Source organism: Vigna unguiculata, chromosome 8 (genome assembly GCF_004118075.2).
Source record: "Vigna unguiculata cultivar IT97K-499-35 chromosome 8, ASM411807v1, whole genome shotgun sequence".
NCBI lineage: Eukaryota > Viridiplantae > Streptophyta > Magnoliopsida > Fabales > Fabaceae > Vigna > Vigna unguiculata.
In genome coordinates, this window is record NC_040286.1 from 16,525,963 (window position 1) to 16,670,141 (window position 144,179).

The 144,179-nt window shown below is 34.7% G+C and overlaps 6 protein-coding genes and 1 non-coding gene across 12 annotated transcripts in view; 4 read left to right on the forward strand and 3 right to left on the reverse strand.

Moving 5' to 3' along the window:
* The window catches only part of LOC114194042, an 11,921-nt gene extending 9,499 nt beyond the window's left edge, over window positions 1-2,422 (forward strand). Inside the window, exons 4-8 of the mRNA XM_028084075.1 lie at window positions 1-264; window positions 547-623; window positions 746-881; window positions 1,399-1,602; window positions 1,974-2,422. The exon at window positions 1-264 is cut by the window's left edge and continues 182 nt beyond it. Of these exons, the coding sequence (XP_027939876.1) occupies window positions 1-264; window positions 547-623; window positions 746-881; window positions 1,399-1,602; window positions 1,974-2,033 (741 nt within the window). The 3' untranslated portion in view covers window positions 2,034-2,422. The remainder of the gene's footprint in view (window positions 265-546; window positions 624-745; window positions 882-1,398; window positions 1,603-1,973) is intronic.
* Window positions 2,423-8,772: 6,350 nt separating this feature from the next.
* On the reverse strand, window positions 8,773-11,039 carry LOC114193449 (early nodulin-93-like). The gene is made up of 4 exons (XM_028083256.1): window positions 10,845-11,039; window positions 9,979-10,040; window positions 9,559-9,634; window positions 8,773-9,100 (listed from the first exon to the last, which is right to left on the reverse strand). The coding sequence occupies exons 1-4, from the start codon at window positions 10,954-10,956 to the stop codon at window positions 9,000-9,002; spliced, it is 351 nt and encodes a 116-aa protein (XP_027939057.1). The 5' UTR covers window positions 10,957-11,039; the 3' UTR covers window positions 8,773-8,999.
* Window positions 11,040-37,260: 26,221 nt separating this feature from the next.
* LOC114194931 lies at window positions 37,261-37,995 on the forward strand. The gene is made up of 3 exons (XM_028085333.1): window positions 37,261-37,444; window positions 37,642-37,697; window positions 37,777-37,995. Exons 1-3 carry the CDS (start codon window positions 37,261-37,263, stop codon window positions 37,993-37,995), a joined length of 459 nt encoding a protein of 152 aa, XP_027941134.1.
* Window positions 37,996-39,441: 1,446 nt separating this feature from the next.
* On the reverse strand, window positions 39,442-62,466 carry LOC114194238. Of its 6 annotated transcripts, none has more exons than XM_028084356.1 (13): window positions 62,113-62,460; window positions 61,855-62,014; window positions 58,146-58,244; window positions 57,912-58,043; window positions 57,728-57,796; window positions 57,557-57,653; window positions 57,378-57,480; window positions 53,880-54,090; window positions 45,552-45,698; window positions 42,347-42,478; window positions 40,139-40,219; window positions 39,854-39,970; window positions 39,442-39,677 (listed from the first exon to the last, which is right to left on the reverse strand). In XM_028084356.1, exons 2-13 carry the CDS (start codon window positions 61,972-61,974, stop codon window positions 39,594-39,596), a joined length of 1,392 nt encoding a protein of 463 aa, XP_027940157.1. In that variant the 5' UTR covers window positions 61,975-62,014; window positions 62,113-62,460; the 3' UTR covers window positions 39,442-39,593. The 6 variants fall into 6 exon arrangements, with proteins under 6 accessions (XP_027940157.1, XP_027940158.1, XP_027940155.1 ...); XM_028084357.1 differs by having other exon boundaries at window positions 58,146-58,224; window positions 61,850-62,014; window positions 62,113-62,459; XM_028084354.1 differs by having other exon boundaries at window positions 61,850-62,014; window positions 62,113-62,458.
* A 4,981-nt stretch (window positions 62,467-67,447) lies between these two features.
* LOC114195716 lies at window positions 67,448-67,551 on the reverse strand. Its single transcript, XR_003606549.1, has one exon. It is a non-coding gene; the product is annotated as a small nucleolar RNA R71 (small nucleolar RNA).
* An 880-nt stretch (window positions 67,552-68,431) lies between these two features.
* LOC114194932 lies at window positions 68,432-69,759 on the forward strand. The gene is made up of 2 exons (XM_028085334.1): window positions 68,432-69,202; window positions 69,481-69,759. The coding sequence occupies exons 1-2, from the start codon at window positions 68,432-68,434 to the stop codon at window positions 69,757-69,759; spliced, it is 1,050 nt and encodes a 349-aa protein (XP_027941135.1).
* Window positions 69,760-84,827: 15,068 nt separating this feature from the next.
* Window positions 84,828-93,390, forward strand: LOC114193054 (macro domain-containing protein VPA0103). Its single transcript, XM_028082755.1, has 7 exons — window positions 84,828-85,112; window positions 85,198-85,246; window positions 85,819-85,921; window positions 86,083-86,178; window positions 86,277-86,351; window positions 86,760-86,829; window positions 93,130-93,390. The coding sequence occupies exons 1-7, from the start codon at window positions 84,882-84,884 to the stop codon at window positions 93,202-93,204; spliced, it is 699 nt and encodes a 232-aa protein (XP_027938556.1). The 5' UTR covers window positions 84,828-84,881; the 3' UTR covers window positions 93,205-93,390.
* Window positions 93,391-144,179: the final 50,789 nt, after the last annotated feature.

A 144,179-nucleotide genomic window follows, 5' to 3' on the forward strand; every position in this document is an offset into this window, starting at 1 on the left:
ATGATCCAAAAGTCATCATATTGGGTTACTATGCCAATGGATGAAGTTTTGTTGAAAGTTGTAAAAAAATATGGTGATAGGATCTTGCTAAAGGAGTCAGACAAAAAGCCCAAAAGCTCAAAAAAGAAAGGGAAGAAGCATTCACTACTGAATGGGACTAGGCAAGAAAATCATTTTGAGAAGATTGATGAGTGGCAAGGTACCCCACCCTGGGATCCTTTGGAGGGAGGGAATGGATATCCAAAATTCCTTTGTGATGTAATGGTAAGTGTCTTAATTGTGAAGATCGGATGTTCCCTTTCTTCCTATATTATGTGTAGCCTTAGGAATTTTATAAATTTTGTTAAATTCAATATGTTGCTCAGAAGAAATGAGGCATCCTCATCATTATCCATTCTCGTATAACCCTTTTCCGGACTTCTTTTTTATGAATATTTTGTGCAGCCTTTTTGTCCGAAAAGAAAGGTTTTTTTTTTTTCTCTATTGTAGGATCTGAATGTTAATAAAACAAAAATGTGAGCATGAATTTGTGGGGAATTTACTCAGGTTGAAGGCTTGGCAAAACATTTACGATGTGTTGGGATAGATGCTGCAATTCCTTATTCAAAGAAGCCTGAGCCAAGGTTATAAATAGAGTATGATTCTATTATTAATTTTTAATTGTTGATTCTAGTATGCTCAACGTCATCTGACATCTGAGTGTATGTTTTCTCTTTTTTGTGAAACTATTTTCATTTATATTTAGGATGTTGATAGAGCAAGCACAAAAAGAGAAACGTGTGATTTTGACACGGGATGCAAAGTTGCAGAGACATGACTATCTGATGAAAAACCAAATATATAGAGTGAAGAGTCTTCTGAAAAATGAACAGCTACTTGAGGTATGGTTAAATTAACTATCCAGATAAACAAATTGATAATATACATTCCCCTTAAAGTAAAAAGTAAAATTACACCATATTATGGTAACGTTGTCTTTTACCCTTTTCTATTTATTATGTTAAATTTTACGGATAATGCAGAAGTATCGTTATAGGCTAGAGTTTAGTACATGGATTTCAAAGTTGTCTTAAATGTCACTGTATTTTCTTCCCAGATTTCTACACAAAAATCCTGCCATCTTATTGCAAAGTGGATATTAAAAGGAAAAAACTTACGTGTAGTTCTACAGGTGCAGTTTGTACTAGTTACAATTAGAATTTCACTTTGATAAGTGTTAAATAAAGTTTTACATTAAAGGGTTATGCATTATTCAAGATGAAACCCCAATTTTAATTGGAGAAATAATACGCAACTACACAATTGTATATTAGTTTTATTCGTACCAAAATTGTAATGCAGTCTTGCATGAGAGTGATGCCTTTGTGTAACAGAATAAAATTTGGAAGTGCTTTTCAGGTTATTGAAACTTTTCAACTTAAAATTAATGAGGACAAGCTAATGTCGAGGTGCACAAAATGCAATGGAACTTTTATTCAGAAGCCACTGACAACTGAAGAAGCTATTGAAGCTGCGAAGGGTTTTCAAAGAATTCCAAATTGCTTATTTAACAAGAATTTAGAGTTTTGGCAGTGCATGGACTGTCACCAACTTTATTGGGAGGTATTGTTTACCAGTTTAATTCGTGTCAATCCCTTATTTTCATTGGCGTTATTAAATTTTACTTAATATTTTTCGGAAGCTTTACAGTACTGTTTTCTTTACCCATAGCTTGGTGATGAATCTATGCATGATTTTTGACATATCACCGCGGAATTTTCAATTAAAATTGGAATGTAAGATTTTAATCCTATCTATGCAAAGGGAATAATAACTAGACTAATAATCACGCAAGTACTTGGGGGAACTTATTCTCAATAGCTAGAGAACTAATCTCTGTGAAACAATGATGGTTATATTTTTCTTCTGGATTGTAGATATGTTTTTGAAACATGACCAACTTTCTAACTACGTAGTGCCTGTTCTTTATTCAGGGAACCCAATACCATAATGCAGTTCAGAAGTTCATTGACATTTGCAAGCTGAGTGACTAATTTGAGCTTCGCTGTGATGTGCACTCGTGTGATGGTATCATCGAAAAACTTTACACTGAAGAAAAATGTCGTTTTCACGCCAAAGTGCCTGTCCTCTTTCACATTGATATGGCCATCACCACATGTCGCCCCAATTCTTTGTTGTTCCTGTATATTCTACCGAAAGGACTCTTCCATTTCAAAGGGAAAAGGAATATTAAAAATTACTGGTGAAATCCTATGTATAACACATTAACACCCGGTAATTTCGCACTTGTTTTTGGCGATTTAGTGGAGTTCTCCATCGGTTTGTGAATTTTAACAGGATTTCAGTAGTGTTTTATTGGAATTCTCGTTTGAGACTGGAAGTTACCTAGACATTTATAATTAGACTAAACAAATATTCGGAATTGGACTTTGTGCAGTAACCCTAACGTCAAGTAATAATAACTCGACTTGAAACATGGCAAGCCGAAAATGATAATTGTAATCGCCTATGTTGTGATTAGGAATGTCAAAAAAAATCTGTATCTGCGGGTATCCGCGGATAAAATTTGCAATGGATAAAAAACGGATATTAAAAATGAATACCTGTTACCTGGAGATGAGTATTTTTGATACCCGGGGCGGGTATCATAGTATCCGTACCCGTGAATACTCGTACTCGCTAAATTTTAATTCACAAAAATATCCTTATATATATATATATATATATATATATATATATATATATTAGTAAAAAACATTTTAAGTCTTCATTCAGTAATGGTAGTCGAATTCTTACCCCAAATCGAAGTAGATTACTTCTAGATTTTGTGGAGGCATTGATGTGTCTCCGAGACTGGTTATGGACCAACATGGAAGGTAATGAAATTAACACTTTTACTTAGATATTTCATTTAAGTGATTGTTAGAAATTTTGAATGAACTTCTTATGTTTTCCGGCTCTTCTGGATTAAAATTGGACAATATGAAACTTTATACAATGTTGTAAGATGTGGATATTGATGAAGTTAGTAATTTTGTTAATATTTCATTCAAAAATAAACTATAATATAAATTGTTAGTGATTTTTATTTGTTTGTTTTTCAAGAATCAATCGGAGAAGGAGGACTTGTTGATTCAAACACTAATTATGGTTAAATATTTATTTTTAAAATATTTTTGTAAATACCCGCGGGTACCCGTGGATACCCGCGAATATGAACAAAATAGACAGGTATCCGCATAACGGATACCTGACGGATATGGGTACAGGTACAAGGTGAATATTTATTTAGCGAGTAGGGTACGGGGGAGCTATTACCTGTACCCTACCCGCTCCGTTGATATCCCTAATTGTGATTTAGGTTGCTCCTTCCTATACTTTCATAATTTCATTCTGCACTTGAAAATTCTAATTTTTATCCTCTAGTTTAGGAATATCATTGAGTTGTAGAAGTCACAATTAAAAAATGTTTTAAAATGTAGAATTTGAAATATAAATTTTGTATTTTTAGATTTTATATTTCAAAATACAATGATTATTTATTTTAAAATATAAAATATAAAAATATATTTTGAAATATACAATTTATATTTTGGATTTTGCAATCATAATACGCGTAGTTTAAATCGTGAAATTTGAAATATGAAACTGAAATGTAGTTTTTAATAGGAAGATGACCAACTACATAAACATGTGTGGGAAGAAGATGAAGAGTGAGGGAGGGAGAGATGCAAGGTTGTTGGCTGTAGTATGAAGAATAAGATGAAGCATGGTGGAGAGGGAGAGGGATCCGGACCCGTGGAGGAAGAAGGTGAGAGGGACGGGTGCAGATTGGTGGAGAAAGATGAAGAAAGGAAAGTAATGACAAATAGATAATTTTATAGTTAAAGTAGGCTATATTATATGAATAATATTAAAACAAAAAAAAAAAAAACAAATCTACTATCTATCAATATTGGTACATTAAAGTATACTCTAGAAATAGTAAAATAGGTATTGAAAATTACATAATCGTTAAAATAAGATATATCATATAAAAGTATCAAATAATACTTTTAATAAACTTAGAAATATTAAAAGTTCGAATATCTTAAAAGTAAGAAATTTCTACCTTATTAAAAAAATTAAAAATAATAAGTTTTGTGGATGAAGAAAATAGAATGATAAAGGATATCTTATCAAATAAAATATTGAAAACAAGAAATTTATACTTAAGTAAAATAAGAAAATAATAATAACGTTAGGAAGTAATTGTCGTTCATTGATTTGATACGGTTACTCGTATAATTGATATGATTGATTAATTGATTTGATACAATTACTTATATGATATTTTATTACTTTTTATGAAGTTTAAATATTTGTATTAACTATTTCATTTGTACATTTTTTGGGTTACATCTTGTATCTATAAATATGATTTTTTTTCTATAAATAATAAGATAGACACAAAAGTTCTTCTGCATCATCTATTCTTGATTTTTTTTTATTCTTTCTATCATTAGCTTTATTTTATAACACGTTCTCAACACGAGGCTCCTACTAACTAAGGCTAGTGAGATTTTTTTTTCTTTCCTTTTTCTCTCGAAAGACAATGCTCTGCATGTCTCAATCTAGACTCTTTCTAATCCTTTCTTCATTTTCAATCTTATCTTATATTTGTTATTTTTACAATAAGAATTGTTTAGTTTTATCAATTTTTATCTCTATCTTATTATTATTATTATTATTATTATTATTATTATTATTATTTTATGTGCTAGTTCTAAACATGTCAAACCTTGTGAAATTTAAATTTGTGACCCTTGGTGTTGCAAAGAATAATTACTTATATTGGATATTAAATGTTGAAATACATTTAGATGTAATGGGTTTTGGTGATGCCATGAAAGAACGAAATAAAGTATGTGAGAAACTAATTTTTTCCCATGCCAACAATATCGTGAAAAAGGATTTTACAAATATTTTGAATTAATTTCATGTCTTCCTATGGTTGAACAAAACAATGAGTTTTTGACGAAAATTCATGGAATCCACCCAATTAGTTATATTCCATTCTTATAAGTGAATGCATCAATATTTGATCTATATTTTCATGATCGTGATAATGATCATAGACATGATCATAAATGAAATTTCAAATAGACATTTTGTCACTAGAAATGGAACAGTAATAATATAAAGGTAAAAATAATGGAAAATAACATGTTGTCATTACGGTAGTAAAGGCCATTGAAGTCGTACTTGTCGTACACCAAAATATCTTAAAAAAAAGGATACCTTTTATTATCATATTATGGCTATATGAATGTCACTCATGTGAGTGTATGATGAATATTTATTATTATATAGATCTTCTATAGTAATTCTTATAGAAGTGTGAATGAAGGTATTCAAATACCAATATTATGCATTATACATTTATTACAAATGGATATCTTTTAAGTTAATGATATATTAAAATATACATATTATGTAAGAATGTGAAATAAGGGTTTTGATATGGATTTGTAGTTTTGATTTTGTTATACTATACATATATAAAGGTTGAAAGATTGTTGGAGATGATGTTTTATACTTAGTTTTATTTGATATTATACGAAGAAGAAAGAATATTATTATTGATCTTGTTAGTAGAGTTCAACCAATACACTATACATAAGAAACAAAAAGATATAAAGACTGAAAGAATGTAACAGAAAGGACAGAGTTATACTAACTTTTTAACAAATTAACATAATTTAACCAAATAGATTCCGATTAAAACAAAAATCTATATACACTAAGATTCCCCCTTAAATACAAGGTTATGAAAAATAATCAATAACATTGAGTTTGTAAATGTTAGAAAAATCGGGCTTGAGAGAGATGTTTGGTAAGTATGTCAACAACTTGGTCACTTGCAGAAATCTAAATGACAATTAATGAGTAATCAAGGACTTTCTCACAAAAATAAAATGTTTAGCTCCATGTGTTTTATCCTAGAGTGTAAAACTAGATTATGGCTTAAAGCAATAGTTCTTTGATTATCACAATAGATGATTGGTGTGCTACAAGTAATATTTAACTCTTTAATGAGACTACAACCATAAGATTTATATGTAGTGATGACAAGACTTTTGTATTCCTCCTCAACACTTGATCGAGCTACAAAATTTTAATGTTTAGACCACTAAGAAACCAAATAATTCCAAAAGAATATACAAGCACAGGAAGTGGATCTTCTATCATCAATATTAGAGGCGCCATCTGCATCACAACAAGTAATTAAGTTGTACCTGTCATGAGTAGATGCAGACTGGATGTAAACCATAAGAGATAGTGCCTTGAGGTAATGTAGTATGCATTTGCCAACTTTCCAGTGTTGTAATAAAGGTTGTGACATGAATCGAAAAAATTTATTCACATTATGAACAATCTCAGGTCTGGTTAAGGTTATATATTGTAGGGCACCAATAATTGCTCTATATAGAGCAAGGTCATCTATGTATTCAGGTCCATTCAGACATTCTTGGAGAGGAGTGGAAATGCCCTTAGCTACTAACATTCCAGCTTTTGTCAAGCGGCTCACTGATATATTTTTCTTGAGAAAGAAGAAGAGAACCATTAGAAAGATATTTTCCTCAATTCCAAAAAAATATTCAAGATCACCAAGTTTTTTGAGAGCGAAAACAAAATGTAGTTTAGAGAGGACAAATTTCAGCAAAGATATAGAAGAGCCAATGAAGATTATGTCATCTACATAGATGAAAACATAAAGTTAGGTTACAACAATTTTAAATACCAACAAAGAAGGGTCACATTTGCTTTAAACTAACTAGAGTAGAAGTGAGTTTATCATATAAATATCTTCTAGTAGAGTTCCATTTAAGAAAAGGATTATTGACATCAATATGTTGAAGAGACTAGTTGTTTGTAAGACCTAAAGCTAGAATCAAGCAAATAGTAATAGGCTTAACAACTAGAGAGAATGTCTCATAATAGTCACACCCAAATTTTTAATTAAACCCCTTAGTCATTAAACGAGCTTTGTACTTGTTAATAGTACTATTTGAATTTTATCTAATGTGAAACACACATTTACAACCTATAATAGTACGAACAAAAGGAAAAGCAGTGAGAGACCGCATATGATTAGCCATTAAAGCATCATATTCAACTTGCATGGCTTGGCACCAGAGAGGAGAGGATAAGGTTTGCTTAACAGTTAATGGTTTTGCAACACTTATAAGTAAAGTGGGAAAGTAGTGTGGTTTGACAATACCAGATTATGAATTTGTTTGCATAGGAAGAGTGGGTTTAGGAGATTAGGAAACAAGGAAAAAAATTATTAGGTTCAATTGAAGGATTTGACAGAGTGGGAGCATCAACAGACAAATCTTAAGTAGCACGTTTAGTGGGAGAGTCAACAATAGAGGGAATTATTCCAAGAGGAAGAATTCAAGAGGGTGAAGAGCACATAAAAGCAATTTGAATTTAAGTGGCAAAGGGAAATGTTTTCGTCAAAGACAACACTAAGAGGATTTGCATTAGTAAAGTTGAAAGAAGACTAAAAACTAATATGAGTGAGTTGAACAGTTGGATCAGAAGTTGTTTGAGAATTGGCAAGAGTGAGATTGAGAGAAATATTGTCAAAATAGTGTTTGAATTTCTCAATTTGCTTCTTGAGCAACGAGTAGAGACTTTATTCCATCCAATGAGACCAAATTGAGCGTGTTATTGATAAGAGAAAGAAAGGACTTATAATCTAATCGAAAACATTGAATAAGAACGTCAAGTTGTTCATGTTTAGAAACAAGATCACCAAGTGAATTCAGAGAATCGGCAAGATCCTTGATTCGTAGAAGAAAATCATTAGTCAAACAATCTCCTTTCTTCATGTTACGTAATTATGTGTTGAGTTGGCGTGTACCAGCTTTGATTTGGAAATTAAAGTGTATATGGATTTAGTTCTTTTAATCAAATTTTGTTAAGTTTATTTAACATTTCAAACGTATTTCATAATAGTATTTGAATTGACATTAAAGTAAAAATGTGTCAAATATTATTATGAAATGCGTTTGAAATGTCAAATAAACTTAACAAAATTTGATTAAAAGGACTAAACCCACGTATTTCGAAAGAAGTCAAATTGATTCAAAGTTTCAAAATAAACTAATTTCAAAATTCACTGAAAATTAAGGAACCAAAAACATATTTAACCCTAAAATAATTTATATTAAAATATATTATAATTTTATATTTATATTAATATTGAAAAAATGTTTAAAATATGTTTTTTAAACATACTTTTATAATTAATTTAATAAGGTATATTAATAATAAGTATATTGTTTTGGTCCTTTTTTCTTTTTAAGCCTATAGTGAAGGTTTTAGGTGCTTGAGTCTTGAGTCTGTCCTCTAATGACTAAAGGAACTTTCATAATAAAAAAGTTACTGAAAACCTAGCTATAGTGTTTGCTTCCCACTATCTTCTCCAACTTCCCTAATACCAGTGGCACATTCCCTTTCACATCTTTAATGTAATGTACAGAGCAACACTTATTTAGGTATTTTGTAGTACGGTTTAATGTTTGTAATTTTTTTTAATGGGTTAGAACACTCTTAGTATTCTTATATTCATGTATTTCGAAAATAAAAATGTTACATTCTTAAATTATCCAAACTCATGAACCGCCTCTAAGTCAATGTACTTATTAATGATTCTGACGTTTAGAACAGGGTGGTTATAACATGAAATTAGAATCAGGCATAATTGTGGAACAGCTCATGGAATTTTGAAGTTTATGCATTAAATTTATTTAACTAAAGATGGAAAAGCAACTAAAGTCAACAACATAGCTTATATTTATTAGTTCTGAAGCCGCAGTGAGTGGCAGTTCCAAATGACTGTCACATTTACAAGACAAAAACATTTTCTTTAACAATATACGCCTTTGCAATAGATAGCCCTATTGAGTGTATAACAAAGATGGGTTCTTGCAGTTCGTAAGAAACCTCTATTGTTGATTGTGTACCAAAGCATCTTCAAGCAGAGCATTTTTCCTTGCACACTCCAAGATAGTTTTATCAGCAGTGATGAAGTACGCAGCGATCGATGCTGTTCACCAACCAACCATTTGCAAATATAGTCAAACTAAAAGGTAAAAGAAATCAAGCAATTCATTTACAAGTGGATCAGCAGCAAAAAAGATTAGCTTAGTTCCTGTTCCATTCATATTAAGTGCATACACCATGATTATATGGACTTTTCAATACAATGGCATCAGAAGCAATTGCTTCTTGCTTTAAGATACACTTCCTTAGATTTTTTTAGTCTTGTTCTTCAATTAGAATTAAGGTTTCACTATAGTAACCCCAGAATAAAAGTTTACACTAAAGATCAACATAGATGGCAGAGGTAAAACATCAATTCCAACATAACACCTATCGAACTACATAGGGGTTACCCTTTCAAATAACCATGCAGATCTTAACAAAAGGATTTTCTTTTATATATGAAAAATCTAATAGCATCATCTAGAATTAATCATTTGTTTTTGTAAGTTGAGATCATACCAGATGATATTATGAGTGCCTGAGCAGTATAATTGAGGTTTGCCTTTGCCCATGGGATCACACGAACTGCAGTCAACTGCAAATTTGAAAATTCCAACATTAAAAAGTAAAGCTTAGTAAATCAACATACCAATATGTGAACAGAAGTGGCCAATAATGATATAATAGTGAAATCCCACCCTATTTAAGGGCCTAAAGTTTGCCTGATTTCTTATTCATCTTTGATTTGTTTTCCAGAATTCAGAAACTCAGAAAAAGGTTTCACAAGCAGAGATAAACACCAAACCGGTGGAATATAGGATGTAGTTGTTATGAGGAAAAAGTTGCACCTAAAAGTGAACACCAACATTGCTTAACTGAATTTTTCTTTGAAATTAAAAATGAAAAAATGTAGAACTGTATCTGAAAAAAGTTACGTACAGTAGGCACAGCACTGACAACACAAGCAATGCAAGCTGCCCTGAATCCAGCCTGCACACCTTCTGCATATTAAGGAAAAGCCAAAATGAACATAATTCATATTTCTCCTCAACTCTCGCACCCTTTCAAAAGATAAAATAGTCAAAAAATATATAGCATGCACACAGAGGAATGAAAACAATTCATTCATGTAAGATCAGCAAAACATGAGTACTTTTCACCGAAACAATAATTCAACATTATTTTCCCAATTAGCAGAAATATGAAAGCAAGTAACACTTCTCTCACCACTCAGAAGTACTTCACTCAAGAAGCAACATGCTTTTTCCATCTCAAACCATACATTGGAAGGCACAAGCTTAAGTTGAAATTCGTAAAAATACTTGTATAACAAACCGAACATGCACTCAATATTAATTTCCCCAACTAAAACGCTGTTTTCCCTTCAACTACTAATAAATTAACAGGATCCTTTCCCTTCTATCGATGTTTGTAGGTTTCACTTAACTTTCATTTAGAGCTGTAGTTTAAGACAACAGAAATTAGTTTCTTTTACTTCAATTTTTTGAGTCCCAAATCTTTAGCTTTTGACACGGAAGATTCACACAAAAATAAAAATAAAATAAAATAAAATAACCATTGGAAATGATTCTTACATCTTGACCCTCCGTAACCATCAATCAATCGATCTAACCTTAAAAAGACAGCATAAATCTATTTTTCAAATCACCTTGTCCTAATGCGGGAACGAGAGAAACAAAAAACCATAATCAACATAACGCATGTTCCACCTAATTATGTTTTACAAATTAAGCAGAAAAAACTTGTAAAATGAATAACAAAAAAAAAAGAGAGAGAGAGAATACCATCAGTGCATTGTTTGGTCCTCAAAGCCTTCCTATCCTCTGCGGGAGAAGCAACAAAGACATCCTTTTTGTTTGGTAAGAAGATGTCACGAAGTTCCGACGGAATACCCATTGTTTTGTTGTGGTTGGGTCTCTTAAACAAACTTTTCTTCTTCTTTTGTAGCAGGTTCTCTGAATCGAAACCCGGTGGCTAATTATTATTATTATTATTATTATTATTATTATTATTATTATTATTATTATTATTATTATTATTACCATGTACTATATATGTGCTATATGTATGCTATATGTATGAAGGATGTTCGTGTCTGTCAGCGTTGCCCGTATGACATGGTCAACCCAAACTTTTCATGGCATTGGGCCGCCCTGCATAAAGATATGTTTGGCCCAGTTATTTTTTTTTTATTTAAACCATATTCTTGTGCTTGATTGTAATTTTAGTTTTATATTTTAATCAATGATGCACGGATATGATACGTGTATTAGATACGACACGTATCCGATACATCAATACGTTTATTTTAAAAATAATAGGATACACGATACGTAATAGATACGTGATATATGAATATTGAAAAGTGTAACGTCCCATTTAATTAATAGGCGAAATTAAAGAAAACGTTACACAATATTAGTGCAGTGGCGTAGTCCTGGGGTCCTTAATACAACCCCAACAAAACCCGGGCACACCACGATGCCAAAGGGAAAACTGAGTACGAAAACCACGTAGAGTGTAGAGTAGAATTACATAAAGAGATACATGGGCCATAGACCTAAAGAAAACATGAAGATAACTCCAGCCCAGATGGCTAAGCAGCGGACTCACCATTCCCTTGTTGACCACGAGAACTTCGCCCATCTGCTCCCATCAACCAAGTCGATGATCATCGCAAGAAAGAACAGCCACATACATCACAACCATGCAACGAAACGGGTAAGCTAGAGCCAATCAACATATTCAACATGCAATCAAGTATATTTTCATCATCTCATCCACATAGCAACCAAACATGTTATGACTCTTCATTCAATACACTACGACTCGACTCGACTCATCCGGATACGTATAACTCGGTCGGATTCAGCGGATGCTTGCACTTGTGGTGGATACCCCTGCTCGACCTTGAGCTGCTCGATCCTGAGCTATGTGATACCAGTGTTACAATGAATCAAAATCTCTCCCACCACAAGGTTAGCCCTTAGTGAGTTTCAGGCCTCCTGCTACTCCCACCACAAGAGTCAGTCCGCTCTAAGTAAGACTAATTGGCCCTTCGAAGCGTCAGGATGCAACCTTACCTTGAATCCTTACCTAGTTATACCGATGGGGCACCACCATGAACACCCACTAGCAGGGGCCATGGAATTACGTCCCGACCACTGAAGCGCGACCCCAGAGGTCTCACCTAGAGACCCCAAGGAATTACACGCTGACACGGACCAACGTTCATAAATCAGCAATACGAGAATATTGAATTATATTCTTCAATTCCATATCAACCCTTGAAGTTTAATCCTCATATAAATCACATCTCAAATCCATATCTCTGATCATCACCACCCCAATGAGTCTGGGGCCTAGTCTCATATCAATATCATGTTCCTCAAATTTCAAACCACACATTCATTTCTCATACTAAGCCTCATACCAACCCATTCATCCACAATTCATGAATCATGCCAAAAATATACTTCATGCTCCATTACATACATGTTCATCATCATACAATCATACTCAACCAACATGGATCACTCGGGAAAACATCAAACATCCAAATCACAACACTGTCTCGCCCAGCATCTCGCTCAGGCTGAGGGGTCTCGCTCAGGCGAGACGTGCTCGCTCAGGCGAGCCTTCCCCTCGCCTAGGTGAGAGCGCCAAAAATAAGGGCATGGGCAACACGGGATCTCGCTTAAGCGAGATCCCTCTCGCTTGGGCGAGTTGCCTGCTCGCTCAAAAGTTGAGCGAGCCGCCTGGGCGACTTTTCGCGCAATAAACCTAGGCGAGCTCCCTGTTTCATCTCGCCTAGGCGAGATGGACTCGCTTGGGCGAGATTAACAGGTCTCGCCACTGTTCTTCACTGCCACAGCCATGTAAATCGACCCAAACCAACATGCAAAGCATTCTCATAACCAGATCGAAGGATTTAAAGCATACAAACAGAAACCAATGCAGTCCCAGACCAAAACTACTGGAAAACAAAAGCTCTAACTTCCCGTACCTGGAAAAGGGCTAAGAGCGGGTGCGTCTCCAACAGCGGAACGCGAAGCTCCAACGGCAGATTAAAGTGCTGTGGAACAGATGCGGAAGAGCACACATGAGCCTATGACAAACCTCTACTGGAAGTACAACATAATGGCGGAAGAAAAGCAAAACCAGAGGTGTAGAGCACTTACATGAGGCTAGGAACGCAACGGGGCTCACTGGTTTGGGGTCAGGGGTAAACCCTAGCGGAGCTCTAGTGCGGAAGGTCGAAGTAACGGCTGCGGAGGTTCTGCAAGAGTGAGAGTGAGTGTGGAATTAGGGCAACTTAATGGCTTTTATACTATGGGCCGGCCTTTAGGCCCAATACTGTAGGGCAGCCCACTAACTTTTAGGGCAGGAAAAATGGGGCCTTACATTCTCCCCAACAAGAAAATTTTCGTCCTCGAAAATTCGTCGATGAGATAGGAAGGAGCTATGTTCTCCTTATCTCCTCTGGGAACCATTACTCAAACACGACACATACAACGACTCCCACACCTATAGTCATTGGAAACTTTGCCTCTGTGCTAAGCGATATGTGTCCAACTATGTAGATTAAATTAGTCATTACTCTCGAAGCACTCCAAATCCTCCAACCTTGAAATCCGAATGCTCCTCCATGCATGCCCCACTAACTTGTATCTAACATACTGACTCACTTTCTATGGGTTCTCCGCTACCTCTTGTAGGTTTTTACCAACTTCTCAGAAGACCTTAAGTCCCCAACCAAGGCACGCTCGTTGTCACTTCACATCACCTTGTTCACTCCTTTATGCATCACTCCGCTGACTTGATCACTCTTGAGTGTTGGCCTACTGCCACACCATCAACACTTTTGACCACTTTTATGTATATTGAGACTCCTGCGTCTTCTTCTCATTTAAACCTTCAACTGCTTTCTTCACCATGTCGCATTAGCATCCCATCTTCATCTTTAATCCCCCTCTAACTTATAGGCAACATTCCACAAAACCTCAGAACCATAGCTTCCATTGACCTCAAATCTCTAGTCTGGTTCGTACCACGCAACTCCACGATACACCTCAAACTAAGATATTCTGATTTGGTGTTTCTCAACCTTGTTGAGAGGTTCACTAGTGCTAATAAGATGACGAGACGAATGAAATCCCTCACACATTCTCTTCCCAACCCAAACACTTATGGTTCTCAACCAACTCTCACCCTCACTTCCAAGTTGGCATCCTAACTTGAAATCATAACTCAAACCATCCCCTACTTCTCTTGCATAACTTTCTTTGAGCAACTTCATAATTTCAACTTTAACTGGTAACTGGACATCCTTAACTGATACTCATAAGAACGACACATTTGTTGTTCATAAGTAAGATAGTTCTTTCCATACACCTTTTACCCCTCATAAGTATCACTTGCCATCATCTCGCTGCGCTACTCTGATCACCACAAAAAGCCATTCATTTGTTTACTCGAAATGATGCCCCTTTCATGTCTGCCGTGACAAGGAATCAATCATCACCGAGAAACCTTCTTTCAAAACTTCTAAGCAACTTGTAAAATCCTTTGGACTCACCCTTTTTTTTTATGGTCTTGGCGTCTCATTTTCGCAACATTGCATCCACCCTTCCTAACTATGCGTCCTGTTAGGCACTTCATCCTTTGTCAATACCCTTTCTTGCACATTTTAAGGACTCTGTTTGCACTTGGATACTCGCCGTTAAACCTTGATGACACAGCTAACATGTTTGAGATTGCCTTACCTTCATCATGTTTTCCACTCCATACAGCCATAGGTCCGAAAAGTCAATCCTCCCTTATCTAACGTTTTCCTTTGAACAATCTATTCCACCACTACCTTTCCTCTGGTGTTCACCAACTTTGTTGTCATCCTTGTGGTCATACTCAGCATAAGACATTACTCCTCCGACATCTCCTCCACCTCCGTATTTATTTCAGACTCACTGTAGAAACCATTCCATTAGGGACTATTGTCTCAAGTTTCCTCTTCAGGCACCAATGCTAAGGGAAATTTTATTACACCAAGGTCAAAACTATGGTACTTGTCCCACAGTACGTCTATAACTCCTTTTTCCACTGAGATCCTCTTCGTCTATCATCCACTTTCCCTCGTCAGATGTCTTTGATTCACGTGAAGCTTTGTCCCCACTATCTAGCTTGGTCCATACCTCACACGCCACCATTGAATCATCTCTTTTTAATCCAAGAACACCACCTTGTGGGTTGTCCAGCTCATCAGGATGAGATTGAGAAAACAACTGATTCACCCTTGAGACTACGTCCCAACATCGCATAATCCAGATCGGATTTAAATTTGAATACTTTGATCACCCCGAAGGCACCATACCCTCGAGCGGGTCTCCACTTGGTCGCAATTTTGGCGAAACCATCGTCTCAACTTCAGTCCTTTCTGAAAGACAACCATCACTCATCTACCATACCGACGACATCAAGGAGTACACGATTCCAAGAAAATCGGCCCTTAGTCCAAGCATCTCTTCGTAAGACACATCTCTGTATGAGATTTATTCGTGCTAACCACTTTAGCATCAACCATCGTAGACACCATGCCAACCACTCAGAACTTCCCTCCCTATTTCCCCCATCATTGTGTGATGACATCAGTTGGGTTGTCCTTCCATACGAGAATAACCCTTTAAAGGCTTGCCCCTTCTTCTAGTACGTGAAACCTTTCACTTTATACCCAGGGTCAGATGTCCTACTCATGGGAATTATTTTCCCCTTGAAGCATCCCACTCACAAATTTGAAAATACCCATCATTACCTGCTGACTATTAATCCTGGTATGAATCCCTTATGCCATTTCTTCCCTATCCATCAATTGTTCCTTTCCCTACTTAGGAACGCCATCTTTCTTGACTGATCGGTAATCCTTATCCATCTCAGCCTCTCACTAGAGGTTTGCCATCTTTTTTTTTTTTTTTTTTTTTTTTTGCACTTCCCAGTCTCCTCCCCTCTTACCTTTCTTGTCGCTAAGCAATTCCTCCACTTTTAGCAACCTTAGATTTGCCAATTGTTCCTCTTACACCACTCCAAGAAGCACTAGATGTGACCATATGACCATATTCAATGACACTCCATCTAACACCGTGTGTATTTTCATAACTCGGAACCTCACCATCGTCGGGGTGTAGAATCAGCTTGATTTCCTCAAACGATGTGGCACTTGCATGCACTGATACCCCTTAGTGTTATTACCCCTTTGATTCACTCCCTTTAGAAAACTTGTAGTATCTTTATTTTGGGACTCTAGCCTATTCTCCAGTTTATTAGTCCAAGACGTTAAATCTCAATTCCCTTATCTCTGTAAACACTAGACACAAAGCACAGAGGCGCAGCAAGACAAACTAGATCATACCAAGCAACAATCTATCACTTACAGACAACGAACCCCCTTTTGTCTGTCGCCCCTATTTCCCCGAACCATCAGAATTAAGAAAGGAAAACAACCTTTAATCTAGTCATGAGTGTGCACCCTCATTACTCTATCAAGGCGTTTTCTGTTCCTAAACTTTTGGTTTTACTGACAAACTCGACTAGACATGACTACTTACGCCTACGAGGAACGACAAACCCACAACCTCAGGTCATCCTAAGGACGAACTGCTCTGATACCATAAATGTAACGTCCCATTTAATTAATAGGCGAAATTAAAGAAAACGTTACACAATATTAGTGCAGTAGCATAGTCCTGGGGTCCTTAATACAACCCCAACAAAACCTGGGCACACCACGATGCCAAAGGGAAAACTGAGTACGAAAACCACGTAGAGTGTAGAGTAGAATTACATAAAGAGATACATGGGCCATAGCCCTAAAGAAAACATGAAGATAACTCCAGCCTAGATGGCTAAGCAGCGGACTCACCATTCCCTTGTTGACCACGAGAACTTCGCCCCATCTGCTCCCATCAACCAAGTCGATGATCATCACAAGAAAGAACAGCCACATACATCACAACCATGCAACGAAACGGGTAAGCTAGAGCCAATCAACATATTCAACATGCAATCAAGTATATTTTCATCATCTCATCCACATAGCAACCAAACATGTTATGACTCTTCATTCAATACACTACGACTCGACTCGACTCATCCGGATACGTATAACTCGGTCGGATTCAGCGGATGCTTGCACTTGTGGTGGATACCCCTGCTCGACCCTGAGCTGCTCGATCCTGAGCTATGTGATACCAGTGTTACAATGAATCAAAATCTCTCCCACCACAAGGTTAGCCCTTAGTGAGTTTCAGGCCTCCTGCTACTCCCACCACAAGAGTCAGTCCGCTCTAAGTAAGACTAATTGGCCCTTCGAAGCGTCAGGATGCAACCTTACCTTGAATCCTTACCTAGTTATACCGATGGGGCACCACCATGAACACCCACTAGCAGGGGCCATGGAATTACGTCCCGACCACTGAAGCGCGACCCCGGAGGTCTCACCTAGAGACCCCAAGGAATTACACGCTGACATGGACCAACGTTCATAAATCAGCAATACGAGAATATTGAATTATATTCTTCAATTCCATATCAACCCTTGAAGTTTAATCCTCATATAAATCACATCTCAAATCCATATCTCTGATCATCACCACCCCAATGAGTCTGGGGCCTAGTCTCATATCAATATCATGTTCCTCAAATTTCAAACCACACATTCATTTCTCATACTAAGCCTCATACCAACCCATTCATCCACAATTCATGAATCATGCCAAAAATATACTTCATGCTCCATTACATACATGTTCATCATCATACAATCATACTCAACCAACATGGATCACTCGGGAAAACATCAAACATCCAAATCACAGCACTGTCTCGCCCAGCATCTCGCTCAGGCTGAGGGGTCTCGCTCAGGCGAGACGTGCTCGCTCAGGCGAGCCTCCCCCTCGCCTAGGTGAGAGCGCCAAAAATAAGGGCATGGGCAACACGGGATCTCGCTTAAGCGAGATCCCTCTCGCTTGGGCGAGTTGCCTGCTCGCTCAAAAGTTGAGCGAGCCGCCTGGGCGACTTTTCGCGCAATAAACCTAGGCGAGCTCCCTGTTTCATCTCGCCTAGGCGAGATGGACTCGCTTGGGCGAGATTAACAGGTCTCGCCACTGTTCTTCACTGCCACAGCCATGTAAATCGACCCAAACCAACATGCAAAGCATTCTCATACCCAGATCGAAGGATTTAAAGCATACAAACAGAAACCAATGCAGTCCCAGACCAAAACTACTGGAAAACAAAAGCTCTAACTTCCCGTACCTGGAAAAGGGCTAAGAGCGGGTGCGTCTCCAACAGCGGAACGCGAAGCTCCAACGGCAGATTAAAGTGCTGTGGAACAGATGCGGAAGAGCACACATGAGCCTATGACAAACCTCTACTGGAAGTACAGCATAATGGCGGAAGAAAAGCAAAACCAGAGGTGTAGAGCACTTACATGAGGCTAGGAACGCAACGGGGCTCACTGGTTCGGGGTCAGGGGTAAACCCTAGCGGAGCTCTAGTGCGGAAGGTCGAAGTAACGGCTGCGGAGGTTCTGCAAGAGTGAGAGTGAGTGTGGAATTAGGGCAACTTAATGGCTTTTATACTATGGGCCGGCCTTTAGGCCCAATACTGTAGGGCAGCCCACTAACTTTTAGGGCAGGAAAAATGGGGCCTTACAAAAAGTATACAATAATTTTTTAAAATATATTAAATATATGATTGTAGGCAATATGGATTATTTTAGTTACCAATTTAAAGATCAATTATAATTTTTTGAACTACTTTAGTAGGCAATAATATTTTGTTTATAAATTGGTACCAAAATTGGTCACTATCGTGACTAATTATTTTTTGTCACTAAAATTGATCATTATTCAAAAAAAATGGAGTCTACTATTTATCGATAAGTATCGATAAAGTATCCTAATGTATCAAACACAGATATGTGACCTAAGTTGAAGTATCGGTGTATCATAGATTTTAATAAATAAAAATTTTGGTTCCTAAAGGTTTTGCTAAATTAATGACATTTTACTAGTTTTAAATAATGTCAATTTTGGTATCTTAATTTATTTTTGTGTAGTATTTTTAGAATAGAAATTTAATACAAGTATTAACATAATTCGATTTTAGTGGAGTAAGAAAAAAAATTATTACAAAAGGATTAATTGTGTTACTTTTGCTTGAATTCTGTTCATGGTTAAGATAATTTAGGATGTTTTTAGTCTTTAGTAATTATCATATGTGTTTATTAAGAAAAAATTAATGTTAACATATTTGAAGGAAATCTCTTACCATTTGCATTTTGTTTTGTAAATTTAAAATCCCTCCTACGTTTGTTTTTTGTGTTGTAAATTAAAATTTTAAGTGGTTTAACCTCTTACCATTTGTTTTTTTTTTTTTTGTTTTGTAAATTTAAAATCTATTTTACCATTTGTTTTTTGCGTTGTAAATTCAAAATATTTTTTCTCCTCTATATTAAACAAAATTGAATTGATAATTAGAAAAACCTATAAAAACTTCATAACTTTTAGTATTTATTTTTACAAAACAAGTAAACATAAGAAAGGAGGGTTAAATCATGTTATAAAAACTTTTAGCAAACTTTTGGTCACTTGTGGCTAAAAATTAAGTATTGTTCAACACATAGACACTCCTGGCTAAGAGAAAGATTCTCTGTGGTGGTGTGATCAAAAGATCACAAGTTTCGCTCATTAGAGAATGTTTATGTCTTTTAATATTTCCAAGATTAAGCACTCTTTTCAATGTGCTAGATGAACACATCAATGTTCTTACATAGAAAATGTTTTGACAATGTTTTAGTACTTTGCAAGTTATCTTCTCTTTAAAAGATAATTCTATACAGGCATTATAGAAAGAAGTCCTTGCAAATCCTTTTCTCGTTGTTGAGCAATTTCAAACTCACTTTAACACCTTTCTTGCGTATAAACATTTTGGATGTAGAAGATGCATTAAATGTTATTCTCTTCTTTAAGCAACATCCTAATAGCTAGAGGTATGTTTCTCTCATTGGAAAAAGTGGCTTTACTTGAAAATGTGTAAAGCACAAAGTCATATGAATATACTTTTTTAGGTTTGACAAACCATTAGTCGGGGAGTTGATGAAACAACATAACTTTAGATCATTTTCCAAGAGATTTTTTGTTACAAATCCTTTTGTGGATCCTCTTGGTCAAATGTAGGAAACAAGCATTCTCTACAACATAGAATAAGTATAAATATATTCATAAAGTATTATGTAAGCTTAAAACTATGTGTGTATCGTCAAAGCACAACAATGTTTATCATACATAAAAAGAGACAATGCAGTGTTGCATCGTCATAAAGATGAAACACTTGCATTATCATGATTTTCTTTTTTTTTAAAGAAAAATCTTTATTCTTAAAGATCAAATTTGATAATGCTTTTTGTTGTGTTGATTATATATCACTTAATCAAAACATGGGTGTTAGAATTTCTTCAACAATTTCCACTTTTTCATAGTGCTTAAAACAATAAAGTTTAAACATGATATTTTTAAAAGCAACGTTCAACGTATTAAGTTTTCATAAACAGTTTTCAACACCAAACAAACTCACAAATATATGAATATTTAAGCATGATTTTGATGGATTGCCAAAATTTTGAAAAAGAAAGATTGAATTCTGATCATATCAAGATGATATAACAATTGATCTTTACATTACAAATCAATCTCAATACTTATTACAAGAAAGCTATCAAAGTGTATACCAAAACAATTTCAGTACAAAGTACAACAAAGAATAAAATCATATTGTTTTGATCAATAAAAACATCATACTCTTTACATAATTTAATTAAATTTAGCTCAAGAACCAAATAACATAAAGAACTTTGAAAACTAAAAGTTTCCTAAGATTACGAACTCTGGTCTTCTTGGCCTCTCGTTCTACTCCCTTTTAACATGATCTTTCTCCTTTCTGCTTTTTAAATTATACCTCTATATAAACAAAACTACCCCTTTTTAAGTAGCCTTGACAAAGGATGGACCATTATTAATAAACCTTCTCCATTTCGTTATCAACATATAAAAGAACCATCGGGAAATGAAGAGGTTGTTGGAAGCAGAGGTTTTGGTTTGAAGGCTAATAGGAATATAGTCATAGATTTCCACTTAGCAACTACCTAAAGGGCTTTATCATAGCAAACACCTAAACTTCACCACTATCTTCACTTTCTCACACACTCACGTCACACCCACACCCACACTACACACATTAAATTACCCACATGTATGATGTGCACCCATTCATCTCACAACCAAATGCACGTAAAGCCCACACTCACTTAACACGCTCACCTATACTAACCCATGCAACACCCACACCCACACCCACAATCACGTAACTCATCTCACCTACACTAACCCATGCAATACCCACACCCACACTCATGTAACACTAACGCTATGCTAACCTCACACACTAACATGTAAAACAATTAGGGATCTTTAATATTTAATATTCTCACACAATAAAATATAATAAAGCACTAATCTTGATCCATAAGAGATCCTATGAGTATGCATTCTTCAATTTGTAATTTGTATGCTCTTTAACCATAGTTTCCCAATCTATCTCTTTACCTTTCATTTCTTATCTCACATGTTCTTGACAGGTTACTGTGAAAGAACCTTATGGCCAAAGACAAAACCCTAATCCCTTTTATAAACCAACGTCCATCACTTCCCATAAAACCAATGGGTCCTTATATTTTATTTAATCATAATTAGGCCTATCATAATATTTCAAATGAGTCACATAATAGAATTAATTTGTCAATTAATTCTAACATTCTCCCACTTGACTCATATAATGTTATAATATTATGTATTTAATACATAAACACAATGTGCATTAAATGACCTTACATAAATTGATTCAATCATTATTCATAATTAAAGATACATAAATTATAAGAGTCATGGCGGTCACACATCATTCAGTCGACATGATCCCTTCCATGTACTACTGTATCATCCATTTCTCCTTAATATGACCTTAAAACGAGAAGTTCATAATGGGTTCAAACATAATGTCATTTTTCCAAAACAATAACATAACATAATTTGTTTTCTTCATCATAATTTGCATCACAAATTTTAGAAACTTATATACTATAGAGCTCAAAGTGTCACATAAACATTAATAACATTAACGATCAACATTTAACATTCACTAGTAAACATAATGCCCATATTCTTTACATGGCCAGCATATAATTTAGGCGGTAACCCTTTTGTCAAAAGGTCAACAATCATAAGATTTGTGCTAATATGTTTTATTGACACTCTACATTTCTAAACTTCTTCTTTAACGATAAAGTATTTCAACTTTATATACTTAGCACCTTTGGAATACTTGTCGTTCTTAGAAAAGAAGACTGTTGCAAAATTATCACAATAAATTTCCGTCGGCTTAAAATACTGTTGACTACTTCAAGTCCTAAAATAAAGTTCTTCAACCAATTAGCCTGAATTTTGGCCTCAAAGCATGATGAAGGATTATCTTGTTTCCTTTTAGAGTTATGAATATGGTGAAGTTGTTTAAGAAAGCTTTTTGAAAATTCCCACTGGACATTAAGATAGCATGCTATCTAGATGTGAAGGTTCATTTCTCAAGCCATTGAAAGGAAGAAGAGAGTTGGATTCAAGCTTAAACACACACGACAATAACAACACTAAAGAGCAAAATGAAAGAAAAAACAATAAAAATGGAAAGCATAGAAGATGAAGAATGGAAGAAGCACGCCACTCATAGGGGGGGATCTAAGCCAACCAAGCCCTAGAGATGAGTGATGGTGCCGCCACTTGCAAGCAAGATAAGGCAAAGGTGAGTTCACTTCTAGGAAGGAGAGCTCACGAAAATTGGTGGTTGAATGCACAAAGTTTATAACAAAATGATCAACCCTTTTACAAGACAAGGAGCACCCTTTAAATAGGAGTTCATAGGGGTCCTTTAGCAAATACAAAAACATGAAAAAGGATTAACTAGCAAACCCTAAACCTAATGTGAGAGTGAGTCTTGGCCAAGTGAAGGGAGATGATTGGTGGAGGCATTCCCATGAGGATTCTAGGCCAAAAGAGGAAGGAGACCAAGTGACCTTCTAAGGCATAAACCACAAAGGCAAAAGGAGACAAGGTACATATCTACTTTTGCTTTTGCTTTATGCTTTTTGCTTTCCTCTCTCTTCCACTTCATCCAAGTGCTCCAATCACCAAGTGTCACCTAGCCATGCTCTACTTTCTCTTAATTACCTACAAAACAAGACAAACAAGGATTAGCATGTTGGTTTAAGTTAATCTAATCTTGGTCAAAGGTCAACTTTGGATCAAAGTCAACAAGTCAACCAAAATAAATCAACTAGAAACCAACTTAGGGAATTCAAACTAAAGTAATGCAAAACAAAGATAAAGGTGATGGAATAGAAGACTCCCCTCTAGACATGCTTCTAGTGATCCTTCTTAAGGGAGCTTCTAAGGAGGTGGTCATGCCTTCATTAAAGCATGCCATAAATTCAACTTCCATGGTAGACGCAACAATGACAGACTGCTTCGCACTTTTCCATGAAATCGCTCCTCTAGCTAAAAGATACACATAACCAAATGTAGACTTTCTTGTATCCATACAGCTGACAAAGTTTGAATATGTATAACCTATCACCTCAAGGTGATCAGATTTTCTATAAGTAAGCATGTGATTCTTTGTTCCTTGTAGGTATCTTAAAACTTTCTTTACTGCTTTCTAGTGCTCTAGTCCTAGATTACTTTGGTATCTACCAAGCAGTCCTTGTGATCTATCACAAAATATTTCTATTCCTATCACATAGTAAGCCTCACTCATATATTTCATTTTAAACTTATTAGAGAGAAACCTCTTAGTCTCACTTAATATACCAAGATCATTAGTCGCAAACAAGATATCATTAACATATAAAATCAAAAATATAAACTTACTCCCACTTACCTTTAGATATATACACCGATCAATAGGGTTTTCCATAAATCCAAAGGACACAATAGTATCATTGAACTTAAGATACCATTTGAGAAGCTTGCTTAAGTCCATATATTGATCTCTTAAGTTTACACACCATGTGTTCCTTTCCTTCTTCAATGAACCCCACCGATTGGTCCATATAAACATCCTCTTCTAAACTCCCATTAGAAAATCAGTTTTAACATCCATTTGATGTAACTTAAGATCATAATGAGCTACTAATGCCATGATAATTCTAAAATAATCTTTCTTAGAAACAAGCAAAAAGTTTCTTTATAGTTAATGCCATCTTTTTTAGTAAAACCTTTGACAATAAGTCGGGCCTTGTAATGTTCGATATTGCCTTGAGAGTCACGCTTAGTCTTAAAGACCTATTTACACCCAACTCTCTGGCATCCTTCTGGAAATTCAACAAGATCTCATACGTCATTTTGTGCCATTGATTTAAGTCCATCTTTCATGGCATCTAACCACTTAGTAGAATTATCACCATTAATGGCTTCTGAAAATGAAACTGAATCATTATCAATACTTAAGTCATTTTTTGACTCTTGTAGATAAACCACATAGTCATTCAGAATAGCAGACTTTCTATCTCTGTGAGATCTTCTTAATTACTATTTCTTGTGGTTGTTCTACTATCGGTTCATTGTTAACCTTGGGATCATTAATTTGTTGTTCTTCTTGATTGTTGTGAGTTTCTACAACATGTAGAACAACAATTCTTGATAAAGAAGTACTAGCTACATGAACTTATACTCTAATTTCCTTAATCTCCGCATTTTGTGAAGCTTCACTCCCACTAGTTTCACCATTCACAATGAACCGAGTATTTCCAGTTTCAACGATTCTTGTACTATGGTTTGGATAATAAAACATATACCCTTTTGATTTTTTTGGATAACCAATGAAATATCCGTTAATTGTTCTTTCATCCAATTTCTTTTCTTGTGGATTGTATATTCTTATTTTTGCATGACAATCCCAAACATGTAGGTGTCTCAAACTGGGTTTCCTAATCGTCCACAACTCAAAAGGAGTCTTTTGAACAACTTTAGGAACCCTGTTAAAAAAATACATGGCAGTCTTTAAAGAATACATCCACAATGATACAAGTAAACATGAATTACTAAACATACTCCTAACCATATCCATTAAGGTTCGATTACGCCTTTCTGATACACCATTTTGTTGTGGTGTGCTTGGCATTGTGTATTGAGTACAAATACCATGTTTCTCAAGGAACTTAGAGAACGGACTAGGGTGTTGTCCACTTTTATAATATCTTTCATAATATTCACCACCTTTATCAGACCTTACGATTTTCACCTTTCTGTCTAATTACCTTTCCACTTCATTTATATAAACTTCCAAGGCATTCACTGATTGGGATTTCTCATGTAGTAGATAGACATGTCCATAACGCAAAAAATCATCAATGAAGGTGATGAAGTACTTCTCTTTATTAAAAGAATTTACATCAAATGGACCACATATATCGGTGTGTATGATTTCAAGAAGTTGAGTGCTTCTTGTGCCTCCTTTCTTTGTGTGTTTTATTTGTTTGCCTTTAATACAATCCACACACATTCATATTAGTAAAATATAAATCTGGAAGGATTTCATTCTTTACTAATCTTTGCATTCTTTATTTGGAAATGTGTCCTAAACGCTTATGCCACAAGTAAGCAGATCGTTCATCCACTAAACTACGTTTAATGCCACCATTGTGGTACAAGGTCATAAGAGTTTTAGTATATAAATTATCCAAATTAAATTTATATAAACCATCATAAAGTGTACCGAATCCAATCATAAAAGTACGCTTAAACAAACTGAAACAATCATTCTCAAACTTAAAAGAGTATCCTGCAACATCAAGCTTAGACAAAGAACTCAAATTCCTAGTGATACTAGGTACATAAAAAGTATCCATAAGGTCTAAGTGATATCTAATGTCGAGGATTAGACGATAAGTCTCAACGACTTTGTTATGACTTTGGCAAGTGTACCAAGTCCCGCAAGTAGTAACCGGTAAGACCGGGATATCGTTTCCCAAGAGACTCATGTATACTAAATAATTGCGTAATTAATGACTAATTTAAACTAAAGAATAAATCCATAATTTGGGTTTTTGTGTGCAAGAAAGTAAATATTTCGTAAACAAGTAAAATTGAACTTGGATATTTGAAGACTCTAGAAAATGGTAAAGACTAGAAATGCAATGGATTGATATTGTTGGAGTTAGACTTCACCTACTTCACTCTCATGTATATTACACAATAAAACTCTTCTCCATTAATTACTAATGTCAACCCACAAGTCTACTCAAACCCTAATCCCTTAATTGAATGAGCCTAGGTTTCCTTATTCAGAGCCAATTCCTTGAATCCCTAAATAAACAAACCCGCTTTACAAATTATGGTTTAAGACAACTAATGAGTCATGTTCCATTCCTAGATACAAGTTCCATTAGGTATCTTGTTCCAATTCTAGGTTTCAAGAGATATTTTCCAATACCTAATGACCCAAATATCATGCAATGAATAGTCAAAACAAAGCAAGCTTTAAGCACATGAACAAAGATACTAGCAATAAATGGAAGAAGCATTTATATATTCAAACAATTCAAAAATACATGAAAGTTCAGTGGCTACATCTAACCCCAACAAAAATGGGTTTAGCTCTCCATTGTCATGGAGAGCTCAAGCTTAAAAAATGGAAATGGAAGAGGGAGAAGATACAAAGAGGAAGAAAGGGTAGTTCCCACTAGCCCTAGCAGACCTCTAAGCGTTCCAAGAAGTGTTGCTCGAGCTCCAAAGTGTCCAAGATGATTTTCCCCTCGCGAAAATAGAAGAAAAAGGGCCACTTGACACATTAGCGAAAACTGGCGCCTATCTCACCGCCAGGCGCTAACTGCAAAACAGTGGCCAAACTTCCCATCTACCGCCTGGCGGTGTCCAAGTGCCGCCAAGCGGTGACCAGTAGTGGCGCCTGGCTGGCGTATGTCTGGCGCCTGGCGTTGACGGTATCTACCGCCCGGCGCTGTCTTTGTGTCGCTAGGCACTTCTTGTTGATATTTTTGTACTTCTCCTTGCTGTTCCGGGTTACTCATTTGTCTGGACTCTTGGAACAAAGCTTGCAATCTATAAATAGACACAAAAAATGGGGATTAGTGGTATATTTAGATCAATGTAACCCAAAATGTATTTATTTACAAAAGTAAGGTAAAATTGAGGATTAAGTAGGTTAAAAGCTTTGGAAGAGATGATTTTGCTAATAAAATATAGCTTGGATAATGGTAAAAATTAACATTATCAGACTTCCACTGAACTTTCTCTTTATTGTCCATGAAGATGAAGTTCTCATTTGGGTTTATGGTTTGTGTTAAAAGAAATCTTTGCATCACATTAAAAACATGAGTCATACATTTAGAGTCAATCCACCACGTATTATGGGGAACTTCAGTTAAGTTTGATTCAAAATATATGTAAGCATTTTGCTCACCTTTCTTTTCAAACCAAGCTCTAAGCTTTATGCAGTCCTTCCAGAAATGTCCAAACTTCTTGTAGAAATGACATTTGTCATTTTTCTTCTGGATTTTGGTTGAGGACTCGTCAATCTTTAGTGATCCTTTACCCTTTCTATGTTCCTTAATAACTTTCTTTCCAACAGCTCCTTGATTCTTCACATACTGAACAGAATGGCTTCCTAAGTTCTTTAGTCTGTTCTCCTCCTAAACTAGCATATGTGTAATTCATGCACGTTCCACTAGTCTTCCATGGTGTTGTAGTTCATCTAGAACGGACCATACTAAGATGGTAATGAGTTCAAAATGAACTGCATGAGAAAACATTCATCCACTACCACTCCTATAAACTTAAGTCTGTTGCGATATTTGTCATCTCTATCACATGCTCGTGCATATTACGCAAATAGTCAAACTTCATGGTGGTCAACGTACTCATCAATGTCTCAGCAAGAGATTTATCAGCAGTTTGGGAGCATTCTTCCACAAATTTCATAGACATTTTTGTGTTATCGATTTTGGGAAGAGCTAACTTAATATTGGTTTCTATGCTCATTCTCATAAACATTAAGCTAAGTCTATTTGACCTTTCCTAAGCTTTGTAATGGTCTTTCTCTTCATTGCTACTGGCATTCGTTATAGTAGTCGACTTATTAACTTGAAAAGGTAAATCAAGATCCAACACACCGAAGTGAAATTGGACTCGTTCATTCTAGTAAAAGAAATTCAACCCATTAAAGACTGGAACAAACATAGCGTGAGAGTGTAAAGATACCGTAATAGAGACTGCAGTTAACACATGTCTAACATTAATGCTTTGAGTCATAAAACTAATGTAAATACAAATTCAGACATAAACAATCATTTTGTGCATACTAATGTTCTCCTTTGGGAGATCCATTAATACATAAATATAAACATAATGATGTTAATCATATTATAACATTATTGATAATTGAAATATGCATCATCTAGAATCACCTACTACCTTTGGGTATATAAATAAAACTAGTGACAACATACAAAATTATCTAAAATCATGCTCATTAATTATGTGGACAATTAATCAACCTTTGGGCAATCCTGAAATGCCTTATAATAATGAACTTCAATTAACCCATAAATCAATTATTCATAATTTAGCATTCATACTATCGGTAATTGAAATAAAAAACCATTAATAATTTGAAACAAAAAAGAAAAACTTTAAAATTTTGACCACTTTGGTGACTAACAAAATTTATCATTTTTTATTTCAAATAAAAAATATATATGTCTTTAATTGCTATAAAATATAGATAGCATCATAAATAAAATTGAAATGCATTATTTCAATTTATGTGATGGGATTGATTTTCAATCCAAGTCTTTTATTTGAAAACTTTTATATACAATTTACGTATTAGTGAAATTGCCAGCGATTCAATTCTAACTGGAATTGACATTCACGTAATTTGCAGGCTATTCACGTGAAGAGAAAAAATCTTTCAAATCACATAAGCATTCAATTCAACTAAACATGATGCACCTTGATATAAATCTTACATATCTAAGACTTTGGTTTTTCGAATTCACATCATCCAAAACATTAGAAGGGAAAACGTTACAACGGAAAACATGAATTCAATTTAAATCAATTCATGGCATAATGAAAAACACTTTTGAATTTAGGCACGTATGATTCAAAAACTTTTCTATTTTTAGTTACACCACATGGAAACAATTTTCACCAAAAATCAATTCATGCCCTGACAACGTTTCTAACATGCAACTTTCAATTCAATCATGAGGCATATATTCACTTTTACATATGCAGCAGCGAAAAATAGTAAAACCCCTAAATCTTATAATTTGGGTTCATCTTAATTAGGGAAATCATCACATAAAGGGAGAATCATAAATCCTACAACAGATGCTCTGATACCACATGTAAAACAATTAAAGATCTTTAAAATTTAAAATTCTCACACAATAAAATATAATAGAGCATTAACCTTGATCCATAAAAGATCATGTGAGTATACGTTCTTCAATTTGTAATTTGTGTGCTCTCCAACCACAATTTCTCAATCTATCTTTTTACCTTTCTTTCCTCCTTTCATACGTTCTTGATGGGTTACTGTGAAAGAACCTTATAGCCAAAGGGAGAACCCCAATCCTTTTTATAAACTAACATCTATCAAGTTAGTTTTTATTTTATCTTTATTTTATTTTATTATCATTTCCCATAATAACCAATAGGTCCTTATATTTTATTTAATCACAATTGGGCAATCATAATATTTTAAATGAGTCACACAGGAGAATTAATTTGTCAATTAATTCTATCATAAGAGACTCTCCTAACTCACTACACAAGCTGACACTCTCCCCTCACACACTTCTCACATAACACACCCACACGTGCACTAATTCACCTTAACTAAGCCACACACACTAACTAATCCACCTAACTCTACGCTAACTCACACACCAACTAACTCCTAACATATTCATTTAACCAATTTAAGTCAAATAACAGAAATGTCAATGATTGGCTCACGTGCGTACTCTTAGTGTTTCATCAACCATCTAACATCCTGCTCCTTCAGAAATAATATAAAAAGGAGGATCATAAGGGTTTAAAGAGGGTTGGGAGTTTGGAAATTTGAGAGAGAACGGGAGAAAAAGCAAAAGGAAGAGAAAGAGAGAGAGAACGAGGAAAAAGCAAAAAGAGAGGAAGAGCCATCGCCATTGCTTTCTAGTTGGTGATCACTGACGTCGACATGGTTGGCTATTTTGTCTGTGCAGTATACTTAGAGCTGTCAAAATGGGTAATCTGACCCGACCCGGCTCAACCCACCATGGGTTGATGATTTAGTGAGCCAACCCAACCCGGCTCTCTTTTTAGCGAGCCAAAAAAATCCTAACCCGGCCCGACCTTCCACGGGTTGACGGGTTAAACGGGTTGGCTCACGGGTTCACTTAATTAAAAAAAATACAATGTTTTTATTTTATTTTAAGTCAAAACTAAATTATAATTCTAATTAAAATCTAAATAAACTTTAATACAATCGAAATACAAACCAAAATAAAAAAAATACAAATTATTTATGTGTTGGTTAAAAAAAACCTAACATGACCCAAATATAAAGCCCAACTTAATAAAAAACACTTGTGTAACCCTTTTATCTGCAGGTTGGTGAGCCAACCCGGCTCACCACGGGTTCAACCCGGATGAGCCGGATCAATAATCAACCCGTATTGAAATTTGTAAAAAAAATTTAACCCAACCCGACCTGGACCTGTGGTTAGCCGGGTTGGCTCGCGGGTTCCAACCTATTTTGACAACTCTAAGTATACTCCTCGAGTTCAAGGTTTTGAAGCCCAGGTTTAATTCTTTGTTCTTTTCTCTATTCTTTATTTAAAATCCATGGATGAGATAGTGATTGAGATTTAATTAAATTTTGTTATGTGGAGATGGAATTGGAGTTTGCCTGTGGGTCTATCTTATTGGAGAATGATATAACCTATATGCATATTTTATGATTTTGGATTTTAACCTCTTTGTTTGATATTTGAACGAGACTGTGATTGTGATGTTGTGATTATATGTGAGTATTATGGTCTTGTTTTCTATTATCTAGTTTTGGATTTTCAATTTTGCCACATATTGATATTTTAGAGTATTTTCCTTGATGTAGAAATGGAATGGAGTAGGATTAGAGTGGTTTATAAAATATTGATAACGGAAATTGTTGTTAATGAGAGAAAGATGATTTTCGATGCTTGAAACTAAGTTTTGGGATCAAGGAACGTGTACTTGTTTAAATTGAAGAGTTTATTTAACGCGATGTGGCCATATCAAGGAATGTATATTCTTACTTTTATATTTTATTTTTTTAATGCTCGTTCACATGTGCATTTGGAGGCAACTGAATTGGGTGTTTCGTAGAGAAAAGCGAAAACATTTCGTGTTTGACAGGGGTGAACAACAAGTTTGCCTTTGGTGTTGTGGACGACATTTGGTGGATTTAGATTGGGGTGCTTTGTAGTTCCATAACTGATTCATGTTGTGGGTTGGTAAAGTTGTCGTCTTGAATAGAGAAACCATAGTTGAACAAATTCAAGTTTTCCGACAAGTGGTTGGTCTTCTTGATGGCATTGGATGTTTTGTGAGTGTGTTTTTGTTGTTATTAGTTGGTTTCTGATTGTGTATTATGGCGTTGTAAAGGTTAATCGTTTTGTGGTTTGGTCAAGTTGTGGACTTTGCCATAGCAACAAAAGTTCAAGAAAGCGAAGTTTTCCGACAAGTGGTTATTATCAATGACATTGGGTGGTATTTGAGTGTGTTATCCATCACATTTGGTGGTTTCTGAGTGTGGCTTTTGTTGTTGCATTGTTGACTCATTTTGGATTTTTGTAAAGTGTTGGACTTTGGAAGAGAAACCATAGTTAAAGGATGCAAACTTTTCGACCATGTCGTTTATGGCAATTTTTGGTGTTGTTCCTCACTAAAATGGTTTGACTGGTATCCTAGGGAACAAAATTTGTCACATCAATATGGGAACCCTAGTGCAATTAAGTGGGGACCTGCGTTTTAGTTTTTGAACAATAAAGTTCGACCCTTTCAATCAAACAATAGTCTAATAGTCATTCATGCTCCTGCAGTTCAAAAGCGTATTAGATAACTAGTTACTCGAGTTCTACAATTTGTTGAAGATGATATTATAGATTAAGCTGTTGAAAAACAACAAACAAATGTTGGAGAACATATTGAACAACCAGTTTGACAACAAGTTTCTCATCAAGGCAGTGAAGCAACAACATTAAGAAGATATACAAGAATCAAAAGATCAACACTTTCTAGTGATTATGAAGTGCATTTACAAGAACCATTACAACATTAGAGTCGAAAATTATCCTAAAATGTTCTCACAAGCCATAAGTTCTAAAGACTCAAATTTATGGTATGATGCTATGAAAGATGAAACATATTCAATGGCATCTAATCAAGTCTAGGGTCTTGTTGAGTTACCTAGTGATGTAAATTCCATTAGATGCAAATGGTTTTTAAAGCTAAAAAATACTTTCAAGGTAACATTGAGATATAAAGGAAGAATTGTTGTCAAAGGGTTCACTTAAAGGAAAGGAATCAATTACAAGGAAACATTTTCCTGTGTCTTGAAAAGATTCTTTACAAGTAATCATGCCATTAATAGTTCATTTTGAGTTACATCAAATGGATGTAAAAACGAATTTCCTTAATGGTGATCTAGAGGAAGAGGTTTACATGAAACAACCTGAAGAATTCCTCTCTAGTGATGATGAACACATTAGTATGTAAATTTAATAAATCCATCTATGGTTTGAAATAAGCTTCACATCAATGGTATTTAAAATTTCATGAAGTTATTTCTTTATTTAGTTTTGAATAAAACATCATGGATCAATTTATATACCAGAAGGTTAATGGGGCAAGATTTGTTTTCTTATTTTATATATGGATGACATAATGCTTGCAACTAATGATTAGGGAATATTGTATGTGGTAAAACAATTTCTCTCAAAGAACTTTGATATAAAAGATATGGATGAGGCATCTTATTTCATAAGCATTAAGATCTATGGAGCAAGATCTCGAGGTACTTTGGGTTTATCTCAATAGTTTATACTAACAAAGTTTTAAAGAGGTTTAATATGAAAATTTGTTCACCAAGTGTAGGTCCTATTGTGAAAGGCAATAAGCTTGAGTTAGGTCAATGCCTGAAAATTATCTTAAATGGGACTAGTTGAAGAATGTTCCATATGCTTCAGTTATTGAAAGTCTAATGTATGCTCAAGTTTGAACCAGACCTGACATTACATTCATAGTTGGAGTTTTGGGATGATATCAGAGTAATCCATATGTTGACCACTAGAAAGCTGCAAAGAAGGAAATGAGATATCTTAAAAGAATAAAGGATTTCATGCTCATATATAGATGAAATGGTAGTTTGGAGGTGATAAGTTACTCTGATTGCTACTTCTAGTATGGAGGTTCAGTTTGTTTCTTGTTTTGAAGCTACCTCGCATGGTTATGGTGAAGAGCTTTACATTTGGGCTTATAGTTGTGGATTCAATGATAGGCCATTGAAGTTATATTGTGATAACTCTGATGCGGTATATATGGCTAAGAATAATATAAGTGAAAGTTAAAGTAAGCACATTGACATTAAGTATCTAGGCATAGGAGAACATGTTAAAGAAAAGAAAGTGGTCATTGAGCATGTTAGTACTAAGTTGATGATTTTCGATCATTTGACTAAAGGCATGCCATGGAGGTTGAGGAATTACAACACTCATTAGAGGAGCATGAATTTCAAATAAATGAAAGACAGTTTGTTCAAGAATAGGCCCTTCAAGCTAGAACTATTGGAAAACATAAGAAATAGTTCAAGAAAGGCAACACATTCAAAAAGAAATTTAAGTTAGAAGAATCTGTCGAGAACAATGAGTAGAGACAAGATTCCAATTGTGGTGATAAGAAGAAATTTAACAAGAAGAAGGTTAAAAGCTATAACTTCCAAAACTTTGGCCACTTTGCCCGAGAATGCTGGTATGGTGATGGGGAAAGAAAACAAACCAAAAAGACAACCACGAGCTCACTTGGCATAGAAGGAAACGTCTGATTTAGAGGTTGTAAAGCTAATGGCTCAAACTAGTGTTGGTGTGGAGGATAAAATTGCCTGGTACTTGGATTCTGGTTGTTCAACACACATGATAAGTAGGAAAGAGTGGTTTGTACAGTTGAATGTAGTGAGTCAAGACAGAATCAGATTTTGCAGATGATACTTGTCTTACTGTTGAAGGAAATGGGCGTGTTGTGTTGAAGAACTATGATGGCAAAGAAGTGATAGTTGAAGATGTCTTGTATGTAACATGGTTGAAAACTAAATTGTGAAGTTTGGGTCAACTATTGCAAATGGTTTTTGGAGGTGTATGATTAGACCAAGAAATTGGTCATTCATGCCAATCTATCTTCCAATAGAACATTCCAAGTCAGAATGCATACACTTAAACATCATTGTTTTGTTGTTGCTGCAAAAAGAGATGAGTGGTTGTGGCATCTCAGGTTTGGGCATCTAAACTTTAGAAATTTGAGTGAGTTAAGCTAGAAGAAGATGGTTGTTGGAATGCCGCAAGTACTAATTCCAAAGGTGATTTGTAAAGAGTGTGTGTAATGCAAGCAAACTAGGAACAAATTTTGCAAGTCTTTACCTTTGAAAACAACCAAGAAATTAAAGGTTGTGCATTCAAATATTTGTGGGCCTTTGTAGATGAAGACACCAGGAGGTAGTAGATCATTTACTACCATCACAGATGATATGACTAGAAATATGTGGTCCTACTGTTTGAAGAGGAAAAATGAAGAATTTAGTGTATTCCTACGGCTTAAGTCTATGACTAAAAACTAGTGTGGCCAACATATGACAGTGTTAAGAACTAATAGAGGAAGGGAGTATAGTTCAGTTGAGTTTAGGAGATATTGTGAAGATTCAGGCATAATACATGAGAGAACCCCTCCATACACATCACAACACAATGGTATTGCAGAGAGGAGAAATAAAACTTTTCTCAATATGGTATGATGCATGCTTAAAAGCAAAAATGAGCCTCCTTTTTTCGGGGGAGAAGTTGTGTCAGTAGCTGCCTATGTCTTGAATAAATCACCTACCATGAGGCTAGTAGGTGTGATGCCTAAAGAAGCTTGGATTGGACATAAGCCAGATGTTACAAACATGAGAATTTTCGGATCCTTATGCTTTCAACATGTGTTAGACAAGGTGAGAGGAAAATTGGATAACAAATGGCTACCTTTGTTTAAGATTGGTTACCATTCCATTAGGGGGTCATGTTTGATCATGTAACTAGAAGGGTATCAATCAATAGAGATGTTGTGGTTGATGAAAAATCTTGCTAGGAGTGGAAATTTGTTGGTGAAGAAAGTGAACAGGGTGACATCCACGATATCATTAAATGATGAATCTCCATGAGTTGAAAGTGTCACAAATCTGCATGAATCTAATCAACCAACAAGGAAATCATATCGAGTCACTTAGCCACTTGCACGCTTCAAAGACTATGAAGTACTCAATGTCTTTGCAGTCACATATGAAGGAAACTTTGTGCACTCTACATTGATGGCTGAATCAAAATTTATTGAGTTTAGTGATGCTATACAAAGTGAGAAGTGGCTGACAACTATGAAGGAGGAAATTTATTTTGTAGAGAGGAATCAGACTTGGACACTTGTTGAATTACCTCAAAATAGGAGACTTACAACATTAAAGTGGGTGTACAAGGTGAAGGTAAATCCTAAAGGAGAGGTTGTGTGGTACAAGGCAAGGCTTGTAGTAAAGGGTTTCTTGCAAAAAGTTGGACTAGATTATAGAGATATATATGCTCTAGTGGCCAGAATGGAGATAATGCGAATCATAGTGATTGTTACAACCTACAAAAGTTGGTCTTTACACAACTAGATGTCAAATCTACCTTCTTAAATGGTATTCTCGAAGAGGAAATCTATGTAGTGCAGCCACAGGGTTTTGAAGTCAAAGGATAAGAAAACAAAGTGTACAAGCTAAACAAAGCCTTGTATAGACACAAGCAAGCTCCAAGAGCTTGGAATCACATGATTGACATGTTCTTGCAGAAAATTAGTTTTGAAAGATGTGTATTTGAACAAGGTGTATATGTAAAGTGTTGGAACCGTGAGATGAAGGAAGAAAAACTCCTTGTACGCCTTTACGTTGATGATATGCTAGTTAATGGAAGCAACACAGATTTGATTAGCGAATTTAAATCTCAAATGCTTAGTGAGTTCGAGATGAGTGGTGATAGTTTCTTCTTGTCTCCATTGAAGCTTGCATGAAGAATGGAAAGTCCATGGATGGTGTTGGACGCGAAAGCATGAAGGAAAGGAGCTTACGGTGTTTGGTTTGGTGTAGGTGAAAGGATTCTTAAGAGAGGTGAGGCCAACTCCTAAGGAAGAAGACTAGAGTAAACTAGAGAAGAGTTTACTCTAAGGTGAGCTTAAAAGAGATTTGTGCACAAATTTGGGCAGCAGTTCATTACTCAATTTCAAGCTGAAAAATACATGTCCAAAGCCTTCGATTTATAGGCTAAAATGAGACCAAGGAGTCTCCAAAAAGTGAAGGGAAAAATGAGTCTAGAAAGTTGAATTTTGGAGCCAAAAAGGAGCATGTGGGAGGTGTGACTTGCCACCTAAGCAAGTCACACTTGTCTTGCCATGGGAAGCTAACTCTCATCCTTGGAGAGCAAGTTTGAGAAGCTTCTAGGCTTTTCCAGAGTAGACACACTACTCTTGGCCCATTTGGCCCAATTCCCCATTTTGCTCCAAAATTACTTCTAAAGCCCAATTTCTTCTAAGGCCCAATACATGGCCCAAAGAAAACCCTATTCTACTGGGCCCAAAATACAAAGCCCAAAATAAAATTCTAATCTAGTATTTACAGGCAAAGAGTCCTAGGCTAGGTCTTCACATCTTCCTTGGCTCATGTGAAGTTCATCTTAAGCCTTGCATGCGCATTTAAGGCCCATTCCTCTTATATTCTCCTAGACATGGCTCTTGTTGTTGTAGGAGAGCTCAACTACGTTCTTTGTATTGAATTTCAACACACGAAATTTGGCACCATCATGCACCAAACTAAGTATGCAAGAGCCTTATTGTCCAAATTTGGAATGCAGAATTGTAACTCTACCGCTACATCAATTGAGACTAGTTTGAAGTTGGGAAAGGAACCAGGTAAGGAACAAGTAGATCACACTAGTTTAGAAGAATTGTAGGGATTTTGAGGTACTTATGCAGCACTAGACTATGGAGTTGGTCTAATAAGTAGATTCATGCAAGAACCAAAGTTGTCTAACATGAATGCTTCCAAAAGGATACTCTTATACATACATGGCGCTTGTGATTATGACATTATGTTTCCTGAGAAAAAGTCAGAAGGAGGACTGGAGTTGATTGGTGTGGAGATAAGGAGGATAAGAACCGTTGGGTATGTGTTCTACTATGGAGGAGCACTTATGTCCTAGAACTCTACGAAAGAACATGTTGTGGCATTGTCTTCTTGTTAGGCTAAACATATAGTAGCATCACAAGCTGCTTGGCTCAGAATGTTGTTGAAGGAGTTAAAGGCAGAATTGGTTCAACAACCAAAGCTTCTTGTGGACAACAAGTCTGCAATAGACTTGGCTAAACACCCAACTTCTCATGGAAGAAGCAAACATATTGAGACCAAGTTTCACTTCTTATATGAACAAGTCAACAATGGAAAACTTGATGTTGACTATTGAAAATCTGAGGTACAGTTGGTGAATTGTTTACCAAGGCACTCAAAACTAAGAGGTTCAGAAATGTGAGAGACTTGATTGGTGTTTTCCGAATTTTGGCTCAAGGGGGACATGTTAGGAATTAAACAAAATTAAAACGATACAGTTTTTTCCACTTTAAGTGTATCTACTACTTTGTCTTTTCCTTGTATATAAACTGCCATTATGCCGTTTCCTTTTGTGTGAAATATACGAGACTTTCTTTTCCTCTCTGTCTAAAAGCCTACGTTACAGGGAGTTCTTGTACAAGGCGTGAGGTGAGGGACTTCTTCATCTTCATCAACTTGTGCCTTCTCCTTTTGTTTTGTACATGGAGAAAGAACCATGTCTTCTCAGTGATGCTTGGATGCACAGAGCCATATGCAAAGAGTTTGCCCAAAGCATGACTTTGATCCTTGATAGCATGCATGTGGTTCTTGCATTGGCACCTTGAGCGTCATCTGAAGTTTGAACAGATCAACATGATCCTTCCATTCTTCATAATCATCACTTTTTTAGAGATGGACAAGATTGAGCTCATAAGTGACTTACGAATCGAAGGTAGGATTACGTAAACTTTGATGCTCACAACAATCATTTCCATTATTCTAACAGAAAGACCAAATGGAATGTCATTGTCGTATATCGCGTTCATCTCCCAAACGCCAGCATTAGATGGGAAACTCCATTTGTTGGGTTCCTTGTGCAACATGATCAAGGATCTTTTGGTGAGGATAGTGACCTGGCCTTCATGAAAGATCGCAAAGCATCAACTTAAAAGACGGTTGTGAAAATATAACAGAATTAACTACTTAGTTAAACAATGAAACACGTTCATCCACTAAATCATTCTACTATATGGATTTTGAACTTGAGAGCTTATGTACCTACTTCTATCCAAGATATACAACAATACATATATAGCATAATAATTTAAAATTATAGCAAATTAGATTATCCCACATAACTCAGGTACATATATATGGTTATAATTGAATGAATAACAAATATTCAGGGATCAGTCATAAATTTTATTTATTTAAATATCTTTTGGATATTTCAGTATAAAAAAGTACTCACCAAATTCTCTTATTCACCTTTGTACTCATATTATATGATATTACATATTCGTCAAAAAATAAATAGATCTTTCTCATCTTCAACGACTCAAGAATCAATCCCTAAAAGTATAAAGTCAGCATTAAGAATATCTCCAACTAAAGAAAACACGCTGCTTTCGAATAACAATATTTATTTTAAATTATCCTAAAAGATTGCTGTTACAAAACTTTTATTAAGAAATGTTCTTTCATTTTAATAAATTGATTTTCCAATAAAAAAAAATTATTCAGATTGAAGGGATTTGTAATTTTTTTAAGTGTAATGCTTTTAATTTTCCGACTCCTTAAAAACAGAGCATAGATACCCAAATTAAATTACCAACACCAAAGGAATTGATTGGAAATTTTGGAAAGCACAACCTTGTTAGCTTTTACTATCTTAAGGCTCGACTGTGTCCACTATACGTGGTATCCCATATAATATTAATAACTAATATATTGTACATTTAATCACAAATTCTATTAAGTGGATGAGATCTGGTGCTTGGAAAGTTGCACTTGCCGACGACCCAAAGAGTATGCTGAGACTATCCAGAACAAACAAACCTACAGAATGGGAAAATACACGTTAGTCTTGCCCAGATAAAAAACAAAAGAAAGGAAAAACATGTACGAGTATTGAGAACTAATTGAGATAATCGGTATATTTTTTCTATTTTTATTTTTAGGATTCTTAAAAACTGGAAAGGAATATATGGTGAGTATGACAGGTTTAAACATACAGGCAGGCCATAAAGGGAAACTGTTGATGGGTTCCCGTTGAGAGTACCAAAAAGCACTTTGTACATTCCAGCTGCTGCAGCATCTCCAAGTCTTTGAACCAGGACATCTATGCATACCTGCGGCACAAATTTGGCCATTGACATGTGAGTTCATTTTATGCACCATCTAGAAATGTCCAAGAAATATATATAGGATGTATAATAATGTTACAGCAGTGAAGAAATTGGCTCTCTAAATTGAAATAGCAGAAAATAAGGAAGGAAGGAAACAGAAGATTGTCGTACTTTGGCTTTATACTTCTCATCCTCTGAAACAACGGTAAATAAAAGTTCTCTTCCTGGCCTTGTCACAACATATGTAACAACCTGCAATGTTGTCACACATGATCATGAATCCAAAAAAGTGTGCAGCAGTTAATTTCACCGACAGTTTACTATTTTATATTGTGAGTAGCAGGTCACGGTCATGAATTTCTCCAAAGGATGAATGAGTATGGCGTATAATGTTGAGAGAAAGGTAAGAACTGCATATGCTGAAAAACCTGTTTTAACTACACAACAAACTCAATACTTCTATAATGAATGTAAGAAATACAGAAACACAAATTCCTAAATAATTACTTTATTTAATTACGGGACCCTACCTTTTATCCACCCGGTCAAGGAAAGCACTGTCTGGCACATGGCAGATTAACTAATTTCTGGACTGAGACAGGGCTCCTGACTCTGTTGCCAAGATGTCGAATATCCACAGGAACATAAACAGTCAGCTTAAAGCAAAGGACTCGAATTTGATCTTCTAAACAAATCATGGCAAATACCTTCCTTCATGCCACAAGACATTCAACATCAAATCAGGCATGCTATTATTCCTATGGTTGATTGATAAGCACGATACTATTAGATGGAAGTTTACTAAAAATGGTGATTTATCTATCAAGGATGTTATCTACATATTCACTAGACTAAACCGATTGTGCCATAGGGAAACAGAATCTGGAACAAAGATATTACTCCTTCCAAACCTTTACTCTTCAGAGACTTTTGCATGATGTTACGTAAGAATGACCTATCTAGGAAACTTGGACTTAATGTGATATCATTTTCTCCTCGTTGCTATGATACCACTGAAACTGCTAATCACTTATTTTAGGATGTCCCTCTGCAGCTAGGTTGGGGACCAGGCTTATAAAAATAACTAACCAAAGACTGGACACTACCAGCATTATGGGAATTATACAGCCTAATGGAAATTGTGGCAAACTGGTGCTGGCAATAATGTTTTCCGCTATTACACATTATTGTAGAAATTGGGCATAGCGGAATAAATTTTAGTTTGAGAGGAAGCATATTCACATCAGCATATGAAAAACAACACCTATGTGAATCTCTCTGGCTCTTTGGCAACAAGTAACATGCACTCTAGCAGATGAGTTCAAAATTATCAAGGCATTTTCAGTTTCTTGCAAGCCTAGGAAAGCTGATAAAATTATCCAAGTAGATTGAACTCCTCCTGAAACAGGGATCGAATGTAATACAGACAGAGCTTACGCTAAGCATGGAAATAAATTAGCATGTAGTGGTACCTTTAGGAATTTTATATCAGATTTTATGGGCTGTTTTGCAAACCTTTACAAATATAATCAGCCATTGAAGCACAGCTCACGGGTATTGAGACTACTATTCAAAAAGGGTTGGAGAACTCTCTGGATTGAACTAGTCTATGTTTACCGTGAAATCTTTCAGTGACAACAATTTAGTTCCTTGGAATTTAAGCAATAGATGGCACAAACTTTAGAGTTAATTTAAGAGTATACAAATTCAGATTTTCCGGTATTTTCAGGGAGGAAAATAGGTGTGCCTGATGATTTAACAGCTTATTGTTTGATAACTTCTGTTTTATCTTGTGGGATGGTTTTGCCTCTTGCATTAATTTCTGACTTTTGTTGGTAGAGGTGTGAGTTTCCACATTTTAGATTTTTAGTCAATTTGGTTCAACCCCATAACTTTTATATTTCTTTTTCTCGTTATTCATAAATCTAAGAAGGTTGCATAGGATTGATACAAGTTGTTGAACCAATCTAGTTAGGTTTGCAACTTGTATAGTAATGCTATAGCCTTCTTTTCCTTTGACTAAAAATAGGAACCTACCATTTTGCATAATAACGGACCTTTAGAAAACACCCAGGTCCCATGCACCAGGATTGTTAAAAGAGAAACATAGTAAAGGAACTCTGATTCAGTTAAAACATCTGCAGTTAATCATATGCATTACTAATGGGAATGTCTCTGGGCAGTTATTTTCTTAAGTGACAATAATACACCTAAATATATATGCTCCTCCAAGCAAATACGAATGGAGGTAATATGCAATGTACCATGATTATCACACACGGTGTCCTTGATTGACAATCATGCACTCTAAATTTTGTTTCAACATTGTTGAATTCTGTTAAAAAAGGAACCAATATTTGTTAAGTTGTAGAGAATAACCTTTCTTAATGTCTCACAAATGGCAACCACCACCCAATTTGGCCAGACAGCCAGCGTAACTAAATTTACGAAGCCAACAAACGGTGTTGCACATATAGCTATAGTCACCCCAGCAACAGTAAGAATGCGTCCCTGTACAAGCAATACATAGTTAACGTTAGTAATATGAATCATTAATACTAACAAGAAAGAATAAAAATCATGACTGAACTTTTTTCACTGTAAATATTATCTCTTCAAGAAATACGCACTGATAATCGATTATCCCTGTTAGTTTTGAATTTGTCTTCTCAGCTTCTTGACCTAGATTTTGAATCTCTTAAATCAAACTCTTTTCCTCTTGCGAAATCGCCCTTTTAAGAATCAGAGTTCAAGTGTTGTGACTACAAAGCGTTTCTCTGAGCATTCTTAAAAATTGCTTTGAAAAGCCTAGTGAGGGTAGAGCGATAACTTTTCCTAAGTGGGATCTTGGGAGATTGGATGTTGCTGCTGTTGCTAGGAAAGTTGGTCATCCTCTATGTGATTCAAAGGAAGTGTTTTTTCATATCTTGTGTCTTCAAGAGAGGAATTTTCTAAACCTTTACTCTCTTAATCTGATTGTATAGTGATTATTTCTAAATGATTGAGTTAATCTCTTTGTTTAAAAGATTAACAACTATATGTAGCGTCTTTTGATCCGAACCGGTATAAATATTTGTGTTGATATTCTTCCCTATACTCTTTAAATTATCTGCACTTGCGTTTAAAGGAAATGAGACTTTAATTTAAACAATAAAATTTTGGGAAAATTTTTTAAAGTATTAATTTTACTAATAAACCAATTCACCCCCTCTTTGTTTTTATTCTTTAAAAAATCATTCCGCTGCACGATTATAACCGTTATAAATGTATAACCCCATGTATTCTATACACATTTAGGATTCAGCCTATGCCTCTCTTTTATTTTAACATGGTATCTAGAAGTAGGCTTAATCCTTTGACACCCGAGTGAACCTACTATTCAATAGTGCTAAATTTACTTTTTTTCTCTGGAAATTGGTTTTTTTAGTTCTGATGTTATTTTTAGCCATTGTTTTTCGCGACCATTGTGCTACCACCACCCAATCTGGTCTCCCCATCGTGTTGCCACCATTGCCATCATTTGGATCAGCAACACCACGGTTTTGCTTGTCCCGGCTAGTTGTGCCTTAAGGGTTGTATTTATAATAAAGAAAATATGGATTAAGCCCAAAATACACATGAAAAATAATAACCATAAAAACAGAAAATATGAAAGAGATAAGATATCTAATGATCTATCTTAACAAATGACATCCACTCACCAACTTGAGGGGGGGCGAAAGAATCCCATGATTTATGCTGCAGTCCAGTTAATATTTCCATGTACAGTTTTAATTACATAATTAGAAGATTTAATTGCATTCCATACTTAAGAGGATAATTAGGAGGTTTACTGGGCTGACAGTATCTTTTATATTTATAGTAGAGGATCATTGATCCTGAATTGTCGTTAAAGACTAAGACTATATCCATCACAAATTAGGATTTCCACTTATTATGTCTTTGTATTCTATTTAAGAGAAATTGCTCCTCTATGAATAATACCAGAAACAGTTTTTCTGACAGATACTTCGTGGAAAACCACTTTACAAGGATATCATGCTCATACAACTATTGCTAAAAACAGATAATAAAATGCAGCTGAATCCAATCTATTCAGCAGCGATGCAGTTGTTTTCGAAAAATTGCTTAAAAAGGGTCTTCAAATACCGGTACACACTTCCACTACTACACTAGCTCAAAAAGATAATCATTTTGTTGGTTTTCATGTCATCCACCAGAAAATAAGCTCTTGGATTGTTGATTTTGGAACCTCATATCACATGGCTGAAGATATTCATGTATTTAGAAAAGACACCCATTGCCACAATAATTTTATTGTAGATAGAACCACTTCTAAAGTGGTTGGTAAAGGTTTTGTGATTATTTCTGACATCACTCTTGAATCGGTTTTATGTCCCTAAATGGGTCTGCAACATACGGTTCAGCAGTAAATTAACCTGATATTTAAAATGCAAAACTAGATTTCTTCCACACGTGTGAATTTCAGGATCATGACTCAAGTAGGAAGGTTGGCAGTGCAAAGGAATGTTCAGCGCGCTACCATTTCAGGGTAGAAGATCGAAACAAAAACATCAATACTGCTCATGTGTACTGGCTTGATCAATGGATATAGAATACTCCCCTGCAATCGCAAAGAGATTCCTAAGCCTTTCAATATTCTTGAGCCAAATCAAGAATCTGAACGCACACTTGAGCATGGGTGTTCTTTGCATTCTTGGGATGAACTCATTTGTCCATAAAAACAATCTTAGGAAACGGCATAGAGATACCAAGAGTCAACCACAAAAATGTTCCTCATGTCTACTTTACAAGCGGGGACATTCCATAATTATTGTAACAGTATGCATTTTCTTTCCAAAAGGGGTTATCTACTAGCTATTTTTTTTTTTGTAATATGCATCTAGCTCTTATGTTAACAGAAAAAACAATATTGTGAAATAAATGCTATTGGCAACAATTTTTTAAAAGAAAATTATTAAATCAACGGCAACTTCTTATAACTTCCAAAAAGAAAACTAAATCTAAAACCTCATTTAGGTTTTTTACAGCTTCGAAACTTAAAATTAAACCATTCAGATTGGCCTTAATTACCTCGTGAACCAGACTACATGTAACTTTCATCAATAGTTCTATAATTTATTGTTTACCAATGATAGTCATTGTATAATGGTTTGAATTTTGACGTTTGCAAGGTTCTTCCCCGACAGCAATTTGTAATATCTGAGCTGGATCTTCTGGTGGTGAAAGGTCAACACTACCTCATGGAAAAGAAAAATGCAGACCATAGTTGCTAGATCAAGTACTAACGCAGAATATTGAATTATGCTTCTTACTTGTTAACTTACTGTTAGAAAAATATTTTCAAGAATCGCTTCAATGTGAGACCTTATCATTTCATCACAAAATCAGAATCTAGCTTGAGCTCTAAGAATTACCTATGTAAAAAGATGGGTGCTTGTGCTATGCTGAGGGTAATTTTAGAAATGCAAACTTGGAAATCTGTATTTAGTCTACTAGCATTGTCAAATTTTATTATTAGAAAAAGTTTAAACTCAACTGTGAAAGAAAGATGAATATATACCATGAGGAAAAAGTTATTGCAGGAAGAGCTTACCGTCAAGGTCAGCTGTCCACCAAGAATAAAAACAGCAATAAAGCTATTTATCTGGGCAAACAACTTTCTTCTTCCTACAGAGCTGCTAACTGTGGTAGCAATCACACTCACTTTCTGCAATAACAGACTCCAAGCTTCAGAGGAAATATTTACAGACCAATCGGTGCTTGAAAATCCAACTTAAATCAAGCAGAAATAAATATAGCTTCAGAAATTAATCATCAAAAATACGTAATGCTCAAATAGTATTAATTAAATTGTTTGTATGGGTTACACATGTATTTCATTAATAGCTTGCTTGCAATAAACTAGAGGGGTTGTTTGTTATTATAAAAAATAAGTAGCAAATCATGCACAATCAAGAATATATAAATTATATATGTATTATTAGAAACAATTTTATTTATTTCCATATCATATCTTTATTATTAGAGGATACCAAATCTCCTCTACTAATTGTATTGATTTTTCTCTCTGGACAAAAATAAAGAATCCATGTTCTCTCAGAAACACACAATTTCAGTTCAGTGTCTCTCTTTCCTATAGTTTAACATCGAATATAGAGCCTTCTTCAAAACCAGGTTGGCCTGGTGCACGCATTGTCTCCCGAGGGTTCTTTTCTTTTTAACAAACCTTTCTCTAGAAACTAATTTTGAATGGGACTTGCTCTAGTTGGATGTAAAGAATGTCTTCATGGAACTTTAGAAGAAGTGTACCTGGAGATTCCCCCAGGATTTGAAACTCATAGTGGAAGGAATAAGCTAGGATTCTTAACAAAAACCTTTACTGATCTTAAGCAATCTCCAATAGCATGGTTTGGGAGATTTAAAAATCAAGGGTTTTCTTAGGATACAAGCAAAGCTCAGGAGATCCTACTTTCTTCATAAAACGCTTCATTACAGGTAAACTCACTATACTACTAGTCTATTGGATCATATGATTATTGCAATAAATGATAAAATAGAAAAATTAGCTCTAAAGAAAAGGTTGGGAGCTCAAGTTGAAATGAGAGACTAGGGAAAACTTGTTTCCAAGGAAGAAGACACTTTGACCCTGAAAATATATAATGATATAGACTCCGTAAGTTCTCTTATTGGTAAAAAATCTACATTTGGGTACTATATGTTTCCTGGAGAAATTATTCTAACCTAGAGAAGCATCTGTCTATGTGAAAAATCCTATTAAAGTTTCTCAAGGCAGATTTCAAAATCTTGTAGAAAATTGATTGATATCCATTTACCAACTTGAGGAGTGATGTAAATAATGGATATTAGCATGGAAAAGGTAGACACTCAAGGTAGCATGGACAAAATGAAACAACCTATTGATGATATGCAACTGTCAAGATCAAGAAAACGTGTAGCTTTTCCTATTATGAAGTGCTCAATTATTGGAGAGTGCACCAATCACCCTTAATGGGAAATCTCATAGATCAACCTTTGGAAACTATTATAACTACATACAGAAGGAGCATATATTGATAATTACAGATATCAAGATCATTTCTTTATAATGGTTAAAAATCTCACATTGACAAGAAATAATATCAAATTGCAGTATATAAGTAGGGGAAAATCTTACCTTACAAGTGAGTTTTGGGAGATTAAGTTAAGCATAAACCCATTTACTAAGATGGTATCAGAGTCTATCCAGCAAGTTGAGCCTATCGTGCGACCAGCTATTGAGCCGCTGCCAAACTACCCACAAATATTTAGTCCTAAGCTTCTGATGTCCAGTTCTCGATGTGTGAGGTGTGTTGAAGATTCTATGTCGACTAGAGATAAGGTCAAATTATAGGTTTTGTGAAAACAAACCTCTCTTTATAAGTCGGTTTTGTGAGGATAATTTAGGCTTAAACTCAATTCCTGTTTTATTCTAGGATTATATTTTTATCATTAGAGCATGTGAAATCTCCTATATTTACTATATTGATTTATTTTTCTAAATACTAAACAAATCACATGTGTTGTTCCAAAGACATGATTTCAGCGTAGTGCTTCTTTTCTCTTATAGTTTGACTTGATATCTAGAACATCCTGAAAATTGTGTTTGATCAATAGAACCACTTTCTCCAAAGAAATTTTTTTGGGACTTAGATATGTTGAGTCCTTCAAATTGGAGGCACTATTGAGTTTGGTCCTCCAATTAAAACTTTTCATTTTTTAGTCCTTAAATTTTGAGAAGTGCATTTTTTAGTTTACGGAGTTAGATGGAGCTAGTGACATTGATGATGCTGAAAACAGTGGTCTACTCAACCTTTTGTCACATGGATTTTAAAAGAAAGAGTTTTTTGAATGTTTTGTACCTAATGCAGACCACACGGTATGTATTTATACTAATTTACATAATCAAATACAATAAACTCTTTCTTAATAATTGGGAATTAAATGCTATTTTCCTAGAACTTGTAACATCAAATGATTAACAAATCTATAATAGCTAATGGCTAATTACATTCTAACACTCCTCCTCGAGTCTGCATATCTGTCATGTGCACCAAGCTTGTTACAAATATTCAAGCTTTACAAAAAATTAAGGTTGTAGACAATGTTGTTGTTGAGAAATAAGAGAATAGGATTTGAGATTAATCTCCCTTGTGTATAAACCACACATAGAGTAATCTATTTATAATAGAGAGATGTACAATTAAAAAGAGTAACTAAAAATAAATAGAGTAAATAGAAGATATTGTTTGATATTGTGATTAACAATATCTAACAATATCTTAATAATATCAAACAATATCTAAACAATATCTAACAGTTGTAAAGATGACGAACATCATTGGAATAAAGTCTCTGGGCTTTGTTTCAGACGTCATAATAGGTAGTAAAATCTTGATAGTGGGGCTATAATTTCCCATCAATGGAGAACAAGAAAATGCTACACAAAGAGGCATCAATTTGCTTCCATCGAGTTTGATTAGAGCTACGAATATCTTTAGCTTGTTTGGTGAAGTGGTTTTTACAACTGTTAGAATTATTACCTATACCTATTGTATCATTAACCCTATGTGTAGGGTGTTGAGTGTGGGAAACTACCTACTGCCATATCTACTATTGCATGTAATCATGCCTAGTATCTTAGAGTAGTCTTTTCATATCTTTTCATATGTACGTGCTTGCTTCACTATAAATAGAAGAGGAAGAGAGTGGTACTGTTGTCCACTACTCCTATTTTAAAGTCTCAGTCTCAAGTTGGTATCAGAGCGGGTCGATCCCGCTCTGGTTTCTGTCTCAGCTGGTCCGTCACCGCTGTCCGCGGTTGATCGCCGTTAGTCACCGCCGCTGTCCGCGGCTGTCTAAGTTCGGTTAACCTCGTTTCTGAACTACCCAACACTGTCAAACAACTTCTCGCCACTGTCTGCGTCCTCCGGCGCTGTCCGCCACCGTCCGCCGCCGTCCACCGACGCAGTTCCGTCCGGAAACCACCGGATCTGAACCGCCTCTCCGCGCGACAGCCAACCCCGCCAGTGTCGCAGGCAGCGCCGTCGCCACGCGCCTCCACGCGCGTCTTCTCTGTTCGCTGCAGGCAGGCGCGTGCCGCTCACGCGCCGCCTTCCCGTCGCCAGTTCGTCGTCGCGCCACCTCCGTCGCCGTCGCCGGAGCCTCCTCTATCCGTTTTGACCATCAAATCTCTGTTCCGGTGAAGTTCAGTAGCACCTCTTGTGGAAATCGTCCCTTTCGAAGTCGAAAATTGTCACTGTTTCACTGTTTTCGTCACTGTTTTACTGTTTCCGAGATCCTTTCTCTTTATCATGGCCACTGGAGGAACTGGGAGTGCTATTTCATTCTCTGGAAGCCCCTGCATTACGTCCGAGAAACTAAATGGCCAAAATTACTTATCTTGGTCCGCTGCCGTCGAGATGTGGTTTCTCGGTCAAGGACACCACGAACACCTTGAGAAAGATGGCAGCCACGTACCGTCTGAAAAAGCTGAACAGTGGAAACAAGCGGATTTCCAACTATGTGCTCTATTGTGGCAATCGGTGGAACCACGACTTTTGATGTCCCTACGGGCCTTCAAAACTTGCCACTCGTTTTGGAAGCGAACTCAGAATATCTATGCAAATGATATTCAACGCCTCTATGATTCGGCGAACAAGTTGGCATCTATGAAAATGACTAACCATGATATGATGTCATTCATGAATGACGCTCAAGCTGCTGTGGAAGAACTTCGAATGTTCTTGGAAGTCGACTCTCTAGATGAAATGAAGAAAAAGCCGACGAATAGTCCAGTTGTTCAAGAACATGGTGAATCCCCTACTTCAGATTCTTCTCCCTCGTCTCTTGATCCCACGACTCCTGATGAAGGTGATTCAGGTTGGCCCATTGCTCTCAGAAAAGGTACTCGTTCCTCTCGAAATCCACATCCCATTTATAATTTTCTTAGCTATCACCGATTATCGCCTTCCTATTGTTCACTTTTATCCTCAGTGTCTTCTGTTGTTATTCCCAAAAATGTGAATGAAGCACTTGATCATCCTGGATGGCGACAAGCCATGATTGCAGAGATGCAGGCTCTTGAAAGCAATCATACTTGGGAGCTCGTGCCCCTCCCTTTGAGTAAGAAGGTTGTTGGTTGTCGATGGGTGTATGCAATTAAAGTTGGCCCTGATGGTCAGGTTGATCGACTCAAAGCCCGATTGGTTGCAAAAGGGTACACTCAGGTTTATGGCCTTGACTATTGTGACACCTTCTCTCCCGTGGCCAAGATGACTACTATTCGCCTCTTCTTTGCAATGGCAGCAATTCGTCACTGGCCTCTTCATCAATTGGATATCAAAAATGCCTTCCTTCATGGTGATCTTGAGGAGGAAGTTTACATGGAGCAACCTCCTGGGTTTGTTGCTCAGGGGGAGTCTGGTATGGTATGCAAATTGCATCGATCTTTATATGGCCTCAAACAATCACCACGAGCTTGGTTTGGAAAATTCAGCTCCATTGTTCAGAAATTTGGGTTAAGACGCAGTGAGGCAGATCACTCAGTCTTTTACAAACATACCTCTCCTGGGAAATGTGTCTACCTAATAGTATATGTTGATGATATTGTTATTACAGGAAATGATACTACTGGAATATCTCAACTGAAGGAGCACCTGTGTAAACATTTTCAAACCAAGGATCTCGGAAGCCTCAAATACTTCTTGGGCATTGAAGTAGCTCAGTCAAAAGATGGAGTTGTAATCTCTCAAAGGAAATATGCTCTTGATATATTACAAGAAACAGGTATGATTGACTGCAGACCAGTAGAGAGTCCTATGGACCCGAATCAGAAGTTAACAACAGTAGAAGGCGAATTATTCTCCGATCCAGAGAGATATAGGAGGCTCGTTGGAAAGTTAATTTATCTCACTATTACGAGGCCTGATCTATCTTTCGCAGTTGGAATTGTTAGCCAGTTTATGCAGACTCCATGTCTTGGACATTGGAATGCCATCATCCGTATTTTAAGGTACCTCAAGAAGGCTCCAGGACAAGGTTTGCTATATGAAGATAAAGGCAATGTTCAAATCTCTGGGTACTGTGATGCTGATTGGGCAGGCTCTCCTATTGACAGACGCTCTACTACGGGATATTGTGTCCTCCTTGGAGGAAATGTTATCTCTTGGAAAAGTAAGAAGCAAAATGTAGTGGCTCGATCCACCGCTGAAGCTGAATATCGGGCAATGGCGTCTCTCACGTGTGAACTCATATGGGTAAAGCAATTTCTTCGAGAGCTTAACTTCTGTGAAATTCAGACCATGAAGATGTATTGTGACAACCAGGCTGCTCTCCACATTGCATCAAATCCAGTGTTTCATGAGAGAACTAAACACATAGAAATTGACTGCCACTTTGTCCGAGAAAAATTGATGACCAAGGAAATTTGTACTGAGTTCGTTGGGTCAAATGACCAACTTGCAGATGTGTTGACCAAGTCATTAAGGGGACCTCGGATTGAGTTCATTTGTTCCAAGCTTGGTTCATACAATTTGTATGCTCCAGCTTGAGGGGGAGTGTTAGAATTATTACCTATACCTATTGTATCATTAACCCTATGTGTAGGGTGTTGAGTGTGGGAAACTACCTACTGCCATATCTACTATTGCATGTAATCATGCCTAGTATCTTAGAGTAGTCTTTTCATATCTTTTCATATGTACGTGCTTGCTTCACTATAAATAGAAGAGGAAGAGAGTGGTACTGTTGTCCACTACTCCTATTTTAAAGTCTCAGTCTCAAGTACAACCTTGACCCTAGCACCAAACTGGACAGCAGCAGCCCCAGAACTATGGTTGCTTGTTCCGATCAATTTGTCACATGGAATCAGAGCACAAGAATAAAAGTCTTTCCATAAGCGGTATTTGAGTGGGAGTCGTTGAAAACAATGTGAAATAAACTAAAACAAGGTGCTTGGATGTGAGAAAGGAGGCAAGCACACCATCAAGTGGGTAGTGGTGAAAGAAAGGGAAAAACGACAATATCTTATGAGTGTGTGAAACACACATGCCAAGAAGTCATGTGTGAGGTGGCAGAATGGAGCAGCGAACAAAGCTAGGTTGTTGTCGGAGGAGGGCAGTTCTAGTAGCATAGTCACTGAAGGAAAAGAGTGTACAGTGACAAAGGGAAAGGACATGCAATGGCCATGGGTACTGTTCACCAGAGAGTGAACGGGTCTTCTGTCGGTGGTGGTTACTGTTCACCCAGGAGGGAAATAAAGGGATCGAAAAAAAAACTAAAACTACTAATACCATATAAGAAAGAGTTATTTGAATGTTGTGTCTAATGTAGACCACATAGTAAGTATTTATATTAATTTACATAATCAAATACAATAAAATCTTGCCTAATAATCAAGGATCAATTATCCTAATTTCCTAAAATCTATAACCGCTAAGGAATAACAAATTTGTAAGAGCTATTGAGTGCAGTGTTATTGATATCGAATATCAGAAAATATCAGCAACTCAAAAAACCTTTACAAAGTTATATCGGAAACCATAACGGGTTATGACAGAAATATTGTGGTAAAAAAAATATAATACCACCACAAAATCTTTAAAGAAAAAGTAAAGATATTATGTCCAGGAACTCCTCATCATCGGCCATTGCTGGAAAATAGGTATATTATTTGTAAAATAATTATAGTGAAAGTAGAGAAAAAGAAAAAAAATGAAAAAAAAAAAAAGACTTGGCAGTGGCCGCCGACGGCTGTGGCGACCGACGGTGGGAACTGACGGCCGCCGACGGCTGTGGCGACCGGCAGTGGGAACTGACGGTGGCCGACGGTGATAGTAGCTAGCAGTGGTGGCTGGCGGTAGTAACTGCAGTACCATGGTGAAGGAATAATGTGCTTTGCACTTTTGGGTCAAAGAAAAGTAAAAAAAATTTAGGATAAAGAAATTTTATTGCTGTGGCTACATTAACTTAGGTGAAATAATAAAATAGGGTAAAAGAATGAGAGTGAATGGTAAGAAATCTGCAGAGGTTTGTATTTTAATGGGCCAAGCCCAATTTGTTAAACACTAGAAGAAAGGATAATTTAGGGTTTCAAGTTATCTTCTTCCTCCCTCCCACAATGCGTCGCTGCCATTCTTCTACTGCCATTCTCCAAATTCTTCTCTTCTGTTCACGATCATGGTTTTTGCTTTTGGGTCCGAATTTTTCCCCACAACCGTTGTGCCAACGCCACCCGCCATGCCAAGAACGGCCGCCACGAAAAAACCGATTTGCCTCCACCTTGTTGTGGTGGAAGGCTGGGAAACTGTTACCGGTTTCAACCATGGCGCCGCCATGGCAAAAATTTAATAACACTGATTGAGTAACATTGTTTTTTAAAAGTTCATTAAAGGTTTAAATATGTTTTTAATCCTCCAAATTAAGGGCACTATTTCTTTGGGTCCTCCAATAAAAAATTTTCATGTTTTAGTCCTCCCATTTCATTAGCACCACTTCTTAGATTTGGGTTTACCTTGATATGTCTTTCAGAAAATTTGACGAAAAGGAAATGTCAGTAGAATTTTGGTATACAATAGAGTTTTGTTCACATACAAGAGGAGTGTTAGCAACAACAACTCTCGAACACTACCATAGGTTAAAATTGGTTAGAAACTAAATGATTATGAGTGAAACTGAATAAATAAGTGGTACTCAACATAATTCGGATCTTCAATAAATTTCAATCTATAGTAGTGTATCGATCGCATTACTCATTGATACATGACCCTACAAGTTCTAATCATTCAGGCAAACTTGGAATACAAAATGATGAAAACTAAAGATTTTATAGCAGGACAGAAGATTACCTAACCTGAAAATAGAAGAATGAAGAGACAACTGCACTCAACCAGATGAACAATGATACATGTAGCAGGTAGGTTGATGACAATATAAGCCATAGTCCTTCAAATATGGGCCAAATTGGAAGCTTCGCTGAAGTAGATGACTTTGGAGAACCTCTTGGAGTATGTTCAGTCTTTTGAATCTCATCAGTCTTGTTTTCATGATTGGAATCAGATTTTCTATATTCAAGATAAATAAATAAGTATGATTGTATCCCAACTGATGCCATCCATTAAATACACATAAAATTACGCATTTAACTCAAAAACAAAAGTTTAATGAGATGTACGTGATTCCCTCATTTATCAGCTGAGTGTGTTTGTTTTTGACATCTGTTCTTCATAATTAAAATATTTTTTATTTTTTAAAAACTAAAAATGGTGAAATCATGGGACTTTAGGTATAGAGAGAGGAAAATGATACAGTGGATTCCGAAATTGGACAAAGAACAGAAAAATCTTATTGAGAGTCCCTAATTTCGGACCAGTCACCATATGGGTATAGCACCAGATTTGGGTAGAATAGGAAGGATGAATGATTTGGATATTCAAGACATCCAGAAACTCTACCAATCGTCCATTACAAAAACGTGCGAAGCTACTCTCCTTTCACTTATGTGTATCCTCTGACAGGGTCAATAAACTAACAGGTTTCTTAGAGTAACAGTCGCTAGTTTTGATTCTTCTTATTACATAGGTTATCACTCTCCTCTTGATAGACCTGTGCATTTGATACAATTGGTACCAAGAATTAAAAGATTTTACACCACAATACAAAGACGAGATGCAAAGGTAAACAGAGTAAAAGAGAAAACTGCTACTGCAGTAGTTACGAAGTTATTTATGCAACTGCTCAGAAAAAGGGAGAATACAGTCTAAATACTCAAAAGTTTATATTAACTTCATAGATTTCGAAATTGTTGAGAGAAAACTATATAATTTGTCTTATTGATTCTGAAAAGTTTAGGGTTAAGCTCCATAATAGAAGTGTTGACACTATATTTAGAGAGTACTTGAATAATGAGAGAATAGAGAAATATAGTATTAATTACAATCATGCTAATTATATTCTAAACTCATCTATTTGTGATAATCACTTTATCTTAAAAAAAAAAAAAATATGATGAAATGAATGTGAAGATTCTAAGGATATTTTTTCTCAATTACTATAGAGATAGTAGGATATTTTCAGACTAATTATCTCATATTTAGAACACTCTCCCCCAAGTTAATAAATGAATATTGATCATTCTCAACTTACCAACAGGATCTAGAAATCTTAAGGTGTCCCTTAGTGATGATGTATGCTAACTGGAGTCCTATAAGAACATAGGTTGTAACCACTAGACCTTTGTCAAGATTATCTTTGATGAAGTATTTGTTCATTTCAATATATTTGGTCCTATCATACTATATTGTATTATGAGCAATGCTCATGACTGACTTGTTATCATAGTACAATTGCACATGGATGTCATCCGTTATTTTAAAGTCATCTAGTATGATCTTCATCCAAAGTCATTCACATGCACTTTCAGAAGGAGCTTGAAATTCAACTTATGCACTTGAATGCGATATCCTGCCATATATTTTGCTTCTCCAAGACCCCGTACTTTCTGCCTAAGATATACCGTACCCAAAGGTAGACTTTCAGTCAGTAAGGAAACTTACATAGTCTGTATTAGTATATACCTTAAAAGTCAAGTATCTTCTTTCCTGAAAAGTGGCCCCTTTCCTGTCTTGAATTCAAATACCAAGAAAAAATTTCAACTGCTTACATGTCTCTTTCTCTAAAATCATGCATTAACTGGCTTGGCATAGTAACTACATAAGCCATGTTTGGGTCATGTGTGATAAATAAATGTTTTCCTACCAATCTCTAGTTCTATGATTTCGTTCAATATAAACTCTTCAATTTCGACACCTTAGCTTATTTGTTTCTTTAAGGAGATCAAGTACATATTTTCTTAAGGAGAAGGATATTCCCTTTTCTGAATAAGCAACCTATAGTCGAAGGAAATATTTAAGTTTCCTTCGGTGCTAATAAAGGCTAGGCATAATTTTTCTGACATTTTGACATTTTGTACTTCAAAAACTATTTCTACCCTTGCCATCATCTTTGTGGATGAAAGTAGGCAACTCCAACCCTTTTACACAAGAGCAAAGTGGTTCTCATCAACATCGACTGAGTTTTCTCCTCCATTTGACAGTTTCTGTCCTTGATTTCAGGAAGCAGATTCTTTATTTCTCTCATGTGTTATATGCATTCTTCACAATGTCATGTTTGTTCTCAGGTTTGCAATCTCTTTCCTCTGTTCACGACCCATTTCTCCAAAGCACTCCATTATTGCGATCAAAGATATGGCTTGTTGGACCAAAATTGTTAGGAATCAACACTATTTTCAGAGAAGAACAACGAAAAGAAAATCAAAACTTCTTTATTTCAACAAATGCAAAAAAGATGCCAGAAAGGAGCACTCTCCTTTCCACTGGATTATTCCAGTTACAAGTCGCTCGAATCCCCAAAACATCTCACCTTTCACCTTTAAGCTTCTTATTAAAAGGCTCCTACCTACTAACTAACTTTGAGTATAATCCTCCAATCCTCTCTTATTATCAACTTTTTGTGCTTGCTCCTACCTAACAGATTAGGACTCAAGGCTGTTACTAGCAGTAACTATCTAACTATCAGATAAAGTAACACATTATTAAAAATATAAGGGGGTTGTAGGAGTTAATAGGAGAGGGTTGTGATTTAGAAATGTGCAAGGAAAGTAGAACTCCTAACTGTCCACACGTGAAACAGAAATTCCCTGCTACAACTTACAATCATTGCTTTGTATCTTCATCTCTAAGGGATCCCATTATAGTACTCTGTTTTTTTCCTATATTCAGATTCAGTTCTATTAACACGGGCTCTTAAATTACCTTAGAGAAAGACACTGTTCATTTGCATGTAAGAAATTGAAAAGTAAATAGGCAGGAGGCCAGGACATGTACCCACTTCTCCCACTGATTTAATATATAAATTCTGCTAACTAATTTACTGTGTCAGCAAAGAATCCATCTGCAGAGAAAATTAAAAAAAGCACCCCTAGTAATGCGGAAGTAAAACTAGCAGCAACTCCTTTTCTGCATGGATATAAACTACTTAGTATATACACGGAGAAGTTGTCTTCTACTGTTGCAGATCATTGGTTCTCTCCAACACACCAGAATATTGCCACCAAAATATGCCACAATGAACAAATCAGAAATATTGTGATTGACAAATACAATTAGACTATACTGTTCACAGACCTGTAACCAGATTTAAGGGACTGGTTCAAAACAAATTTCTAGTTTTTATGCTCCCCATATTTAAAGGTTAACACATTCCACCAAAATTAAAATAATGGTATATGCCATCCAAAACTTATATGTTTTCACTCATGTATAACTACAAAGAAAGGAATACGTAAAATGACCTAATGGGAGACAATTTTTCTTCTGCATGAGATGTACCACAATTTATCCCTCTTGATGTCTGCGCTGCAAGTTCCATCAACAATGCAGCAAACAAAAGCAAGACTGCAAAACATATGGTTACACGTTATGACAATAAAACTATATGAGAAAAGACTGTTAAGGGAAAATGCAAACTTACATGGGCCAACAAAAGCCATCCCAATGGCAAACAATGACCCAAAAAGTTGTCCAAGGGTGGCACCAGCACCAATAAATCCGAATAATCTTGAACCTGACTGAACCCAGAGTATGTTAAGTAGACCCTAAATAATCCAGACAAAAACAAAAAGTGGTACAGCGCCAAACAAACCTCACTGTCCATCACATCAATTACCCTTGCCCAAGTTGAAGAAATTGTAATTAGATTAAGCAAAGCAACCTACAAAGAATAACATAAACTAGTGAGAAAAAATTTCATCTGAAACAAGGTAACAACAGAATGAAATCAAATTAGACATTAGATTCTAAATGGAAAATAAAATCATCAACCATACCCAAAGAAACAATCCTATACGAACAGAGATATAGAACCATCCATGGTTATCCCAACCAAATGAAGATGTAAGACTGCCTTGGTCACCAATTTTCCTTTCTTCTTTTGAGGGATGGGTCAAGGGCATGGATCCCTAGCAACATAAACCCAATTTAAGACAATAAAAAGCAAGTATTCTGAATTTAACACACAATATAGACCGCAGAAACAACTTCATGTTATACTATTGTCTTACTGTAAAATTGGACTTTGAATATCCAGCTGATGAGGAGTGCCATAGAATAAAGAACAAAATGAGGGATACACTAAAGAACCTGTGTATCAAAAACAAAGCCTGGAATTTCAAGGAGCACCATTACAGATTATATTAATGTAAACATAAAATAATAATTACAGTCTATCATCATAAAAATCCAATTCCCATGCCCAGAAAAACTAAATATGAATGCATTTCACCATAATAGTAATGCTATTATCCTGTTTAGTAGAACTAGAAATTGTAATAACGATTCAAAAACCAGTTTATCTAATTACATCCAATATATTCTGTGATTTTAAGAGACAATTACAGTGCCACATAATAAAATATACCACCCACAATGCTCTTGCAAGCCAAGATTATTAATGGCAGATAACACTTTTTCAGGCCAATATTTAAATGGAAAAAGTAAATTATTAAATGTAATCAAATCGAAATAAATGGGTCGTGTGTTTTAATTCAGTGTTGGAAAGGTTTCTTAATTGTGGTAACCCATTATTGAGGCCTACAAAGTTGATTAACAATTTCTCATAAAAGGTTACCTACAGAGCGAACAATTAGAAAGGCTATATCCAGTGTATGTACTTTGTCTTGTTGATGGTTAAAGAAAAGAAAAGAAATGAAGACTAAGGAAACAATTATAAAGATTTTCAATAACAATGAAAGTATATATAAAAATGTATTTACAATCATTGATAATAGATGGACTAGCCAACTTCATTGCCCATTGAATTCACTTTGAACACAAACTTCTTTTATTCCAACCCAAAATTCAAATATGATGTGAAGGTTACCAATGGGTTGTATGCTCGCATCAAGAAGCTAATACCAAGTAAAGATGTGCAAGAAAAAAATTAATTGAGTTTGCCCTTTATAAAAGTGGAAGTGGACTCTTTGGTTATGACTTTGCCAAAGAATCAAGAAAGATCACAACTCCTGGTGAGATACTTAAACACTTTCATAGAAGCTATTCTAAGTGTTCTAAATTGCTTTAAGTTATAATGTTCAAATTTCAAGTTACTTTCTTTGTCTTATAACTCAATGGTGGAAGAAGTATGGTCACTTAGCTACAAACTTGGAAAATCTAACAATCAAGAGTTTAAACTTAACATGTAGCTCATCAAGATGTGAACTCAATTGGAGTATATTTGAGCAAGTAGCTCATGCCTCATTTCATTAATAACTTTTTGTAGAAAGTAGAAAGAAACTGATTAAAATTATACTTATTCATAACATTGATTCATTCGAAATAGAGAAAAAGAGAAACAAGCTTGCCCATAAAAACTTGCAAGATTTGGTTTACCTAATGAATAACCACCAGCTTGCTCAAAAATACAATATTAGGGATGAAATATATCCTATTGCACTCAATAACATTGATGAGTGCAATGAGTGGTTAGTGGGACAAGTATATTTTAATAATAATAATAATAACGAAGATAGGGAAATGAGTTGTTGGGCTCTTTCAAGGGGAGATAGACCAAGGAGATTTGGGACATATATGTAGCCCAGATACTGACACAAAGGACAAACACGACATAAACATAGATACTACAACACATGTAATCTCCAAAATGTAGGACCCCAGGGACACTGATCTATATATTACATCCTTATGAATTATTTAAAATTGGCAATCAAGATTTATGTATTCAAAATCATCTATAGACAAGGTTAGTCAAATATAACACATCATTATGAATTATTTAAATTGGCAATCAAGATTTATGTATTCAAAATCATCTATACACAAGGTTAGTCAAATATAATGATCTAAACATATTGTTACCAAATACAAAAATAATTAATCCATCTATGTAAAATCCAAAAAGTGAAAAGAAGATATAATTCATTTAAGACATTTCATCCCCTTGATCATCACCACTGAAAAAGACACTTTAGCTGAGATTCATTTAAAGATAAATTAACAACTTAAAACATTCCCACTAGTACATATATAATCTAAATATTCCTAATTATATAGGATTGATTCCTTGTTTCTATAATCATAATAGAAATTTACAAGTTTATGAGAGAAAATTTGTGTACTTGTCCTAATTAACATTGTGTTGTAGTCATGTCATAATCATGTTATAGACCCAAAATAAATGTTTTTTAAATTGGACAATTTACCAATGTGGTATGCGTGTGGGCGTTCGATATGTGTCAGACAAAAAGGCACACAATTTAAGAGGTGTGTCCAAGCTTCATGAGTCATGAACAAACTCATATTAGCAATGTTGTTAAACTCACAAGTAAAATTGCAAACTCAAACAATTCTGCTATCTAGAGGACGAAGCAAGCTGATGTGGAGGTTGAATTGCAAGCGCTACAGATCGGAGCAAATATGCAGGGATGCTCCTAGGATCAAAGGATCGTGGGTCATGTTGATCCTTCAAAATCGAAGAAGACCCACGAGGCATAAATTTCATGAGTCACAACCATCATCAACACCACAGTCCCTATGTTGGCCACCTTAGCAGTCATTGGTGCTCACCGAACTCACAGCCACTGGCGTTCGTCGACCTCACAATGAGCGGCATTCACCACCCTCACAGTCACTGGCGCTCGCCACCCTCATAGTCACTGGCGCTCGCCACCCTCACAATCGTTGGCACTCGCCACCCTTGCACTCCTGACACTCATCAGCCTTGCACTCCTTTCGCACTCCTTGACGCTTATCAACCTCGATGTCCCCAATCTTGCCACCCTCGCAATCACCAATGCTTGTTGCCCTCGCAGTCGCTGACCCTTACATTCTATGTTCTTATCTTCTTCAACTGTTTTTTTGCTTGCGAGTCTCTTCTTTTTGTTGTTCAGCATGCCACTCTGTATGAATTATTTTACTTGTGTTTATGTATTGAATAATATTAAAATTTATTATATTATTTTGTATAAGATATTTTTATATTACTTTTAAGGATACACATGTTTATGAATATAAATTTTCATATACTTGTAACTTTAACGAGTCGAGTTACGATCCTCGAGTTTCAATTTTTCACCCCCTTTCCGATTCCCTTCTGATCCTCTAATTTCACAACATTGCATATAAGAGACCACGACATCATCCTTAACACAAAACCTTAAGGCAATAAGTTTGTGTTTTTTCTCTTAATATGTTGCTTTTTTGGCCTATTTTTATCCAAATGTGAGACTCCAACTCACACTTGACTCCAACAATCTCCTAAGTATGAGTTTCTTCCACATTTTTCAACCAATCAATGTCCTTCATGACTTATTGATGTTCCAATACGAGAACCATCTAACAAGTTCTCTTGATTGTATTTGGCTTAATGGTTCACAGAGTGTGTACTGTGGTCTATGTTTATTAGTATATCGTGTGGAACAGTTATCATTGGTAGATGATTGTGTTGTACTAATATGGATTAGTTGACTGCTGTGTTTTGACATAATAGCTCAACCTTACGAACTTATCATTGGTCATTTATGTATGATTTTAACATGTATCATTATCATACTTTGAGTTCTGATTTATTTTAGTATGAAGATGCAACACGGGCATTGTGTGTAGCAATAGCATGTATGATTGTGTAGCTATTTGCAAGTCTAGTGGCATTTAGTAATTAGTTTAAGATTAAGGGTGGCGGAGGACGGGTAAATGAATCATCAAAACTAAAATCCGCACTTTAGAATGGGCAAGGAGAATAAAGAATTACCTTGCCTTTGGAAAGGTTAGGCAGAGAGAACATGAAAGAAGAAAAGGGCGCAGCAATGAGGGTGAGCAACAGAGACCCCACGAATAGACCCGGCAAATTTGATAACCCCAACGAGATGGCACCATCGTCCCGCAACGGAAGAACCACGAAATAGGCACTCAAAATCTGCAAGAAATGCCTCAAAAAAGTAATAATCAGTTAAAAGAAAAAGAAAGTGGGGAAGAGAAACATCATCAGTGGTTGCCCTGAGCGGAGAAACTCACGAAAAAGAAGCAGAAGAAGGAATGGAGCAGAGCAGAGGTTTCGTGCGGGTGAACCGTGACGAAAACGGAGACGACGGCCTCAAACGTGGACCTTCCCATAGCGTTAGCGTTTCGAATTTCGGAGCAAATGGACGGAGATTTCAGGAAGACCGAGCATTGGTTGCAAACCCCACGTCAAACTCTTGAATCTGATTACACGTGGCAAAATATAATACGAGAGAAGGAGGAGTCTTAAAAAATGTTCGATAGTGTTTCTTACATGGCTAGGGTGGGGTTCGTAGAAGACTATTTTAGAATCGTTACAATTAAAGCATGGAAGCGGTGCATTTAAAAAAATTTGGTCGCTTCGGATACAGAAAGAGATGGTGCAGGATCATGTTGTTCATATGGTTTATGATGTCGATTGTATAATAACATCAGATTTTTGGTGAATTATTTGGGTTTTTTTTTCTAAATTTCCAGATATTGGGCATCTCGAATATATTTCTATTGTGGTGCAATTAAATTTAAATGTAGTAATTCACTCTTTAATAAATGGATATAAATGGATAGTTGAATATTAAACTTGGAATAGCACTCAAAGTCCATCACTATTACTAAGATATAATTGACATCGAGCAAGTCGTAACATCCGAATTTTGTTTTCTAAAATTTATAATTAACCCAAATTACATAATAAAACTTTATTTCTATTTTATTGGAAATCTCAATAGAAAAATCATTATTTTACAATTTATGTTATTGAAAAAAAAAATATAAGTCCAGAAGATTGTCTCTAAACATCTTCCAATATTGATCACTTTGCAGTATTGTGCATCTTCCTCAACTCATCTACGATCATGCGCTCCAACGATTATCACAGGTGCAAGCCAACACCAACAAATATAAGGATGAACTAATATCACCAAACAAAAAGCATAGTTTTTAAAATAAATGTATTCAATGTTTAAAATCCATGACACTAAAAAATATAATTTTTCATAACAAACACGACAACGCTTGGCTCATAGAGTTCTCAGTCCAAAGGCATTTGTCCTCTAACTTTGACACTTCAAAATCCCTCCACAACCATGGACAACCAAACATAGTTCATAAATTTTTTTTCCCAAAGACATTCATGATCCGGCTTCGATATTCTAAGAACCCTTCCCTCCATCGCTACCAACCAAGGAGGCCCTCTCAAGGCACTCACTCGAGGACACACTCTGAATAGAGCCTAAACCACCAGCATACTTAGGACTTTTGACTAGAGTCCACGCACACAAAAATCAAAAACACATTTAAAAATTTCAACTTTAAAAATCAAAACTTTCAACACTTTCACCACCAAAAACATATTTGATCATCAAATAACAACAATATGCCAAATAAAAAAGAAATAATAATGTAGACAGCTTCATAACATACATACAAGCAAAGAAGTTAGCTTCCCTCACAACCCAAGATACTCACACACCCCTATACACATGAAAACTCATAAAAACCTAAAAAGGTATTCTTTCATCAAAATATCATCTTTCTAAAAAAAAGCCCTTTGAAACCCTGTATCCTAAATTAATTATCAATTTCTGAAAAATCTCAACATATTTCAAAAGTTCTTTTAAACTTCAAAGGAAAATAATTAACCATAAATAACCACAATTTAATCTAACTCATCATACACACAAACAAGAAGGCAAGAAAGGAAACAAGAATATTAGCTCCCATCTACTTCTTACCCTTCACTTTTTCCTTCTTCCCCTTTGAAACTCAACCTTTAAAGTCTTTTCCTTCTTTCTATACTTGCCAATTTATAAGGTAAATACAATGTTTTATTCTCACTTATTAATATCTAACAATAATATATAACAATATAAAAAGGATATCTCATACCATCTAACAATATATAAGGATATCTCATAATTTCTAACAATATATATTATATAACAATATCCAATAATATCTCATAATATAAAACAATATATAAGGTTATCTCATAATATTTAACAATATCTAAAAATATCTCGTGATATCTAATATATAACAATATCTAAGAATATCTCATAATACATAACAATATTTAATAATATATTTTAATGGAATAATTTATTTACCAAATCTTATCTTTTAGAAAGTCTTTTAAATAAAATAAATAATAAAAAGCCTTGAATAAAATAAATACATGTGTCATACAAAAAATGTGTCTCGAGTTTGGATAAAATGTTGATTATGTGAATTATTATGAAAAATTATAGTATATCCTTTAATCTTTTCCTTCTTTGTATTTCATTTACTTTTATCGATGACACCAAGTTTAGTCTTCAAAAGGTTGAGCACTTATGTGCGATTGGAGAAAAAGATGATATGGCAAAAATACAAGTATAACTTATACTCAATGGTGTGACTCTCCCTAAGCCACCAACATTTTTACGAGAATACTACCTCTACTAGAGGGATCATAGGAGATGTATATAAAATTCATATAATATCAACTTTGGACCATTATTCCCATAGCTGACATTGTTGACTGTCCTTTTAGAAGCAATTCTAGTAAGTGTACTGAGTGTGTAGTAGTATCAAACAAGTGTTGTATCCACATGGATTTGTTAAGATCATCTTAATGAAGCTCCATGGTGGAATTTGATGGTTGATTAAAGTTTCCTTGCAGCAAAATGGATGAAGCATCGAAGGTTGGAGATGTAGTGGCAGCGGAAGTGGTTTGGTGAAGGTTCCTTAGAAGTTAGGCCAACTTAGGGATGAGGGCTAGAGTAGACATCTAGGAGAATGCTCTAGCAATTTGGACTCTCAAAAATGCAATTCATAGAGTGATTTCAACATGTATTTGCATTAACAATTCAAGAGTAACCTTACAAAAAGTGTGGAGTCTCTCATTTATAGTAGAGAACGTCTCCTAAAATGAAAACCAAATGCAAGACTAAATGAAATGCAAATGCAAGATGGCCATGTGAAGCACATGTGTCTAGATCTAGATATAGATCTAAGATCCACAAAAAGTGGATCACATGTCATGTGGCATGTCACACTTTCCTCATTTAACACATGTGCTAAATGTGCAACTCATGGCTAAGGCTAGATGCAAACTTGGTCTAGACTTTTGTAATTGGACTTGAACCCAATTGCAAAAGCTAGATCAATTATGAACCAAGACTACTTCTATTAATTTTACAATTTATTTTTAAAGCATGGCCTAAACAATGGGCCCAACAATCAAGTCTAATCTTATGTCTTGACATGTCTCTTGTTATTGGGCCTTTGATTGGACTTGAGCATTGAGGTGTGATAAGTGCCAAAATTCAGTAAAGATTCATAACAAACTCTGGCACTTATGCTTTAAATTTGTGTTCATTTCATATTGATTCTCCCTAAACCTAAGTTCCAATCACATGCTTCCAAGTTTTGATTTAAAGAAATCATTTGATCCTATTTTGTGTCTTTTTCAGGAAAGATTAAAGAGAACTCAAGAAGAGTGAAGGAGAAAGCAAGAAACAGAGAAAATAGGGAAGGAATGTTGTCAACGTCGCTCAAAACCAAAGCATTCTCGCCTAAGCTAAAGCCACTGCCGCCATTCTCGCTTAAGCGACGCAGACTCTCGCTTAAGCGAGAGTTCGTGCAGTGGAGACCCTCTCTTGCCGCGATTCTCGCCCAGGCGAGCTCAGATGCTGCCAATCTCGCCTCAGCGAGATCCTTTCTTCAGCTTGAAGTACTCTTGCTCGCCTAAGCGAGATGTTGGCTTCAGCACATCTCGCCCAAGCAAGAGGCTTTCTTTGTGATGAAGAATGTTGTCTCGCTCAAGCGAGACTTAGGTAGCTTGAGCGAGACTTCGTGGGTATATATTCTCAGTGCATCAGAAAGCGAAGTAGCTGGGAATTTTTGGAGAAGAACGCGTCCGTGCTGCAGAGCTGCTACCAGGAGCATCAGAGTTTCTCATTTTCTTCTTCTTCTTTTTAGCTCATAGGATTTTGTTGGCTACCATGAGTGGCTAATCTTCTTCTTTGGGATTGAATGTAATCTACTCGAACTTGGATGTAATCTGGTGATATTTATATATAGCATTTCTGTTTTACTCAGTATTGGTATTATTGTTCTGCTCTTAATGCTTACTTCTATTTGATCAATAGATGTTTTGATTTTTATTTTTAGATCTGACTGGAAAGTATTTCTGAAAATCTGATTTGAACAATGATACTTGATATACTGTGATGCTAGGAATAGATCTCAACATATCATTTGCTTTTAACACTCAACCGTAATGCTTGATAGTTTGTTGAATATGTGAGGAATCAATATTCAGGGAACTAATCTTATGAATTTTATACGCGAGGGATCGGTATAAATGATTTTGAGTGTGCATCAATATTGGTATTTTCAGAGGTTATATATTATATTCATCCAGATTACAGACAAGGGAGATAGATGAAATTCAATCCCAGTTTCTTTTACTGTATTTTTCTAAACTTTTATGCTTTTACTGTATTAATTTTATGCAATAGTTAATGTCAAATCAAATTAAAATCTTTGTATATATATGCTGATCGAGATAATTAATTATTTTAACTGAATCTGTTCCTCGTGGGTTCGACACTCTTACTTCAAATCATTATACTACAGTTGACTTTTGGTACGCTTGCCAAGAGATTCAACAAGTATTTTTGACGTCGTTGCCGGGGAACGGTGTTCTTTTGAAATTTTTAGTTATCTCATCCAGCTTTGTGTATATTTTTTTTTTCTCTTTATTAGATAGCTTATTAAATTTTCCCTTTGTATTAATCCTTGCTTGAGCTGTTTGATTTATGCTCTTAAGAGGTCAGGTTCCTGAAGATCGATTAGCATTTGACCCGAAGATGGAAAAGACAGCTAGGAGGAATAGAGGCAAAAGCAAAAGGAAGCAAGGAAAGACAAGGGAAGAATCTTCCAATACTTCCATCACACCTCAATCAGAAAACATGGAGAATCAAAGACCAGCTCCAGCTAGGAAGACACTTGGAGACTATGCTATGCAACAAGGGCTGAGATATTTTTCTAGCATGGCAATACCATCCACCACCAAAACTTTGGAAATGAAGCCAGCTTTCCTCAGCTTGATCAGTTCGCATCAATTCACTGGAATGGATAATGAAGATCCATATACTCACCTCTCTACATTCTATGAATTGATATGAACCATGGGCTTTCAAGAAGGAGATCTTGAGCATGTATACATGCGGTTGTTTCCTTTTTCTTTGGCAGGTAAAGCAAAGGAATGGCTTAAGTCACATCCAAATCAGAGTTTGAATAGCTGGAAGGATGTTAAGGAGAAATTTTTGAACAGATTCTTTCCACCATCTCGCTACATCAAAGCCAAAGCTGATATTTCAACGTTTAGGCAAGGACCAGATGAGCCATTCTGTGAAGCTTGGGAGCGGTTCAATTCCTTATTGAGGAAATGCCCAAATCACGGATGATGGACGTCCTTGGAGTAGAAGAGGGAGGAAATCCATGGAGAATGTTGAGGAGAAGATGAAGTGTAGCGGAATTTGGAGAATTAGAGAAAGGTTGCTCTCGGAAATGGAGAATTTGGTGAAGATGAAGAGTAGAAGTGGAGCTATGGTATGGAAGGTGGCTAGAGGAGATGAAGGAGAAGGTTAGCCATGTGTGCTCTCAAATTAATAGAAGTGTGGAGTGATCTCAAATACTAGCATCTATTAGCAATTCAAGAGTAACCATTACAATATTTGAGTGGCTCTATTTATAGGCACATGGCCGGCCAAATGAAAAGAAAATGCAACAAAGATGAAATGTAAATGTAGCTTGGAGAAGAAGCTTGATTATAGACCATGTGATGTAGTAGATGAGTCTAGATGGTGCCAAGTGGCATATCACACTCTCCTTGCCCAAGTCACACGCACCATGCTTCCATCACATGCTCCTTGCTTAGTTCATGCTTTGCTTGCATCCAAAAGGAGAGCCACTCTAGTAACTCTCGGCCAATGGTAGCACATTGGGCTCGGCCCAAATGATCCCAACAAGTGTTCTAGCTTTTATTGAAAGCAAAGCCTAAACAATGGCCCAATTTAAATCTAGACTACTTCCTTCATGCATCATCTCATATTTTAGAGATCTCTTTAGCCCATGTAAATAATGTAAAAAGCCCATGATTGACTTGATCATCTTGTGAGAGGCCCATGTGAATCTTTCTCATCATGCTTCTAGTGATTGGGCCTTGATATGGGCTTGGGCTTGTTGATGCACTTGAGCTTGGGCTTGTTGGGGTCACAACAACGGATTTGAGGATATTGCTCAGTTGAACATATTCTGTAATGGTCTGAGGCCTGACACCAAGATGATATTAGATGCAGCAGCAGGTGGAACAATGATGAGTGTAGATGCGGAGCAAGCAATAAGAATCATTGAGGCATTAGCATCCACAGATCATCAAGCTCAGCATAATAGGCAAACTGTTCAGAGGAAGGGAGTGCTAGATCTTAGTACTACAGATGCGATCTTAGCTCAGAATAAGATTCTAACTCAACAGATTGAAGCACTAACGAAGCAGATGTTTAAATTACCAGAGCAGTTGCAAGTTGTGCAATCTTCTCCTAGTCAACAACCCATGAGATGTGACTTCTGTGGAGGAGATCATCCAAATGGTCATTGTTCTTATCAGAGTAGCTCACAAGGAGAAGTTCAATATGTGAGCAACCAAGGAAGACCAGGAAATTTCTCCAACAATAACAACTTTTCACAAGGGTGGAGAAACAATCCAAATCAGAATTTTGGATGGAAGCAAGATGCTGGTCCTTCAAACAAACAACCTCCTTATCAACAACAGCAACAACATTATCCTTCGGTGCATGACAGAACATCTAAACTGGAGGATACTTTAGAAAAGTTTATGCAAGCTTCTTTGACTAATCAGAAAAATACAGAAGCTTCAATCAGAAATCTCGAAACACAGGTTGGACAGTTGGCGAAACAATTATCAGATCAGCAGACAGGTCAATTTCCAGCCAACAGACAGACTAATCCCAAGGAGCATTGTAAATCTATTACCACCCGAAGTGGTAAAGTTGTGGGAAGAGGGATTGGAGACAACCTGGGTGTAGAGGAGGAGGTGTTGGAGGAAGAAGAGAGAGAAAATGAAAAAAATGAGTGTGAGGAGAGGAAAAACAAAATAAAAGAGAGTTTGTAAATAAAAGAGCAGAAAAGGAAGAAAAAAATAAAAGTGAGGAGAAAAAGAGGGAGAAGGGTGAGAAACAGGTGCCTCAGTTGAAGAGCCTACCATACCCTCAAAATCCCTCCAAAAAAGACAAGGAAAGGCAGTTTGCAAGATTCATGGACATTTTCAAGCGACTGCAGATTAACATCCCTTTTGTGGAAGCTATGGAGTAGATGCCGACATATGCAAAATTCATGAAAGAGCTCTTAACAAAAAAGAGAAGATTCTCTGAAGAGACAGTGGAGCTTGAAGCAGGGTGTGGTGCTATAATTCAGAAATCATTACCTCAGAAATCCAAAGACCCTTGGAGCTTCACTATTCCAGTTACAATCGGGACATTACCAGTGGGAAAAGCATTGCTTGATCTGGATGCCAGTATAAATTTGATGCCTTTGTCTATGCTACGGAGAATAGGAGATCTGGAAGTGAGGCCTACACGGATGACATTATAGCTAGCTGACAGATCCATGAAGTATCCCTATGGTGTGGCAGAGGATGTCTTGGTTAAGGTTGACAAATTCATGTTCCCAGTTGATTTTGTAGTAATGGATATTGAGGAAGACACCGAAGTTCCTCTAATACTGGGAAGACCTTTCATGAAGACGACCAAGGTCATTATTGACGTTGATGATGGCAAATTGAAGGTTATGGTGCAAGATGATGAAGTCAATTTTAATGTATTTGAAGCAATGCAACACCCGAAGGACAAGCAACAATGCTTCAGGATGGATGTGATAGATGAACTTTTTCTATCATCCAGGAAGCTTTTAGCAAAGGCAAGCCCATTGGAAAAAGCTTTGATTGGTGCTTGTGACGATCTGGAGGAAGATGAAGAAAAGGAAGTTGATGAATACATGACACATCTAAATTCAGCAAAAGAAATTGCATCAAATGATATACAACTTGAGAAATTGCAACAAGAAAATAGAACTGAAAGTCAGAAGCTGAAGCTAAAGATATTACCTCCTCATTTAAAATATGTTTTTCTTGCAGATGGAGGTAACAAACCAGTGGTGATCAGTAGTGCTTTAACGGCTTCTGAAGAGGAAAAGCTGATTTCAGTTCTTAAAGCCAATGAGGGTGCAATAGGTTGGACTTTATCTGATCTTAAAGGAATTAGTCCATCTTACTGTATGCACAAAATTCATATGGAGCAAGACTACAAGCCTGTAGCACAGCCTCAACGGCGATTGAATCCAACCATGAAAGAGGTGGTCAAGAAAGAAGTAATGAAGTTACTTGAAGTAGGTATGATCTATCCAATCTCCGACAGTGCCTGGGTCAACCCGGTCCAAGTAGTTCCAAAAAAAGGAGGTATGACTGTTATTTGTAATGATAAAAATGAATTAATTCCTACTAGAACAGTCACAGGTTGGAGAATGTGTATAGATTATAGAAAATTAAATCAGGCCACTAGGAAAGATCATTTTCCTTTACCTTTCATGGATCAAATGCTAGAAAGGTTTGCAGGGCAAGCATTCTATTGCTTTCTGGATGGATATTCTGGTTATAATCAAATTGTAGTGGATCCAGAAGACCAAGAAAAAACTGCTTTTACTTGTCCCTTTGGTGTGTTTGCTTACAGAAAAATGCCGTTTGGATTGTGTAACGCACCAGCAACCTTTCAACGATGCATGCTTGCAATTTTCTCTGATTTGGTGGAAAAATGCATAGAAGTCTTTATGGATGACTTCTCTGTATTTTGGGCTTCATTTGATCAATGCCTGGAAAACTTAAACATCGTACTGAAGCGGTGTGTTGATACCAATCTGGTTTTGAATTGGGAAAAGTGCCATTTTATGGTAACTGAAGGTGTGGTGCTGGGCCACAAAATCTCTGCTAAAGGTATTGAAGTTGATAAAGCTAAAGTGGAGATCATTGAAAAGCTGCCACCACCCAAAAATGTGAAGGGTATCAGGAGTTTTCTAGGCCACGCTGGGTTCTACAGACGATTCATCAAAGATTTCTCCAGAATTGCCAAACCACTCAGTAATCTGCTTAACAAGGATACACCTTTTAATTTTGATGTTGAATGTTTGCATGCATTTGAATTGTTAAAACAGAAATTGGTTTCAGCTCCTGTGATAATTGCTCCTGATTGGAATTTAGGTTTTGAGTTAATGTGTGATGCAAGTGACTATGCCATAGGAGCAGTTTTAGGACAGAGAAAATCCAAAGTTTTCCATGCTATACACTATGCTAGCAAAGTCCTTAATGAAGCTCAAATTAATTATGCAACAACTGAAAAGGAATTGCTAGCTATAGTTTATGCATTGGAAAAATTTAGAGCATATTTGATTGGTTCATCTGTCACTGTATATACTGATCATGCTGCAATTAAATATTTGTTAACCAAATCTGATTCAAAACCAAGACTAATTAGATGGATCTTATTGTTGCAGGAATTTGATTTGGTGATCAAGGACAAGAAGGGAAGTGAAAACTTTGTAGCTGATCATTTGTCTAGATTGGTGAATACTGAGGTGACCAACACTCAATCAGAGGTGCAGGAGGAGTTTCCTAATGAAAAATTGATGATGGTGCAAGAAAGGCCATGGTTTGCTGACATGGCCAATTTCAAAGCTGCAGGGGTTATACCTGAAGATCTTAATTGGCACCAGAAGAGGAAATTCCTAAGAGATGCACACCAATATGTGTGGGATGATCCTAATTTGTTCAAAATTGGAGTTGATCAACTGTTGAGAAGGTGTGTATCCAATGACGAGGCAAAGAGCATTCTGTGGCACTGTCATAGTTCCCCATATGGAGGGCATTTTAATGGAGAGAGGACAGCTGCAAAAGTCCTCCAATTTGGATTTTATTGACCCACCTTATTCAAAGACGCACACAAATATGTGCAACACTGCAATAGCTATCAGAGAATAGGGGGAATCTCAAAAAGACATGAAATGCCACTGAATATCATTTTAGAGGTTGAGGCTTTTGATTGTTGGGGAATCGACTTTGTGGGACCACTGCCATCTTCTTTCTCAAATGAATACATTTTGGTGGCAGTTGATTATGTGACAAAGTGGGTTGAAGCAGTAGCAACTCCTAAGGCCGATGCCAAAACTGTAATCAAATTTCTCAAGCGGAACATCTTTTGCAGGTTTGGTACTCCAAGAGTGTTGATTAGTGATGGTGGTTCACACTTTTGCAATGTTCAACTTCAGAAATGTTTGGAACATTATGGAGTGCGGCATAAAATTGCATCACCATATCATCCACAGACCAATGGACAAGCGGAGGTGTCAAACAGGGAAATCAAGCATATTCTAGAGAAGACAGTGGCATCTTCAAGAAAAGATTGGTCAATGAAGTTGGATGACGCACTTTGGGCCTACAGAACTGCTTATAAGTCTCCCACAGGTTTATCCCCATTCCAGCTGGTATATGGTAAGTCATGTCACTTACCGGTTGAATTGGAACACAAGGCACTCTGGGCCTTGAAATTTTTGAATTTTGATCCAAAAGCAGCAGCATAGAAGAGAAAATTACAGCTGCAAGAATTGGAGGAAATGAGACTCAACGCCTATGAGTCCTCTAAGCTCTACAAGGAAAAGATGAAGGCTTATCATGATAAGAAAATTCTCAAAAGAGAATTTTATCCTGGCCAATCAGTACTATTGTTCAACTCTAGGTTGAGATTATTCCCTGGAAAGCTAAAATCAAAGTGGTCAGGACCATTTCTTGTCAAAAATGTGAGACCTTATGGAGCCATTGAACTAGAGGATCCCGAATCTAAAAGGAGCTGGGTTGTAAACGGGCAAAGGTTGAAGCCCTATCTTGGTGGTGAGATTGATAGGCTCGCCACAATCATTCAACTTGATGAACCTTAAATGAAACAGGCGTCAGGCTCGTGACGTTAAACAAGCGCTTCTTGGGAGGCAACCCAATATTTTAATTATGTTTTTGCACTTCAATTTCATCTTTTGTGTGATTAAATGTGTTTGTGTATGTAATTATGTGTTTGTGTTTATAGCTCTATGTTTGTGTGTAAAAAGGTGAATTTTAGCATTCAATCATCTCAATAAGGCAAACCATGCAATTTTGGTTGTTTTCAAACAAAACTGGTATTTTAAGCATGGGAATGAGTTTTGGTGCCAGAATTGAGATTATAAAATGCTAAAAATTGCCTTGTTTTGGCCAAATTGTGAAATTTGAGTTTAAAAGCTTGATTTTGAGTTTGTTGATGTGAAACCTTTTGGAATGATAAAGAATTGATTGAAGTATGGTTTGGTGTGTGTTTATGAGTTAATTGGACTGAAAAGATCATGAAATGGCTGAGTGAAAGTGAACCAAAAATTGAAAAGTGGCAAAATCAGTGTGTGTGAAAACTGCATGAAAATCTTGCCCAAGCTAAACATGTCTCGCCTGGGCGAGATATGCAGAACCTGAGCCAACCAAGTTTGCTGATATACTCGCTTAAGCGAGTAGTGTCTCGCCTGGGCGAGAATGCCCTGCACCAAGGGTGTTTTGGGCGACACAGTCTCGCCTGCGCGAGAGCTTTTTAATTTTCCTCTCACACTCATCTCGCTTAAGCGAGAATGAGTCGCTTAAGCGAGAATACGCGTTTAAGTGAGGAACAGTGGCAGAGCTCACTATTTTTTTCTTTCCTCTAAACCCTCGCTCACATTCTCCCCTCCTCAGTTTTGAGCGCGCCATAACTCAGTTTGTTCTCTGCATTTTAACTCAAAATTTTCTTCCTCCTTTTGCTAATTTCACTTCAAGGTAAGTTCTTCTTCCTCATTTTCTTGATTTCCATCAAGCATAGTCATGTTTTTATGCTCTTGCAAACCCTAGGTAGTACATAATCTGTTTTGATGCGTTTTGTGTTTATACTGTGGGTTTTAGTGTGAATTAGTGTTGAAATTGAATAATGTGGGTTATCTATGGATGAATTGATTCAAAAATTTTCACAGTTTGAAAATGCACTTCATGTGTTTGATGAAATGTCATGCTGAAATTGTTCTTGTTTGTGCTTGGTTGACTAGTGAATGGATTCTAGAAACTGCTACTGCATTGTAATTGACTAACTTGACAAGATTTTGGTGGGTTAATTTTCATCCTTACAGGTCCATGGCTAGAACAAAGACAACAGCTAGACTTCCCACTACTGAACCCAACAAAGGGAAGAGGAGAAGACGTGCAAGTAGCTCTTCTCCTGAAAGGCCAATAAGCAACCGTTTTAGGGACCCCGAAAGAGAAGAACGATATGAGAAGATAAAGAACTGGGTCTTTATCAAAGAAAGAAAGGTGGTCCTACTTCCGGATGAATATGATCCATTCTTGAATGGCCTTATCAGGAGGAATTGGATGAAGTTGGATGACCCGCTTCCCAAATTTGATCCAGAGATTGTGAGGGAGTTCTATGCAAATGCTTATTTTGAGGACAATCCTAGTGAAAAGAGATCTAAAGTTAGGGGGAGGTGGGTAAATTATGATCGAACAACCATCAGTGAATTCCTTGGTAATCCATTACCTCTACAACCAGGGCAATGCTGTGACTTCACAACAAGAAGGAGGAGTCATGAACCTTATGATGAAAATGAAGTAGCACTCCTTATATGCGCTGCCAACCGATCTTATCAAGTCGAACCCACTGGAAATCCCCTCAGAATTCTAAGAGGAGATATGAAAACCTTAGCCCAAGTCTGGACCACATTCTTACTTGCAAACATAGTGCCCATTGGCCATGTGTCAGACTTGAACGTCCCTAGATGTCATCTCCTTTATTGCATAATGAGAGAGGATCTGACTGTTGACGTCGCCACAATTATCTCTGAAGAAATCCACAAATTTGTGAGATACGAAGTCAACACTAGGAATGACAAGGCAAAAGGTGCTTTGGGTTTTCCGGCTTTGATCACAGCTCTTTGCGAAGAACAAGGGGTGGAGGTAGAACTAACTGAAAAGATACGACCTTCAATTACTAAGAGATTCATTGAACACTTTTGTACCCACCCAGAGGACTTGGAGCAGCTAGAAGAGCCCCAGCTGGACCAACAAGCTGAAAACCAACCAGCTGAAGACCAACCAGCAATGGAAGAACAACAAATAGGGCCCACACAGCAACCTCAACTCAACATGAATAATGAATTGCTTGAGCAGATGAGATATCTGAGGTTGCAGATGGAGCACACTCATCAACAAAATGCTTCCATTCATAGAGGACAACTCCATCTTCAGGAGTACCTCTATCAGAATGTCTGCGGACCATACCCAGGCATGACTCCACCAGAGTTTTTCACTTATCTACAGTGGCCTAGGGACAGTCCTATTTTCCCAGGGGGAAGTGGACCTGTTGCAGGTGAGGGACCATCAGGAGCTGTTGACACAGATGGAGCAGACATTGAGGATGAGATTGATTTTGGAGGAGATTGATCCACAGCACCATTCCACCCTTCAAAACTCTATAAATACGGTTTCATTGTTCTTTTTCTTTTAGTATTTTGCAGTATTTATGTAATTACTACTATTTTGCTTTAGTTGTTTTGGCTAGAATGTTATATTATATAGTTAATTAACTGTTTAACTTTACCTTTTGGCTTAGTATTCTGTGCATAATACTTAGAGACAACTAAAATTTTTTGGGAATCATTTTGAAAATCTTTCTTGAAAAAATTGGTTAAAGAGAAATCTGATTTCAGTAAGTATCCTGAGTCTTGAACAACTGAGTGAACTGAACACATAGGTGAAAAAGGGAAATTTTGGTTGAATTCATAATTAAACAGGATTAGGATATTAGTGCTGCATAGTTAGTCAAGATAATCAGTTGTAACAACAAGTGAGATACCAAGGAAATAAACCAGAAAACCCAGTGAGTGTGTGAATCCTTAAACAGTTTGAGTGTTTCCACTGTTGTTGACAAATTGATATTGCTTGAGTTTTCATTTAATAACATCACATTTGAAGCATGGAAATAATTAAGGCAATTTTGTTGAATTTATAACTCAGTGCCAAATAGCCAACCTGTAAATAATCATCCTTTGTTGATAGCCCATTTGAGCCTAATTGTTTGAATTATGCACCTTAACCTTAACTTGAATTATTATCCTTTCCTTTTGCACACTTAGGGATAGAGAGCATAGGTGTATTTTTCAACTGTAAGGGTAATTGGTTGGTAGAATTGCACTTAAGGAAGAAAAGGGTTGAGTATCATAATTCACTCTCTAGTATTGTGTAGGAATGTATATATTTACTCAAAAAAAAAAGGGAAAGAAAAGAAAACAACAAAAAGAGATAAGATTGAATTATGAATGAAAAAGAAACTTGGTGTATTGAGGTCTGAACTGTGAGGAATGGAGAGTAGAATTGAAATTGGGTTTGAATTGTAGTTATGCTCTCTTTTCTAAGTTGTGCTTTTGTGATCTTGAAAAACCATTATTCTTGAAAGCCTAGCCTCATTACAACCTTGAAAAGACCTTAAGATCCATGCTGATTGTGTGTTTGTTGTTGAATTGTAAATGACTGACAATGTTGATTTGTTCAATTTCAGTGGAAAATGAGAAAAACACATGCCTGTGAGATTTAAGAGAGAATTTCCTTGGTTAGAATCATTTGTTCTTACAATTGGTTTTCCTGAAAAATTGGCTGCACTCTTATCCTACTGTTGTTTGATAATTGGATTCACCATTTGCTTCTGATTTTGAATCTGTGGTTTGGAATGCAAAAGTTGTCTGGATAGGAACTGTGAAAATGATTTCTCAATAACCAATTTCAGTTTTAGTTTTGAATGGCTGTTGATTTTATTACTTTGCTTGAGGACAAGCAAGATGCTAGGTTGGGGGAGTTGATAAGTGCCAAAATTCAGTAAAGATTCATAACAAACTCTGGCACTTATGCTTTAAATTTGTGTTCATTTCATATTGATTCTCCCTAAACCTAAGTTTCAATCACATGCTTCCAAGTTTTGATTTAAAGAAATCATTTGATCCTATTTTGTGTCTTTTTCAGGAAAGATTAAAGAGAACTCAAGAAGAGTGAAGGAGAAAGCAAGAAACAGAGAAAATAGGGAAGGAATGCTGTCAACGTCGCTCAAAACCAAAGCATTCTCGCCTAAGCTAAAGCCACTGTCGCCATTCTCGCTTAAGCGATGCAGACTCTCGCTTAAGCGAGAGTTCGTGCAGTGGAGACCCTCTCTTGCCGCCATTCTCGCCCATGCGAGCTCAGATGCTGCCAATCTCGCCTAAGCGAGATCCTTTCTTCAGCTTGAAGTACTCTTGCTCGCCTAAGCGAGATGTTGGCTTCAGCACATCTCGCCCAAGCGAGAGGCTTTCTTTGTGATGAAGAATGTTGTCTCGCTCAAGCGAGACTTAGGTAGCTTGAGCGAGACTTCGTGGGTATATATTCTCAGTGCATCAGAAAGCGAAGTAGCTGGGAATTTTTGGAGAAGAACGCGTTCGTGCTGCAGAGCTGCTACCAGGAGCATCAGAGTTTCTCATTTTCTTCTTCTTCTTTTTAGCTCATAGGATTTTGTTGGCTACCATGAGTGGCTAATCTTCTTCTTTGGGATTGAATGTAATCTACTCAAACTTGGATGTAATCTGGTGATATTTATATATAGCATTTCTGTTTTACTCAGTATTGGTATTATTGTTCTGCTCTTAATGCTTACTTCTATCTGATCAATAGATGTTTTGATTTTTATTTTTAGATCTGACTGGAAAGTATTTCTGAAAATCTGATTTGAACAATGATACTTGATATACTGTGATGCTAGGAATAGATCTCAACATATCAATTGCTTTTAACACTCGACCGTAATGCTGGATAGTTTGTTGAATATGTGAGGAATCAATATTCAGGGAACTAATCTTATGAATTTTACACGCGAGGGATCGGTATAAATGATTTTGAGTGTGCATCAATATTGGTATTTTCAGAGGTTATATATTATATTCATCCAGATTACAGACAAGGGAGATAGATGAAATTCAATCCCAGTTTCTTTTACTGTATTTTTCTAAACTTTTCTGGTTTACTGTATTAATTTTATGCAATAGTTAATGTCAAATCAAATGAAAATCTTTGTATATATATGCTGATCGAGATAATTAATTATTTTAACTGAATTCGTTCCTCGTGGGTTCGACACTCTTACTTCAAATCATTATACTACAGTTGACTTTTGGTACGCTTGCCAAGAGATTCAACAAGGTGCATGTGGGCCATGGAATGGGCCTTGATGTTGGCCCAAGTTATAAGCCTTGTCGAGATCACATCATCCCCTCCCTCTTGAAGAGGATCTAACCTCAGATCAAAAGGTTTCTTTAAGGCTCACAACAACTGAAGTTGGGTTCCACTAGGATCAAAAATATATCTGCAATAGTCATCAAACATTATTTCAATAAAATCATAGAGACCATGCAATATATATTGATATGTGAGGTGTGAAGATGGGCCTTTAAATTTGTGAAAATGTGATATATGGCCCACTTCACAAGAGGAGTGTCTCACACTTTGACATAAATGAGTTTTGAAAAGAATTTTAATGTCAAAGTGTGTTGTGACAAAATATGTAGAGGAGTGTAAAATAATGGAATGAGATGGATTACAAAATGTTTGAAAGGGAAACAAGACAAATGAATTTATGGAAAAGGAAGAAGAGTTTAAATATGGGATTACTCCCTTTGGAAATTGTGTCTTCATGGAAAGGAGTGTAGAAGGATGGAAAACTACTTCCCTAACCATGATTTCCCTTTGTGCTTCTGAATTTCTCTTAAACCCTACCACCTAAGATTTTCGTTCAAACTCTCTCTCATGTCTTAATTTCTCTCTTTCTTCAAATTCTTTTGTCTCATTCTCTTCTTTGGCTTTTCTTATATTCTCCTTTTTTCCCTTTTCTTCTTCTTCTCTTTTCTTCTTAATATTTTTCTCATAATCCTCTCGCTTTGTTATCTTTTCCAAAGCTCGAAGCTTCTTAAGTTTGGCTTTTTCTCTTTGCTTTTGTTGTGCGCCCTTGTATTTTTCTATACTTGCAATCATATTATCAGCACATCTTTGAATTTCTCTTTCTCTTTTCTTACTCAAGAGCAAGTCAAGTTGATCTTTAAAATCTCTTTCTTGACGATAAAACTTCTTTAGATTTTGAATGAATGCATCTCCTATATCAATGAAGTTTTCTAGCCTAGACTGCTGCTCTCGAGTAATCCTAAATGAAGAGGGAACAAAAAGTTTTCACATGCATGCTTTCAATTCATAAAAGGTATTAATGCATGATGCTCTTCCCTTTTCCACTCTAACTTGTCTCTTTTTCCACCACTCATATGCACGTTCTACAAACTTAGAAATGACATGCCTAAGAATATCAAACTGACTATATTTACTAAATAATGGTTGCACCAACTTCTCAGTATCCCACATTCAATCTATATATGATATTGGTCTTATATCCTCCCCAAAGAATGGAATGTCACTATCAAATGTATGATGCAACTCATGACTACCATGCTTATGCAACCTAGGACTATATGTAGAATATGTACTCATGATGATTGAATGGATTTATACACTTGGATAAAAGGGTGAAAGAAGAGGACTAACACAAGTGTACCTCCAGGTAAGCGAGGCGAGTCTCATAGACTTCTTAAGTACCAAGGCCAATCCTTGCCAAGGTTACACTTGCAAAAGTACTCAAAGTTCACACAAATGTTCAAGTAATAAGTACATAGAAGCACTTGAGACAAAGCACACAAACAAGCAAACAAGACTTAAAGAAAGGAAAAATAGTAACACTAAAAATGAACCCCTAAATGGAAAAAACTTTAGAGACTTTGAGCTAATAAATCAAGCCACTATGCAACGTGAAAACATGAATCTAAACTATGCGGCCTAAAGTTAAGGTGAGAAAGCACTTAGAACTTTCAACACACTCACCACTAAAACGATGCACTATGAAAGATTGAAAAGGTTCTACTTAGGAGATGGGATTGAACACCTTTGGCTCCCCAAGACACCTAAGTTGGCCACAATTACAATGAACAAGAAACATGCAATGGTTACAAGCCACTTATGGCTGAAAATTCCGTGATCCACTCCCCTCCATCCTTGGGTTTTTGCACTCTCTTGGTGTTTACTCTCCCTCTCCTTTGGTATGAGATTTGGATGGGCACTTTGAGAACCCTTTAGCTTGAAGCTTCTAGTAGATCTTTCACCCTCCAAGATGCTACCACCAAGTTTGGTAAACCTTAGTAGAAACCTACTACACCACAATCCATATCACACCAAAGAGTAGCCAAGGATAAAGCAAGAAAAAGGTTACAAACACAATAAAAGCTAAACCAAATGGGAGTTTATAGGAGACAATACGGAAGATTAGCCAATAATGACAACAACACAATTAAAAGTATTCAACAAAGGTTAGCACATCAAATAGAACCTATGAATGGCACTAGAATGAGAATAAAAAATTTAAAACAATAAGCAGATTGAAATTATAGCTATGAAACTTTTTTCTAATCCTTCACTTTGAACCCAAGACAAGGGAATTAAGTCACCTTAATCATGGTCAATCAAATTAGGACTAAAACAGCTCCAAAATGCACTTAAGTTTGATTTATCACTCACCACCAGTACAAAAAACACAGAACATGACCTCTGCTTCACAGATTTTTCATTTTTTTATTCTTCAACATTTTTCATTGATTTGTTTTTTCTCTTTTTCGTCTATATGTTAGCGAAGAGAGGCAAAAATCAGAACTAATTTTGGACCAGTCAATAGTTCGTGATAAATAAAACACAGAAAGTGTGCAATAGTGAAACAGTGAATTTCAGGAGCAATTTCGAACAGAAAATGTAGAAATGTGCCTTAACTTCAATGATTTTTCAAGAATTCGTTTCTCAACCTTTTTTAGTGATTATTTTTTTGAAATATTCGTCTATCTCTTAGCTTTCAGAGGCAAAAATGAAAACTAAAATTGATTCATCCAATTTCTCACAGAAATTCAAACGCAGAGAGTGGTTGTGTAGTGAAATGAGAAATTCAGAGAGCTCAGCACAGGTTGCTCTCGAGAATCAAAATGTTCTTGCGTATGAGACCTTTAAGAACATGTAAGACACTTCAAGGATGATCCATACGGTGAAAAATGGCACTGTATTGGCTTCAAGACAGATTGCTTTTCTGCAAGTGAATTTTGTCAGCACTTTTGCTTGTATGTCAAAATGAGGTCCATTTTAAACATTTTGTCAAAATGAGGACCATTTTAAACATTATGTCAAAATGAGGATCATTTTAAACATTTTGTCAAAATGAGGACCATCCGCAACAAACACTACAAAAATGAGGACCAAAAAGGTATTTAAGCCTTTATTTTATTTTATTTATTTCCAGTTATGCATTGGTCCTATTTATTTATTTTATTTACCTCCAGTTATGCACTGATCCTATTTATTTATTTTATTTAATCATCAGTTATGCACGGGTCCTGCTTATTTATTTTATTTTATTTATCTTCAGTTATGCACTGATCTTGTTTATTTATTTTATTTAATTTATCTCTAGTTATGAACTAATCATTTTTATTTATTTTATTTACTATATCTTCAATTACGCACTAGTCCTATTTAATTTATATTTATTATTATATTTATTTATAACATTCTAATCCTTATCTAAATATTTATTTAAGGTTCTTGGTTTGATTCTTATTTTATCGTTATTTTGTAATTAAAAAATAAATAAATAAATGTAAAGTAAAAGTAAATATTATTTTATTCAGTGAGCTTGGATAGAAGAAAATTACATGTACATTTTATTGTTATTTTATATTCTTTGTGTATAGTTTATATAATGACATGATTTGATAGTCATCACATTTTATGACCTTTGAAAATATCTAAGAGTATATGAATTAAGTAAGAATTAAGTTTGGTTTCAATAAGTTAAGATTAAACCAATGTCAAAGTGTTTGTATTTGGGAAGTCACAGTTTGGTACACTGCAGGATGAAAGGCAGAGACCATGGTGGGGTCTAAGGAAGTTTTACTAAGTAAGTTAATATTTGGATAGTTCAGAATAGCGCACTAAACTAATATTCATAGGCTAAACTTGGGACTATCCGATACCTGCTCGGCATCGCCAAGATTAGGTAGTGAGTATATATCACTTTATGGGCCTATAAATGGCTAATATTTTCGAGAAAGAAATAATTATGATTGTACCAATGTTTTATGAGAAATGCACAACTACCTAATCACTTCCCAAAGTAACTTTTGATGTTCATAATGGATCATAGAAATGGAATATGGATCCATATGTTTGGTATAACGAGATCTAGTTTTGTGGTTGTAGGCCCAATTCTAGGCCCCTAGTGTCTGTGTTGTTTGTTGAGTTTATTAAGATTGATATTTAAGGCTTATAAAGATCTCACTCATTTCATATTTTTCTTTCATTTGTACCTGTTAGCAGAAGAGGAACCTGCTCAGTAAGAGTTGTTCATGATATTATTGGTGGATCTTCTGAAGATTGACTCATGGATAATTTCTATTAATATCTTTAGAAGATATTAAAAATATAGATAATCTTCTATTCTGATGTACGACTCTTAATATTATACAAATATATATTTTTGTAATATTTCATGAACCATTATAGAAATATAAACTATATATATATATATATATATATATATGAAGTTATGTTATTATTAATAATCTCTCAAGGAAAATCTTATGGTAAAAAAAAATTAATTCCATATTTTTTTATCAAATAATAATTATTTAATATAGTAGTCGGGGCGCCACATTTATAATTGTTTTTGGTGCCCGTATATATAGACACAATTGTTAAGCAAGCTAAGAAACCCTAAAAGAAAGTCCAAAGACACTCACTAGGTTGCAAAAATAACTAAAAATGCAATTTGTAGTCACGGACTCGTCGCTTAGCGAGTGGAGCTCCCCCAACCACTCGATTCCCAACTAGTGGAGCTCGCTGAGCCACTCGTTGCCCAACGACAATTACAAACTGTTAATAATTAAAAGAAAATCACAAATACTTTTAATTACATAAAACTATTCTATAAGTGTGCTCGAAGCCATGATCTTCATATCCTTTGAATTCTAATAGTTCCTCCTTAAGTTCTTATTGTATTGGATAAAGATATAGTCCTTTATCAGAACAATCCATGACATGGGAACAACAAAATGTAGCTCATACGAGCCACCTGTCAGCTCGCGACGAACTTGTTTTACAAGCCAACAAGCTAATGGGCAATCAGACTAGGTTAATACGAGCTCATGAGTTCAAAAATCTGACATAATCCACCATTTTCTTGACGAGCTGAAGGATCGACCTGTCACACTCGATTCATTTTGCCACTCCTAAATTCAGCTTGCCAAGGACTGAATTTTGACCTGAAAAAAAAGTATGCTAGAGAGGCAATTAAAGGACACAATGTGCTATCTATGTAAAAAAAATTGAATAATGCTATGACAGAAAGAAAATCTCCAAAAGTCATCAAACACATATTAAGCATTAAATAATGCGATGTAATAAAAGGTATATAAGGCATAAACCATGAAGAAGTGTAAATGTCTTATTGATTTTAAATATACATTTGTGTACTATACTTTTTACTCTTTCTTACTTTTCGATCCAACTATTTTTGCACCGAACATGTTTTCAACAGTTTTCTTTGCTCTCAAGTTTCTTACCTCTTTTATCATTCCAAATGGTACTAGTAAGATTATTTTCCACCATCACCAGCGCCATTGAACCCATATTGATATTCCATAAGAGTTAATTCTAGATAGGGTGTTCTATTATTTTTCAAGACATGACGTTGAAGGAAAATACTAAGAAATAATAATTGTGTCTAATCACAAGCTTCTAGCCATAGATATTACATAATCATATATTAATCTTTAATGAACCCACAATCTAATACATGATGAAAAGATAATGCAAAAACTTACTTTAGTTTGTTATTGAAAATGATGAGATTAATCACAGGTATGATCTTTCGAATATAAATGATCTTAAACACCACTTTTCTTATCTATATTGATGAGATGAAAATAAAATAAAATCTCTAATACAATATGTAATGTTACCTTCTTTACAAACGTAGACCATAACCCATTTATTATTGTTATTGTTGTCGGTCACATTTCATATATATTTAATAATTTCAATTCACTCTGTCATCAAATCAAAATTTCTACGCAATAAAATTTTCATGACAATTATGCATGTAATGATAAAATTAATATTAATATCCCATTTTATAATTTTTCTCAATCACATAACCCTAACACATCTAGATAATATATACGTGACCCAAAAAATTCTAAGAGAGAAGTTAGTTTTGAGTTTCAAAGGTTTTTAAATCTATCAATTTGGTCACAATGCCTTATTATTTGTAATCAAAACAACATTATTATTCATTTCATTGTTATTAAAACGAGTATTTTAAACATGAATTAGTCTATAACTTAATAATTTATGTTTTATTTTTTTATCTTAATATGGGATAATTTAGAAAAACAATTCTTGTTTTATAAAACATTCGTTTTTTTTTTGTTTGCTTTATGTCATGTAAACCTACCTCAATAAACATAAACTTTTCCCATTGAGAATGTGCAGCATCTTCTCACGTTCCCGATTCCTACTGAAGTTTGGGTCGAACTCAAAGTCAGAACATAATCTGAGGAGATTCCGTGTGTGTGCAATGGACGCAGCAGCATCAGCTAGGGTTTCCAATGGCGGTGGCGGAGTAGTTCGCTTCCCGTTATCTGCATCGAGCGCTTTAGTAATTCAGAAGGGAGACATCACCAAGTGGTCTATCGATGGTTCCACCGACGCAATAGTATGTGACTTTTCCTCTCTCATATTTTCTTTCCTGAAAGAGTGGCTCGTCAAATCCATGAATTGCATGATCGCGTCCGCTGCAGGTAAATCCCGCGAACGAGAGAATGCTCGGTGGTGGTGGTGCCGATGGAGGTAACTCGTTTATTGTGGATGATGCTTTATACACAGTGAATTTATTATTAGCCAAAGAATGAAGGTATTTGGTTCTCTTGTTGAAGGGTGCTGCACTTTAACCCTCTGTCACACTCTCATGTTATAAATAAATGATCAATTTGGTCCTTCATTCGTTATTTTCTATCGTGAATAGTCTTTAACAGAATAGAATTATATAACAGTACCTAATGCATTGAATATATTCATCAGTTTAGTCTCTGATTTCTATATATTGAGGGATTAGTTTGAATTACTTTTCAATATTTAGAGGCCGTATAGCATGGTTTCTAATACTCGGGAGGTTACACATATAGTTATTTTACTTTAAGGTGTGTATATGAGAGTAGTACTTTATGGATGAAATTGATGTTTATTCTAAATAAATCTTATTGAAAACTACAAAATTATGAGTATTAAATAAGAAGAGAGGATTCAGACAATTTTGTGATTTTCAACAAATTTCACCCTGAGAGAGAATGTTAGAAAGAGGGTACTAGATAGCATGTCTGAAGTGTTTCTCTTCTTTTAATGGGTGTGACCCCTGCTCTCAGCTATTCATAGGGCCGCAGGCCCACAACTTGTTGAAGCATGCCGCACTGTTCCTGAAGTTAGGCCTGGAGTTCGGTGCCCAACAGGGGAAGCAAGGATCACACGGTGAGTTCTGCTTTAGCACATGCTGATGAGCTTGTCAAAATAGTTTTTGAATTGAAAAAGTTGTCTTATTTTTTAAGAAATTGAAGCTTATTTGCTAAAGCTAAAATCACCTTAACTAGTTCTGCTTGTCTCTCATAGACCTTGTAGTTGTTGATGTGCAGTGGTTTTATGCTGCCTGCTTCTCATGTTATTCACACTGTTGGCCCAATCTACAGTAGTGATAGTAATCCTGCTGCCTCTCTGGCAAGTGCTTACAGGTGGTTTTTTTTAAAAGATGTGCTTGTTCATTTTGTGTTTTGGGTAATTAATTGTCATTACACTTGATTCAGAGATTTGTATTATCATTGATTTCCAGGAATACTTTGAGGGTTGCGAAAGAAAACAACATTCAGTATATAGCATTCCCAGCCATATCATGTGGTGTCTATGGGTAAGTTTAGGCTACAAACATCCCTATGCCTTTCTAATTTACTCATTCTTCATTTGTTGATCATCCATATTGGTCATGTGGCAAAAGAGAAGACTAGTGTGAAAAGGTTAGAAATTAGAATGTAATTGCCTTTTATGATGGAATCCTAAGCACATTTATTTCCATTATGGCTTTTCATTTCAAAAGTTTGATTATTGGAACAAAAACAAGACACACTGTTAACATTTATAACGCAATAACTTTTGTTTTAATATACGATAGCCTTGCTATTTGTTATGATGATTAATATAGTTTGTTCTCAAACCTAATAATTTCAGTCCGCCAGCTCTCAAATCTAATGTTCCCTTTGATTTTTTATTAGACACAAGACTTTCATTAAAATTGTATAACACCACTGCTTTGTTTCAGATACCCTTATGATGAAGCCGCTACAGTTGCAATTTCTACCATCAAAGAGTTTCCAAATGACTTTAAGGAGGTAAGCCATTACTTATTATTTGATCTGGGTTCTGATAGGAATATACAATTCCTAACCTCTTGCTAAACTGTTATCCTTTTTGTTAGGAACCAAAAATAGAAATCCTAACACAATATCACTTTCTATGTCACAAAACAGTGTGACTGAAAGGAATAGTATTTCTTCACAACACTTACAACAATCAAAACAACAGGGTAAACAAAATTAACCCCAAAAAGAGCACTTTCCTTTTCACTCTAGAAAAATCAGATTCACCAATGTTAGAAATCAAAAAGCTAATAAAACCGCAATTATAATTGAGGACCTATTTATTATGTCTTTGTTCCCAAAGTTAATGGCTAACTACCCAGTTACAACTAATTACAATTTTGCCCCTTTTTCCTTTTGTAATAGATTTGTAAAGGTCGTTCCCTTTTCTTCTCAGGCCTGTTCCCATTATCAACAGTACACTTTTTTTTTATTAAAAATCTCCTTTTCCTTAAGGTTGAAATCTGAAAATTGAATAGTAAAGTTTGAATGATCTTCTCAAGTAGCTTCTTCTAGATGTTTGTTCTGCCATTGCACCAATGCTCGATGAATAACCTCTTCATTCTTATTCACTGTTTGATTATCCAATGCTTGAAGAGGCTAAAATTGTCAATCTCCCCCTATAACTTTGCCGTAGTTCTGATTCCACTAGATGGTCCCCTGCAGCTTTTGTAAGTTGTGAAACATAGAAAACTGGATGTATATGAGACTATTCTGGTAGTTGTAAGTTGAATGCAACTACTCCAATTTGTTGTAGAACCAAATAGGATCCATAATATATGGCTGCCAGTTTAGGATGGAGTCTAGTAACCGTGGTAGTGCACCTATGAAGCATGATCTTCAAATATACCCAATCCCCTTTGCTGAAGTAATGCTATCTTCTGTGCCTATTAGTGTAAAGTGCCGTCTGATTTTGTGCTATCTACAAATGAAATTTTAATTTCTTTAAAGCTTCATCTTGATCCATTAAATCTTGAGCCAACTTCATCTTGATCCATTAAATCTTGAGCCACAGTTACCGCCAAAGTTTCTCCTGGTACAAACTTAGTCGAAGAATGCGGAGGTCTACCATAAACCACCTAAAAAGGTGTGCAGTGTGCTGCCCCTTGAAAACTGGTATTATACCAATCTTAGCCCAAGGAATAAACTCAGCCCAACTTTTAGGCTATTCTGAACAGAAGCACCTTAGATATGTTTCCAACATTCTGTTTAAGACTTATGCCATCTGATTCTGGATATTATGTTGTACTCTTGTTTAAAGATGTTCCTTGCAGCCTAAATATCTCTTTCCAAAACAAACTCATAAAAGTAGGATCTCTATCATTGACAATGGAGATAGGTATCCCATGTAGTCATACCACTTTTCTCAAAATCTTAGCAATCCCTTTTGCAAAATATGGATGTTTGATTAAAAATAAAATGCCCATGTTTGCTTAATATGTCCACTACCACTTGAATCACCTCAAATCCTTTTGATTTAGGAAGTCCTGTAAAGAAATCCATGCCAACCTCTTCCCAATTGCATTTGGAATGGAATAGATTAAGGCTGTGACAAGCGTGTGGGAGAGGAGTCTTGATATTTTCTCCTCTAACAAACTTGACATTCCACTACAAATTTGGCGACCTTTCCCTTCATTCTTAACGAGAAAAAAATTGAGGCATTCTTCGATATGCTTTGTAAAATACTTGAGTGGCTCCCCAAAGGAGTTGCATTGTAGTTCATGTCTTGGAATCTATACTGAATTAGAAGATAATACCAACCTGCCCGTATAATATAACTTCTCTTGTTGTGCTTGATATTCACTCCTCTAATGAATTGACATTCTACTTCAAATTTGGTGATTGTTCCCTCCATTCCTAAACAAAAATAATTAAAAACTTCTCTATAATAGGTATTGGAAATTTATGCAGAATAATATCTTATTTAAAGTTCTATAATCAACATAGAACCTCCAGCTGTCGTCCTTCTTTTTATCCCAAAACACTGGATTGGAATTGGGACTATTATTTGGTTTAATATGCCTAATGCTAGCATTCGATGATCTGTGCCTCAATTTCATCCTTCTACACATGAGGATATTTTTACTATCTCACATTCATAGGGTGTACTCCTACTTTAATAGGAAATCAATTACCATATCTCACGCAGGAGGAATTCCATACTGTTCCTGAGAAACCTCAGAATTAGAAAACTCAAGTAACAATTCTTGAAATTGTTGCTTTTAGATTCTTAGGTAAGTGCAACTGTAATATTGTCTCAATCTTCTAAGATCTCCGTGGGTATCGACAGAGTCAGGGTGATCGTACCCTGTTCATCAAACATTCCCTAGAAGGTAAACTTACACTACTCTTAGTCTATGTAATGATATGATTTTGCAAGAGATAATGAACATGATAAACGAATCTTGAAAGAAAAGCTTGTTGCACAATTTGAAATGAAAGATCTAGGAAAATTAAAGTACTTTCTTGGGATAAAAGTAGCTTACTCGAAGAAAGGTATCTTTATCCCCCAAAGAAAGTATGTTATTGATCTTCTCAAAGAAACAAGTATGATTAATTGCAAGATTGCTGTAGTTCCTATAGAATAAAACCATATAATTGGGAGTGATGAAGGCATTTCTATCGTAAATAAGGGCCAATATCAAAGACTTGTTGGGAAGCTCATCTACTTAGCTCACACTAGACCGGACATAGCCTATGGTGTGAGTGTTGTTGGTCAGTTCATGCATGATCCAAGGGAGAGACATTTACAGGCTATAAACAAGATCCTACAATATTTGAAGACAAGTCCATTAAGGGGATTACGGTTAGAGATGACAAATAAACTCGTCCTCGTGGATATTGCCAGAATCCATCCCCGTTTTGACGGGGAATTCTCGCATTGACTGGGTATGATATGGGTATGGAAAGTCTCCAACTTTTTCAATTGGGTATGGGAATGAGTATAGGGATGTACATATCCCCGCCATAATAGTTGTCCCGTTTAAATTATTAAAATATTCACAATTAATTAAGTAATTATATATATATATACTATTTATTTTTTATTTCTTCTAATTATTTGGTTTGTAATGAAACTCATTCGCATCTCCACTATATTTTTTTATCTTATAATAATCTTTATGTAATTATGTTAAAATGATGTATGTTAATTAAAAGAATTTTATGTCTCATTTGAATATTTTTATTATTTTTTAATATTTTTGTTTGTTGTATATTTTCCTTTCACCTGAAAATGTTTAAGATTCTCAATTTAAGTGTTTAATAACACAAACCTTTTATTTACTAGGTAATATAAAAAAATTCTTTAATTATTATTATTAATTTTTTGTTTCATTTGAAGAACTCTTTTGTTTTGCTAAAATAATTTTTGTTATTTCTGAACCATTGAGTATACATATTGATACTTGAAAAGTTTTCTTATCTCTAAGGTATTTTTTATCTTATCATACCCTTAATTATACATCTATTTTTCTTTGTGCGATTTCTTTCAATAGTCTCTGAAATTGTTTCTAAACATGTTAATTTTTTAATATTTTTATTTGTTATTTATTTTTACCATGTAGAATACTATTTCAATATATTTTATCTAATTATTTTTATTTTCTAATTCATTATCAATAATACTGTAATTTTTTCACTATAATTGTATAAATAATTTTTATTTACTACAATATAAAAATTTAATGTAATTGTCATGAATATTTTTTTATCACCATCTAACATATATTGAAGTTCATAAGATACAAGATTTATGTTAAAATTTTATTATTATATTTATTATTTGTTCTTTACATCATTTTGATCAAGTGGTGTACTATAACTTTTATTAGTGTATAAAAAAGAGATTCATTAGAATTTAAAAAATTGAAGTAAATAAACATTTAATATATATTTTAGTTTGAATATTTGTTTTCCTTTTATTTTTTTTAAATATTTTGAAATTTTATCAATTAGGTTTCATTAATTTTTGCAAATTTAATAAATGTTTTGGTTCTCATGAAATTTTATTTTGTATTCTAATCTAAAATGTAAACAATTATAATTTATTTCAAAGTATTTGATATTGAAGAAGCAACCATCTTCCTAATATTGAAAATTTGATAATATTATATTTCCTTTATCGTAATATTTTATTATTTTATAAAAATTAATTAAAATTCATATTGAAGTAGTAAGAAAACGGGTACGCGTATGGGTACAAGATTATACCCGTTATCCGGTGAGGGTGGGGATGAGACAAAAGTTTGAAACCCGTTGGATTTGGATAATGGGGATGAGGATGAATTTTTTCTACAGAAATGGGTATGGGATAGCAAAACCCGTCCCCGTCCCACTTCATTGTCATCCCTAATTACTGTTTCAGAGGAATGAAAAATAAAAAATGGAAGGAAGTGTATATTGATGCAGAGATTAAATGCAATATTAAAAGTTAGATATTAAAAATGGAAGTGTTGTTAGTGGGATATTAAATGCAATATTAAAAGATGTTGGTAAATATTAAATGTATTACTTGAAGTTGTTAGAAGATTCTAGAAATCTCTTGTAATTATTACTTTAGGGTTGTAATTGTTACTTTAGGGTTTGAATTCCTCTATATATATATATATACAAGTTGATGTACGGTTTCAAAAGAATAAACAAAAATAAGAATCTTCTTTCTTTCAAATTATTCCTTTCAAGTCTTTGGTTACACAAACTGCCACAGTAGAGCACACAACTGGAAATCAACTTGCTTCCTTTGTTAGCTTTCTCAAAAGGAACATTAATTACATCTTGTTCAAGGTGGTCATGATAACCTTGGCTAAGGAACCACATTTCAACATATGCAGACCAAGGAAGGAAGTTTTTCCCATTTAGTTACTTAAAAGAAATGGAAGGACTTCCAGAGACTGAGACAACAACTCCAGTAGACATTTTTAGGAGTCCAAAATGGTAGCAAAAATCCAACATGAACAATAACTAGGTTTAACTAGGAAACCCTAGATAACCCATTAAACTGCACTTGGAAAAGTGCAACCAAGGACCAAAATAGATAAAGGAAGGACCGGCAAACGCAAATGAGGTGATGTGATGTTGCTTGGGCGAGTAGTTAAGACAAACATGATGCGTGGCGACGCGTGGAGCAGACTGAGGCTCCGGGACCGACAGGGTTTGGCGTCATTCGGAGAGGCGGTCTAAATCCGGTAGTTGCCAAAAGAAACTCTGACAATGGCTAATGACAGATGATGATGTAAGGCAAATGCGGCGAAACAATACGCCAGAGATGACTAAGACCAACACAATGAGATTGACCTTTTCTGATACCCACCTAAGATTAAAATAGATAGAAAATATATTTAGGAGTGCCAAAAAGACCTCTCTTATGATCTTCTATTTATAATGATAGAAATCTGATACAATGGGAAGGTGAAAGATCAAAAGACTTCTTCTATTTATAATGATAGAAATCTTATACAATGGGAAGGTGAAAGATCAAAAGACTGTAGTAGACACCTAAGTACAAAACTAGGTACAACTGGAAGTAGTCCCCAACACACTACTTCCTACTTATACTTAATAATTACTCTAACATATTTAGATTTAATAATTATTCTAACAGGATCATCTATTGCTTTAAGTATCCACTTGATAGTTTGATCAACCGAAGCATGTACAAAACACTCATTAGCAAGTTCATAGGAATATAACATGTATATATAAGATAAAATTGTCTAACTTTTGTTATCGTCAAAACTCTTATGGAGGGTTTTTACTAGAGATAGACCACCTAGATATGATAAGATTGTCTAATGTCTCAACACACCTTTGAACCTTTTCCACTAAAGGATGTTGCTGAGTGGTCCTAACAGTTCCTTTTTCAGAACTTTTCAAATTTAGGAGTTTGCTTGAAAATCAATTCCTACTCTGTAACTTTTCAGAAAAGATAGCATTAGTTAATTCAATTCCCAATTATGGGTTCCAAATATCCTTACATTCTTTAGAAATATGAGATGAGGAGAGGCAGCCCAGGTTAAAAGTTTGATCGATAAATATTGTATATAGTAAGGTGACATTTCTGAGATTTGGTGTTTATAATATGTATTTACGTAATACATGTTTACATTTTGTGGTTCTGAACGTAAACTTATAAAATACTATAGAAGTATGAGATGAGGCAAGATGCTATATCTGAAAGGTCGGAGTTTGATTGATAAATTTTGCAATATATACCAACATGTTTCTGTCATTATTTTTCAGAATATATGTAATTGGGAAAAATGTTTGTTTCAGGTGCACTTTGTTCTGTTCTCCCATGATATTTATGACATCTGGTTAAATAAGGTAGATGAGTTACTGAAAGATTAGTGTGCCACATACGTAATCAGCAACTCAATGGAACACAATTATCTAGTGGTTGAGTAAGGATTTCAAATGATTGTGTAAGGAAAAGATATAAACTTAATCTTGAAGATTTTGGTGGTGATGGTTTCTATTATATGATGTATACTCTATGAAAAAGATTTTAATTCAATCAGGCTCCATTTATATCCATTTTAGTGTTTAAGAATGTTTGATCGTGATCTAGCTATTTTGTCTTCAAAGAGGAAAAAATTGAATTGATAAAGCACAACTCTTGAGACAAATAATTCTTGAAGAGCTTTTTTAGAATCAAAGAGGAAAAAATTGAATTGATTGAGAAAGCACAACTTTAAAAGGCTTTTATTCCCAGTACTCCTACAATTTCTTCGTGTACCCTCTCAAATTTTGAAAATTACTATTTCACTATCCCTAAAAGTGATTTCTGAAATACTTATTTTGGAAACATTTCGGAATTTTGAAACAAAGTATTTTGGAATGAGATTTTTGAAATAGATTCTAGAATGAAATTTATGGAATGAGAATTTTGAAATAAAATGTTTGGAACGATTGAAATACGTTGTGAAATAAGTTTTTCGGAATTAGAATAAACTTTATGAAATGATGGGTTTTTTTTGAGATATGATTTAATGGATAGATAGTGCATGAATTTGAGGGAAAATATAAAATAAATTATAATGTTTGTTTAAAGAGTTTTGGAGGTGAGTACGAAGATATTTAACGGTCAAATTTGTGAATAATTTAATAAATATAATAGATAACTTTTGTTGATAAACTAAGTGTCAAGATTATATATTCTTATCGTTAAAATTAGTAAAATAAAAATGTAATTAGTTAAATTTAATTTAAAATAAAATCTAGATGTTTATTTTTTATAAAAATAAATGAATAGGTGTAATTAATTTAAACAAAAAAGTAATTGGTTGAAAATAATTTTAATTATGTATTGAATTATGAATTCATTCACTAAGCTTGTTCCTTCACACAAAACACACTCTTGCCTTCCAAATCTTTTTCTCTCTGCCTCCCCACCATTCTCTAACAGTTTATACATTGATCATCATCTAAAAACCCTCCTTTTTCCTTGTGGCAACAAACAAGCTTAGAGCAGTGCAACATCCTTCCCTCAAGCTAAGCATCCTTCCTTTCCGTGTAAGTCAACTTCGGTTTCCCATTTCTTTTTAAATCCTGAATTCTGGAACTTCTTTCTTTGCTGAGTCAAATTAGAGTCTCATTCTCACTATATGATTATGCATTTTGTAATATCCCTGGCTGCAGCGCAACTGGTAGCATCTGTTGGCGTGCCAGAGGTGTTAAAGGTCAGGTTAGGGGTTCGATTCCCACTGGCAACAACCCACCCAGTATGAATGGACGGAGAAGGGTGAGGGGTTGGGGTGCATCGAGCTGTAGTAACCTGACATGCTCTAGGACCAGGGATTGGTGTGCCAGGGGTGTTACACATTCCAGTCCTTAGGTCGAGCTATGCCTGAGCGAGAATTCGCCCAGTTTTTGAGTCACTCTCTATTCGCCCAGTTTACATAATTCAGATAATTGAGTCTAGAGTCATCTATCTTTCGTGTGTCATGGTGATTTAAGTGATTCTAGTGGTAATGTGAGAAAATTAATATGGTGTTTATAATTGGATAATATGCTTCTTTTTGTGTGGTTTTTCCTTTGCAATGATCATCTATCAATTGGTGTGAGTAGAGAAAGATACAAGTGAAGACACTCCCTCTTCGATAGGTGTTGAGTTAGTAGCACAGGATACCCGATAGTAAACTCTGTTCCATGTTTTAATTTAAGAGTTGGAACTTTCTGTTAACTTTTCTCTAGCATAAGTTGTAAATATAGTCAGTACTCCTATAGTTATTTGGATGACTATATTAATACTCTATATTGGCATATTCCTACTTTCTGCTTTATTTTATCATGATATAATATTTTGTTTAGTAGCGTAAAAACTATTAAATGGAATGTTACATTATTAATTAATTACTTTTGTCATTACAAAGTATTTCATTTAAATGCATTTGTTTTTTTCATTAATATTATTTTTAAATATTTTATATTTTATTATTATTATTATTATTATTATTATTAATTATCATGATAAAAGTTGCAAATTTCAAAAATTGTCAAAGATCATCGGTAATTACATTTTTTTTATCCCCTCAAAATCACCGAAAGAAATACAATTTTAGTGTTGGAATGACCTGTACTTCTTTAGTGGACTATTTATTTCAGCATCCTATAGTTTTTTCTGTCAAATTCTTCCACCAGCTCGATTAAAGTTTGAAATAAAATCACCTAGATACATATTCTACAACATCAACCCACACTTAGAATAACCGCAAGGCGATTCCAATAAGGAGAAGAGTTTTATAATGCTTGATTTTTTATCTTCAAAAGAGATTTGTTAAAAGAGTTCCAATAAATGTTTTCAACTTTGAGAATGTTAAAATTTTCTTATTTCAAAAACTCTTATTTTATCAAGAGTTTATGCATTTAAATAAAAATAAAAATCCAAAGATAGAAAAAAAGGAATTTCATACAATTAACTAGTTGAAAATGATTTTAATCGATTCATCTAGAACACATTTAGACTCAAATAGCCATTTAAATAAGTTAAATTGCGTTTTTTTCATTTGAAATCACTTGAAGTATCTTTTTTTAATAATTTCAATCAATAGATTCGTGTTTTAATATATTCAAATAGGGTGAAAATGTTTGTTGACGACGATTTCAATTTTTTAACATGTTGAAATCATATTTGAATTTGATGAAATGTTTAAGCATGTGTTTTCACAAGGCTATGAACATTTTAATTGGTTACAAAGCGATTTTAACTAATTGAAATCACTTACCCTTCATTAATAATAAATTTAAATGTTTTGAAACTAATTTAAAACATGTTTATCAAGATCAATTGTTATCAACTCATCACACACAACCCTAAGACTTAAGACTTACAACAATGATACAATCTTGATCAAGACACTTCTTCAAAGAGGTTGGAAGTATTTGTGAAAACAGGTCAAAACATAATAAAGGAGGATTTAATTATATTTTAAGGTTTTTCCAAAATTTTTGCAAAATTTCTTCTAGTAAGCATTAACAAATGAAATTTATACTTTAAAGACGATCTGCTAAGTAATTCTTTTTAAGAGTAACACTTGATTATGAGACATAATTTCAAGTTTGACAAACACAATCAAAAACACTTTTCAAAACTTGTTTTTCCAAATCTTCTTAAAATAAGTTAAAGTTAAAAGAATTCAATATAAAAAGATTAGGGAGATGAAAGATTTACTCTTGAAGTTTTCAAACTAGTCTGTAGACATTAGACTACGTTCAATTCACAATCAACTTAATTAGGTTCCACTGAGCAGACTAATGTTGTGAAGATATAAGTGAATATTGTTAAGATACCTAGGTATTATTTGTGCATAAAACCACTCCTATCTAAAATATTGAGTAGTGTCTGAAATATAGCCATTGCTAGCTAAACCATTGAGTACTTTTGTACAAATCATTGAGTATTGTTTGGAAAATAATTATTCTTGGCTAATATCGAGTATTGTTTGGAGTACATTCACTAATAAAAAAACCAAGTGTTTTTTGGACCTAACCACTCATGGCTAAACCATTAAGGCTTACAAAGAAAGTGATCTGTTAGTGTAAAAATACATTACTCTAAATTTTTTTATTAAACATTTAAAACTTGCAAGCTTATAACTTGATAAGCATGAAGAAATTGTGTCTAACAAATGTTATTTTCACAAGGATATTTTTTATATAGAGGTGAGAAGAAAAATGTTACTACAAAACCTTTTGTAGTAGCGATGAGGGTCTTCTTTGCTAATGTTTTTTTTTTGTTTGCATTTGAGCATGCTTTAAAGTTTTAAAATGCATTAAATGCTTTTGACTAAACATTGAATCCATGTGACTTCTTTTGTAACACTTTTGGAGTACAATAAAGCTAAACTTGCCTAAGAAGGTAGTTTTTTTTTCCCTCTTTTATGCAAAGCACATGCAACTGATGATTCTGTAGTAACTTTGATTAGTGTGAAGTCATTAGTGTGATGTAATTTTGAGCCATTATTCAAGAGATCCTATTGTTAATAAACCATTACGACAACCTCTTCAAAGAACTAAGAAGTGTACATTCCCCATAAGCATAAAATAAGTTGTAAGAGAAAAAGTCCAACACTCTATGATTTTGGTTAAGTTCCTAAAATAGCCAAGTATATAACATGATCATGTTTCATTTGAAAGTCAATGTGTTAAATGAACAACAAAACATGTAAGATGTAGGAGTTTCGTCTGGCATATGAAGCATCATTGTGCAGTCTTGGATTATGTATGATAAAGTGTGAAAAAATTATTCAAGAAGAATATGAAAGAGAGAAGATAAAAAATGTGCATAAGCTAAAAAAATATTGCTAAAATTTCTAAGCCATCAAAAGCTTCAAGGAAGAACACTACTAATGTTTAATTCAACAAGCTGAAAGGAAGAATGCTTAAATCTTACACACGACAACAAATGATATTCTTCGCCTAGCTAGCAAAAGCATGATTAGAGATCACAAAATACCCAACCTCTACATATTAGACAAAAATGACTATTTGGCAAAGAATACTCAATTATTATCCAGGATTAGCTACTACTTAGGGAATACTCATGCTTAAGCCAAAATTGGCTCATGAAAGAATACTTGCCTAAGCCAAAAGTGGCTTGTAGCAAGAATAGTTGAATGGGTCAACAAGGAGTGGAAAGAATACTCGTGTTGAGCTAGGATTAGCTTAGGAAAATATAATTGGTTGAGATAATAATATCTTGGGAAACAATACTTGGTTGGGGTAAGAATGACTTGGGAAAGAAAACTTCTTTGAGGTAAGACTGGTATAGGAAAAAAGTTCTTGGTTAAGCCAAAAGTGGTATGTAGAAAACAATGATTTAGAACAATTTCTACTGCATTCAACTGATTAAATTAAGCCACTAATTCGTTTGCCTAAAATTTTTTTAAAAAACAATTACAAAGGCTCTCTTCTATTGTAGATTATTGATGAGTGCATATTTATGCCCTCATATATTTTGTACTTTTGAATTATTAATTAATTTTTATGCTTAAACGATTGATTTAAATAGGATTTGTGATAATTTGGCTTATTGAGCTTATGTGATAAAATGTCTTAAAAAATGGTTTTTAGTTGCATAAGTTATTTTTTGATATTCCAATGTTTGTTCATGTAGTTGAAGTTAAGATTAAGCTAAGTTAAGGTGTGAAAATAAATTGATTAAAGTTATATAACACCTTCAAATAAGGCTAAAATCAGCAAGTTTCAAAAAAATTTATTCCACATCTCCTAAATTACATGTACACTCCACCTTTTTCAAATGGGCCACACAAAACTTACTCTTACACCTCCTAATCTGTCTATTTTCACCATTATCCTCCATTCATAAAATATATCCAACCGGAGTGTGACATGTGTCACAAATTCACTACTAACAAAGCAACGCCGAAAAACACTTATCCACATTGAAGCAAGTCAATATGCAACCTCAACGTTGACGTGAACCGCACTACACCATGAATAACCTTCTAACCTACTAGGGACACACAAGCAACTGTTGCATTTCATGCACAACTATCAGAAACTGCGAATCCACCTCACGACAATGCCTCCAACCACCTTAGGACAAACGTTGAACCCACCAAAGTCATCAACCACGAGCCCACCACGACGTTGTAGCAACTTAACATCATGAAGCCTCACCTTTGTCAGCAAATCGCCAGAGATCCTACCTCATATAACTCCATCATCACGCATAACACCATGGAGGAAGAACAACCCTAATTTTGAGAGAAAGAGGGATTGCCACATGTAAACTCCTTATTGGATAGTAAAAGGGTCAACCAATGAAACTCTGGTCAAAATATTCAAGGTCGGTCAAATAATAGAGGCTAAAGTTAAAATATTGATATATTTGGATTTATTTACAAATTTGGACTACAAGATTGCAAATGGCTAATTTGAAAAATTAATGCAAATATTAGTTTGTGATAATTTATGAGATATATGCAAGTAATTAATTTACTTAATTATATTAGAAATTATCAAGCAATTATATTTGTCAAACTGTTTTATGTATTTTTCCAAATATTTTAAGATATTCTTAACCACTGTATAGATAAATTATGTTTATGATTATTTTAAAAGATATTTGAGAAATTTTAACAATAGAAAAGCCAAATTCAAGTCCAATCAAGTCCTATATAAAGAGACAAGTAATGTTGTGGGTGTGGTTAGACGCAAAAGTTCAAGAGTCAAGAGGGTCAATTCACGTATGGGAGTTTTTCTGATGCATTGGTGGTTATATAGAATCTGAGAGGAAGAGAGAGGGGGTTTGGTTACATTTTGTCTTCTTCGTTTTTGTTCTTGTCTCAAGTCTTTGTAGTTGCTGTCGTTGTGTAGCAACATTCTTCTTCCTTTGTGGAAACCATAATGTCATAGTACATACAGAGCGTTACACATCTTACTGTCATTTATTGTGTTTTAATTGTTGAGAGGTGCCCACATTATATTTTGTAACTAATTTAACCTCACTTTCAACTAATATTTATGATAATTGGCATTATCATGTTGTTATTTTTGGATTTTATTTGGTATTTCAGGTTTTATTCGATAAAAGTGGAAAAGATAAATGCTTGGGTTATAATTTGCAAATAAGTGGAAATCTAAAAGATTTGGGAAGATTAGAATAAATGGAATCTTGACTAATTAGAGATTATCAACACCACCAATTATCCACAAAGTTTGTTACTCAAGTTCAAGTCAGAGAAGAATTGAAGATAATTAGAAAATATGGAGTTTTAGAAGATGAAAAAGATAAATCTAACAGGAAATTCCAGTACAAAATCAAGTACAAAGCTGCATGCCCATTTGATTTGAGCCATTCGTCCAACGAAGCACATATTGCCCAATGAATAATGTTGTTTTCTCCCAGTGTGCCAGTTCGCCGAGCGAATCATGCTGTTTTAGCCCAACGAACTGCCAACTTCAAAAAATCTATTAATTGAGGGTCTGACAGAGGTCAAACACACACTCGGAGAGAAAGAAACTTGATATCTCTACACTTAAAGGTAGAAGGGCATTCTAAAGGTCGGAGGCATACAATTTCAACACTAGTCTTGTGTTTAGTATATGTAGGAGTAGCTAACTCCCTCATTCACGGGGTTAAGTGTAATGTATTCTTAATTTTTTGTGAATTTCATTAATCAATATAATTCTTTTCCATCACTCTTGTGTTCTATTATTGCTTTAATTGCATGATAATTATTGATTGCATATTTGTGGGTATGTAATCATTGGACACGATATTAGAACCTAGACTAGAATATACAACTAATTGATTGTGCATTTAGACGTAGAGTACATCATTGGTCATTCATAACATCATACTTTTGATCATTAATCTAAACTCTTAATGAGGAAAGGTCTAAGATATTACGGTTCTTATTAAAGTTTAGATTTGTTGATAAGACATTAGGGCTTGTTACATAAGGTGTGAATGCTAGAGTAGGAATTAGAAGAATATTGTTTGATGTATTTGCTTTGAATTGGATCATAAAACCCAATCCTAATGAAACTTTTATCTAATATTTTTCACAACCAAGTTCTTTTTTTCCATTGTGCCAATTTTTTTAGTCTTTACAAATAGAGGTGTCAATTTGGCCTAGCCCACAGGGCTTGGCCTTGGCCCATGTGGGCTAGAGTCAAAAAAGCCGACATTCAAAAAAAGCCCCCATCAAAGAAGCCCACAGGGCCAAAAACCCTACAAAAGCCCTATGGGCCAGGACCAACCCATGGGCCAGGACCAACCCATGGGCTTTCATCTTCCACATGAAGAATATATTATTTTTTAAAATATATTATTACCTGTGAGACAGGCCCAACGAACCGGACAAACACGACGACCCGAATAGGTCGAACGACCCGGACCTGCCCAACGACCTCGATAAGAATGACGACTCGAATGGGCCCGATGATCCACATAAGCCCAACGACCTGAACGAGCCCAACCACCCAGACAGGGTCGACGACACGGAAGGACCCGACAACACGGACGAGCCTGACAACCCAAACTGATGACTTGGACGGGAAAGACGACCTGAATGGGCCCGACATCCCGAACGGGCTTGAAAACCTTGACCGGCCTGACGACGCGAATGAGCCCGACGACCTGTATGGGCCCGACGACCCAGACTGGCCTGACGAGCTAGACGGGCCCAACCACCCGGACGAGCCCGACAGCTTGGACGGGCGTAACAACACAGACGAGACCAACAACCCTGGCGGGCTCGATGACCTGGACTAACTCGATGACCCGGACGAACCTGGATGAACCCGACGACCAGTACGAGCCTGACAACACAAACGGGCCCAACGACCCGGATGTGCCCGACGACCTGGATGGGCCCGATGATCTATACATGACCAACGATTTTGACCGACTGGACGACCCAGACGGGCACGACGATTAGGAAAGGACAGACGATCCGGACACGCCCGACGATCCAGACGGGCCGTACTACCCAGACGAGACCAACGACCAGGATGAGTCGGATGATCCGGACGGGCCCGACGACCGAGACGGGCCTGACGACTCAGACAAGCCCGATGACCAGGACGAGCTCGACGACCCAGACAAGCCCGACGACACGGAAGTCCTTAACGACACATACGTGCTTTACAACACAATCGAGCTCGTTTGGGTTGTCGAGCCCGTCCAGGTTATTGGTCTCGTCCAATCGTCGAATCCGTCCCGGTCGTCCGTATCGTCGGGCTTATCTAGGTCATTGGCCTCATTCGGGTCGTCAGGCCCGTCCGGGTCGTCGGGCACGTTCTTGTTATCCGACCCATCCTATCCGTGTCGTCAGACCCGTCCGGGTCATGATGCCCATCTAGGTCGTCGGGCCCGTTTTGGTCGTCAAGCCCGTCTAGGTCGTTGGGCCCGTCCGAGTCGTCGGGCCCGTTCGAGTCGTCGGGCTCGTCAGGCTCGTTCGGGTCGTCATGGTCATCCGGGTCGTCAGGCCCGTTCTGGTCATCTGCCCAATCCTTCCCGTAAGACCTGTCCGTGTCGTCAGGCATGTCCAAGTCGTCGGGCCTGTCCTGGTCGTTGGGCTCGTCAGGATCGTCGGGTGCATCTGGGTTGTCGTGCCCATCCTTGTCATGGGGTATGTCCTTGATGAAGGATTGACCCCAACCAAGGATGTAGGCACATGCTTAAGAAGATTAAGCATGTTTAGAAAGGAAGTTCACTAATCCTTCATCCCTTTCATTTGTGTTTGTTATTTTTGATTCCCAAAGTTGACTTAGTTGATTCAACATTAGTTGACTTGTTGACCTTTGACAAGGTTTGACTTGTTGACTATAGTTGACTTGAATTAAGCCAACATGCTAATCTATGCTTATTTGCTTTGTAGGTTAATTAGGCGTAAGAAAGCAATGCTAGGTGGCGCATGGCGATTGGGAAGCATAAATGATATGGAGGAGAGAGTAAAACAAAGGCATAAAGCATAAAGTAAAAGGCATGAAGCAAGTGTACCTATGTACCTTTGGTCTCCTTCGTTTTTAGCACACTTTGGCCACTTTTTGGAGACATATGAGACACATTCTTTGTCTCCTTTTGTGCTAGAACGAAATTAGCCTTGTACACACCATAGTTAGCTCTTTTGTCTCTCATTTTTTATAACCTTATTTGACCTAGTTTCTAGAAGCTAGGGTTAGGTTTTTGTAGAGACATCCTTATGTATCTTTTATTTGCTTAGAGACCCCTAAGTTCTTCTATATAAGGGGTGCTCCTAGACATGTAAAAGAGTTGAACATTTTGAAGTAAAAGCATAGCAAGTGGTGGCACACATCCACTCATCTTCAAGGTTGTCTTGGCTTCTAGCCTAGCCTTGTAGTGGCGTGCTTCTCACATTTTTACCGTTTCTTTCCTTTCCATTTTATGTTTTCTTCTTCCTTTAATTGTTCTTGGTTTTCTATGGTTTATGTGCTTTCCATTTCCTTTTTGTTTGAATCAATCCATCATCTTCTTCTCATGAGCTTTGTGAAAGGAACCTTCACATCTAGATAGCATGCTATCTTAATGTCCAGTGGGGATTTCACTTAGTTTTCTTAATCAACTCACACCATATTCAATAATCTTAAAAAGAAACAAGATAATCCTTCATCATTTGGTATCTTGAGCTTTGGTTTTCCTTGAATATGGTGTTTTCATGTTCTAACCTTGTCTTGTGTAGCTATCTTTGAATGGTTCACATAAAAACAATGCTGGCAGCAACGTGTGCGTTTTTGAAAAAAAATACGGCAGCTAGCTCAGTGGTCCAAAAGTAACGTTCTTTATATCAAAAGAAAGCTCTGTGAGTCTAGTTTCCAACAAAAAAAGAATTAACGTATTTGGAGTTCTGTGGAGAGAGTTATGATCAAATGACTGAGCAAAGGTCAGAGCTGCCGAGAATACGAAAAACAACGTTTTCAAGTTATGTTGTGGCAATTTTGGCTTCGGTTTTGTGACTCTTTTGCTCCTAAATGTGGTTGGATAACATGTCTTTTGATGCTTAGTCTTTGAGCCTCAAATCCATGAGTTTAAATGCATGATAGCTACATGTTTGTGTCTTTGTGTATGTCATGTTGAGTCTTTAAATGTGTCTAACTTTTGCTTGAGTCTCTTGTCATATGCTTCTTTGAGTTTTCTTGTTCTTGTTTCTAAGTTTTTGAACTATTGCATGAGATCTATGCCTTGTGTTGTTGTATGCTCTTGAAATTGATTTTGACCTAATTTTAAGGAACTAAGTGTTCAAGACACCCTAAAACATCATTCTCATCATTTTAAGTACCTAGTTTTGAAAAGAAAAAGTGTTTTCAAGACCAAAAACAGTTTGGCCGAGAGCTTTTACAATGCTTGGTGAATCCATTTGGCCATTTTTACTAGGTTTTATGCTACCAAATTTTTATACTTGGATTTTGGGTGATATTGGCAATTAGTTCCATGTTTTGACTTGGTTTTGATCTTTCATGGTGTATGCATGATTTGAGGTATAATCTTGGCTTATTCAAATGCTTTCCATAGAGTCCTTAAAAGTGTTTTTCATTGTTTTAGTCTTGTTAAAAGTTTTGTCTCAAACTTTTCTTCTTTAGAGTTTAACTTTCATTGTTTTTGTGCTTTTCTTGCTTGTCACTAGGTGTTCTTTGTTTTGTCTTAGTAGTTTTCTTTTCTTGAAACTCTTGGGATGTTGTAGCCGAATCACTTGTATTGCATTTGAAAGGTTTTGAACAAGTTTTCAAAAGTGTTTGCTTCACTCCTTTGGTGGATTTTGAGTGCTAGCCTTGCCTTGTTACTTTGGGAGAGTGATCTAAACACTTGGGTTACATTTTGGGTTGGATTTGGTCTCAGTTTTCAGGTTGTCAAACCTCTAATCCATTTATTTTGTCTCGGATTTGAGTGTTTTTGTTGTAGGAATCATGGAAAGTTCATCAAATGCACCTATACCAAACAAAAACAATACATTGATGAGATTGCTTTGGGATTTGGAGTTGTCTAGGAAGGAGGCCTTTGAACAATTGAGAAAAGACAAGGAGCAAAGTGACCTAAGAATCCAAGAGCACATTCAAAGGCTTGAAGCTAGGGAGAAAGAAAGAGAGCCTAGGAAAAGAGGGGATTCTAGGCACAACCCATCACAAGAGAAGCAAACTCCAAAGATTCCTAAGTTCTATGGTGGAAGTGATCCCAAAATCTTCCTTGATTGGGAAGCTAAAGTTGATCAAATTTTCATTGAAAATCATGTAAAGGATCAAGCACAAGTTGATCTAGTAGTCTTAGGATTTTTGGAGTATGTCAATACTTGGTGGCATAAAGTTTGTAAGAATTATGACCAAGGGTCACCCGCGGCTTCTTGGATGGACATTAAAACTCTTATGCGCGCTAGATTTGTTCCTCCCTCCTATAGGAAGGAACTTATTTTGAAGCTCCAAAGGCTTCACCAAGGTCCTATGAGTGTGAGTGAATACTTTAAAGAATTAGAGTCTCAAATAAGTAGGGTTGAAATAAAAGAAACTAACAAAGAGAAAATAAAAATATTTGTCAGTGGTCTTAGGAGAGACATAAAAGACCAAGTAGAGTTGTATGAGTACTCCACTCTTGAAAATGTTTTCACACTTGCCCTTGGGATTGAAATTCAATTGAAAAGAAAAAGAATGGCAATGAAGAGTTACTCACCCAACCACTACTCTAGTCACTCATGGAAGATAAATGATAAAAAGAAACATGATAAATTCCCTTCTAACTCTCATCAAGAACCACCAAGTAAAAGTAAGTCACCAAGTGATCACATTCACCATTCCACTTCTCAAAGATTAAGTTCCATTAAATGTTTTAAATGTTTGGGTTATAATCACATTGCTTTAAATTGCCCAACCAAAAGGACCATGATCTTAAAGAAGAGTAATGATGTTGAAAGTGAACACTCATCTCCCCATTCTCTTTCAAAAGAATCTTCTTCCTCTAGTAAAACTAAAATTTTTGAGAAAGACCCTATGTTATTAAGGCGCATGATAGGTCAAGATCAAAGTAAGCTTGAGCCAACTCAAAGAGAAAACATTTTTCAATCTAGATGCAAAATTAACAAATGGGTTTGCTCTCTAATTATTGATGGAGGAAGTAGTACCAATGTAGCTAGCACAAGGTTAGTGGAAAAGCTTAGCTTAGAGACCATTCCTCATGCTAAGCCCTACAAGCTTGCTTGGATAAGTAAAAAGGGAGAAATAGATGTCAATAAACAAGTCCTAATTAACTTCTCTATAGGAAGCTACAAAGATGAAGTGTTATGTGATGTTGTTCCCATGGAAGTCACACATATCTTACTAGGTAGGCCATGGCAATTTGATAAACAAACTTTAATAGATGGTCATACCAACCAATACATTTTCTTCATAAATGGGAAAAAGACCACTTTACAACCTCTATCACCTCAAGAAGTTAAAAAGGATAGAAATATAATAAGAAAAGATAAAGAAGAAAAAGAAAAGGGGCAAGCTTTCACTAAGGTGTTACTTGCCTACAAAAAATTCTTCCAAAGCAAGATGTGCATCATCCTTCCTTCTCTTCTCAAGCCAAAAAGGAAGGCCCAAAGCACAAGCAAGAGAGGAAGAGTACTCTAGAAAATAAAGATGGCCTAACCAAAGCTAAGGGTAATATCCTTAGAAAGGATGGAACAAGAGCTCAAAAAAGGGAGGCACAAATCCTCCCCCAAATCAAGTCAAGCTCCATCTACAAAGGCTTAAAATATTTGTGGTCAAATTCTCTCCAAGGAGGGGAGGATGATGAAGGATGGACCTCAACCAAGGATGGAGGCACATGCTTAAGAAGATTAAGCATGTTTAGAAAGGAAGTTCACTAATTCTTCATCACTTTCATTTGTGTTTGTTATTTTTGATTCCCAAAGTTGACTTAGCTGATTCAAATTTAGTTGACTTGTTGACCTTTGACTAGGTTTGACTTGTTGACTATAGTTGACTTGAATTAAGCCAACATGTTAATCTATGCTTATTTGCTTTGTAGGTTAATTAGGAGTAAGAAAGCAATGCTAGGTGGCGCATGGTGATTGGGGAGCATAAATGATGTGGAGGAGAGAGTAAAGCAAAGACATAAAGCATAAAGTAAAAGGCATGAAGCAAGTATACCTATGTACCTTTGGTCTCCTTTGTTTTTAGCACACTTTGGCCACTTTTTGGAGACATATATTCTTTGTCTCTTTTTGTGCTAGAACGAAATTAGCCTTGGACACACCATAGTTAGATCTTTTGTCTCTCATTTTTTTTAACCTTATTTGACCTAGTTTCTAGAAGCTAGGGTTAGGTTTTTGTAGAGACATCCTTATGTATCTTTTATTTGCTTAGAGACCCCTAAGTTCTTCTATATAAGGGATGCTCCTAGACATGTAAAAGGGTTGAACATTTTGAAGTAAAAACACTCTAGTGTCTCAACCATTTGTGAGAGTTTCCTCCCTAGGGAGTGAATACTTTTAAGCCTTATCTTGCATAGCAAGTGGCGGCACACATCCACTCATCTTCAAGGTTGCCATGGCTTCTAGCCTAGCCTTGTAGTGGCGTGCTTCTCACATTTTTACCATTTCTTTCCTTTCCATTTTATGTTTTCTTTTTCCTTTAATTGTTCTTGGTTTTCTATGGTTTATGTGCTTTCCATTTCCTTTTTGTTTGAATCAATCCATCATCTTATTCTCTTGAGCTTTGTGAAAGGAATCTTCACATCTAGATAACATGCTATCTTAATGTCCAGTGGGGATTTCACTTAGTTTTCTTAATCAACTCACACCATATTCAATAATCTTAAAAAGAAACAAGATAATCCTTCATCAGTCCTAGTCATCAGGCCCGTTCTAGTCGTCAATCCCGTCCGGGTCGTCGGTCTTGTCCGGGTTGTCGGGTCCCTCCAGATCGTTTGATTTGATCTTTGACTCTAGCTTAATATAGTATTATTTGGGGGGCTAACCCACCTTAACCCTAGCCCTAACCCACTAGAGAGAAGGCTTTGAGGGCTGGGGCTTTTTTTTTGGCCCCCTCATTTGGGAGCCTCCTAAAAGGGGTCTTTATGAAGAGTGGGTCAGGGCTGGCCCATGGGCTAAAGACTAAATTGACACCTCTATTTACATTTTAATTTTGAATTTATTTTATTCATTTATCTTGACCTAAAATGTTTTGTTATTCTCACCATTTATCAGTAACTAACCAATTAATTTAAACCACATTAGTCATTGTGAGATATAATATCTAAATTCGTCTACCTTATTACTTGTGCGATTCGCTACATTTGTTAATCCCGTAAGAATTTAACTTTCACTTTTTTCTCTCGCACTTTCTCTTATTACATTACCTTATTGTTAGAAATATGTTGTGACATCAAACCAATTTATAAACTTAATTCTCTTTATTGTAAGAAGTAAACGCACATACATATCATTTGTTAATATGTGTAACATTAAAAAAAGTAATCAGTTTTGATAAGCATATCCCATTAAAAAAATTGTAGAAGGGTTATAATTCATTGCTTTTTAGGCTTATACGGTAAATTGAATAGATGCCAAATTTAAAATTTGTTCTAGATAAAATTCAATTAAATAAATTTATTTTCAATATTCTCATCTTAAGTTTGATGGTAAAATTATTGTCAATCGGCATATATTCGAGATATTATCTGTCTTGGAATGTAACTCCATCACGATTTTGTTTTTAAAAAATATTTTGGTAAGTAAAAAGAAGAAAAAGTATTTAAATCTTTTAAATAATATAAAACTATTTATGGGATATATATATATATATATATATATATATATATATATATATATATATATATATAATGACCTAGACATATATAGATGAAAGTAGGAGTTATCCTGAATAAATAGTGGGAAGAAGTAATGCAAATATTGTTCCAATGGTAAAAATAAAACAAGCTCTAGGTTAAAATTTGATACACCTCTTGAAAAACACCTTAAGAAGTTAATTTTACTTTAGTTAAATAACTTTATAATCCAATTAAATAAATAATTAATTAGTTAGCTTTATTAGTTGAATGCAAGTTTAATATTATTTGTTTTTATGTAAAATAAAATTAATTTTATATTATTGGTCATAACATAATTGAAATGTACGGCTAAATTTATTTTGTCCAGGAATTTTATAATGAGATGGGTGACAAGTTGCTAAAATTGATTGATTAGGAATGTTTTTTAAATGAGTTATCTATTCTGTCAGTCAGAATCTTATTATTACAAGGAAATCTTGTGCATGCGCAAGGTTAGATATCAATTCAAATTATTGAAACCCATTGTTACTTCTTGGAAAGGGGCATGCCTCCTTTTATGCTAAGAGTTTTAATTCAAGTGAAAACAAAACATATCATTCCTAACTGTAATTTATTTTTCTTAAAGAAAATAATGATTAGTGATAAAGACGAAGTCTTAATATGGCAATATTATATATTGTCTTCTTATATAATCAACTCTAGTTAAAAGATTCCATACGAGTTATGATGGAATGTTGTATCACCTTGCCTTTATACTTTTATTATTTGTTAAGATTTTATATTTTTCTTTTAAAAGCATATTTTATCCTTTATTTAATTTGTTATCACCTTTGCAAATATCGTATTTAACTCCATTATATAAATTTTGTTTTAATTTTTTAAGTTGTTTAATAAGTGTAAGAATTACTAAAATAGATTTTTTTTAAACAAAATCTCCATAATAGGCTACGGTTTTTCATTCCACCCTAGTTTATTATAATTTTTCTTTTTAAATATTTTTTAAGCCTATACTATGATTTCTCCAGAGGTTATAGTTATGGTTTTCAATCGTTGTCTATAACCTATTCTTTTTTTCCTACATCTAAATATACTATAATTTATTAATTGTAGTTTAAAATTGAAAATAATCATAATTATATCCATTCGTCATCGTTACTCAGGTGTACGAGACTTTTAAAATATGTTATCCAATAGTATTATTCTTTTTTTTGCATTAGAAAAAACTATACTGTATTAATATTTAATTCAGAACAGAATAGATGGTGTTAAGGTTCTTTCAACAATAATTTCAATAATTGAGGTGTGTAAAGTATAGAATTTGGAAATGAAAAAAAAAATAAAAATCTAAGTTAATTAGTTTTATTTTATAAATGCAATGAAGGGGAAAGGCATCGTGACAGAGAAAGGGATTTCAATTAGGTTCTTTCAGAAAAGGTTGTTTAAGAAATGGTATTTGAGTTTTTAATTAAGATATGGAATTTGATTGCGGACTTACACAAGCCTTTGTCGGTAAAGCTTAATTAAGTGATTATGTCGGTTGCTAAATCATCATAATAACTGTATCTTCTTTTAAATAAGATTTTACTTTTTCTTAATAAATGTGTGAATTTTATTTTAGAATTGAATAAATATTTTTTATAATATTTTATTTTATTTTATTTTTGTTATATATTAGTTATTGCTACTTCAAATTTGTTAAAACAAAAAACGTTTTAAAAGAATAAAAAAATGTGTTTAAATTATATTTTATCATGTAAGACCATCATTACATGTAATAAAATAAACTTTGTATTTTCGCCTAAGAATAAAATTTTATATATGAAATTATTTTTTCATCGTTTTAAAATTTTATATTTACTTAATATCTTTTTTATTTAAATTAATTTTTAAAAAGTATTTCAATTTTAAAAATATGTTTAGTTTTGTAAATTAGTTATTATTTTAGAGCAAGATTAAAATATTGTAAGTATTTTATAGTTGATATTTTGTCACATTTTCTCTATATATAATAGGGTATATCAATAAAATACAAAAATAAGTTCCTTCATATTATTTATCTCATATTTTTAAAAGCCTAAAAATTCTAATAATAGTATCAGAGTTATTGTCATTGTTCATGTTGCTGGTAGAATAGAAGGTAATATATAACATGTCATTATTCCACTCTTTGATGGTGAAGCTAAGATCAATGGTCGATAAGAATGCAAACATATCTTAAAGGGCTATATCTATGGGAAGTTGTAGAGGAAGATTATGTTCTCTTGCCTAAAAATTCAACCGTGACACAAATCAAGATGCACAAGAAGGAAAAAAAAACGAGAAAAGCCAAGGCAAAATTATGCTCATTTGTAGGTGTTTCACAAATGATCCTTACTAGGATCATGACCCTAAAGTCTCAAAATGAAATTTCGAATACTTGAAAGCAAAATATGAAGGGAACGAAAAGATTCGAGGCATAAAAGTTTTGAATTTGATAAGGGAGTTCGAGATGCAAAGAATGAAAGAGTCTTAGACAATTAAAAAAATACTCAAACAAAGTGTTGGATAGTGTGAACAAGATAAAATTGTTGGGAAAAGAGTTTCCAGATTCTAAACTCGTTGAGAAAATAGTGACGGTACTGGAAAGATATGAAACATTTATTGCTTTCTTAGAAAACGAAAAAGATCTATCTATAGTTACTTTGATAGAGATGATACATTTCTTGCAAGCACAAACACAACGAAGATTGATGAAAGAAAATCATGTGATTGAAGGTGTTTTAAATCACACATTAGATAATGCTCTCATAGTTAAAAACAATAGAAGGAGCAAATACAACAACACAAGTTTTTACATCTTTTCCTTATCGCAAGAAAAAAGGTCATCAACCCAAATGGTGTTGGTGGAGGCCAAATGTAAATGTCACAAATGTGGTCAATTGAGACATTGGAAAAGGTATGAAAATTCCAAAATTCTCAAGATGTTAAGATTGTAGAGGATAAATCAGAGGAGGAGCTACTCCTTACAACATCATGCATTATAACCAACAAATCTACAAAAGATTAAATTATAAACTGTAATTGTACAAATCATAAGAAATTCAACAAATGAGATATTTTTAAAGTAAGAATCGAAAATGGAGAATAACTTAAGTATCAAATATTATCCATTTCCAATTCTTATTTTACTTTTTATTAGTTTCAATATTTCCTTCTTCTTTTTAATTTTTGGGTTTATAAATGGATGTGATTACCACTCATCACCTAAGAGGTTGATGAATACCAAAAGTCAAAATAAAAGTAAATATTTTACAAAAAAAAAAATTATTTATTAAAAGTAAGAAAAAGAAAACAGAATTTAAACGTCTATAGAGATCAAAATGTCACTTAATTCTATTACACATGAAACAAACAATAAAAAAAAGAACTCTTTACAATAAAATTAGGATGAATCTTAGCCAATATACTTTTAAATTGGTTATATAGTTAAACCATGAGTGGAAAATTTACCTGCACAATTGCGTTTATAATAATAATCATGAGAAACTAAGACTCACATGTTTCGTAAAAGACAAGAAAATGGTCCAGTGGTTTTGAAGCTTCTCAGGGAACCATCTTGCACAAGGGAAAGCTTGAACCACACATTTGTGAATCGGATTATAATCAAATAATGACATTTTTAAAGATGAAATAATATCAAAATATAACTTTTATCTGATTAATCTTTATCTAATCCACTTCTAACTTTTCTGTTTTTCTTAATTTATTTTCTTTTTTCAACTACATACTTATCCTTTTATTTTTATTTTCCTTTCTACCGAGTAAGAAAAAAATTACTAACTTATAATAATTCATAAAAGTTAACTAACTGCAAGTCACAAAATTATAGACTTTGCACTTTTCCATTGCGGTTTTTAATATTTAATTTTATAATTAAAAAACAATATAATATTCTTTAATAATATTTTGGAATGGATTGAATTGTCTTATTTTGGAACAACCGCAAATACTGCAATCACATCACTTTCGACTTTTTCCGACAATAATGCATGTCTCGTTCTGTTTATAGCTTTATTTGCCAGTGGTAAAGTATGCATTTTTACATTAAAAAAACAGGGAATTATATCTTGTTATCAGTAAAAATTAATGATCAAAAGGTGATCAAGTGAATAATATCCATATATGTTAAAATTTGGTTAAAGTATTATAGTATTTGTAAGAAAATATCAAGTAGTTTTCATGTTTTAATTGATCTCAATTGAGATTTTATCTTATGATGTAATTTGATTTTTTAAATATTATTGTTAATTTATGTTTCACGTGTTAGTTTTTATTTATTTTTTTAATTTCTTAATTTAAAATAAAATTGTCACATGGCAAGTAAGAATTTGTTATGTTATAACATTCCAATTTCAACCGTTCAAAACAAATAATTTACTATATAAAATATATTAATACAGTCTTATAAGACAAGTATAAAAATATATCAACCAAGCTCTATACGCAGATTAATTACTTATTATAGCTTTCCTAGACCTTCCACTAACCTAATTGATGACTCTTCATCCTTCAAAGGTGTCTCTAAACCTACAACCACATCTGCTCCCACCGAGAAGGTGATCATCATAAAAGAAAGACAAACAACACAAGACAAAAACACAAAAGAAGGGTAACCTAGCTGAATAAAAATGATATAGATGCATTATAAAATAGTTCATATACATATAAATTTATAAATTCAAAGTATATAAAACAACCACAGAACATGTCATATTATAAACCAAACTCTTCTAGACTCAATATTATCTGAATACGTGCACTTATGTCAAACTAGTGAAGTCATGCACCTATGGTGATATAACCTACTCTACCAAGCTACCACACACATCATTAATCTCTTTCACGGTCATAAGAATAATGGAACCATCCTTATGATAGGACCTCCTACTACTCTCATCACCTAACCATTCTCCTCTACATGAGTATGAATAGCTAGTATATAGTTCAAGATAGCCTCACAAGATGGAACAATACTAACTGTAAAGGCACATCCTAATGAAACACATTACCAATAGGTAAGGGTGTCAAAGTGAGCCAACCCGACTCACTTTTCTGGTGAGTCAAAAATTTTACAACCCGGTTCGACCCACCACGAGTTGGTGGGTTGGCTCACTTACAAATTCTTTCTTGTTTTGAAATTTATTTTATATATTTATTGCATTATAATGAGAGTGAATAACTCAATTTATTTTTTTTATAATGGTGTAATCAAAGTGATCAATTAATTCTTGAAGTATTATTATAAAGATAATACTAAGATTAAAGTATCAACATATATAACTTCACAAACAAATAAATCAAACATTCAAACTATTCAAATATTATAAACAACATTATAGTATTTAAAAATATGAAATTATGAACCTATATAATAAGAAGTAGTAAATAATTATAACACCAAAAAAGTTTAAAATTGTAAAAAATGTTGGTGGGTTAAGTGAGTCAACCCACTTTCGACCCAGCTCAAACTCGTTTAACATGTACGTTAAGTTAGTCGAGTTCAGTTCAACCCATTCTCGAAAAAAGTGAATTTTCTCAATCTAATCCGGCTCAAACCTGTGGTGAGTCGGGTTAGCTCATGAGTTGGAACCCATTTTAACATCTCTTCCAATAGGATCTCCTCCCTGGGAAATACACTACAACAATATCAAAACAAACCTTTGTTTCATGATATAAATCAATCATTTCATAAGTAGTAATTTACATTTGACATAACACACTAACATTTAGCATAGAAAATAACTATTAGATTATGGTGGTGTATTTGCTCAGCGAGATCATTCATTTGTTCAGCAAGTAATGCCTAAAGCCTCACTCGTCCAACGACTAGAATGGCTTGCTTAGTGAATAAATCACTAGAACTCATAGAGGTAAATTCCTCCAAAATTTGCCTAGCGAGTGTATTCTCGCTCAGTGAATACAAAGTCAATAAGCTCCTTAGCTTTAGGTTTGCTCAATGGGTATATCCTCGCTCAACAACTACAAAGTCAATAAGCTCTTTGAATGTGGATTTGCTCAGCGAGTCTGCATAATTCTCTAGAAACCAATTCTACATAATTATGTTATCCTAGTTCATTCTAAGCATTCCAATAGCCATTACAGATGCCAAAACATACCAATTATAGTTTCACAACATTTATCAACTTAATTTATCACATTTGTAATACTAATTATACAACATTTCAAAATTCCATTGTACAACCCAAATCATGTAAATTTGAGAATTTAACCCCCTAATTGAATATAAAAAACTCATCACACAACTAAATCATGTCGACAAATCCCAGTATAATTATGCAATTAGTAATTCAAGCATGTCTATAACTTAAAAATTTGTTCAGTTTTTCCCTTACTTGCCATCCAACTCAGACAACTCTATAAATGCTAAACACTTGTAACTCCACAAGATGCTCTATCTACATATAAAAACATCACAAGAACGATCAAGACATATTATTATGATCATTGATCAATAGAGACTCATATTGATGATTTAAACGACACATGCATCCAAAAGAAAGATTCCATGCAAGGGAAAAATAGATTGGACCAAGAAAAAGGGTAAAAAACTAACTTACATGAATGAAGAAACTGATCGGTCCAAATTGAAGAGCTCACCAAGAGCATCAATCCTACGATCTCAGTTCTTCAATCAGACGACCAAAGAGGAAGCACTTTAAAGAGAAATTAGATAACTCTAGAAAAGTAGTTTCTAAAGAGATAATGTGTTTTAAAATGACGAAACTCTTTTATAAGAAAACTATTTATACTAAAATCTATTAATATTAAAATAATCAAGCCTCACTATTTTTAAATCATTATCATTTCTAAAATATCATTTTCTAGGTCTTTACACATGAAATAGAGGTAGTGTGATGTGACAATGTCATGTAGTATCACTCTTGCGATAAGTGTCATGCGAAAAATCTCAATTTAATTCTTGTATTTATTATTTTGATTCAATTCAGTTCCAATTTTCTTTTTAATTGAGCAATTTCACCATTTCCCAAATTGAGACCAAATTTAACTTTTATATAAATGTTATAATGATATTTTTATTAATATTTTTAACAATATTAAGTTTATTCATATTTATATTTTACATTAAACTTCATTTAAATTTTATTTTGAAAATTTAAGTATGTTTATTTTAATTTTTATAAATTTTTTTTAAATCATTTTAAAAGTTTTACATTTAAATTCATAAAATTGTTAATTTTAAACCAACTCTAACATTTGTATAGAAATTACTAATATATAATGTTATACAAATATTTGAAATGTAAACTTATAAATCTATGTAAATTTATATACAATTTTTGAAATATAAATTCAAATAAAAAAAATATTAAAGTTTGAATAAACTTAATCCTTTAAATATAATTAATAAAAATTTCACTATGACATTTATATAAAAATTAAATTTGGTGTCAATTTGGAGGAGAAAAAAATTGCTCCATTAAAAAAAATGGGATTGAATTGAATCAAACTAAATACAAGGAATAAATTGAGATTTTTCACATGATACTTGTCACAATAGTGACACGTGACATTGTCACTATCACATTACATTACATCTGTCGTGTGGCAGGACCCTCACTTAACACATGGTAATTTAAAAAATAATTAAAAAAACTTAAAAAATTAAAAAAAATTAAAAAAACTACGAAGTGACATATGACATGAGTTAAGGTCTTTAGGACATTACTAATGTAAATGACCAAATTGCATCACATTCACAAAAAAGGAATCCAATTAAGTTGAATCAAAATATAGAAACTTATTTAAGATTTTCAAACAAATACGAGGACTAACCAAATATTTTAATCTTAAAATTTTAACAAGTGAAGATGGTACAAAAAGGCATAATACATTTTAAATAATTCATCATTACAAATTGTACAAGTTTTTGTAAATGAAATAGGGGTTTGATATGGGATATATCAAGAAGAATAACTATGAAAATAGAATTTGAATTTTAAATAATAAAAATATCGAAGTAGGACATATTAGAAGCTAAAGATTGATTAATTCAAAATATCAAGAAGAATGTTACAATTGTTAAAAATAAATTAAGAACAAAGGATAAGTAAGTTCTATTTTAAGAATTTTGAAAAAATAAATGAAAACTTCATTTGATAAGCAGTTTGTACTTAAATAATCTCTTTATAAGTAAATCCTTTAAGAGTAGCATTTGAATAAGAATATCATATTGAATTTAGTCTTGATCAATTTTTTAATGTTGTTTACAACTAAATCGATTTGATGTGAGTTCTTTTCCACATGGTCAACAAACACTCATTTTTCAAACTAAGGTGTTTTCACATTTCATTGTTAATGGAAAATATTAACTTGATGTAAATGTTGCAAATTTCACGAACCAATTTCACCCACACACTTAGGAAATTCAATCTCTTTCTTACTTGGATTTCAATGAGAATCTCGTGCATAACAAGTTTGTATTTTTGTTTCTTTTGGGTTTTTGATGAAGATGGCAATATAAGCACACTAACAATGGATGAAGTGTAATGTAAACATGGTAAAAATCAAAGTGGTGGTAGGTGTGGTGATAGAAGAAGTTGTAGTAAAGTAATAAGAACACTAAAATAAATTACAAAAAATAAATTACCAAGGAAAATAAAGGAACTTGTAACAGAAATCAACAAAAGCGATAACCCAAATTGCAACAATCAACATTGGATTAGCCATATGTATCGTTCCAAAATTTGTCATCCTGTAAAATACAAAAGAAACATATTTATATAGTTGTTACTTTGTTCGTCTCTCCAATTTGCTTCTTGGTTTCGATTGATAGTTGCTCTATGATTTTCTTCTCCCTTAATCGGCAGTCATAAAAAAACATTTGATTAAATAAACCCTTGCTCACCTTATCTCTGTAGAATATAATCCTCTAGTTTACAACCAATGAAGACTAGAAAAACACGAAACAAATCATTGATAATTCTTAAAGAAGTCGCGCTATTATCCTTCTCTTACTGAATCTTTGTAAAATATTATACGTTGTAGCCTTTGTTTCTCGTCCTTCATATGGCTTGGCTTTTGACCGATCGAAAGACATAATGCTTGGTGTTTGATCAGTCTACCGACATAAGGCTTGGTGTTTGATCAGTCCCTGGCATAAGGCTTGGCCTGATCGACTATATGTAACTTACTTCACCAGCCTTTGGTCTTACAATAACTCTGCATATCTTGAATAATTTCTTCCTACTTCTCGATGTCTGAACACATACGCAACCATTAAGTTTGACAAAAGTAAGGTCACATACATTTTTTAAAATTTGTTTTTTACAAATCTATCTTTCTTAGATTAATTATAGTTGAATAACATCGGGTATAAAAAATAATAATTAGAGAGGAGAAAATTTCTTAATATTCTTATACTAGTTTGTTTGTAAACACTTCACTATATCAGTTTTCAATCAATTTGATTGAATTTCACTATATATACTAACATTTCGGAGATGCAAGAGAGTACACAATTAGTCATAACTATAAACACAAGTACACAACCACACTTGACTAAAATTCGAGTATTATTTAGAACGTAATGACTCATAACTAAAAACCCAAAGGTTTACAAAGAAAATTGATTAAAAATATTACAAGGGTGCTCACTAGAAAGAGGGTAATGTTTTACAATAAAAGCAATATTAAAACACACTTTTTTAGACAACTATGAACATGAACAATTTTCTTTCTCACAATTACAAAACTAAGGATTGCTTAAGATTATAAGAGTTTATTCTCATTATTGTTGTAAAAATTTTGTTAGTCTTCTTTCTTCATAATGATATTCTTATATAGAGCTTGATGATAAAATAACGATTACAAAACCTTTCTAGCCATTATGAAGGTCTTCTTGTACTATTATCATCAATCAATACCTCCAAAACATGGTAGAACTTTTGTTTTATATTTATTATTAAACTATTTTATATTTCTTATGTTTATTAGACTAATCTATTTATTTATCAAAATTTTCTAAGATTTTGAAAGATTTTTTTTATCTATTTGAAGATTAGAATGCACCATATGAATCTTGGAATCGAGGGTAACAATCCTACTCGATCAAAATCTTGAGTATGGTAAGTTTATTTTTTATCATTTTTCTTGAGTCACTTCATACATCTACTCACATGCATGAGAAAAGGTTTTTGAACGTGATTCTTTTAGTTTCAAGATGATTCTCTGTTTATCTGTAATCATTAGAACGTGTTTAGATATTTGATTTGAGTTTTCTCTATATGCACAAAGAGATATCTATATTGATTTACTTCATTCCTTATACTAATTTAGTTTATATAAGATTTTTATTTCTGTTAACTTTCTTATAATAATTTTGAGTTTTTTCTATTTACTTTAATGTTTGTTTCTTTAGCTAATTTTAGAAAAAAAATATTTGAATTAGTTTTAGGATCAATTATATTTCTATCGGCACATTCTAATTTAAAATTATTTAAAATTTATGATAGAACTCATTAAAGATGTGCAAATTTGTTTCTTAATATTTAATTGTGAAAGTGAGGCCTTTTTAAAATTAACAGTAAAATCATAACAGTAATTATTATATGAAAACTTGACAATTTAAGGTAATTTTATTATCATGCTTTGACCTAAATTGAAAATATTAGAATGTCAATCTAAATAAAGAAACCACAAAGGATGCAAGATGTTTGTGACCATCTCACGCTGACCGCAAGAATTTTTTTAGTGAGAACTCAAATCCTTAATTATTTATTTTGGACTTTTATCAACCATTGTGATAGGCAAGATCATGTTCATTGAACTATCTTCTAATCAAGATTTTAGGATGAAGACATTGTAATCACCAATTATTCTCTTTCCATTATGTTTAATAAACCAATTGCAAAGTGACTTTAGCAGGCACACAGCATGATTTTATCGAGCATTTATGGCAAGCTAACTATGTTTTTCCTTTGGATTTAATTCGGCACTTTTTTTTTGGATGTGTGGCTCAAAAAACGTGTAAGAATATTTGGCACGTGAAAGTGACCAACGAGACAAAAGGGCGCGTGGGTCGATGTGTGCTTTCACTTACAAGTTTGTTCTTAACTTCATCTTAGTTCCATTTTCTCTCAATTATTGACTGTTCACGCTTTGAGCCAGGAAACATTATAGCAGTGCTGGGCCCTCGAAGAACATGAACCATCAAAGTTTAAGGAACCACTTGATAACGAGTGATTCGTGAAATTCAACTACAATAGTTAAGATAAATTTTAATATCATGCTGGAATTTAGATTTTTGTAATTGAATAAGACAATATATGATATATTTAATACGATCCAACATCCCAATTTTTATTTTTTCAATATAGATGTTTGTACTCATCCGGAGTGAAATAACAAATTTAAATAAAATTATCAAAATGTGGAGTTATGAGTTTCACGTTAAATAAAGATGAATGAGATGAAAAATATATAAGGAGAGATTCAAAAATTCATCATTTTAAAGTTTTAGGTTTAAGTATATTATATTATATATATATATATATATATATATATATATATATATATATATATATATATATATATATATATACTATTTCAAGTTAAGTATTGATTTTTCCTGATATATTTATTTGAGAAACTTAATATTTGATGGTCATTATAGAAAAAAAAATAAAGTAAAGAAGTTGAAGAAATGGTCACGAAGTTTGATATTGAGAACTTTTCTGAGGACAACAACTTTGGATTATGGAGGTTCAAGATGAAAGTTTTCTTGATACAACAAGATTGTACTAAGACTTCAAAGGGTGATGCAAACATGCTAGTTTTTATGTCTAAGAAGGAGAAGACTAACATGATCAGCGAAGTTAGGAGCACTATAATTCTATGTTTTGGTGCGATAAGGCACCAAGAGAAATCACTAAGGAGAAAATTTCTACATCGATGTGGGTAAAACTTAAGTTATTGAATATGACTAAGTCTTTGGCACACAAACTTTGTTTAAAAAATAATTGTGTTCTTTCAAGATGACTAAGACAAGAACTGGTGAAGCTGACATATTTCTACAAGATTGTGGATGACCTAAAGAACATTGAGGTGAAATTGGATGATGAGGATAAAGCTTTACTTCTTCATAACACCTTTCCTAAGACATATGAGCATTTTAAAGACAGTTTGCTTTTCGGAAATGAGCATATCATTATCACTCTAAAAGAGGTGCTAACCTTGATATGGACTAAAAAGCTTCAAAAGTTTGGGGTCCAATGTGACCTCACACTCGTGAGGACGATCATATTTACTTACCATTATAGACTATTGCTCAAAGTGGAATGATACTTTTTTGAAGTTTAAGGAGTGACACTATGGTGAGTAATAAAAAAGGATCCAAACTAAAAGTGCTTAGAATAGAAAAATGGGCTAGAGGTTTTATTAGGGGAGTTAAATGAGTTTTGCAAGACATAAAGAGGTGTAAAATGGTTCTAGGTACACCACAACCTTTTGGAGAGAGTGAAATGTATGCTACTATGGTTTGGATTGCCTAAGTCCTTATATGGAGAAACTATTAACATTGTCATCTACATGATAAACATGAGTTAACCATTTTCTCTAAAATGCAAGACTCCTATGGAAGTATGGAGTGGAAGGCTTGCAAATTAGGAGAATTGAGGGTATTTGGAGCTTTGGAGTTTGCACATGTAAAGAAAGATAAACTAGAGCCACAAGTTGAGAGGTGTACCTATAATGGATATGTAGAAGGTGTCAATGAATATAAGTTGTAGAGGTTTGAGCCTAGGGAGGCTAGATTCTTTGTTAGCAAAGACACATATTCGATGGGACTTGAATGAAAATGATGTGCAGAGATCTATAGAAAGGGAAAGAGAAAGTCCATGTTGAGGTGTAGCCTTTTCCTAATAGATCAGATGGTATGATGATGTTAGATGATAAGGCATCAAATGACGTAGACCAGCCTCCTCCTTCTTACACAAGAAGGCCCAAACATGTAGATATTGATTATGATTATTAATTTATGCATGATAGGGAAAGAAGGGTTATTAAACCTACAAAGAGGTTTGGATATGTTGACCATATTAACTATGCTTTCACAACAACTAAAAAGATAGACAAGTTAGAACCAAAAAACTTCTAGAAGGCTGTAAAAGGTGTAGAAGGTTAACAATGATTTGTTACCATGGAGGACGAGATTGAATTTTTGAGGAAAAACCACATATGGATGCTTGTTGATCTAATAAGTAACCAGAAAATGGTATGATGCAAGTGGGTGTTCAAGAAAAAGTATGGGTGGCAATGTGGGCCTAGCCCGTCGGGCTGACTCATAGGCCTGCAAAAATGATGCAGGATAGGCCAAGATAGTGGACCTGTAGGCCCGTAGTGGCCCAACCCACATAAGCTCATAGCCCGTGCAGATTGGCCTACAAGCCCGCATAAAAAAAAATAATGAAAAAAAATTGCACTTATGTATATCAATTACTTTTTTTCTAGATTCTTGCATTAACATTCCAAATTCTTGTATGACTGGAAAAGACAAGTATTATGTATTTTTTAATGTGCTAAAATTTGAAGAATACATCATGTATGCCAAAGTATAAATATGAATATGATGAAAATGTTGAATTATCAATTTATCATCCAACTTCCCAAAGTCTTTACTTAATTTTTGTGAACTTCGTAAAGTTTCTTAATTTTTTGAACATTGAAAGTTTTATCATAAGAATTTTAAAAAATAAAAAATAAAATAAAATAAACGGGCTGGCCTGCGGGCTTGCTTTTATGCAAGGTGGTTAGACTTTTCACCGCATTGAAAATGTGGGGCGGGGCGTGCTGGGCCTAAACGGGCCAGGCTAACCCGCATTGCCACCCTTAGAAAAAAAAAAGAGAATACCAAGTGTGGAGGGACAAAGGTTCAAGGCTAGAATGGTGTTGGAATAATTAGACTTGAAGAAGATTTTCTTGTATGGAATCTTAGAAGAGACTATCTACACGCAACAACCCAATGGGTTTGTTGAAGGGAAGACAAAGGTTTGTCTCTTGAATAGATCATTGTATGGCTTGAAACAAAGTTCAAGGAAATGGTATAAGAGAATAAGAGGAGTAGTTATGATAGCTACGTCTACATCTTGAAAAGAGAATAAGAGTCTTTGGTGTTCTTACTTTTATATATAGAAATATAAAAATGAACCAAATGAGCTCAAAGAAAAATGGAGCTTAAAGCTTGAAATGGAGGATCTTGGTCTCGTGAGATGTAGATTGGGAGTAGAGATATAGAGGGATCAAACGATTAAGGTGTTATGTTTGTCCAATAGGGATACTTGTAGGATGTGGTTGAGAGGTTTAGGATGTATGAATCTAAAGTTGTGGAAAAACCTTTAAGACACTACACAAAGCTTATAGTTGGTCAAACTCCTAGTACTAAGAAGAAAAGAAGGAAGATGAAGACTACTACATATGCTAATGGAGTACAAAGCATAATATATGATGGTTTGTAGTAAACCAGATATTGTGCATGCTATTAGTGTGGTTAGTTGATTCATGACAAATCTTAGACATATTCATTAGGATGACTTAAAGTGGGTTATGAGATATTTGAGAGGAACATTATCATTTGATATAGTATATAGATAATCTACCCACGATAAGGCTACTATAGAGGGGTTTATAGACGTTGATTAAGTAGGGAACGTTGATACTAAAAAGTCACTTTCTTAGTATGTTTTTAAGTATTTGGTGTTATAGTTTGCTGAAAATATAATTTACAACCAGTGGTGGCTTTATCTACTACCTAGCCATAGTATATTATGCTTACAAAAGGAATGAAAGAGGCATTGTGGTTGAAAGGGGTGATCGAAGAGTTAGGAATTATGCAGGTCTATCTGGCTTATCACTATGATAGTAAAGTGTCATTGATCTAGCTGATTGATGAGTTCATATTTTTGTCCTCATTTGGTATTTAATAGTGGAATTTTAATTGATTTTTGTGCTTAAAAGATTAATTAAATTGAGATTTCTTATAATTGAGTTTATTGAGCATGAGATACAAAAAGATGTTAAAAATAGCTTTTTAGTTATATAAATGTTCTTTGGATATTTTGAGGTGTGTTAGTGCAACTGTAGCTAAGTTGAGCTCATGGAGGTGTGAAAATAATTTGATTAAAGCTTCATGACACCTTAGAGACAAATCCAAAAATAGAAATTATCAAAATCACAAAATTTCAAGTGAAGCATTACATGAAGAAGGCATGAAAAGCTCCAAAAAGGGAAGAAGTTTAGCTAAGCCAAGAAGAGAGAATAGGCAACAAAAAATTGGACCTTGCAATTTTATTTATCTTTATGATAGAAGATAATTTAGGAAAAATGTATCTTTAGATATTTTATTTGATATTTTTAAATAATTATATTATTTAATTATATCATAAGATATCAAAAGATAATAACTACCAAATATGTTTAAGTATGGCGAGATCTTCTTAAATCTTTTTATATCTCCACAATAACAAATATATCTTGAAGATATTGAATTATTTAGAAAATAATTTGAGGAGATTGCAAAGGGCTAATTTGGAAATTTAATGCAAATATTAGTTGGTGATAATTTATCATATATCTTTAAGTAATTAATTAATTTAATTATATCTAATATTGATATTATTAATCAACTATATTTGTCAAATAGTCTATATCTCTCCAAATATTTTTAAATATTGATAATCACTATAAAGACAAATAATATTTATCTTTATCTTTATTTTAAAAGATATTTGAGAGATTTTAACAACAGAAAAACCTAGTTCAAGTCCTATATAAAGAGACCCAAGGGGAAGCAGAAAAGGGGAAGCTCATCACATCGGAATTTAGGAACCCTTACCTTGTGTTTGGATGGAGCATTTCAACAATGCTTAGAAATAGAAATGTTTTGTATTTCAATTGATTGCAATTGAATTCCCTTCATTTTCTAAATAACTTGTTTGGATAAAGAAATTAAAATACCTTACATTTCAATTTCTTGTTTGGGAAAAATAATTGATTTTCTTATGAGATAAAATTTATTTTTTACAATATTTATTTCAGGCTTAATAATGTTTTGAGTTCATGATAAATTTGAAAACGCGTTCGACGACCCAGATGGCCCGGCCTGACCCGACTACCCTAGCCGAATTGGTCATGACCCGACGATCCAAATGGGTGGGTCGACCGGGAAACCCAGACAGGCTGGGTCAGCCCAATGATCCGGACAAGCCTGATTGCCCATACTTGTTGGTCGTGCCCGTCAAGTTCGTCAACCTGGCCCGACACGACCCGACCCAACTCGACCCATCTAGATCATTGGCCCGGCTTGGCCCCACTAGGTCGTCAAGCCCACTCGACCTATTTGCGTCATTGGGCCCATTTGTGTCATTGGGCTTGTCCGACCAATTTGTGTCGTTTGATTGGCCCAAACCGGCTAGGTGGTTGGGTCGATCGGGCACATCTAGGTCGTTCGGCCAATTGGGCCCGTCTTGGTCGTTGGGCCGGTCGAACCTGTCTAGGTCATCAGGTTAGTCAGACCCGCCTAGGTCGTCATGCCTGTCCAACCCATCTGGGTTGTCGGGCCCGTTTATGTCATCGAGCACACTCGGCAAGTTTGTGTGGGCTGACACGACCTAGCAAGGTCGTCGGGCTCGTCAAGGTCGTTGGGCCGATTGGGCCTGGTTAGGTCATCAGGTCGGTCAGGCTTGTCGGGTCAACGGGTCAGTCAGGTCGTTGGGTGGTGGAGCTCTTGGTGCGGAATGGATGAAAGCTCCATGAAGTAGACGTGATCCATGGAAGGGAGTGGAAGCAAGTGTTTAAGGCTCTTGCTAAGCATTGGTTTGGACTAAGGTGTTTGAAGGTTTAGCTTAAGAGAAAGCTAAGGGAAGGTGGCTAGAAGAGATGATTCAATCCTTTAGCAAAGGAGACTCTCAAATGCAATAGGGTGGAGTACTATCAACACTATGCTTCTATTGCAAAATTCAAGAGTGTCTACAAATGAGTGAAATTTTGGCTTTTATATGAAGCCATTTACACATGAGAAAGGAGAGCCCTTGGATGGAGTGGGCCTTGATCTTGGCCCTTATATCAAGCTTGGAGAAGGAGGCTTGATCTTGGCCATTGGATGATGCCTTGGAAAAGGAGGAAGCACTCCTAACCCTTGGATGCTTTGGATCCATGAGGTGTAGGAAGAAGTGTTGACTTCCACTTAGTCCACCTTGGCTCTTTTGATAACTCATGGCCAAACTCCTATTGGGCTTAGTCAATTGAACTACTCATTGTTTGACTTATTATTCTAGAAAGCAAAGCCTAAACAATGGGCCAATATTATTGCTATTCTATTGCTCTTTGAGACACCTCTTCAAATCTTCACATCTTCTTTGGCCCATTGAAGAGTATGAGAAGTCCATGTGGGTTTGAGCCATCTTGAGTGAAGCCCAATTGGATCTTTTTGAGCATGCTCCTTGTTATTGGACCTCTTGATGGGCTTGGGCTTGAAGGTGCCTGTGGGCCATGTATTGGGCCTTGAGCATGATTTGGGCCTAGGCGTTGACCCAAGCTATAAGCCTTGTTGGAATCACATCATTGGGCCTGCCCGACACGTCTGGTTCGTCAAGCCCGCCCGACACCTCTAGGTCATCTGGCCCGCCAAACTTGTGTGGGTCATTGAACCTGCTAACTCGTCTTAGGTTTCAGGTCAATTCGGTCCGTCTTTGTCTTCGAGCCCACCTAACTCGTCTAGACCGTTAGTCCCATTTGGGTCCTCGGGCCCGCCAACCCATTTATGTCGTTGGGCCAGCTTGGTCCGTCTGGGTCGTTGGGTCAGCTCGACACATCTTGGTTGTCGCACTCACCCGAACAATGTGGGTTGTCGGGCTTGACCGACCTGTTTGAGTTGTCAATCCTACCCTACCCATATGTGTCATCAGGTCACCCGGTTCGTCTGGGTAATCGGGCTCGCCCGACCCGTCTGGGTTGTTGGGCATGCTCAACTTGTTTGTGTCGTTAGGTCAATCTGATTCGTCTGGATCGTATGGCCAACCCAGCCTGTCATGGTTGTCAGGTTTTCCGGGTCTGTTTGAGATTGAGTCCAAAGTGAGATTGAGTGAGAAGAATTTCAAATTCCTCCTTTTTTTAGGGTATTTGAATTTCTTCTAATTTAGCTAATTGAAATACTTTAAAAAAATGCATGCATTTTAAATGCTTTTTAATTTCTCTATCCAAACAAAGCATTTCATTACAAAGAATTTCAAATTCTCCAAATAAATGAATCACCCTCTTGAATTGCCTCATCCAAACACACGATTAGGGGGGCTAATTTCTTTCTCTCTCCTTTCTTCTTCTATTTTTATTTTATTTTGTGTTCGTTGGGAGACGACTTTGGGTTACTTTACCCTTTCTATTTTGTTGGCTAATTTCTTAACAACATTGAAGTTGTTATAGATAAGTAGTATTAATTTGATCGTGTCAACGATAACGTTATCACTGATCATCAAATTTAGTGTGAGAGGATAACACATATAGATGTCAGACTGAACTTTGTGAGAGACATTATAAAGTCTAGAGATGTTAGAATTGGGAAGATAGCCTCAAAAGAGAATCTTGCGTATGTGTTTACAAAGCCCTTGTCGACATCAAAATTTAGATAATATTTGGAGAGGATTAATATTTTGTTTAAGGACAAAGGAAGACGAGGATAAGAGCTAGGGGTGTCAAAGTGAGCTAACTCGGCTCACACGAGTTGGCTCACTACGGGTCGGGTTAATGAATGAGCCCAACCCGACTCACTTTTTGGTGAGCCAAAAATTTTACAACTCGACTCAATCCATTATAGGTTGGTGGGTTAAGTGGGTTGGCTCACTAACCCATGTATAAAATAAAATAAAATTTGTCATTTTTTAATACCTAAATTTGCAAGATGGATTTAAAAGTAAACCTCGTAAACCAAAAATCAGAAAAAAAATGTATTTAATACAATTTAATAACAAACTATTCCAAAAACATTTTTTTTTCAATCATCTAAGCTTCAAGCCCCCAAGATTCCAAAGGTTGTTGTAGATGTTGGATTCTCTGATGAACAATGCTAATTTCCAACCTCCCTCTTCCCAATTTTAATCCAAAATTGGTTTATAAATTGAGTTTTGAAACAATATTTTTATTGAAGTATAATTGATACAAGAAAAAATAATCATGTTCTAAGTTTTCAGCAACCTAACTATTGGGAGGGAACAACAAGTTCATGACCCTTATGTTGTGCAAGGTTAGTGCACTACTGATCTCAAACCAATGATCATGAACCTCAGAAATATGTTATCAACTAAAGATTCTAGACCTGAAATAAAATGAATAACAAGGACGAATGAGTTATATTTGAATCCTGCAAAATAAAAAAGCTTCAAAATTCATGTTTTACCAAGTAACTTATGCCATAAATACTTCTCCTATTTTCCTTTTTCAAGGAATCTTCCTTGAAAAAGAATCAAACTAAGTTTCTTTTAGAAACTTAGTACCGAGTGTAAAACTTTTTCAATCTCTCGTTGAAATCTTCTATTATAAGGATAGAAGGACCATCAAAATAAAGAAAGTTGCATAACTATTTTACTTCTTTTTGTCCTTCAAATGAGAAACTACTAATGTGCACTTATAATGCTATTAATTTGAGTTGTTAATTCAAAATAATATAAAGGTAAAAATTTTGATTAATACATCGATATCAAAAGTCATCACCATGGATCAAATATATTTCACCAACTTATTTTCTTTAAAAGATAAGATAAGTTAGAGATGATAGAATATTTTTTATTTATACAATAAAATTGACATGTAACAAATCATAATATATTTTACTTCAAAGCTTCTTTTATATATATATATATATATATATATATATATATATATATATTATCTTTACTTTTAGGCTTAATTAGTCGGATGGTCTCCACTTTGGTAGAGATGTATTAATTTGGTCCCTGCTTTTTAAAACATTTCAATTGTGTTCAAACTTTTGAAAAGGTGTCTCAATTAAGTCCCTTTTAAAAAAAAATTAATAACGGTGTTAATGGAATGCCACGTGTTCATATGTTTTTTTTTTTAATTTTGTATTGAAAAAAATTGCCACGTGTCAGGTCTTTAGTGAGACACATGACACTGCTACTGCCACGTGTTGGTGTCACTACCCAATGTCATTGTTTTGATTTCAATTTAATTTCTAGATATGTCTCTTTGTTTCAATTTAGTCCCCACGTATATCTTTTTGATTCAATTTAGTTCCATTTTTTTAAATAGAGCAAATATTGTCTTTCTTTTAAATTTTAGACCAAATTTATTATTTATATAAATGTTATACTGATATTTTTTATTGAAAAACGTGACTTACAAAATTAAGTACTGATATTTATATTAAGATTTAGTGGTAAAAGTCATGATTAACAAAATATGGGTTAACAATTAAGAAAAATGTAATATGTTAAAATGTCATTTTCAAAAAAAAAATCAATATAACATTATATAAACATTAAATTTGGTCTCAAATTTAGAGAGAGACAATATTGCTATACATTAAAATAAAAATCTGAACTAAATTGAATTAAAGAGACATATGTGGAGATTAAATTGAGATCAAGACAATAACACTTAACAGTGACACTAAGATGTGACATTGCCTTGCCACATGTGCCACCAGGTGACATTAGGGATGTCAACGGGGCGGGTAGGGTACGGATAGTAGCTCCCCCGTACCCTACCCATTGGATAAATATCCGCTTCGTACCTGTACCCATATCCGTACAAGTATCCGTTATGCGGGTATCCACATGTTTTTTTAATATCCACGGATATCCATGGGTACTCGCGGGTATTTACAGAAGAAAAATTTAATATTTAATAACAAATTTTAACCATAAATTCAAATAAAAATAAAATGCATAACATTTCTACATTTCAAACAAAGTGAAAATAACTCATTTAAATAGTGTTGAATGACAATTTACAAATAAATGGAGATTTTTGAAAACCAATTGATAAAAAATAACCCATTCAAAATCAATGTGTTATAATGTTGTAATAATTTTTTTTTAAATTTAAATGAGAGTATAGCACGTACGTGTATCCACATATACGGATACTATGATATCCGTACCCGCTCCATTAACAAACGGGTATAAAAAATACATGTACCCATTATCCACGTGTATCCATTTTCTACGCGTTGTAGAACAATGTTGTACACTCACGTAATATAATATTATATGAATTGCAAATTATTAGATAATGACATTCACACTCAAACTAAACTTATTCTAAATACAAAAAGTATATTTGACACCGTCAAATTACCAACAATATAATAATAAATAAAAGTCTTTTTTCTAAAATATATTATTAACACTTATCATTAATACTAATGTTTATTATTATTTTTAACATAATTAATACATTTTTTATAACTTAAACCATGGATTTTATTTTTAATTTTCAATCTCAAAAGATTAATTTATTTTCCATTTAAATATAACTTTTCAGTATTTTGAAAATTTTTATTGAAATGAATATTAAAATTACAAAGAAATGAAATTAGAAAGAGTTTGGATTCATACATATATAGTATTATCTTTAGATAGAAAAAGTTTAGTAAGACAAAATAATATGCACTCCTCTCTTAAGATATTATAATGTATATTGATTGAATGCACTAAAAAAATAATGTGAAAAATTTGAATTAAGACACGCAAAATGTTGTTTTTAAAAGAAAACAAATCCGTCGCACAAAACAAGATATTCTTCGTATATAAAATCCAATATTTAAAAAAAAATATAAAATAATAAATTAAAATCAATTATATTTGTTATGTATTATTCTCATACTTTATACTATATTGATAAGTAGAAGAAAGTAAATAATAATAAATTTTTGAATAAACTAAACTAAAATAAATGTAATAAAGTTAAAAAAGCTTTCTTTACAATCGTGTCTAAAATCTGATGGCTGGTCTCGTCAATTGGTTACCATTATCATTAACATCATTCCCATTTAAAACATTCCACGCACACTTAGTAGCTCAATAATGTATGGAAAAATAATTACTTTTGTTGAAATTTGTTTAATTAACTGACTTAATTAAGGAGATCGGTGTTTTTGAAATATATATATATTATAAGAAGTGTGAAGAAGAAACAGTGAGAGCTGGAAGCTGATTGGGAGTTTCTGAATGCAAATTGCTATAATGTCCAAAGACCAAATTGGAACTCGACTTTGATTCGTGTGTCTGAAGCTCAACTAGTTGAATACCACTTTGAAAAGCGAAACATCCTTTCACTTTCAACCATTTCATATATTAAAATGTTAACATCTCAAAGAATCCAAAAAATGCCTTCAACTTTGGGCAAAGGGTCCCATTACTAAAACAAGTCCAATCACAATTCTTATGCAACGCGACAAAACATGATTTCATCACACTCTCCCTTCCAGCTGTCTCTTTTACGGCCTTTCTCTTACTTTCTACCTTTCTTATTTCAACTCTTTCATGGATTCAATTTGATAAGACTTTTAACAACAACATATTTTAAATTATCATGTGTAATTTGATTATTACAATTCCATTTCTTTTCGTCACATTAGATTTTCAAATTAATTATTACATATTTTAAATTCACTAAATTTATCATTTCACTGAAATATATACTAATCATCTTCTATACTAAATTTCTAACACACAATTTTTACGTTAAAAATATGCTTCTTTAATTAATTTAATTATATAAAATTAATTTATAAAATAAAATTTACATCTACTTATATATTATAAATTTATCTTATATATACTTGATATGAGATTTTAAATGGAATTTATCTTTTCATAATTGTTTTTTGAGTTAAATATCTTTTGGTCTCTTAACTTTTAGTGAAAATTGGAATTAGTTTCTTTTCAAAATTTCAGTCCAATTTAGCCTTTCAACTTTATCAAATATTTTTTTAACCAAATTTTGTTAAGTTTATTTAATGTTTCAAAAGCATTTTTTAGCTAATCCATATATTTTCGAGTTAACAAAATGTGGTTAAAATTATTAAATCCATATATTTTCAAGAGTTTAATGATTAAATTGGACCAAAATTTTAAAGAGAAACTAATTCTAATTTTTACTAAAAAGTAAGGAACTAAAAATATATTTAATATTTGTTTTTATTATGGTACGTTCCCTTTTTAAATAAGTGAGTGAATATGTAAGAAATCCTGATTTATTTACTAACATAAACAAACTAAAATAGATATACAAGATAGTATGCATTCCGTAAATATCTTGTAGATTAATTGGTGTGATTAGATTAGAATCGAATCTAAATTCAAATGGCCTCAATAACAAGACATTTGTTTGTATTGGTTTCCAAAATATAAATCTCGTCGTATATGATTGGTGAGTGAGAAATAAGGTAGGTGAGGAAAGATGAAAATAAAGAGATATTTGATCTTCGATAGTTAGAATGAATATTTTTAAAAAGATGAGACCTGCTGTTTTTTTTTTCTAATTTATTTTATTATCTATATTTATCCTTTTTATATTGTCATTTACTCTATTTCTCTATTATATCAACGACCACAAAGGTCCATCCAAAGTAAACATTTTTTATGGTGTGATTGGTAAGTGAAAAATAAAGGAAAAGAGATAATTGAAAATAAGTTAGTAGGAAAAGAGAAATAAGTTGGAAATAAATTTTAAAAAATTGGATGTATTACATTATTTCTTACATCTTTTTATTTCTCTCAGGCTTTTCCCCAGCTTTTTTCAGTTAAAAAAACTTTCAAATTTTAATTTGGGGAAAGGGTAAGACACATTAATTGTACTCATCCCAGTAAAAAACTCATGTTCAATCTTTATCATTTGTAAGAAATTATATTATCAAGAGTTTCTAACATAAAATCTATTTTGATAAACTTTTAACATTTGTAGTAAAACAATTTGAAGAAAACAAACTTTAAATGAGTTTTTTTCATATACTAATATTACCGCAAGTTAATATTTTTAATATGTATATAAGTGAATTTAAATTTATGAAAAAATCATATTACTTTTTTCATTTTCCTCTTCTAAAATTACTTATATATATATATTGATAAGTTTCCGGAAATAGATTTATAGGATAATCATGTTACTGGAAAAAAAAAAATAAAGACATTAAATGACTCTTTATCTTTTACTATTCGACGTGTACATGGTTTTTTTTTTTTTTGCATCTATTCCATTTTTCTCCAATACACCAAACTAAACATGAGTGGATTGATTCAGACATTATCGGGTTATCTAATTCAACACACAGTGATTTGATTGGCAAATGGCGTGTGGTTCAGTTGTTCACCAAGTAAATAAATGGAACAGTGACATTATTGAAGATGCATTTTACAATATAATGAAGACCAAATTCATATAATGTTTTGTTTTGTGATGATGAAGTCAACAAGGTCCAATAATGTTGCTGCAAAAGTTGAGTTGGAAGCCAATCGCCGACTTCATTCTTCAGAAATTCAAAGTTCATGTTATTTCCCTGTTAGTACCCATCATTTGGGTGCAAAATTCACGACCCATAATTCTAAAGAAATAAACACGTTTCCGACCCAACGAGGTGGTGAGAGCAAAGTGCAGTAATAATTTCCAACAACAGTATTAAATTTTTGTCTGATTCTTAAAGACCACAAATATCACGTAATGCAAATGCCATGTGTTGCGGTCAGAAACATCCACTTATGGCAAAACCACTAAAGCAAATGTCATGTAAAACGAGTTTTGTTGCATTAGTACAGTTGTACTCCCTACCACTTAGTGCCCCTTTTTTCACAAATTACGTGTCGTTTTTTTTTTTTTCCCAATGTGGGAATTTAAGGTTCTGCTTCAACGATCCTTCTATTTGAACCTTCCTAACCTGAAACTTCTTGCTTCCCCTCATCGCTGAAAAAGAAAGAAAAAGAGGCATATTGAAGGAACTCTTTCTCTGCTTTTAAAAGTGAAGATGAAATAAATTCCTTGCACCCTTCTTCCCGCGTTTGCTTTACAACCCAACTTCATATTCTCCTTATCGATTTGCTTTCTCAGTGCACAACAAAATTATATCTAATCTTAACTTTCATTAATATTATATACCTATGTGTTTGGAGTTTAACAGTGAGTTAAAATCAAGTCTTCTATAGAGTAAAAGTTCGAAAATTGAATAATTTATAAAATGAAAGATTCATAAATTCATAAGATTTTAGGTTAGAACAGTGTTAATCTTTTGGTATAGTTTAAATTTTTTTTTGTTAGTGTTGAATTTTTTTTTTTTTTCAAAAGGCGTATCAATAATATTAAAATCAATTAATATTATATATGTATAAATTTTCAGTGTGAATTTAAATTTTATATCGAATAAAAATGAAAAAGTTAAGTTAAAAGAAAAACATTCGTATAAATAAGTTTTATATAATATAGAAATCAGAAAGCTAAACACTTCATAAAAAAATCAATAAACTCATAATATTTTGTATTAAAGATAATGTTAATTTTATGTATATACTGAATTTATTTTTTATTAGTATTGTGTCTTCTTACCAAATCATCTCTGGGAAATTTCATCACATCTGAGAAGCTTGTTTTGATTATTAATTTAGACGAGTGTAATATAAGACTTGTTAACAACAATACCTTTAATTAATTGGTTCATACTCAATAATAAATTATAATATAAGACTCGACTTTTTCTTCTATTGTCAATGAAAGTTAAATAGAGAAAAATATATTCGGGGGTTTGACATTCTGTAATTTGTTGTCACAAGTTTTCGATTATTCCATTCCATTACCAACTAAACACAATTAAAAAGAGGTTTAATGGGAAGTGATCTGAATGGAAGATTAAGTAGAACTTCAAGGTTTGACCCACGATAGTGAAAAAAATAGGATTTTACTTTGGGACTTTTTTATTATTTTTCATTGACGTAACTAACATTTATTCTTTACCTTATGCTTTCAGCTTGAGAAAAGGACAGAAATTTAGGTTGTCACTTTCTAAACTACATTGAATGGAATTTGATAATCTCATCGCAATGGAACATGGAATCGCTCTCTCTTTATTTCATTTTACAGCTAATAATATCAAATTAATTGTCGTTTGCTCTTGTTACATTTAAGAATAAAAGTTTGACTAATGACCTAAATTACAAAATTCAACTATCCATTCTTTTATTTTATTGGTAAGGTTTAGATGTTAATAGATCTCATTCCATTTAAAAAACCAAGCCTTCATTTAGCGTCGCCTCTTTCCTTACATATCCTTACATATAATATAATCAAGAGGATCTTTCAATGTAAAATTTAAGTAGAAACCACAAGATCCCATAAATCATATGAAAGAAAAAATAGCTTATCCATAATTATACATATACTAGTGTGCAACGCAAAAGGCACCAAATTTTAAAAATTAAAAATTATAGTATATTTATTAAATTAATTTGAAATTATAAAAATATAATAAAATTTAATATAGTCATGTTTTGACAAAATTGAGATTTAAAAAAAATGAAACAAGAACAAACCTTTTAAAAGATATATTTGTATTTATGTTTGATAGTCTTACTTTTGGTTTTGAAGAGATCTTCATCTTCTCTTACTTGTTGAAGATTTCATTCATCTCGAAAATTTGAAAAAAAGAGGGAATGATGTTAGTCTTTAGAGTAAAAATCAAACCTTTTGAAAATGATCTTCATCCTAAAAATCTCTTTGATCTTCTTCTTCTTGAAGGTTTCATTCATCTTGAAAACAAAAACAGAGCTACTCTGAGATAAAAATATTAACCATTGCAAACCATATAAGAGAAAAGAATAACCCATATAAACAAAAAAACACGAAAATGATAAAAATCAAACCTTTGAAAAAACTGGGGAATGATCTTCGTCCTTCTACCTATAAAAACCAAACCTTTTATCTCGAGGCACACCTACATCTCTAAATTTTTTCATCTTTAAAACAAAAACAAAATTAAAACAGAGAATCATAAACACAACACAAAAATCAAACTTTTTAAAAATCAAATGTAGTTTGCATCACCACAAAACAATAACCTATTGTGTTCTTCAAACAGAAGCTTCTACCTTTATCGTCTTTCCTCAAACAGTTCATCCATATGGCAAAAAACATTCATCTATTAGAGAAAAAAAAAACAGAAAAAAAATATTTAGATCTGGGAGAAGAAAAGATCTCAAGAAGAAAAAAAGCTTATACCTTTATTGTGTTCTTGAAACCATTCATCCTTATGCTAGAAAACATTCATTCATCAAAGAGAAAAACAACATAAAAAGTATTTAGATCTAGGAGAAGAAGAAAAGATCTGTGAGAAGAACAAAAGCTTCTATCTTTATTGTGTACTTGAAAAAGTTCATCCATCTGCCATAAAACATTCATCAGAGAAAAAAAACATAAAAAGGTATTCAGATCTAGGAGAAAAAGAAAAGATATTTGAGAAGAAGAAAAACTTATTTATTGTGTTATTGAAATAATTCATCCATCTACCAGAAAGCATTCATTTATTAGAGAAAAAACAAACATAAAAAGTATTTAGATGTTGGAGAAGAAGAAAAGATCCACGAGAAGAAGAAAAACTTATACCTTTATTGTGTTATTGAAATAATTCATCCATCTGCCAGAAAGCATTCATTTATTAGAGAAAAAAAAACATAAAAAGTATTTAGATGTTGGAGAAGAAGAAAAGATCCACAGGAAGAAGAAAAACTTATACCTTATTGTGTTATTGAAATAATTCATCCATCTTCCAGAAAACATCCATTCATTACAGAAACAAAAAACATAAAAAAGTATTCAGCTGTCGGAGAAGAAGAAAAGATCCACAAGAAGAAAAAAAGCTTATACCTTTATTGTGTTATTGAAATAATTCACCTATTTGCCAGAAAACATTCATTCATTAGAGAAAAAAAAACATAAAAAAGGATTCAAATGTTGGAGAAGAAGAAAAGATCCACGAGAAGAAGAAAAATCTTCTACCTTTATTTTGTTCTTTAAATAGTTCATCCATATGCTAGAAAACATTCATTCATCAGAGAAAAAAAAACATAAAAAAGTATTTAGATTTAGGAAAAGAAGAAAATATCCACGAGAAGAACAAAAACTTATACCTTTATTATGTTCTTGAAACAATTCATTCATCTGCTAGAAAACATTTATTCATTAGAGAAAAAAAACATAAAAAATATTCAAATATGTGAGAAGAAGAAAAGCTTGTACCTTGTATAAGTAGAAAAGAACCGATAGAAGCAGAAAACCTTGTACATTTGTTGTCTTCTTCATTCTCAAATCTACCATGTTGTGTTGTTTTGTGGTTGACGCGGGTGTTATGGTTATTGGAGAGTGAGAGGAAGAGAGAATGGTGAGAGGTTGACGGAGGGTGAGTGTTAGAGAGAGAAGAGTGAGAGGTTGACAAAACGAATTTATGAGTGAAAGATGAGAGACAAATTTAGGTCAACACGTTTTATTTTTCATTATTGAATTTTTTTGTGCAAAATTTTAAATGAATGACATGTTAGTGTTATTTCTGATCGTGGTAAAAAAATTTGAATGATTATAGTGTAGATATATTATTATATTAAGAACTTATTGATTGTTAGTTCTCTATTTGTATATAGTATTGGATTAGATATGATGTATAACTATATTGATTTTGTGTTTTCATATTAGAAAAAGTAATCTTCCACTTTGTTACTAAAGAGAAATAGAAAAAAAAAAGTAAAAAGTGTATTAAAAGATTAAGTGTTAGCATACTTAATGTCCGTCTTTAACAAGAGTAACTGTGGTGGAGAGCATCTCAAGAGGGATTGTCTAAAACCCTCAGGCAGCTCGGGTGGTGGGGGTAGCACTGGCAAGTGCTATGTTTGTGATCAGACGGGGCATTTTGCACGTCACTGCCCTAACAAGAAACCAGTTGAAAGTGCGCCAACGAAGAAGCCAATTGGGGAGCGACCTAGAGCACCGGGTCGTGTGTTCCCCTTGATGACTACCAAGGCAGCCTAGTCAGGTAACTTAGTACAAACTACTTATTTGTTGTTTGATCACGAGGTTGTTGTGTTGTATGACTCAGGAGCTACCCATTCATTCGTATCCAATGAATGTGTAAGGAGGCTCAGTCTAGTGATGCGAGAGTTGGCGTGCGAGTTAATAGTTGTGACACCAACGTCTGGAGAGGTATCCACCACGTCTGTTTGTGTGGGATGCCCTATGGAGGTGGCAGGCCGCAAATTCAATGTGAATCTCATTTGCTTACCAATGGAAGGGTTGGACGTGATTCTGAGTATGGATTGGTTGGCCAGCAACCACGTGGTGATCGATTGCGGGCAACGCAGAGTGGTATTCCCAAATGCAGAAGGACTGGAATTGATATCATCGAACCAGGTAGAGAAGGAGATTGAAGATGGAGCTACTTGCTTTATGATACTAGCTTAGACAGAGAAGAAGAGTACTACAGAAAAGATTAGTATGATTCCAATGGTAGTTGAATACGTAGATGTTTTCCCTGATGAAATCCCAGAATTGTTGCCGAGCAGGGATGTGGATTTCACCATTGATCTCATCTCTGGAGCTGGCCTAGTATCTATGGCACCGTATTGGATGGCGCCAGCTGAGTTGGCAGAGTTGAAGAAGCAGATTGAGGATCTGCTTGAGAAGAAGTTTATCTGACCGAGTGCATCACCATGGGGAGTATCGATATTGCTTGTGAAAAAGAAGGATGGCAGTTCCAGGTTGTGTGTTGACTACCAGCAACTGAATAAGTTAACAATCAAGAATAAGTACCCACTGTCGAGGATTGACAACTTATTGGATCAGTTGAGAGGAGCTACGGTGTTCTCTAAAATTGACTTGAGGTCTGGCTATCATTAGATCTTAGTCAAACCAGAGGATGTGCAGAAGACAACATTCAGGTCTCGCTATGGTCACTATGAGTATGTGGTGATGCCGTTTGGGGTGACAAATGCTCCTGCTATATTCATGGACTACATGAGCAAGATATTCTGACCGTACCTGGATCAGTTTGTCGTCATGTTTATTGATGACATCCTGATATATTCTAAAAGTCGGGATGAACACGCAGAGCATCTGAGAGTGGTGCTGGGAATTCTTAGAGAGCATCAGCTTTATGGGAAGCTATCGAAATGTGAGTTTTGGCTGGATGAGGTGCAATTCTTGGGGCATGTGATATTAGCCCAAGGAATAGTAGTAGACCCGACTAAGATAGAGACAATGGTGAAGTGGGAGAGGCCACAAACAGTTACAGAGGTACGAAGTTTTATGGGTCTGGCAGGTTATTACAGGGGCTTTGTGGAAAGGTTCTCCAAGATGGTGAGTCCACTAACACAACTCACTAGAAAGGATAAGCCTTTCTCTTGGACAGAGGAGTGTGAGGCCTGTTTCGAGGATATGAAAAAGAGGTTGACTACTGCACCAGTATTGGCGATCCCTAACACAGATAAGGTGTTTGAGGTTTACTATGATGCCTCATATCAGGGGTTGGGTTGTGTGCTAATGCAAGATAAACGACATGTGGCCTATGCATCAAGACAGTTGAAGGTGCATGAGAAAAATTACAGGATGCACGACTTGGAGTTAGCTGCAATGGTTTTTGCCTTTAAGACTTGGAGGCATTATTTGTATGGAGCTACGTTTCAAGTATTCAGCGATCACAAAAGTTTGAAGTACTTATTTGATCAGAAAGAGCTGAATATGAGACAGAGACGTTGGATGGAGTATTTGAAAGACTATGATTTTAAGCTTTTATACCATCCAGGTAAAGCCAATGTCGTTGTTGACGACTTGAGTAGGAAGAGAGTTCACATATCTGCTATGATGGTGAAAGAGTTTGAACTTATAGAGAAACTGCGGGATATGAACTTGAGTGTACACACAGGTGTTGATCATATACGGTGCAACATGTTGCAGATCACTAATGAATTCTTAGACGAGGTTCGGGTGGAACAGGGTAAGGATCCAGAACTACAACAGATAATTGGTGAGTTGGATACCGAGAAGAGGAAGGATTTCAGGATGGGTAAGGATGGCATCCTGCGCTTTAGAGAGATGGTGTGTGTACCCAGGAGTCGGGTATTGAGGAAAATGCTCTTGGATGAAGGGCATAAAAGTCGTCTTAGCATACATCCATGTATGACTAAGATGTATAAGAATTTGAAAGCGACCATCTTGTGGACGAGTATGAAGACGGATGTGGCCGATTATGTCGCTTCCTGTTTGGTATGTCAAAAGGAGAAGATTGAGCACCAAAGGTCGGGTGGCACGTTGGAGCCTCTTGACATTCCTCAGTGGAAATGGGACAACATTTCCATGGACTTTGTTACCCACTTACCGCGGTCTGTGAGGGAGCATGACTCGATCTGGGTTATTGTAGACAGATTGACGAAGTGTGCTCACTTCTTGCCAATTAATCAAAAGATGTCATTGGATAAGCTAGCAGAGTTATATGTCAGGGGATTGTCAGACTTCATGGTGTGCCAGCGAGTATTGTGTCTGATAGGGATCCGGGGTTCACCTCAAGGTTTTGGCAGTCACTATAGAATGCCTTGGGTACTCAGCTAAGAATGAGCTCGACATATCATCCTCAGACTGATGGTCAGTCTGAGAGAACCATACAGTCTTTGGAGGATTTGCTGAGAACATGTGTCCTGGATCACCTCGGGACGTGGAGTAATATGTTGCCCCTAGTGGAGTTCACTTATAATAACAGCTACCATTCTAGTATTGAGATGGCACCGTACGAGGCATTGTATGGTAGGAGATGTCGGCATCCCTTGTGTTGGCAGTAGGATAGAGAGTTTGTGGTGCTCGGGCCAGAGTTCTTACAACAGACTACTGAGAAAGTAAGGGTGATACAGGATCAAATGCGTGCAACTCAGAGTCGGCATAAATCCTACGCAGATAAGAGGAGGAGGCCACTCGAGTTTGACGTTGGTGACCATGTGTTCCTTAAGGTTACACCTACAGCAGGCATTGGGAGAGCACTGAAGTCGAGGAAGTTGACCCCTTGATTCATCAGTCCGTATCAGATTACGAGGAGAATCGGACAGCAGCATACGAGATTGCCTTGCCACCTCACTTGGCAAATCTGCACAACGTCTTCCATGTATCACAACTGAGGAAGTACCTGGCAGATCCTACTCATGTGCTGGAGCAGGACGATGTCTAGGTGTGCGAGGATCTGACTATAGGAGTTGGACCGGTGAGAATTCTGGATTATCAAGTCAAACAACTCAGAGGGAAGGAGATTCAGACTATGAAGGTTCTTTGGGACGAGGCAACCTAGGAGATGACTTGGGAGATGGAGGATCTTATGAGGAAGTCTTATCCTCACCTAATTACTGGTAAGTTCTATTTTTCGAGGACGAAAACTTTTCAATGTGGGGGGAATGTAAGACTCGTGAAAATTAATTAGTTAAATAATTAATTAATTAATAAATGATGGTAGTGGGAGCCTTTATGGCATTAAATATTGATTGGTGTGACGTGGAATAGTACTAGCTCAAATGGTTGAGAGTACTTTGATTGTGTGAGAGGACTTGGGTTCGAGTCTTATGTATGCCATTTTTGTGTTGTTTGATTTTTATTAATTTTTAATAAAATGTATGATCATGTTGGGTGATAACGTAGTTCTACAATTATGTGAATTGTCAAGAAACATGATTTGGTTGAGTGGTTGTGCATTGATTTGATGATAAGCTTGATCATGGGTTTAAAGCTTGGTGAACCCAAATTTGACTCTCTTTATGCTAATAATTGATTTTGACTTGAATATGAAAGGGTATAGAAGACCCTAGCAGAAGGGGCAGCCAAGAAAGGCTGAAAAACAACTAACAATGGACTTGAATAGCAATTAACTCCATCATAAAACCCAATTTCGTTTTGTTTTTTGCATTAACCTTGCATTAAGGCCTTTAAAAGACAAAATTTGAGAGAGAAAAAGGGTTTTGAGAGGCTGTTTTCAGAGAGCTCTGTGAGGTGCACGAATCTAAGGTAAAATAGAGAATTGTGAGGGAATTAGAGAGAGGTAATTGAAGTGGTGATAAGGCAAGCCCTTGGTGATCAAAGGAATTCCCCAATTTCAGAAGTTAAGCAAGGGACTTTTAGGTTAGGGGAGTTGAACTCGAAATCCTGGTTTAATTGTATTGTTTTACATAATTGTGTTGTGTGCGTACCCAAATTTTCGTGCCTAAATTGATGGGATGTTGTATTGGTTGTTCTGGTGGCATTTGATCAAACTCTTTATACAATTGTATGGGAATAATGAGGGTTTGGGTACTGAAATCGCAACTTATGCTTTAAACTTGAATTTTGGGAAGTATTTTGGATCTGAATTATGTGTACATGTTTAGTGCATTGTTCTGGATTGTTTGGCATGAATTGGAGTCTGCATGTCTCGCTCAAGCGAGCCAGGCTCGCCTAGGCGAGATATGCAGGGACTCGTACCCCTTTTTTGCTTGAGGCTATCGCTCAGGCGGAGGATTTTTGGGTTGGGTGAAAGGTCATCTCGCTTAGGCGACTGAGTCTCGCCTAAGCGAGAACTCGAGAGGGTTGGGTGATTTGGCTTGGGCATCCTACTCAAGTGGGGATCCCATTTTTGAGCGAAAGAGTGTCTCGCTCAGGCGAGAGTCTCTCGCCTCAGCGAGAATTTTGAAGAAGCCCAGACAAGAGATTTGATTCTTGGGCGAAATGTGATCTCGCCCAAGCGAGTGTAGCTCGCCTAAGCGAGAGTTCGAGGTTGGTTCTGTTCGTGGTGCTTGTTTAGGCGAGGTAACCTAGGTTAAGCGAGATGGACTGGAGTACTTAGGCAAAGGCTTGAAGATTAGCAAAGGATGGTTGGATTATGTGTAAATGCATACAATTCTGTGGTATTAAACTGATTGGTGGTGGAACTGGGACGTGAGTACTATCAGGCTTCTAGGATATCTCATAGGTGGGTTTGTTGGTGTTCCATGAGTTGTGGCCCAGAACGTATCCTTGAGTTGTGGCTCGGGCTAAGGGTTAAGCACGTGGCATTCTATGGGTTGTGGCCCGGAATGACTTTCCTTGTGTTGTGGCTCGGGATAGCGGATGAACACGAGGAACTCTTGAGTTGTGGCTCGGGTTGACGAGTGTTGCCGGTGTGAGTGTGCTGATTTTGGCCAGTACGGATGGATCCAGATGGATTGCCCTCCTTAGTGATTTGCTGACGAGTTTGGTAGTCCTGGGACGTTACGGACTATGTTCGTATTTGGGAACTCCACCTGGCGTTACGGTGTGTGATCCCGCACGTGCTCTATCGGTTGTGGCCGATAGGTGTGGCAGCAAGGCGCCTTGAGATACTCACTGGAAGATGTAGAATACTGCTAGCATGGTTGTGGCCATGTGAAAGAGCTAGAACGAGTCTCCTTGATGAGCATCGATATTACAGGGTTGTGGCCATGTGATAGAAAAGGAGGTGGTTCTTTGGTGGTGAAATGATATTATACATGGTTGTGGCCATGCAGAATAAAAAAAAGGATTTCTTTTGATGTATTCTTTATATATATATATATATATATATATATATATATATATATATGGTTGATTTATGTATAATCATGTGTTATCTTTTTAGCTCACCCTATCTGCTTGTGTTTGGCGATGATCGTGTATGCGGTACACGTGAGCCGATGATATTGCAGGTGGAGCTGGTGAGGCTTAGCCGCGAAGTAGGGGAAAGCCTGGGAGTTTTATATTATTTTGATTTGAAATATCTTGTAAACTCTTATGAGAGGCTTTATTATTATGTTCAGTTTTATGAATTATGGGTTTTGGTTTTAATTGGAAGTAATAAAACGTTATAAATTTCTCGCGTTTTTGGGAAATGAGGTTTTATTAATTGCGGCTTAATTAATTTTTCTTTATTTTATTGTTTAAATCCCTAATATCCGGTCGGGATGTTACAAAAGACAAGTTAATTCTCTAGCTCTTCCATAGTTGAATTCTTCATTGACTATTAGATGACTACCATTTTCAATTTTCAAACAGAACTCAAACTAACTAAACAAATATTTAGTTAACATGTAAAGTTTCTTACTTGTTCCATCGTATACAAATAGGACTACTTTTAGAATTTGCATCTGCAGTTGCCTACAAGTAAAGTCTTATATATTAATTTACCTCTTTTGGTAAGCAAACAAACATATAAGTTTGAATAACTAATCAATTAATCCATCTACCTTCCAACTCGTTCCATGGTAAACGAGTAAGACTCCACTCATACTTTATGCAAGGCAACGTAGACATCACATGTGCAATCACCTACATATGAAAATCTTACTTTTTTGCCCAAACAAGAAGTTATCATAAATATGATAAGAATTCCAATGAAAGACATAAGATTGAATTATAAACAATTGTTCTAAGACAATCCTAAGAGGAAAAAATCACAATTCAAAAAGAATAGATTGAAAGTAGAATCTTTAACACAATTTTAAAGAATAAAACATTT

Coding starts and splice junctions, on each gene's coding strand:
- LOC114194238 (XM_028084354.1), bottom strand. CDS start 62,211: ATGGGAAGGTCCACGTTTGAGGCCGTCGTCTCCGTTTTCGTCACGGTT. Junction 62,015..62,112: donor CCTTCTTCTGCTTCTTTTTC/GTGAGTTTCTCC, acceptor CATTTCTTGCAG/ATTTTGAGTGCCTATTTCGT. Junction 39,971..40,138: donor ATGAGAAGTATAAAGCCAAA/GTACGACAATCT, acceptor TTTGTGCCGCAG/GTATGCATAGATGTCCTGGT.
- LOC114194931 (XM_028085333.1), top strand. CDS start 37,261: ATGGCTCTTGTTGTTGTAGGAGAGCTCAACTACGTTCTTTGTATTGAA. Junction 37,445..37,641: donor GAAGTTGGGAAAGGAACCAG/GTAAGGAACAAG, acceptor CCTGAGAAAAAG/TCAGAAGGAGGACTGGAGTT. Junction 37,698..37,776: donor AGGAGGATAAGAACCGTTGG/GTATGTGTTCTA, acceptor TCTTCTTGTTAG/GCTAAACATATAGTAGCATC.
- LOC114194932 (XM_028085334.1), top strand. CDS start 68,432: ATGATATTAGATGCAGCAGCAGGTGGAACAATGATGAGTGTAGATGCG. Junction 69,203..69,480: donor ACCTGGGTGTAGAGGAGGAG/GTGTTGGAGGAA, acceptor GCTATGGAGTAG/ATGCCGACATATGCAAAATT.
- LOC114193054 (XM_028082755.1), top strand. CDS start 84,882: ATGTGCAGCATCTTCTCACGTTCCCGATTCCTACTGAAGTTTGGGTCG. Junction 85,247..85,818: donor TGGTGGTGGTGCCGATGGAG/GTAACTCGTTTA, acceptor CCCTGCTCTCAG/CTATTCATAGGGCCGCAGGC. Junction 85,922..86,082: donor GGGGAAGCAAGGATCACACG/GTGAGTTCTGCT, acceptor GTTGATGTGCAG/TGGTTTTATGCTGCCTGCTT.
- LOC114193449 (XM_028083256.1), bottom strand. CDS start 10,956: ATGGGTATTCCGTCGGAACTTCGTGACATCTTCTTACCAAACAAAAAG. Junction 10,041..10,844: donor GACCAAACAATGCACTGATG/GTATTCTCTCTC, acceptor CTTAATATGCAG/AAGGTGTGCAGGCTGGATTC. Junction 9,635..9,978: donor TTGTCAGTGCTGTGCCTACT/GTACGTAACTTT, acceptor TCAAATTTGCAG/TTGACTGCAGTTCGTGTGAT.